Source organism: Callospermophilus lateralis, chromosome 10 (genome assembly GCF_048772815.1).
Source record: "Callospermophilus lateralis isolate mCalLat2 chromosome 10, mCalLat2.hap1, whole genome shotgun sequence".
In the NCBI taxonomy this organism is placed as follows: Eukaryota; Metazoa; Chordata; class Mammalia; order Rodentia; family Sciuridae; genus Callospermophilus; species Callospermophilus lateralis.
The window spans coordinates 70,623,011-70,767,189 of NC_135314.1; the positions used below are offsets into that span (position 1 = coordinate 70,623,011).

At 36.6% G+C, this 144,179-nt stretch overlaps 1 protein-coding gene across 1 annotated transcript; it reads right to left on the bottom strand.

The window, feature by feature from the left end:
• Window positions 1-46,613: 46,613 nt before the first annotated feature.
• Window positions 46,614-104,015, bottom strand: LOC143642181 (palmitoyltransferase ZDHHC19-like). Its single transcript, XM_077110342.1, has 8 exons — window positions 103,888-104,015; window positions 103,445-103,566; window positions 102,780-102,919; window positions 101,829-101,998; window positions 101,296-101,401; window positions 54,907-54,977; window positions 54,351-54,557; window positions 46,614-46,755 (listed from the first exon to the last, which is right to left on the bottom strand). The coding sequence occupies exons 1-8, from the start codon at window positions 104,013-104,015 to the stop codon at window positions 46,614-46,616; spliced, it is 1,086 nt and encodes a 361-aa protein (XP_076966457.1).
• Between the last annotated feature and the right edge of the window lie 40,164 nt (window positions 104,016-144,179).

Consider the following 144,179-nt stretch of genomic DNA (forward strand, 5'->3'; position numbering starts at 1 on the left):
ATGAGACTCCTATTTTATGTTCTCACCATCAATAAATAAGAGTTCCAGGTGACCTACAACCTCCCCACATTTGGCATTTTTCTACACACACACACACACACACACACACACACACACACACACTTTTAGCCAAACAAATATGTATGTATAGTTGTATCTATCTGTAATTTTAATTTACACTAATAAGTGTAAATTAGTCTGGACCCAATCAAGACATAGAAACCATGAAGTAGTTTAAACTACAGAATCTTAATTTTAAAAAATTAAAATAGTTAAAAATTAACTATTAACCCCCCCCCCCAAAAAAAAAGACAATGAAAACTTATGTAAGAATTCTGTATAGTTTCCTAGGACAGAGAGAGAGTACCTCTAGAAGGACAAAACTGAAAAGGGGCCCTCTCTCCAAGGATGGAGCTCAGCACTTGTCAGAGAAGGTATATATTATCCCATGTAATAAAAGAAAATTCCTTGGTTTGTCCAGGCTAATGATGATCTTCAAAACCAGGTCAGATTGATAGGTAATAGACATAAGTGGTGGGAACATGGGCTTAAGGGGATCATTCTATAAACTGGGCCTATTATGCTGACCCCATGTGTTTTCTTTAAAAAAACAACTTACTTGGGGCTTCACCTGGCTTAATTGAATAGAATATGCTACAATCCCCAGCAAACCATCTATCGTCTGCAGGGGGAATGCAAGCCCCAAAGGCTGCTCCCTGATGACAAGAACACAAGTTACTCAGAAGGGAGTGCAGTGACTTTGACTTTTACTCAAACTGAGATTTCATAACTGAGGGAGACAAAATTTAAAAAAACCCAAAACATAAAATCTGTAAGAACAAGTTCTAATCAGACCCATCAGCATGGGCCAAAAATGACCCAAATTTGCCTTAGATTTTTAGCATGTCATTGGAACAGTAAACTCTCCCCTCATGGGGTACAACAATCCACATTGGAGACTAGAAACTCTGATGCAATCCTGCTGGCTGTCAGTAGTCAAGATAAGGACTTTGGTAGCACTTCCTGGAAACTTCAATGGGTCCCCTATAAAACTGGAGAGCAGGAAGGGTGCACTGTTATTCTCTCTGAGAGGACCCATTCTGTTCCTCAGGAGTGTTCCCCCTTATCCCTTTATCCTGAGCTTTCTAATAAATCCATCCCTTACACGGTGTGTCTTATCCCTTCTAATAAATTCATTTGTGAGCATATGCTATAATGTACTAGCACCTGTGTGATCACAAGAACCAGTAACCAAGGACTTCTGTGGTCACTTCATCTCCATGGTGGGCCCTTACTCTGTAAAAAGCACCCAGCAGCTCACCAGAGTGGGATGGGGAGCAGACCACCAGTAATCAGCACTGGCCATGCAGAAGGGTGGGAATCCTGCAGGCCCCAAATCATAGACTTTGGACCTACAGAAGGAACAGAAGCAGGGTGGGAAGTTATGGGTCTCAAAGGAGCAACACTGATTCTATAGAGGAAATCAGGGGTTTTATACCTGCAGAATGTCTTCAGGGCACTGTTTCCCTGTGCAGCCTGGGGAAAGTTACCATCTCAGCAGACTGAGACCAGGCTTGGTGGTGCAGGCTTGCAATCCCAGAGACTTGGGAAGATGAGGCAGAAGGATCACAAGTTTGACAACTTAGTGAGACCCTCACTGTCTCGGAATAAAAAGTGCTAGCACAGTGCAGTGTCGCATGCCTGGGCTTGCCTGTAATCCCAGCTGCTCTGGAGGCTGAAACAGGAGGATCAGAGATCAAAGCCAGCCTCTGCAATAGAAGAGGGGCTAAGCAACTCAGTGAGACCCTGTCTCTAAATAAAATACAAAATAGGACTAGGGATGTGGCTCAGTTGTAGAGTGCCCCTGAGTTCAATCCCCAGTACCAATAAATAAATAAAAGTGCTGGGGATATAGCTCAATAGTAGAGCACCCGTGGGTTCAATCCCCAGTACTACTACCAAAAAAAAAAAAAAAAAAAAAAAAGTCAGAAACAAAGGAGAGAGAGAACATCTGAGATTGCAAGTCTGGGTGAAGCTATGCACTCCAGGCCTGGAATGAGCTGAGGATCCACCTTTGGCCTTTCTAACCACTTTTCAACAACCAGAAACTGCAGAAGGGGCCCTTCTACTTGTCCAACACTCCAAGAGCGCCCTCTACTGGGAAAGCTTAACATTGAGCTTACTTTAAAAGAAATGCTTAAAAGAATCCTGTGGTCACACAGCATATACTGAAGAGGGGGGGGGGATTTGGAGCTCAATGGCAAAAAAATTGATAACTGGTATAATAACCAATGATATACAATTTTCTGTGTGCAGTGACTGTTAACCCCCCCCACACACACACACACCCCTTTCTCTTTTCAAGAACCCACGCTTTGCACTTGGTCTTGCTTCAGCTCTATCTGGGTACATGACAGCAGCAGTAGAGCGCCACCCCTCGTGCAAGCTTCTGCTTCTTCTAAATGGTTTTGGTTTTACAAAGAACTGCTTCAAAAGACTTTGGTATGTAAACTCTCTCTATATATATATAAATGATTACTGTATAAAATACTTTGGGAGAATGTTATGGATTGTGAATTTTGTCAGAATCCAAGTGGTGTCACTTATGTCACAAGAAAATGATAATAAGTAAAGCCTGAAGGATATGAAGGAAGGGCTGCCATGCATGAAAGCCAGATGCAAAATGTATCACAAAAGACTCTACCAGAGGGCTCGGAGTGTAGTTCAGTTGGTAGAGTGCTTCCTGAGCAAGCAAGCAGGACCACAAAAAAAAAAAAAAAAAAAAAGACTAACACAAACACCACCTTATAAGAGTGTCACTGTACATACAAAAGGCTTTTTTGCATGGACATCATCATCTGTTTAGGCTGACACTACCCTTGTTATTGTTCCTTGCAGCCAGATTATTGTTTCAAAATAATTTATGTAATCTCCTCAATGTTCCTTGGAAACTTTTCCTTGTCTCAACCTCCTTGAATTCACACATGGTTTACTATTGCAGGAGAATTCTCATTGCAGGGTCACTCCCAAATTAATTTCCTAATCTTTGGAGTCTCCCGCTCCCAAAGAGACTAAACTGTTTAAAGGGCCGTTTATGTAAGCATTAGAAAAGCAGAATAATGGTTGTAGTTCAGTGGGAAAGTACTTTCCTAGCATTTGTGAGGCACTGGGCTGGATTCTCAGCACCACAAAAAATAAATAAATAAAGGTATAATGTCCATCTACTAAAATAAAATAAAAAGGCAGCATAATGATCTGACTTTGGAATCTGATCATATGCACTGAATTACTGCTTCTATGTTGACAGTGACCTGGGGTAAGTTGCTTAATGTCACTCTGCCTCAGTTTCTTCCCCCATAAAATACAGGTAATAATTGGACCTCATTGGGCTGTTATGAGGAATAAATCGTGAAATATTTGTAAAGTACTTAGAATTGTTTCCAACATATGATAGGTTTTGGTAAGTGTTTAAATATGTTTTTATATATTTCATCTTCACATACTTATATTAATTATTGTGCTATTAATCTTAACTAGTACATAAAATATCTTAAATCTGTCAGTAATAGAAATTTGCCCCCAAAATATACCCATGTTTACAGTCTTTATTGTCAGAAACAATCAACTTGTAGAAAACATATCCTAAAGGATTTGAATCTAATTTATTTTTCTAGGTAGACTAAATTTCAATTTGAACAAGACTGTCAGAGAAACAGATATTAGCTACCTTGTTCTTTATCATTTTTACAGAAGAGAACTTTGAAATTGTTGTATCAACTTTGTATCAAGAGACAGAAGTCAAAATTACAAAATATATTTCTGCATTAGTTCAGGGTGGAGTTCATAACATGTCTACTAGATTATGTTATGTGAGTAGTCTCAAATTTCTAATGGTGTTTTCCTCTCTAAAATACATTTCACATCCATCTAAACTAGTGTTTCTTTGCATAGAGAATGGTACTTGCTTTTTGCCTTATGTAAAGTTAAATTTCAAAAATTCACTGATCTCCTGGGAATGAATATTTGACAAATTGTATTATTACAGTATGTGCATGTACTAATATGTATACCATTATCTAAAACTATAATACACCAATAACAAAAAAATAAAAGATTTACTGATCTCAAAGATTATTTGAACCATCTCTTTATCTCTAGAGATTATCTCCAAATTAGTGCAGAATGGTGACCAATTTTTGACACTTATATTTGAATATATGGAAAATGCTGCATATTCTATCTTACAAATAGAAACTTACCTGGAGTTTGTAATGTCAAAGAAAGATTGCATCTGATGGAGTTAAATAGGCAAGGAAGACTTACAATAGGGGAAGAGATAGAACCCAAATCCATTAAAATAAAGTTGAAGAGTTTTTAAGCTCAGGGATGAGCTAGTGAAAAAGTACTGCAGAATTTTAAGGGATACGTTGGTCAACCAATTGGCACATAATTATGCTCCCACCCTCCCACAGGGACTGGGATATAGGGCCTCTATCTTTCTTATGTTTACATTTCCAAGTGATGGCTCCCAGGTCCTCGAGAAAGATTCTCTTGGGTTATAGAAACTGGCCCTTGACAAGAGGAGATTTATATCTCAAAGAGACAAAGCACAAACTTTGTAATATTTAAAGTTTTTTAAAGTAAGTTCTCTAAGAAAGGAGATGTAAAGCACCCACAATTAGGAAAAATCCCATCTAAAATTTAGTCAAGGGAAAATTGAGACCATCTAAAATTAATGTTTTAATAGTTTGAACACATACTTAAACCCATAGGAATGGGTAACTTGGTCTATTTAAAGATCTATCCTAATTTGTAAAATTTTAATGATGGTGGGGAATTTTACAAATCTGGGATTCTTCTACCTTTTCCTGTATGTATCCTGTGCTCTTCTACAGTGATTATCTATCTCCTTTTATGAACACTGCTGATATTTTTCTGGGACAATCCTCAATTAACTGTGCTCACATTTTGTCTCAGATACCCACTGAATTGTGAAGCTTCAGTTACTAAAGCTACCTAAATTGACAATTTTCTACCCAAGACACTCATGTGTACACCTTTCTGGGCTGTTGTGAGAAATGATGGAGATAATGTATGTAGAAGCACATTGCGCATTCCCTGGAAAGTAGTTAGCATTTAAATGATGCTTTTTTATTTGTTTAATCTTTTACGCATTTGTTTCACTTTATTATTATTTTTTTTTAACCAGCTCTGCCCCTCTTCTTTTTCGAACTAGTTCCCTGCTCCAGCTTCCATCTACCTGTCTCCCATCCTTACCTGTGGGAGTTTATGGCCCCTGAAACACACCATTTGAAATTGAAAGCAACTTCCTGATAGCTGCTTTTGTACACCCTAAACAACCTCATATTGAGAATGGAGGCCATGCTAGGAAGCCTGAGACTGACATTTCTGATCAGCCCAGCAAAGTCTATATATGTATATCACCTGGCTTTTGTTTCTAAAAAATTGGGATCACTTATGTAGGACCTCAGAGAATCAGTCTAGTTGCTTCTCCACAGTTTACTCAAACTGCATAGAATTCATTTTCTTTTTTCATCATTTGTTCTTTTCTTATATTGGTGGGTGGCTGAATCCAGCCAACTTATATGCAGACAGCCTTCCTTATTGGCTACCAGTAACACCACCACTGATGACAGCTTGAGTCTGTGGATCCAGCAGTAGTGATACCTTTGCTTCATAATGTGCTTCTGGTCTACCTGCTCACATGCACTCCCTGGTCCTGACTCTCTTAGCTCTCTCAACATTTAACATTGAGGAGGGGGGGGGGGCAAGGCTGACCTGTCTGATCATCCACAATCACAGGATCATCTCTGGCATCCATAGGTTGACAGAGTGGCCCTTGCATCCCTGGTACATCCTGCACCTGAACACTCACAAAATGTCCTTAAAATTTTGATTCTGTCTTAAAAAAATAGGCTCAAAAATGGTTCAAAGAAAAACATATGGGGAAATAAAATTTGTTTTAACATTGGAAGGAGAAAGGTTTTGTTTGTCTTTTAGCTCATTTTATTTTTTGTTTGTTTTGTTTTGCTTTCAAGGACTCAAGGATTAGAAAATGACGAAATGGGAGAGGAGCAGAGAAGACACTTGTGGGTGATGACTCTGTCTTGGGAAATCACTGGAGAACCAACATTCTGGTAGGAAAAGACCATGCAGCCCCTGACAATGGAAAGCCTAAATTGTTTTTATTTAGTTCCTGCCTCTACAGGCACCCTCATGCCAAAATAACTCAATTCTTGGTTTACTGATCAAAGTGAGATCATTTAGAACATTTTAATTTTTTTTTCTAAATTTCTTCTCATTTGCTCCTGTTCTCAACTCATCTCCCACTTCAAAGGAATATCCCATCCTATTACTTGGGGCGCTATGTGTTCAGCAAAGTAAAGAATATCTGTAGGTCTAACACATATTGCAACTCTATTACAAATATTTGAGAAACTATTACAATTTTCTTGTATAATGTGTACTATGAAACATGTAGTATATATAAAAAAAGATCGAAAAAAAGGAGTAAAAATCTAAGAACCAGAGAACATTATCATATTTCTTGAGCTCACTCTGCCATGACAATAACTTCATGCATGTTTTATAATGAAGGATGGACTAAATAATGATCCAAATAAAATTTTAATTTTCTTTCATTTAAGTCTATTTGATAGTTATTATGCTTATCCCTTAAAGAGGATAAAATAGCACTTTTCTTTTATTCACAAGAGAAGTACATTCATGTGAATACATACTATTGTGTAATTATTTTATAAGTCTCTTCTGTAATGCTCAAAGAATTTCAAATATAGTCAATATTAAGTGGAGCTTTGAATGTTGACAAAGTCACATAATAATAAACAGGGAAGGCTCAGAAAGAATATTCATTACTGGGAGACACGAGAAATGTGCTTATGGAAGAAATGAAAAATGGCTTTTTTTTTCCCCAGTGGAATTGGTGCATTTCTCCTATTAAACTTGTAATAACCTGGATCCAAAACATATTTAATTAATGGATCACTGCTGCAATATTGTATCAACATGTACCTAGGGAGTCTTCAATTCATGGATCACTGCAATGATAGACTGCAGTGGCCCCTTACCTTCAAGTTAATGCTTGTTATCCTAGGACACTAACAAAGAGATTATAGCCTGTTGAGAGCCACAGCCGAAGGGGCCCCAGCAAACTTTCAGACTGCCAGCTGGTGAGCTGAAGGGGCCCCAGCAAACTTTCAGACTGCCAGCTGATGATTGGCTCACAGCGGCCCCAGCAACATCTAGCTGATTGGCTCCTCTGCGGTGATGCTCATTGGGCTGTTTCCCTGCCCTTTCAGACCACGGAGCTGCTCATTGGGGGACTTTTTTGGCTCCGCCCATGCGACCCAGCCAATCGGCCTCAAGAGCAGGAGGATTGTGGGAGGAAGAGGTTGTTGGGGTGTGTGGCTTGTGGGAAGCCGGTGGTGGCAGTTGGGCTCTGAGGGTTTTTTCCTGAGGAGCTGTTTTGTTTATCTTGTGTGGTTCTAAAAATAAAGTTAGTTTCTTTTGACAAGTGGCTCCTGAATTGTGCCCAGCCAGACTGCCACATTTGGTGGCTCGCACGGGGAGCGACTGAGGGTAAGTAAACCGCTCACCCCTGAGGGCAGGGTGAGAGGATGGGGAGCCATTTTAAGATTCCTCTTTTGTTTTGCTTCATTTTTGTTTTAAGTTGCCTATCCCTGGAGATGAGTGAGACGGAAGAAAAACCGCTCACTTCTGAGGAAAAACTATTTATGTCTGAGGAACAGATAGGGAGAAAGGACGGATGCACATGTCAGGAGGATAGAAAGGCTATAATGAATTTTTGTTGTTCCGTTTTTATTTCATTCTGTCTCAGTTTTGTTTGGTGTTATCTTGTTGGGTTGTATTATAGTAGAAATACGGGATCAGAATCTAGTAAAAAACAAACTGAAAGAGTGTTAAGTAAATTGTTAGAGGAAGAAGGCATCTCAGTAAAATCAAGAACAGTCAGGGCATACATTGATACAATGCAAAAATGTAGCCCATGGCTTTTTAAGGAGGAGTTGTTAAATATATCACAATGGAACCATCATGGTGAAGATTTAAAAAGAATAGAAAAGAATAGCCCAGGAACTCTGCCAGCTGGCACATTGGCATTGTGGGCATTGGTATCTGGTTTTCTTAGTCCAAAGCCTTCAATTCAGACAAAGGTAGAGGAAGGAGAAGACATATTGATTCAAGTAAAAGAGGAGGTCTCTCAAGTTAGTCAGAAAGAGGAAAAGATTCAAGTAAAAGAGAAGGTCTTTCGAGCTAATCAGACAGAGAAAGAAAGTTTAGAGCAGAAAAAGCCATCAGGGGGAAAGTTACAAAAGGAGACTGCTACTAAAACCTTTCTATCACCAGAGGGCTTAAGTGTCCAACCAACAGCACCACCTCTACAGGAGACTGCTACTAACACCTTTCTATCACCAGAGGACGTAAGTGTCCAACTGACAAGGCCACCTCCATATGCTGAGAGGCCCCCAACCCCCGCAGTGGATAGTTCAGATCCTGAGACAGGATCTCAAGTATTAACATGCCCTGTATTTGAGGTAGGAGGGCAGCGAATTTACCATACTTTAAATTTCAAAACAGTGAAGCAGCTAAAAGAGGCTGTAACAACCTATGGTCCTCAAGCACCCTTCACTGTAAGCTTGGTCGAATCCATTACCAACTTGAACATGACGCCAGCAGATTGGGCTAATATGTGTAAAGCTGTGATAAATGGAGGACAATACCTGTTATGGAAGGTTGCCAATGAGGAATTTTGCAAGGAGACAGCTAGGCGAAATGCAGCAGCTGGTTATCCTAAGAGAAATCTAGATATGTTGTTAGGAAAGGGACCTTATGAGGATCAGCAGCAACAAATTGCATATGATCCTGGTGTATATTTACAAATTGCTGTAGATGCAGTTAAGGCATGGAAGACTTTACAAGGACATGGAGGTTTACAAGGTCAATTATCTAAGATAATACAAAGAACTAATGAATCTTATGCTGAATTTGTAGATAGGCTTATTCAAACAGCTACCAGAGTTTTTGGGAACACAGAACAAGCAATGCCATTAATAAAACAACTGGCTTATGACCAAGCGAATCGTTGGTGCAGAGATATCATTAGACCATGGAAACATGAAGATTTAAACACATATATTAAATTATGTAGAGACATTAATGAACAAGAGCAAGTTATGACAGCTGCAGTAAAACAGGCTTTAGATGCCAGAGACATTAATGAACAAGGGAAAATTGTGGCAGCTGCAGTAAAACAGGCTTTAGATTCCAGGCCAAGAACATGCTACAATTGTGAACAAATAGGACATTTTAAAAGGAATTGCCCCATAGGAGGAGGGTTTAACAAAACTAGGTATCAAAAGAGTAGAATACCGGGTATTTGCCCACGATGCCGTAGAGGGAGACATTGGGTTAATGAATGTCGTTCTCAAACCACCATAGAGGGTACTCCACTATCAAAAAACGAACAAGGACCAAGTGTTTATCCATGATATCGTGGAGAAAAGTATTGGGCTCCATTGCCAAAAAATGGACAGGGGGGCCCAATGCTCCGGGGCCCAAAACCACAAATATACGGAGCACTGGAGGAACCCAGCAACCCCATCAGGGTAGTGCCCAGGACACATTGTCCATCAGATCCCTCATCAGACAAACCAGAGGGAGCGCAGGGTTGGACATCTGTGCCTCCGCCAGATCAGTACTAACTCCAGAGATGGGAGTTAAATCATTCCCACAGGGGTGAAAGGACCTCTTCCCAAAGGAACAGTAGGCTTATTATTGGGACGCAGCTCTTCTACTCTAAAAGGACTTATGATAAGTCCTGGGGTAATTGATCCCGATTATGAAGGTGAGATAAAAATTATAGCCAGTTCTCCAAATGGTATATCAGTAATTTCACCAGGAGATAGAATAGCACAGTTACTAATAATACCAAGCCTACATGATAAATTTTCCAGTCATGCTATAGAAAGAGGTTCCAAGGGATTAGGCTCCACAGGTGTAGATTGAGCTATGCTGTCTTTAAATTTAGATTCTCGCCCCATGCTAAAACTAAATATTCAAGGACATGAATTTAATGGGCTACTGGATACAGGTGCAGACCTTAGCATCATCTCTCGTCAAGAATGGCCAAAACATTGGCCATTACAACAAGCCACTCAAACGCTTCGAGGCCTAGGAGTGGCGACTAATCCCCATAGAAGTGCAATGGTATTAGATTGGGAGGATCCTGAAGGATGTGAAGGAACTATACAGCCATATGTATTGGATCATCTTCCTATAAATTTATGGGGATGAGATGTATTAGATCAATTAGGTTTGACATTAACAAATAACATCAACCAAAATGCACCCACTATTATGACTAGACAAGGTTTTAGGAAAGGAAAAAGATTAGGAAAACAAGAACAAGGTATAGCAGCACCAATACAAATAGATCAAGGAACAGACAGACATGGGTTGGATTTTCAGAAAGGGCCACTGAGACAATAAAAATTACTTGGAAATCAGAAAGACCAGTATGGGTTCCTCAGTGGCCCCTGACTAAAGAAAAGATACTAGCAGCCCATGATCTGGTCAAACAACAATTAGCAGAAGGACATATACAACCTTCTGTATCTCCCTATAATACTCCCATTTTTGTCATCAAAAAGAAATCTGGTAAATGGAGATTATTGCAAGATTTAAGAGCCATTAATAATGAGATGGTTATTATGGGACCTGCTCAATCGGGGATTCCTCAATTGTCTGCTTTGCCAAAAACTTGATATGTTTTAGTTATAGATATTAAAGATTGTTTTTTTTCAATTCCAATTCATCCTGAGGATAGTCCACGTTTTGCATTTACTATCCCTGCACTGAATCATGAAGGTCCTGATCAGAGATATGAATGGAAAGTACTCCCTCAAGGGATGGCTAACAGCCCAACTATGTGTCAAATTTATGTTAACAAAGCAATCCAGCCACTTAGAAATCAAAATCCTGAACTACAAATATTTCACTATATGGATGATGTATTATTAGCACACAAAGCTAAAAACACATTGCTAGAATGTTATGCCACACTTACAAACTTATTAAAAAATCTAGAGATAGCAATAGATAAAGTACAATTAAATTTTCCAATTAATTATTTAGGAGTTCTATTATCCTCAACCATGGTCCGTCCACCAAAAATTCAAATACGAGTAGATCAACTCAAATCACTTAATGACTTTCAAAAGTTATTAGGAGACATAAATTGGATAAGGCCTTATCTAGGCATACCAACAGGAGAGTTGGGACCTTTATTTGATATCCTAAAAGGTCCATCAGATTCAAATTCACCCCGAATGTTAACGCCTGAAGCAAGAAAGGCATTAAAAATCATTGAAACATATATGGAAAATATGCATTTGGATAGAATTGATGTAAGTTTGCCTTTATTATTTATTGTACTACCAACAAAAAATATTCCTACAGGAGTATTTTGGCAAGAAGGCCCATTATTATGGATACATTTATCTTATTCTCCTAACACTATTCTTACTAGGTATCCTGAGGCTGTAGGACAATTAATACTCAAAGGAATAAAAGCAGCAAAGGGAGTGTTTGGAATTTCTCCCAATAAAATTATTACTCCATATACTATGAATCAAATTGATGAGTTAGCTAATGAGTTAAATACTTGGGCAATAATCATGTGCAAATCTAATGTTTCATTTGATAACCACTTACCATCTAATCCTTTATTGTCTTTTTGGTCATCGCATCCTGTAATTTTTCCAAAAATGACAAGAAAAACACCTATCGGGAATGCTCCAAATATATTCACTGATGGATCAAATAATGGTACAGCAGCAATAGTTACACCTGATCAAACTTTTACATTTTTAGTACCCAAACAATCAGCTCAAAAGGTAGAGCTTAAGGCAGTATTACAGGCTTTGTTGATGTTTAAAAATTCTGTATTTAATTTATTTTTCGATAGTCAGTATATAGTTAATGCTATAGTATCCCTTGAAGATGCTGGTAGGATTTCCCCTTCCTCTACTATTTTCTTTTTGCTTTCCACTATACAAAGTCTAATCTGGGACAGAAAAGATCCATTCTTTATAGGACATATCAGAGCACATACAGGATTTCCTGGAGCCCTTAGTTTGGGCAATGATTTAGCAGATAAAACTATACATGACATACATATTTTCTCTACACTAGAAGAAGCTATAAATTTTCATAAAAAGTTCCATGTCAATGCTAATACTTTACAAAAGCATTTTAAAATAACTAAGGAACAAGCTAGACAAATAATAAAACAATGTCAAAATTGTGTGACCTTTTTACCACAAGTTAATCTTGGAGTCAATCCTAAAGGATTGATACCTAACCATATTTGGCAGATGGACGTCACACACTTGCCAGAATTTGGAAAATTAAAATATTTGCATGTTACAGTTGATACTTCTTCTGGATTTTTGATGGGCTCCCTTCATGCCGGAGAAAAAACTAAAGATGTTATAGCTCATTGCTTACAAAATTTTGCCACTGTGGGCGTTCCAAAACAGTTAAAAACAGATAATGCCCCTGGTTATACTTCTACCTCTTTTAAACAATTTTGCTCATCATTTGGCATTACTCATATAACAGGAATCCCATACAATCCACAGGGACAAGGCATAGTTGAAAGAGCTCATCAAACTATTAAAATGTACTTATTAAAGCAAAAAGAAGGAATTGGGAAGGGGTATATATTCCCCAAAGATAAACTTAAAATAACCCTTTTTACTCTAAACTTTTAAAATTTGGATTCATCAGGGCTTAGTGCTGCGGAAAGGCATATGTGTCCAAAAAATGTATATAAGCCCAAGGTACTTTGGAAGGATATTCTAACAGGACAATGGAAAGGTCCTGACCCAGTTATTGTCTGGAGTCGGGGGTCTGTTTATGTGTTTCCACAGGGAGAACAGCAGCTGATTTGGATTCCAGACAGATTAACTAAAGCGATTTCTACAGACCAAAAAGAAGATGTGATATCCAGAACTCCAGTTTGGTTACTCTTACATCTGCGACAGAACCAGAATGCTTTTTTCAATATCTATTTTATTATTGCCCTTTCCCATATTTTTTTTTTTTGAGCTCATATAGACCTAGGTTAATGTTTTGCCGATCAGTCCTATTTTTTGACTATAGAGTTTTTAAACATTGCAATGGAGATTTCACCTGTAAAAAGTTATAAGGCCTTTACTATTATGTTATGTGTCGTATGTATTATGTGTGCACACTTGTGTTTTGTGTTTGAATGTACGTATGTCCATATGTCATATATGATGAGCGCTCATGAATAAATGGATCCAAATAATTTTTTTTATTCACGTGATTTAAATGGTTTAATTTAAATTGAGTAAACAGCTGTTGAAGATTGTTTTAAAATGTAAACAAAAAAGGAGGTTAACAGATCTGTTTGTTTACTTTCACCTTTCCTTTTCATTATATTTAATAATTCTCTTAAAGATAATGTAAATTGTTAAGAAAATTGTTTTCTTTTAATGCCTTCTGGAACGTTACATAATTTTTTCTTTAGCCATTATTGCCAAAATTCCTATCTTCATCCCAGTGCCGGTGAAGACAATGTAAATTGTTAAGAAAATTGTTTTCTTTTAGTGCCTTCTGGAATGTTACATAATTTTTTCTTTAGCCATTATTGCCAGAATTCCTATCTTCAGTGAAGACAATGTAAATTGTTAAGAAAATTGTTTTCTTTTAGTGCCTTCTGGAATGTTATATAATGTTATATAATTTTTCTTTAGCCATTATTGCCAGAATTCCTATCTTCATCCCAGTGCATGAAGACAAAGATAAAACCAATCTACAGCTTCTGCAATAGCCATCACTGAACTGCTTGCAGAACTTGCCTGGACTATGTATCACTTATATGCATTGTGAACTCACTTGTATGCATTGTGAACTATCTGTTGGTGCAGCAACTTCTGGTAGTGTTGGGGTATTTATGCTGATGGTGTCATCGGTGGTACAATTTTTCCAAAAGGAGCTGTCAGCTGGCTTGGTGTATCTTCCTCCCTTCTGTTTGTCATGATCGTTCAGCTAAAATTTTGGGGCCAACAGAGGTGAGGCAAAGAACCTCACTCCCCCGCTGGTACGAACACCTCTACACAGGTGTGGCTGTATACTGGACTGGTAGTCAATGACGGGTAAGATCCAATTACTATGGTACCAACCTAAGACAGGAGGCTGACGCCTTGAGGTCAGCTCATCCGATAACGGGTAAGGACCATATGTACTATTGGACAACCTAAGGCAGGCACGGTCCCTAAGCCACATGCTTGTTGTTTAAACAGAGAGGGGGAGATGTTGAGAGCCACAGCCGAAGGGGCCCCAGCAAACTTTCAGACTGCCAGCTGATGAGCTGAAGGGGCCCCAGCAAACTTTCAGACTGCCAGCTGATGATTGGCTCACAGCGGCCCCAGCAACATCTAGCTGATTGGCTCCTCTGCGGTGATGCTCATTGGGCTGTTTCCCTGCCCTTTCAGACCACGGAGCTGCTCATTGGGGGACTTTTTTGGCTCCGCCCATGCAACCCAGCCAATTGGCCTCAAGAGCAGGAGGATTGGGGAGGAAGAGGTTGTTGGGGTGTGTGGCTTGTGGGAAGCCGGTGGTGGCAGTTGGGCTCTGAGGGTTTTTTTCCTGAGGAGCTGTTTTGTTTATCTTGTGTGGTTCTAAAAATAAAGTTAGTTTCTTTTGACAAGTGGCTCCTGAATTGTGCCCAGCCAGACTGCGGCAATAGCCTATTTATTTTTAAGAAATTCCCAAAAGCTCATTAAGTTCATCAAAAGTATAATTAATAAAAATCAGTAACAAATTGCTAAAAATTTTAAGAAAAATATTTATAAAACACAAGCTTTCTTCCATTGCATTCTACCTCATTCTACCCCATTTGAAATTGAAAGCAACTTACTGATAGCTGCTTTTGTATACCCAATATATCCTCATGTTGAGAATGGAGGCCATGCTAGGAAGCATGACACTGACATTTCTGAGTAGCCCAGCAAAGTCTATATATGTATGTCACCTGCCTTTTGTTTCTAAAAATTGGGACCACTTATGTGGGACCTCAGAGAATCAGTCTAGTTGCTTCTCCCCAATTTGCTCAAACTGCTTTGATAATCATTTTATGTTAACGTTGAGCTTTTCCTAAACTCTGTCTTTTAATGAGGTATACTTAACTCTGTCTGCATTTTTATCCCAGGACTGGGAATTGAAGTCAGTGTGTTCTACCACTGAACTACATTCCCAACCCTTTCGTTTGTTTATATATATATATATATATATATATATATATATTTATTTATTTATTTAATGTTTGTGGGGAGGAGGGTACTAGGGATTTAACTCAGGGGCACTCTACCACTGAGCCACATCCCCAAACCTATTTTGTATTTTATTTAGAGCCAGGGTCACACTGATTGCTTAGCACTCACTTAGGCTAAGGCTGGCTTTGAACTTGTAATCCTCCTGCCTCAGCCTCCCAAAGTAGGTAGTATCACAGCTGTCCACCATCACATCCAGATCCTTTGTTACTTTTTAAAATCTATTATGTACATCATTTTCTTAGGCTTTTTCATAGAAAAAGGGCACCAATTTGAAGCCAAGTATCTAGAAAATGGACAATCTGGTAAATGAAAGAAGTCAAAGATAACTGTAGCTGATTAACTGAGATTGACACCCACCTCCCATCACTCAGTCAATGACAAAGTGAATATTACTTTACATTAAGACTTTTTTTTCTGGCATATCATAATTGTTGACAGACATGGACACTCTCTTTTTTATAAGAAAAGTTTATCAAACACTGTTGATAATGCATGTGGAGCATTTTAAATTCCCCATAGAATTCAGTTCTGCTTTCTCTCAATTGACAGTTATTCAAGAACAACATTACATTATTAAAAATTCCAAACAATAATAATCATAAAAAATATATGTTCATATATGTATAATAATCATTCTATTTGTTTTCACTTCCACCTCCCTTCTATTTTCAGGGTTTAAGGTACAATTCTCACCAGCACTGAACATTGTCTGAAATCATGTGGCAAGTGATATTCTCTGGTTTTGATTTGTATTTCCTTAATTACTAATGATGTTGTGCCACATATGATAATTTAAAAGGAGATGGGAGGATGGTTGAAATTCTTCACAAATGCAAGAATATTTACTTTTTAAAAGTCTACTCTGTTTCAAAATGGTCTTGAACAGCATCAGGTATACACATATATCTTTCTCAGAGATGTGACCTTGCTTTCTTCTTTTCTGGACCTTGGGTTCAGAGACTGAACTTCAAAGTTGATAACCTGATTTCTATAACCACGGTATTCAGTGTGTAGGAAAAGTACTTTAACTGTGCTGAAAAAGGCATCTAACTAGGGTACTTCAACTATGTAGAAAGATGAGTACATTCTTATTTATATCCCAAAAAAGAAAACATATAGATGACTAATAAAAGTCTACACTCTTCAGCTAACACTTTTGGCTCTCTAACTCAGAAGCAGAGTGATTGTAGAATAATGGCAGAGGGTAGGTTTTGTCAAGTTTTGATTATAAATTCTTGACCAATAAATAACACCAAGGAAGTATGAGGAGGTAGAAAACTGAGGTCCAACATCACATTCCTTAATGTTTCTGCATCTGATCATTTGCATGAATAGACAAAAGATCAGCAATGTCCTTCATTAAGCTGACTTCTCTCACTAACCAAATAATATCCTTGTAGCAAAAGGACCTTTTCAAAGTTGCTAGCCTCCATCAAACTATAAATTTCCATGTTTTTTATCCCAATGATTAAAAGAACCTGAAAGATATTTACCTGTCTAAGAAGTGAATTATATTGGGATTCTTTAATTCATTCATCACCAAGAGTTCATTAAGGATCAGTTCCTTCTGTGGGTGTTTCTGTAAATTAATCTGTTTAATAGAAACCTATAATGGAAATGTAATTAAAAAACAAATCAGTGGTTTTCCTAATTCTCTTAGAAAGTAACAAACACCAACCTGTTAATAATTTGTACTAACATACTATATATTATTACATAGTGAGATTATAACTGACAAATGAGTAGTATTTTGACTCTCACACTGAAATAGCACAGTATTTTTCACTACCTGGACCCTAAATATTTTCCTTGAAGTTGATTAGCCAACCTAAGCTCAGCCCAGTGCCAGGAATTACTCCTCTTTTCATTCCTACCTGGGAAAATACTTTTTACAATATTTGCTTATTCATGATATAATGCCTTATTTGTTCCCCCTAAAGTAAGAATGGTATGAAATTATATAGATTAATTCTTACAACATATGCAAATTTAAAAATTACATTCCTATTGATTATGCTTAGCTTCATCCAGTTTTTTTCCTAATAGAAAGCTACTATGCATGTAGAAGTATGAAAAAGGTGCTAACTTTTATTGACCAGACATCAATAGCAGTAAAAACTGTGCCAGAAAACCTAAGAGGAAAAAGACACAATCAGAATTCAGACTTGTAAATCACAGCCATTTATACTATCCAAAGACTTTGCCCTTCTCACAATTGCAAAAGGATCAAAGAACACTTAAGATTCAACACCTTAAACAAAAAAGGAAAGAGAAAAGAGGAGGCAATCATTGTAACCAAAACTTTTATTTGAAATATTTCAGACCTACAGAAATATGGGTGGGGGAAGGTAAAAAACATAGACTCATGAATACAATGAAGAATTTCAACCATCTTCCCATCTCTTTTTAAATTAGCATGTGTGGTGGCACATGCCCATACAAGGACTCAGGAGTAGTCTCAGTAGCTAAAATAAATTAATGAATGAATAAATAAATAAATAATATATAATAAATAATAATACATAGAGAGATGTTTACCTTGATTTCTGATATATATCCATATTCATAGGTATTTTTTCATTTATTATTAATTATTCAATATATAACATCTCCTATTTTCATGTTCAAAATATTCAGGTGATTTTCAGTATGTTTATTACTAATAAAATTAATGTTAAATTGAATTTAGTTGTTAAAAAGAAATTCCCGACAAAGTTTCCAAAAATTCTCATTCTACATTCTACTAATTCAACCTAAATTCACAGAACACTTTCTACAGATTAATAACATTGCTCTCAAGCAATAGAGAAAAGAGCTTAGTATATTTTAAAACAAATTTCTGAACAAAGTCAGAATGGCAGACTCAAAGATCAATACTTATTGGTAGGATTCAAAACCATTTATGTATTTATTTACTTTTTTAGGACTGGGGATTGAACCCAGGTGTGCCTCACCCCCAAGCTTACTCCCAGTCCTTTTTAATCTTAGGATCTAACAAAATTGCTGAGGCTGGCTGAAAACTTACAAGCAGGCTAACTTAGCCTCCTGAGTTGCTGGGATTATAGGTGGGTACCACCCCCTAGAAGCTAGATGTATGGGTTTTTGCCTTGCTTTGCTATTGTTTTTGCAATGCCAGGGATGGAACCTAGGACCTCATGTATCCTAGGCAATCTCTCTACACTTAACTACATGTTCAGCCCCAAATCAATGCTTTTATGGCCTATCATCCTGCAGTAAAATTGTGTCTTAATTATGTCATGGTAATTTTTCCATCTAATAATTCCTGGCCATCTATGAGAAATAACATTCAAGAAGAAACAAATTTTCACAAAACATTTTACAAAGATATAATGCCTAGCCTCCCTTTAACTTCAATGAGCCAATTGAAATGAATGAAGAAAACACATCCACTATCATGAGATCAGGATCCAACGGCAGGCCTCAGAGCTCTGTCTAGAAACTGCATTGTGTGCCACCACATCATAGTCCCCTGCAAGTCCCATTAGTAGTTCTGTCTTCCTGGCTCCATGTAAGATGATTACTATGGAAAATCTCTCTTAGATGGTGAAGAATTTCATGCTCAATTGTCCCTTGAATGACATTGAGGCTTTGAGTGAGATGTAAATATAAAAACATAAAATACACAATCTGGGGAAGAGAAAAGCTCCAAGTTTTAGATATAATAGTTATCCACAATATGAAACAGAAAACCCAGTGAAATAGAAGACTTCCTTGGAAAAGAGGGCAAAATATAGAAGGCAAAAAACTAGTGAGTTAAGTGTTATGACTTTTAAAGAAGCCATAAGATTATTTGTCAAAAAAGCAGTAACCAGAAAGTTCTATGGTATAGAAAACTTATGGTTTAGTCTTATTATCTCTTTGTCTATCCAGGGACACCTCAGTGTGTTCTGAAGCCCTGTGACCTGAACAGTGCACTGTCCAGTTCCTAATCCCCATCTTTAGGCTCCAATTGCTTCAGCTTCCTAGCCAGCCCAACCTGAAGGGTTTCTCCCAATAGCTGTGCAGACCACCGACACCCCTGTTTCAATGCACACCCACTACTCCTCACACCTCCTGTAAAGGTGCAGACTGACCACTACTTGGGGGGACTAGAATTGGAGACTTGGATGCAAGGAGGTTTTTAGGATGTTGTGCTGGAAAGTATACCTCTGTTGGCTCCCATTCTGTCCCCAGCTCTATTTGCAGACTGACAGCTTGTGTCATGTACCTGCAGAACAAAAGGTCAAGAGCAAGGTGTCACTACCACATTGGCCAGTTCTCCCTGACCACCCTCACACCTCAGCTTGGAAAGCATAAAGCTCAGGGCTCTCATCCAGAAGCATCATCCAGGCAGCTGTCCCCCTCTTCCCCCATTTCTTGTAGCAAGAACCTACAAGGGCAAGACAGAATGAAATTCCCAGAGGCTCCCAGAGTGCCATAGACAAAACCCCAAAGGAATGGAGCAGGGATCATCAGGGTATTAGAGCTGGAGATTAAGGGACCCAGCTTCACCCCATATCACCAGCCCCGGGGTCCACCACTTCTGCCCCTGGTTTACCAACTTACTTGGGACCCAGTGGCATACACATCTGGATGTAACAATTTGTGAAGCAGCCTTGGTCAAAGGGATTGTCAGGCTGGAGGGAGATGGGGATGGAAAAAGGAGCTCAGAATCAGCGGGAGTGGGCAAGACCATCACTCAGTGACAATCCCTAAGGGGGTAAGTTAATGCAGGGCTCAATCCAGGCCTGTGGCAAGATTACAAGGGCAGGGGAGCCCAAGAGTGACCCAGAGACTCCAGCCTTCCCAGGCTTCTGAAAGAATTACTTCCCTTGACACGGCAGCTCTCTTCAGACCAGTGCTGACACTGCACCCACATCCCCTGCCTTCTCAGGGCTCCCTCATCCCCTTTTACCTCCCTTTGCCACATCCTTCCTCTATGTCCATTGGCCACACATGTCCTCCTGCCATGTCCTTCCAGATACCATTTAAGACATTTCTAGTGCTGCTCTGCTCAACTGATGCAATAATGGTGTCTCCATCCTGCTCCCACTTTACTTTCTCACCTCTTGATTTCTTTCTAAAAATGTACCTTCATTGACTTTCACTATCTGGGAGGGCAGTGGCAGCAGAAATGCACAATCATGTTTTCATAGTCACAAATCAGATGGACCAGGAAAATCTGGGGTGAAGCCTCTAGTACTCAAAGCACTAAAGGTCATGCTCCAATGTCAAATCTTCCCATGGACACTGTCTAGCTTGTCCTCTTTCTTATTCTATTTTCTCTTCCCTCTGACTTCATCCATCAGTCTCTCCCCTTTCTGCTCCCAGACTAGGTTGAGTCTCACCCCAACCTCAAAAGCTTTAGATAGCAAATATTCTGGAACAATTGCAGGTGATCCAGAAGCACCTGTGTCCACCCCCAATTCTCATGGCCCAAACAATAAGACTTTGACCTTCAACACTATTGTGTACAAGAAGGAAATCGGATTTCACATCAGAACATCACTGGAATACACCCAAAAAGCAACAGGAACCATTGTGCTCTATGAGGTTCTGCCTCCTTTAAGGTATTCACAGCAATAAAGAAATTAGTTTCCTTCCAGGTGCAATGTTAGATGCCTGAAATCACAGTGACCTGGGAGGCTGAGGCTGGAAGATCACAAGTTCAAGGCCAGCCTCAACAACTTGGCAAGGCCCACAGTAACTTAGTGAGACCCTATCTCAAAACAAAATATTTTAAGGATTGGGGTACTTAGGGTATAGGAAAAAGCTGAAAGGAATGATAATTAATAAACTTTTAAGAACTGAGTACTGTTTGAATACCCCCACTCTCTGACACTCATGGAATACAACCAGACCTGAATAAAATCCAATAACTCTAGAGTACCCAGAGCAGCATCTCACACTGGCTCCACTCTTGTGACTCCTGCTCACATTCTGGGTCTCAATCAACAGACCAACATCAAATGGTATCTTCTTGTCCATTTTTTGCCCAACTTCTTGCTGCCTCTTTTACTTCCCTTGAACTTAGGGATTCAAGGCATCAGAATTCTCTCTGTCCCTTTATCTCTTTTCTTCTATCTCAAATGTTGATTCTTTTGTTTGTTGGTTCACTCATTTATTCAAATTTTATTTGTATACTGGGTACTGAAGAACCCAGGGCCTTGCACATGATAAGCACATGCTTTACCACTCAGATACACCCCAGCAAGACATATTTCAGGGCATCAAATCTATCTCAGTCAAAGCAGACATGGTTGTATATGCCTGTAATCCCAGTGACTCAGGACACTGAGGCAGGAGGATCAAAAGTTAGAGAGGAGCCTCAGCAACTTAGTGAGTCCCTGCTTCAAAATAAAATATGAAAGGGACTGAGGTTATAGCTTAGTGGTAAAGTGTCCCTGGGTGCAATACTCAGTAGCAAAAAAAAAAAAAAAATACTCTAGTCACTGCACTGAGTTTTGAAAACACATTACAAACAGCATGGCCAGCCTACACTCAGGGTCAAGAGTGCAGCTGCAACATGAGGCCCTAGGCACGGTGGGGAGTGGCCAGGGTAGTGCAGAGAGAGGGTATCAAGGGACCCATATAGGCAACCTAGCTCACAGCACCCAGGTACATGCAGAGGAGAAGCCCAGAGCATTAAGCTAAGACATGCAAGACGGCTATTTCCATTCCTTCTGGTTTCAGAGGCTGTGTCCTGTCCAGAAAGAGTAGTCTCAATAATGTCTGCTGACTCTGCCCCTACTTGAGAGCATCATTATAACAGCAAGGGCAGGGTCTGGACTGAGGTGGGCCAGGAAGTGAAGGGTGGAGCTAGTGAGCACTGTCAACTCTTTCAGGGAATAAGGCACAGAGGGTACAACAAGTGGAGTGGAGTCCTAGGATGTTAAGGGTGGGAGTTACTTGGATTTTAAGATGAGACAGAATCATGTAGCTGACCACAGAAGGAATGGTAGTAATACTAATAGCGGCAGGTAGGACACTTTCTGGTACCAGGCACTGTTCTGTGTGTCTTGTGTGAATTAACCCATATTTCCCTGTTCTAGAGATGCGAAAACTGATAGACAAGGGGCGTAAGTAGCACAGCCAAGGTCTTCATGCAAGTCAGTTATAGAACTGCTATTTAGACAAATGTGCTCTTCCCATAGATTCCTTGACACCAAGCACCAAGCAAATGTCTCTAGGAGGAGCTTCTGGTCAGGGAATGGAGTAGGTAGGGACTGGAAGTTGGAGCATGGAATTAGTGCCTATTTCAGGTGCTGCAGATAATGGAAAGGATCCCTGTCTGGTGAATCCCAGAGTGCAGGCCACATTTAGGTCCCTTGAGACTGGGCAATCTGGACATGGAGGGCCTCATTCTGAGCAGAGCAGAGGAGGAAGGGCAATGGCCTAAGGCCTGACCTGGAGCTAGAAGAACCACAGGATAGGGGAAGGGAAAATGCTGCCAGGTTAACTAAATGATGAACTGAAGCTGGAGAGAGAAGGAGGAGGGCAGGCCACAGGGCTGAGGAGTAAGTGCTAAGCAGAGGAGTCACATGGGGGAGGGGACCAGATATGGCTGTGGTGAAAGAGTGACTAAGGATGGGAAGTGCTGAGCCCACAGGCTCCTCTGTCTTCTCAGCTGTCCCTGAGCCTGCAACTTTCTCCTTCCCCGATTGGTACTGCCCACCAGTCTTCCTGAAGGAGCCTTTAGAGGAGTTGTTGTCATACTAAAGGAGTCCCAAGGCCGTCATGACCACTTTTCTCATTCCTGTTCAACCCCCAAGTGAAAAAGCAATAAAGACCTATAGATTGGAAAGAAAGTAATGAAATTGTTTTTTGTAGATGAAATATATTCCATGTAGAGTGAGAAACAACAAGTAATGCTGGGGGAGAAACTCAGTGGTGGAGCATCCCTGATTCAACACCCATTACTGGAAAAACAACACCACTAAAACTCCTGCTCTTTGGAAGATGCTATGAAGAAAATGAAATGAGAAACCATGAATCGCAAGAGAATATTTACAAAATGTGGATCCTAATATAATATAGAGAACCCATATGGGTGGCTGATAACACATGATAATATGCTCATCATCATTATTCACTAGGAAAACACAGACTGGAGCCCTAATGAGATACCACTACTCACGTAATAGACAGGCTACAATTTGAAAATAAAACAAAATACCAACAAATGACAGTGTTAAATGTTGGTGAGGAAGTTTAGCAACTGGAATTCTCATGCATTGCTGGTAGAAAGAAGGAATGATAAGGTGGTTTCCTTTATGTTGTTCCACCTAAGTTTACATTGTAACTCACAATACCCACCCCTAAAACTTTTCCTAACAGAAATGGAAACTTGTGTTCAGATGCTTGTACACCAAAATTCGTAGCATCTTTCTTGAGAACTGCCCCAAACTATCTGGCATAGTTGTCCAAAACTGTATACTCAAGTCTTGGGTGGTTGAGACAGGAGGACTAAAGCTAGCATCTGTAACTTAGTGAGGCCCTAAGCAACTTAGAGATCCTGTGTCAAAATGTTTTTAAAAAATTCAAAAAGAAAAAATAGGACTGGGAATGCTGCTTGGTGATTAAGCATCCTTGGTTTCAATTCCTGGTAGAAAACCAAAACAAACACACAAAGAAAAACTACTGCCCCAAACTAGATACAAGGTAAAAAATCCTTCAAATGGTAAATGTATTACACTACGCAGGGCATCCATACAGTACTACACAGAAATAAAAGGAAACAGACATGCATACAGTACTACACAGAAATAAAAGGAAACAGACTACTGATATGAGCAACAACATAGATGACTCTAAATGTTGTGCTAAATGAATGAATCCAGACCAAAAAGCACCCAACTGCATCGATACATGATTCTGGGAAGCAAAAACCCACAAGGATGTAGGGAGAGAAATTGACAAGAGATGAAAGGATTTTCTGGAGTAATGAAACTGGTCTAACCTTGAGCATGGTGGAGAGTACTCAATGGTATGCATTTGTCCAAATCCTGAACTATAGACTAAAAAGGATAAATTTTATGGTGTAAATTATTCCTCATTAATGACATTTTGAGGAAATTTTACCATGGCTCCCAGGTTTGCACTTCATCCAAACTAATTACCAGGGTTGAGTTTCTCGGCCTTTCTAATCTTGACCCCATGGGGTTAACCTCATTGCTCATTGCCACCCTGTGCTTGAATTAGATCCCTTTTCTCCATTGTTGTTTTCACACCCTACTTCCATGTTTCCATGCCTTTGTGCCTAGGTGTGTCTCTCACAGGCAATGCAATCTGGCCTTCTGCCAATCCAAAATCACACACCATCCAAGGTCACACAGAGTGGCATGTCCTATTCTACAGCCCTTGCCTTGCCAAACCCCCAGTTTCTTCCTGTCTGCTACAACACTCAGGACCAAACCCATCTCTTCCAGTGTTCCTGGGTGTCAGCTGGTGTTATTCTGATTGCAAGCTGCTTATCAGCATGAGGGAAGGATGTATTTACTCACCTCTATACCCATCCATCAAATAACACACAGCATGAGGGAAGGATGTATTTACTCACCTCTATACCCATCCATCAAATAACACACAGCCTAGCTCACAGTAGGCTTTCAATGCAATGCGCCCAGGAGGGACCATGACCACCCAGCTCAATGGGGAGGAGACATCTGGGCTGCATCTTAAGAGGTGTGTCAGGAAAGACTCAGGGGCATCATCAGGGCCAAGGGCAGTGGAGAAAGCAGAAATAGTGCCTAGTGGAAGAGGTGGCCAGCTGGGTATCGGGGCACACAGGTCCCCTTCCCTGGGACTCATAGGGGCGCCCTGCAGTGCTCACCACTCTGGCCTTGATGAGCAACAGCAGGAGGAATGGCAGCAGGAAGCCAGCGGAAGGTACAGCCACTCACTATGATGCTGTGCACAAGCTAAGAAGCCAAGCCAGGGGAGAGTTCCCCACTGGCCCCGCCTTTCCATTGACCCCTCCCCTTTCCTTTTAGTGCCCCAACTGCCCCCACCCACCAGCTCTTCCTCTCTGGACTGGACCATTAGTCTACTACACCTAAGCCCAACCTCACTCACTTCACTGTGGTCGTCCTTCCTGTCCCAGTTCAACCTTCATTCCCCCATTCTCCACTCTGGGCCAGGGCTCGGCAGCTGAAAACAGAGCCAGACTAAGTTCTAGTCTGGGGCAACCCAGAGTGCCCCATGAGGCCTGGCCTACCTGAGGTAGGACTCACACTCCTTAAGGACAGTTTTAAATATCTAGGCTAGAAACATGCCACAGATACCATCAAATATCACTAGCATTACCCACCGGTTCCTAAATGCATCAGGCAGTCTAGATCTCTATGCTTCTGACTATATATCCTTCTTCCCCTTCCTGATCCTCTTTCTTCACTTCTCTGCCTCTTCACTATCACTATTTTCCCTTCTAGCTCTTTGTAAGAAATCTAGCAGCTTGCATGGGATACTCACGGGATGGAGAAAAAGAGGCCACTCAAAGTGGCCAGTGCTGCCACATTAAAGGATGCCCAAAGGCTTGGCAAAAACCAGACATATCTGGCTGGAGTTTTGGGTGAAGGTGAGAAAACATTTGAGATCATCTTGGCTCATCGCCTGCTCTCAAACAAATGAGAGCCACCAGATGGCTCTTCTGGGTTTGCACCCAGAGTGTCATGATGACAAGTGTGACATCAGAGAGGTTCTGGAATGGGGGCTCTGGCTGCTTCCAGTGGCTTCTGTGAGTAAAGATCCTCTGCCCCCACATATACATGGTGATGTTGGGAGTAAATCTGCTCTTCTCTATCCAGATAATTTTTGTGTAAAGTTTTATTATTGAGAGAAACTAGTCTAAGGATTTTTAATATGTAGAACTCTGTTTAATCATCACTGTTAGTTTAGATTATTACACTACACTATAGATTCTGAATTTTTCTTTAAAACTAAACTTGGTTAAAATAAGAACATCAGTGTAATTATGGTGCTGTTTCTTGCTTCTTGGTATACTAGTTGTATTCATATCTTTCACTTATACAAATCTTTTAAATTTTATTAGATTTACAAGAGCATTCCACCAAGCTATTTTTTTTTTCAAATTGAAGTCTAAAGTAAAGGTTTCAGATTATAAAAATTATGTTTCGTGCATCATAACTATTATGCAAAGTCAACGTGTCTTTACTCTTGCTAATATCATTTTATATTTTTCTTGTAAACTTCATAATATTTTCTGTTAATGCTTTACAAAAGTACAACTTTCACTAAAACAACTAGAGTTCAATAGAGATGCTAGTTCCTCACTGATAACACAGACAAGATGTAAGTCTGACTCTCAGTCCTAAGATTGAGCCCAATTAAATATAAGAGGAAAGATGAGTACATAGGTAGACATTAAAGTTGAAACCCAGTACTCCTACTTACAGAATTGTAGACCTGGCTTGCTGGTTGTTGATTACCAAAAAAAAAAAAAAAAAAAGAAAAGAAAAAAAAAGCTGTCTGCTTTCTCTGATATGTGGATTCTAATTCACAACTGGTGGGAAGAAAAGAGTTGCTATGGATTACGTAGAGAGAAGAGAAGGGAAGGATGGGTAAAAGGGTAGAAAAAATCGTAGAATGAATCTAACATTATTACCCAATGTCCATGTATGACTATACAACAAATGTGATTCTACGTCATGTACAACCAGAAGAATGAGAAAATCCATTTATGCTGATGAATCAAAATGCATTTCATTGTCACTTATAACTAATTAGAACAAATTAAAAAAAGATTCGGTGATGCAAATATATATATAGAAATACAGAATATTGCACAAAAAGTGAAAAGTATCAGACCATCTTCCTAGTGAATAAGTAAATATAACTAAAAATTTGGGGTCCCAATTTAACTTTGTGCTAGACACACTATGAGAACTTTGCATGCGCTATCCTCTTCATGGGGCCTCATCATATTAAAGTCACTATATTGACACTATATTCAAGTTCAAACTTCTAGTAGTACTAGTTAGAATACAAAATTCTTGGTCTCTCTGATTATAATTCTTAAACAGTAGTTATCCTGTATCCAAAATTTTGTTTTTACTTCTAATAATTTCTTAATTTTTCATGTTATAATCTTTTAATATTGTTTTCATATGTTTTGATTTTTTGTAATTTTGTGCATATTTTATCATTTATACTTTCAAAGTTGGTTTATCCAAACAGACTTAGTATTTAAAATTAGGAGTGGATGTACTAATAGTAGATGTTAAAATAAGCTTTTGTGGAGAATCAGAAGCTGAAGTCCCTTTGTGGATTGTAAATATATTAAAGGTCTGAAGAATCTAGAATTAAATCAACTTGAAATTTTAGGTTTAGAAGTGTGCTACAGCTTGTCTTCCAATGTTGGCCACAACAATACCTCCATTTTCAAACCAGTCCTTACAATTCTCATATCAAGAGGTAGAAGATGTTTTTGTACTTACTTGTATCTGATGGCCCAGGGATTACTAGACGTGTAGAATATGCAGAACGGACACTGTGACAGTGGTAGTCATAACCCTTAACTGGCCTCTATGTGTCTGTTTCCTGGCTGTTGTAAGGTAGTCACCATATATTAAGTGCAGCTACCCACACCCAACTTTAGTGGAGGGACCTAGATGATGGGAGGCCACATGAGGGATATAAAAGCCAAGAAAAGTAAGGTGCTAGAGTGACAATGCCTTCTCAGGAGTTGATCTCCCATCATCAGCTGATCCCAGAGTGATGCCAAATGGAACAAGGTGACCACGCACATCAACACTTCCTCATCTTCTGACCTTTAAAAAATAGAGCAAAAGAAAATGTTCAATAATTTCAAGACATTTCATTTTGAAGTCATTTTGAACACAGTGATCAATAATTGGAAGGGTTTCAGCAAAGTGTGTCTACTGACCTGCTTTCTTTAAAAAAAAAAAAAAACATTTGAATGGCAGCTAGAGTTTATTTTCTCACTGAATTGCTCAGATCAACCACTTTGCTCTTCTAATTCTTACTTCATACCTTACACCAGTCACTTATTAACTATGTGAGTTCTCAACATCCCAGCTTTAATGACCTCAGCAATCAAATGGGGTAATGAGAACTTAATCCATTCTTTCATTATACTTATACATTTCAGGGGTGGGGTTAGGTTACTCAGGATAGAGCCCAGCGTTTATTTACTACTGAGCTACATCCCCCCATTTTTTTTGTTGGTTACTTTGTTTTTTATTTATTTATTTATTTTTTGTTTTTTTACATTCTGTTTTGAAATAGTGTCTCACTAAGTTGCTGAGGAGCTCACTAAGTTTCTGAGGCTGTCCTTGAACTTGTGATCCTCCTGTCCTTGCCTCCCAAGTTACTGGAATTACAGATGTGCACCATTGCACCTGGATTTATTAAATTTTTATATATACTAATTTATTTTCTTAGAATGAATGAAATTTATTGTTTCATGGCTTAAAGTAATTTTTGACATTTAGACAATTACACTAGCTTTTATCTTACAGGAGAACACTCGTTAAGAAATATTATTACATCAAATAGGCTTGGGTTGGGGCTCAGTTGGTAGAGTGCTTGCCTAGCACATGTGAGGCACTGGGTTCGAGCCCCAGCTTGACATAAAGATAAAATGAAGGCATTGTTTCTATTTACTAGAAAAACAGTTTTAAAAAAAGAATATATGAGACAGACAAATAAAGAGACATAAAACTCTTTTTGTTTGATTTACATAGTCATCTTATTGAATCACTGAGTTCTACATATGCTTCATTATTTTTATATTCATTTGAACCCTTTTTTCTAAATTTTTTGAAACAAAGTGTTTGTATATATCTACATTTCTTAATAGGCAGAAATCCTAAATTTATTAACTTTTGCAATTTTTTTCTAGCACATAAAATACTTTTTTGTGTTTTTGAACATTTTTCTCAACTACTAAGGTAATGAGGTTCATGACTGCACTTATTGTCTATCACTAGTTGTGCTTTCAGTTTGACCTTCTAGATCAAGTCTATTTGAAGCATACTTTTCTACATTCACCCTTCCTGATTCTCTCAACCTTCTCTCAAACTCTCTTTGTCTTCTCTCTCTCTCTTTCTCTATACATACACACACTTATTTAGGTTTGACTTTTCCATTCTGGGTCTTCAGGTTAGAAATGTTATTCAGAGTATCTTTCTCAAATATGAGTTCTTCTTACTTTACTCCCTTATGATCCTTTTTCTACCTAACTTATCTGTAATACAGCATGATAGGATTCAGGATTACTGCCAGTCTTTGTTTTAGTGAAGCCTAAAACTGGAACTTCATAAAAATTTCAGGTCAGGATAAACAGAGAAAGTGGATATGAAGAGAGGATAAAATTAGTAACTTGTCTGAAAATCTGTGGTTTGTCTTTTTTTCATGCTATATGTGGAATTCCCTTCTCTGCCCATAAAATCTTAATTTTTCTGGCATCTGCCATCATGTTTTGCCACAACATGCTAATTTTCCTGCTACATAAGTTTTAAGTTCAAAAAACTTAAATAAGCTGAAGAAGAGCTATAAATCATTTTTTAAAAGAAAAATGAAGCCAAATATGAGTTTTATTTATAGTATTGACTTCATGCAAATAAAAAATTTGTGAAATATTATTACATCAAATAGGCATAATGTGCATTTTCTTTAAATGATACTAAAAATTTCCTTAGGTAAAAAGTCAAGTGGTATAGCAAACAGCCTCTAGTCTAAATTTACCAAACAATCTCTGCCATCACATTTGTAATTTTATGACTTCAAAATTTCTATTTTTCTTGCAAATTTCATTTACTCTAAGTTGTACAAAACATCTAAACTCCTGTTGAAAATGTTGAAAAAGTTTCTATTCATTCATTAGCTATAATAGGGCAAAAGGTTTTTACTGTACCTATAGATAGGAAACATGCATTGCCTAGACTAACTTGTGAAAACCCAGGATAACCCCTCACCATAGATGCTGTGGACTCTTGTCCTAGCAGCCTTGGTTCAAATCCTGCTGTACCCTAGATTATTGAATAAGACCAATACAAAATGGACTGTATACAGGCAGAGCTGTCAAATAATTTTCCTCATAAGCTGTTGGGGCATACTTATTGTTTCAATCAGCTTTTTTTTGCTGCTGTGACTTAAAAGTCCCAACCAGAACAACTGTAGAAGAGGAAAAGTTTATTAGGGGCTCATGGTTTCATGGGTCTTAGTTCACCTAAGGCCGCCTCCATTTCTTGAGTTCAAGGTGAGGCAGGATATCATGGCAGAAGAGTGTGGCAGAGGGACATGGCTCACATGATGAGGAAGCAGAGATAGAGTCCACTCACCAGATTGCCATGTCTCAATTTCCCCTCCTCCAGCCACACCTACCACTTTATTTACCACTCACTAAATCCCTATCAGGGGGTTGAATCACTGATTGGTTAAGGCTCCCCTAACTCAATCATTTATTCTCTGAACATTCTTGCATCATCTTACATGTGAGACTTGGGGGACAACTCCAAACCATGACCCCTGTGTTCATTAAATATTAAGAATATAAAAGTGCAAGCTTTTCTACTCTTTTCAGAGCATTGTATGTGTAAGGTATATTGGGATATGGTAAAGGACACACATATCTGTTTTTAGTTGAAGAGAACCTATGTGAATTGAATAAGCTTTTAAAAGTATGTGTTCAGTTAAGAATCTGTGATTCTTGTAGAATGAAACACCTCAGAATAGGAGCAAAGTGAAAGAATATCCAGAAATAAAATGAAGATGCCAAGCAACTTCATTAGCCTCAAAAATCAGTAAGACCATAAAGGATGCACTTTTCAAGAGAGAAAGAACTTTGGAGTCTTCAAAGTCAACTTCTTTATTTATTGAGGTCAACTGCTTAGGAAATTATATGGTGCATGTGTTATTCCATGGATGTTGTTCAAATGAAGAATGAAACTTTGAAAACTGGAAAGTTGCCTAATTACTAATTCAAAATAAGTATCATAACCTTGTTGTACTAAGTCTCCATTCAATCCCTCACCTGTATTTCTCTTCAGCAGTCTGTCATGGACCAGCAATGATATCAAAGGGGACTCTTTTCGATGCAGATCAAGATAATGACAAATTTTTGATTATCAGCTAACGAATTTAAATTGCTGAGTTAATTTTCCAGGAATACTGACTGAGACACTGAGCTTGTCTTAAAAGTCTTAAAATTTTTCCTATTTGTTTTATCCTCTGCCCCCACCCTGTACCCATATTTCTGTGGGCCAAACTTATGTGGAACTTATAAAAATGAATGCTAGTATCTGGAAAATCAGCAGGGAGATGCAGTGCTGAAAAATACATCGGGATCATTCACAGATAAGCCAGAAATGACACAGTGTAAGGAGAGCATGAAGAGGAGCGTCCTTTGCCCCAAATATTCAGAAGGACTCAACTATTTGGTTCAGGGTTATGAGAATCAGAAGGGAAAAATTGAGATCTCCTGAGTCCTCCATCTGTTGTATAATGAAGACAATTTGATTTCTGAGGAAAGTAACATTTATAATAGAACCAAAAACTTTTCTGCAGGTCAGATATGCAATATTTATTTCCTTTTCTTGGACTATAAGCCAGAACATTCTGTCGCTATTGTAATACAAGCTAATAAAAGCCAAATAAATCTTTGATCCTTTGAGTTCACCCTGTTGTTCATCACAAGTTGATTGTAAAGTCATAGAAATTACTTGAAGAGGATGTGGAAAAATTGGCTTTTTCAGAAAAAAAAAAAAACTTACCAATGACTAAAGGGCGGAAAAGGACTTCTGTAAAAATGCTAAGGAAGCTAAAATTATTTAGTCAAAAGAAGATACTGCATGATAACTTAATAAATGTCTTTAATTTCAAGAGGACTAGTACTTCTGTTTTATACATTTGTGTAGTTAGAAATTACCAAGAAATTATTCTGCCATTTTCCTGTGACTTGCATATTTGACTCTTTTTATACTCATTTTTATGCTTTTTATTTAAAAACTTTGAACTTGTATTTGACTTTATTCCATTTGAATAGCAAGTGGTGGGAATAGATAATCAAATGAAAAAAACATACTATACTCTTTTGTTTCTTCTTATAATTCAGTGATAATGTTTTTCTTTGTTTTTAAATATAAACAGTCTTTGACAGGTTCTTGCCATTTTTTAAACTCAACTACCTACAGATAAAACTCTTGATACTTGGCTCCAGTTATGCTGAATTTTTATTGCCAAGCCCTAACAATAATGACAAAAGGAGGAAATAAACATATTCCAAGTTAGATTGCAATTCCTGTTATTTTATACACTAAAATAATAAGTCCTGAAATTTGTGGATTTCTGGGTGAAGATGAATTTGTAGGACCTCTAAATTGTTTTAAGTTGATTGGGAAACATTTAGGAAGTATCCAGTATTGTTTAGGTATTTGAGTAAAACAGTAAAAAGGAGAAGAAAGATATGACCACAGAGCTCGAGATGCTTATAAACTGTTGGTAAAACATTTAATGGATATACATTGGTGAGCAACACCACATGTGTAGTATCAAGGGAAGCACACATTCTGGTAGAGCCTGAGCACACAGAGCTTGGAGTCTAAATAGAAGGTTCTCTTGCTGTTAATACCGGTGACCCATATCAGCATAGCCCATCCCCTGTTAGTGTTTACTCCCCTCAACAAGAGTATATAGTATGAGCTCCATCAGCCTGCTGTTTCTCTCTGTCTTTGTTTTGTTTGTTTTTCATTACATCTGAGCTTCTTCTTCCTCATAGTTCCTCCTTAGCATTGTGTGTGTCAAAGCTGGGATTCAATCTCCTGATTCTGCTATTTGCTTTCTTTCATTTTTTGCTTCTTAGAGTCATCTTCTTACCTATCTTAATTCAAATTCCCATGAAGGAAGTTCTGCTTATCCCTACTTATTTGCATACCAGGTCATGTCACAGGTCCTTTGTGAGCCTTTGGGTTGGAAGCCATTGCACACCACACTTAGACTTGCTCACTAGGCCTCTCCCTTCAACAAGAGCCATGGGCCATGAAGTTTCCCCTGAAATGAAATGATGTGCTGACATCATCTTTTGCAAAGTTGAAAAGAAAATGATCAATATTGAAGGGATGTTTAGAGAAGACTGTGACATTCAAATGAAAAGAATTGATTTTAGGGCTTAGATAGAGTACATTCTTGACTTGGGGAGAAAGCATGTGCAGAGCAATGGTGTAGAAGTGTATCTGGCTAAGTAGGGATGAGCCAGAAGAAGCTGCTCTCAAAATAGGATGAGGTTTTAGAATTTAATAAACAATAGTTAAGGAGATATAGTTGCCCATATGCAAATTAAAGTGCTGCCTCATGGTTTGAAAATCAATTTTTAAAACAACCTTTTTTCCTATTACCTTTTGTAGTAAGGGGATATTTTAGAATGTAATTCAACAAACACAAGAGAAATGAATATGTGTGTGTGTGTGTGTGTGTGTGTGTATAAAAACACTTTTCAAATGTGATTTTTCTTAGGGTTGGAGATACACACACCCACACACACACACACAAAAAAAAAACACATATCTCCTCCTGTAATAAACCATACATTTCTTCTTTAGGAGTAGGACATATATATTCCTATAATTAACCATATGGATTTTTAGTTAATCATATGTTGTTTGGGTAGTTAAATACACACACACAATCTCCACATATTGATATATGAGAATATATGTAATACATATTATATATGAGGTTATATTAAACGAAAATATATATGTATATATTATATTTCAACCTAATCTTAAGTATATAACTGAAGCAGTAACTCCAATAGTAATCCTAAGAAAAGTCACATTTGAAAAGTGTTTTTATTCTGGAGGACATGAAAAACTGAACTTGTCTAAAGTCTTGAGTTTTAGGGAGACAATGTCACTTAAAATTAAATAAAAAGTCACACACACACACACACACACAGATACACAGACACACACACACTGTGAATGTCATGCAATGTTTCTTTGAGATGGTTGTGAGCTTATATTTCCCCTCTACTAAAAAAGATGTAGGTCATTGATCATTATTTTATTACATGGTGACCCTGGTTTGAAATTTTGGATTATATCCATGTTAAAAGGAGGAAAAAAAGACAAATGACAACATAATCAAGAAAATTTATTATAAACTTGATGATTCTTTCAATTATAGAATTTAGCGTGTTTGGAAGTCAATTTGTCACTTACTAGACATTTGCTTTGTAACATCAACAAATCAATTCATACTATTGAAAATCTTCTCTTCCCAGCATAATATCATTTATTGGATGATATTTGAAAGTACTAGATATATGAATCTGGCCCACAATAAGCTATCATTTATTTGAGAACAAAAAACTCTTGCTTAAAACAATTCACAAATAAGACACATGTGTGTACCATGTGTAGGCAGGGCCTTTAACTATGTTTACAGAGATCCCATTTTAAAATATATTAGTTTTAGGTAAATTCTCAAGAGGGAATCATTGCATTCTCACACTATTCTGCTTTTTGAGACATGTGTATGTTACACACTAGTCAAAGATATGTGTTAAAGAAAACATTTAAATTCAAACTAACCTAGCATGTGTAATCTGTTATATGTTATCTCATTGGATCTCCACACAATTTCAGCATGTTCCTTATTTTCAGATAAGAGTTCCCACAGAGAATTTAGGTAATATCACCAAAGAGATACAATTATTTAGTGTCAATGCTGAGATTTAAAAGTCAACTTTGCTCTCAATGTTTGTATTCACTCAAGATTCATCCATTAAAAGAGTATTACTCAGCCACAATGTACAATGACTTTGACATTTGCAAGTAAATAGACAGATCAGGAGACTATCATAATAAGTGATACAAGACAGTCCCCAAAAGCCAAAGGTTGAATGTTTTCAATGATATGGGGAAGGTAATCCAAAATTAGTGGGAGAGGGGAAGAACAGACATTCCGTAGACTAAACAAGGGGGAATGGAGGGCAGGGAAGGAACATAGGAAAAGGAAAGACAGTAGAATGAATCTACTATGTACTATGTACAAAATATGAATAAACCATAGTGATCCACCATGGTGTACACTGGGGTCCTAATTAGAATAAGATATATTCCATGCTTGTATAATTATATCAAAATGATTCTACTGTCATGTAAAACTAAAAAGAACCAGAAAAATAAAAAAAAAAAAGATAAGCCCTGATGCAATGATATTAAGTGGTGTAGGCTTTCCCAGATTATTAGATGTTTTCTCTGAAAAAGAGAAGAGGGCCTGCCTGCACATTTTATATATGTTGATATACAAACATGTCTCATTATAAATTATCTGATATATATGAATTTTGTAACATGAAATAAAATAAAGGATGAACTTATTGTGTGCAAGACTCATATCTAATGCTTTCACATATCATCTGATAAATAACAACTTGCTGGAAGAGAAGATTGTCAACAGTATGAATTGATTTGTTAATGGAAGTGACAGATTTATATCCAAAAATGCTAAACTATGTATCACTTTGATCTTGGACTTTCTAGCTTCTAGAACTTTAATATAAATAAATACCTGTTGCTTATGCAACACCCAGTGATAAGGCATTTTGTTAAGCAGCCTAAATGGACTCAGACATTTTCCACTAGTCTTCCTTCCAGGTGATTGAGAATTAATTATCGCTCTTTGCTAAGCATTGTCATTGCTTAGAATGTTGACATGCAGGACAGGAAGAAATGGAAACCACTTGCTCAGATGAACAGAGTTGAGGACTGTTAAATTTAAGATGCTAATTGATGGATGTCATATCACATAAGGAAAAGATTAGAGTCAATGTAAACTAGCAGCAGAAGGAAGACTTCAGGTCTATTAATGTCTAATTTTTAAAAGTTTAATAACTATAACCATACAGAAAAATAATCTTCATTTTTACTTCTTTATTTCTTCTCCATTTTCCTTCTTTTTATTCCTTCAATTGGCTGCATAGCTACTATTTGTCATAGAGGAGTTTACATTCATAGAATTTTCAAGTGTAAAATATGTGATCTCTCATATAAGGCAAGAACTAGGGAAAAGAAATCTATAAACCCCCTAGTTCTTGCCTTATGTAATAATAGAGGACCCCATCCCCATGTATGTCCCATCACAGGATGCTAGAACAACAACAACAAAATACTACATGTGTTGATCAACCAGCCTGCAGCTAGCTGGTTTTCAGGCTCCTGTCTGGTGTCTCCTGGATAACACTTCACCTGCTATTTCAAGTTCACTGGAGTACTGTGCCTCTAGAGAACTGTGCATCAGGGAGCCTGATAAAAGCAGACATTTCTGGAACATCTGGGAGAGTGCTATTTTCTGCCTCTCTGAACTATGTTTTTTAAGAGCTCTAAACATCTCACAATTTTTTAGGAGTCAGATTTTAGTCATAGTCTGATATCAATACCCAATGTCTGATCATCAGGGAGTTCAGGCTGGAACACAGCTATTACTTAATTTTCCCTCCTTTATTCTGTCTATTGAGATTGTGCTACCATAAAATTGCACTAAACTTGCTTTCACTAGGGATGTTTTCTTTAGTCCCTTTTTGCAAACAGTTACCTGGTAGGCTCACCCCTTCAATTGGTCAAACAGGCTTTATATATTTATTCATTTATTTATTTGAGTACTAAGGTTGGTAAGAACAATCTTGTAAATAAAGGGTGGGTCCAAAAGTAAAACTTTTTAAATTCCAAAAGTAAATATATTTAATTAAAAAATTAAGTCAGGGCTGGGGTTATAGCTCCATTGGTAGAGTGCTTGCCTTGCATGCACAAGGCCCTGTGTTCAATCCCAGCACCACAAAAAGGAAAAAAAAATCAATCATTTATTGACTTATTTTGTTCAGCATGAGAATCTCCATGAAATCTACTTATCAGTCAATGTCATAAAGTCTATATTTTCCATTGTAGAATAGTATTTAGAAGGGAAGGCAGTGGGAACAAAAGATGAAATAATTTTGACAAAGGCACAGAGATACAAATGATTTTATTTTGTGATGAGAAAAACAAGAGTTCCCATATGCTATGGGAGTTGCTGCTGCTGGGTAAGGAAGTGTGTAGACCTTTGGATGCCAGAGACACTCCCAGATCTCCTTTCAATCTCCTTTCAATACTCCACCAAATGTTGTCATGCTTTAGTTCATGTTTCGCTTCCTATGATACGCAGTTTAGGGTTTCCTCTTCTTTCCTACAATTTGAAAGATCTCATTCGTATAACAACAAACATAATTTCTGTATCATCCAGTTTCTTAGTATGATGAATTTCATTGATTAAACTATTTGTATTTAATTATTTATTTTGATAATTGTTATTAGACCTTGATAGTTATGCATAATAATTTGGTTCATCCTGATAAACTCATACATGCATGAAAATCAATTTGAGTTCCTGACCCCCTTTTTCCCTCCTATGCTCCCGCTTTTCCTTCTACTTTGACTCATTTGTAATTTGTATCTGATTTGTTATTTATGTAGTCTTATGCTTCCCTCCCTTTTCCTTCATTTTACTCTAGCTTCCACATCTGAGAGAACACATTTGACCTTCATGTTGCTGAGTTTGGCTAATTTTATTTACCTCCATATTTTCCATTTCCATTGATTCCATAACAAATGCCAGAATTTCATTGTTTTTATGGCTGAGAAAAACTCACATCTGGGTTTATTCCATAATTTAGCTATTGTGAAATGTGCTCCTATAAACAGTATATAAACAGTATCATGCCAAACTTGGGTCTCATGTGAAAATTCTGTTTCTCTACCTGATGGATAAAGAAATGTTATATTTATAAATTAGAGTATCATTGATAATTGACATATTAACTGACAACATTGAAAATTGACAGATTTCCAAGTTAATTGATGATTTATAAATCGAATTTTGTTACTGTTTGCTCCTATCAAACCAGTGATGAGGATTATTTCACTCCAAATGAAGAATAGCACGGTGCAGAATTCAACCTGCCTTTCTCTTTCTTGAGTTACCTGAGATATAAAGTTGTTTTTCTGGATGCAAGTTACAAATTTTAGATCTTCTAAAACATATTTATTTTAATACTGATTCAGCATTTTTTTAAAAAGATTTGTGAATTAACCTATAATATTACTTTAAAAAAAAACAAAATGGCAGTAACCATTTTGATTACTTTTTTTGACTTTTGAGAAATTTTGATTTTTGACAATTTTGTGCTGGATGAAAGATGTTTTTACAGATAAAAATAGAAGGTTATTTGTGGTCTGTGATTTGACACCAAGCTCCTCTTCCCAAGAACAGCTTCTCATTCCATCCGAATTTCAGAAATCTTCTGAAATTCTTTCTGTAGTGATTCATTTCTTTGAGAGTTAAGGGGGGGCATTACTCTCTCAAACAGGTGAAAGAGTATAATCTTCATGGTTGCTTAATATCTTCATATTATTGAGTATCACAGGTCTTATTATGCAACTTGCTATGCAGCATCATATAAGGCAATTTAATTTTCATGACAAAGCTGTTAACTTCTTTAACCAGGGAAAGATGCTATTGTTGCTAAAAAGAGATGAAAGATACAATAATACAATAATAAATTACAGAAAGGATGGTGATAAGATTTGAAATTATGTACTAATACATTTAATGAACTAGGTAGAAATGGTAGAGTAAATAAGAGACAGCCACAGCCAGTGCCCCCACTAATCTTGGCAATGAGGTTTCCTGGGGTACGTCTCCATGTTTTGAAAGGACCTGTTGGTACTCTCCTCTTATTGTGCTCATTTTCTAAGTGTAAGTATATTCTGGATCTAAAAGGATGTTTCTACCCAGAGCCAGTGGCCCTTCTTTCTGAGCTGTGCTCCACTGATCAGTGAGTTCTTGAGCTCCTGTCCAGTGTCTACATGGATCTCTTCCCCATGTCCATCTTTATTTAGGTGTACTCTCCTGTGTCTAAGCATAATGTCCAAAGGGCAAATGCAGAAATTAATAAGGGCAGTCTAGCTGTGTTTGTTCACAATGGGTATTAGTCTGGAAATGGGCACTTGTGTAAGTCTGGAGGTTATCAGACAGCAAAAGGGAAGGAAATCTAATCATCTCTCTGCCCTGTGTTGCTATGATTTAGGTAGCTTAATTCTTCCATCCATCAACAACTTCAAATAGAAAAGATTAATGATATGTGTATAGAAATCTGAAAAGTTGAGTTTTACAACTTTGACATCAGTGGTCCTGTTATAGGGGTAAATAGAAGAAAGACCAAAGAAAGGTCATCCTTACAGATAAAAGCCTCACCAATGGAGATATCAGTAGTTCAAATAGATGGTTGAGTTGACACATGATTTAATTGGGAAGGAGGTGTTAAAATATGCTTATAGAAATAGAAAAATTAACCAGTGAATAGGAAAAGACAAATATACTTTTTAAATATACTGACATTATAGAAACACATCCTTTGAGTTTTAGTTTTTTATTTTTATTTTTATTTTTTTTTTACATTTGAATCAAATGGGGTATAATTTCTCATTTTTCTGATTGTACAGGTTACAGAATCACATTGGTCATTCAGTAACCTATATACATACAGCAATAATAATGTCTATTTTATTCTGCTGCCATTCCTATCCCCCTCCCCTTCCCCTCCCCTCCCATAACTTCTCTCTACCCAATCTAATGTGACACACTTTTCTTTTTTTTTTCTCCTCACAACATCATACATGTATTCTGTATAATGATGAGGGTCTCCTTCTATCTTCCATGCAATTCCCCTTCTCCCTCCTTTTCCCTCCCACCTCTCTTCCCTATTTAGTGGTAATCTTCTTCTTATGCTCTTCCTCCCTATCCCAAGGGGGGTGACTCAAAATGGGATAGTGAGTTTTAGTTTATTGGGTAAAAAAAATATTATGTTTTATATTGTGTTTTATTTTTTGGTAGCGTATATCTGTGTTACTATTTGTGTGCTATACTTTTTATAAATAAACTATAAGCTACTGACCTCTTAACATGAGAATGGTAATATTAATTCACTCAGGGTTGGCTCAGGGCAATTGGTAGTCTTGATATTTACTTTGAAGTCCCATGAGGACTATACAACTAAATACTGAAATATGTCTCTCTAAATTCTCTAATGCTGAAGGGTTAAGTCCCTAATGTGCGGTCTTTGAGAAGTAATCAGGTTTAAATTTGGTTTAGATGGGACCATGAATGTGAGGCCCACTTGATGGCATTAATACCATCATTTAAGAAAACTTGAAATTCATGGTTCTTTCTGTCATTCACAATTGCAGCAAGAAGGGAGGTATCTGTAAGTTACAAAGGAAGCCCTCACACCATTGATGTCAGTCCAGTCTTGGACTTCCAACCTCCAGACTGTGAGATGTAAGCTCTGCTTAAGCAACCCAGTCTGTGGTATTTTATAATGGCAGATTAGATATAATACCAACATAATTTAGGTGATGTAGGATACAGGGATAGGTAGATAGTGAGGTGTGTAGGGACTCTCTTGAAAATTTATTCTTTAATAAAATCCTGGAAGTCACCTATTTTTTCTTGACTCCTAAAAGAAAAATATATAAGTGCATGATAAGACCCAATAACATAGATGTCTTCTGTAAAATTAGAGAATCTACAAATACAGCATTTTTTTCCCTTGTGAGGCTTGGCCCTAATGAATCCATTTTCTCTCCAATTGTGATAAGTCTTCCCCTTCTAAACAACATTCAAAACTTTGACTCATTTCTATGCACTAGTGACCAGCAGGTATACACTTGCATATTCACTTGAATACATTTACTTATCTGGCATGCATAAAATATTTAGTCCTTGCTATTTCAAGAACATGTACAATTTAGAAGTAGCTTATTTGAAGTCCTACACATTGGTTTGAATCAAAATATCTGTTAAAAGTTTATCAGATTTGAAATGAGATGCATTGACTTATCCTCTGTTGGAGCAAAACTTCTTCATGCATAAGAGCATAAGCTATGATACATTGCCAAATAGTGGATCAGTATGGGATACTATTTACTAGGTTGGCTGGCATTCTCAGGAATATATAGTGAGTCAATGATGTCATATTAAGGAGAGGAGAAAATTATTTTAAAATGATTGTTATGGTTTGGATCTCAAATGTCCCACAAAGGATCATGAGCTAAAGGCTTGGTCCTCAATGCAGAAATGATAGGATCATGGTGATCCTAACCTCTGGTGGTTTAATCCAATGATATTTTAGTAATCTGGATTGAATTATTCAGAGGAAGTGGGGCCTAGTTGAAAGGAATGGTTTCTTTGGATCATGCCCCTTAGGTACCTTATATCTTCCCTGAACACTCCCCCCCTCTCTCCTTCCCTCCCTCTGTTTAACTTCTGCCAAGAGGAGAACAGCTCTGCTCCACCATGTCCTTTGAAGCCAGCCAACAGTAGACTGAAACCTCAGAAACTATGAACTAAAATAATTCTTTTGAGTTGCTTTTCTCAAGTATTTTTTACTGTTATGACAAGCTGAGTAACATATTAATTTTCAATCTGTGTTTTTCATTGGAAGTAGATTTCCATCTTACAGAGAATATTTAGTAAGAACTTTGTGTTCTAGAATGAAGTGGAAGTATGGGGGAGATTACGTGATCAGAATTCTTGATGTTCTATTTCTCTGGGGAAGCTGGACTATGAGGTAGAATTTTATTGAGCAAAGATAATATGAATTGAGAAGGATCATGCAAGCTGGACAGTTCTAATTAATTCTTAAGAAAGCGCATGCTATCATACATAGCCGTGCCCATCTTTTTCTGGTGTCACACTGTAGATAAACTTGTAAGATAAATTGGGTGATACCTCCCAGTCAGGACAAAATAGTTCAGACTCATTTTCCCAACTTCTATCTAATTCTATCTTCTATTCTAATTATGTAACCAGTGGTATCAGATCTAAAAGCTTTAGGCTGTTTTGTATTTACATAAGAATAAATAATAGCTACGAAGTGCTTGGATTGTTTTACATAAGTAGGAGATTTTATAAACTGTTTATTTAAGAAATCCTTTTATATTAATGCATTTAATATATTACAGTGTATAAACTCACCAAATTAACATTCCTTTACACTCTGACATTTAAGATAATTTTTCTTCACCATGTTGCAGAGAATATTTAGTATTTATATAGGAGTGAATACTGAAAAGAACACCTGTTATGTAAAATAATATTCATAATCGAAATGAGTGTTCATAAAAGCCAGGTACCATTCCAAGTACCTTGTAAAAATATCTAATCCTCATGATAAACCTACGAGATAGGTAGTTTTTTTTTTTTTTTTCAAGCTTGGATTCTGGGTAATTTACATTGGTGCTTCACCACTGAGCTATATTCCCAGGCTTTTTCAATATTTTAGTTAGAGACAGTCTTACTAAGTTGATTAGGGCCTGGCTAAGTTGCTGAGGCTGGCTTTGAACTTCAGTCTGCCTTCCTAAGCTTCCCAAACCACTGGGATTACAGGTATGTCCCACTAAGACCAGTCCCAGGCATGCTTACTATTAAAATTATTCTCATTTACAAACTGGGGAACCAAGGCATATATTTCTAGTTAAGATCACCTAAAATCATTAATCTAGTAAGTGGCAGAGTCACCACAAAACATTAAACAAAAAACTAAATTCATTTTCATATGTGTCCACCCAAAACGTATGTGATTATGTATTCCCAACTCGCCCACTAAGATCATTTAAAGATAGAATCCTAGAGTTTAATATCTCTGCTTGAGTCCTCCAGAGGTCATGGCAGGGATTCAGAGATTATGGACACAGAGTAAAGAAGTTCAGGATGTTTTTCGTGACCTATAAAGTTCTTCATACCTAAAAACTTTACAGAAGTGGGATACTTTTCTTGTCATCCCTGAGATCAGGTCATCTAGCCCTCTCCTGATTAGGCTATACTGTAAGAAACTCAGAGAATGCTGAAGAGTACAATGAGCAAAACCAGCATAACAGATGGCAGAACCGAATTCAACTTGATCTCTTTAAGACAGCACCAACACCAGGACTGTCCCAGGCACTGCTTCTTAGTCCTTTACTTTTTTTAACCTCTGAGAAAATCCTGAGATTGGTACTATTATTTTACCCATGGTATGAATCAAAAAAGAGACAAAAATAATTAACTTGACCAAATGTTCAGTAAATAATAGCAGGTCCATTACTTAAACCCAAACCAGTCCTCAGTTCATAGTCTTTACCACTAGATTCTTTCCCCTCCCATATATTAATTTTCAATATATAAAGAGATGGGTTTTTTATATAAAAGAAAAGTATAGTAAAAAAATAATTAACATTTTTCCTTCAATTGTTACTAAGTTTCACTGTTCCTTCCATTCCCAAAAGCACATTATCACTTTTTATGTCCCAGTGAATGAGACGAATGGCATGTAAAAACTCCAATACCTGTAAACACTGAGCAAAAGAAAACAGATATTAATGAAACAGTCCTGGATTGTCCCATTCATAGTTCACACAAAGTTATTATAGTAGTAGATGTGGCCTGAGCACAGCCTGTAGTATTTAGCCAAAGACCCTGCAATACTTAACATTTATAAAGAAAAACTTCCTCTCATATGAAAACATAATACCTTAAATACTAAGAAGATTGCCTCCCACACTCAGATCTCATCTAGACACATCATTAAAGAGTGTCTTATTAAATCCTTCTTTCCCATTGTTTTTTTTTTTTTTTTTTTTTTTTTTTACACAAGGACTTTCTATGTTTTGCAGGCTGACCTCACAGGATGTGCCTCTGTTAGCTTCCTGAGCTGCTAAGACTGCAGATATCTGTCACATGCCCAGCTCATCCATCACTGATTTATTCCTGTCTCCCTCCCTTCATTCTTTGCTTTCTTTCTCATTTATTTATTGTTTTTATTCTTTCAGGGCTGGGCATCAATCCCAGGGCACTGTGTACAGTAGCCAAACCATCCACCACTGAGTTACATCCCCAGTCTCTTCCATTGATTTTTAAAACTTTGTCTTCAGTGGTCTGTCTTATAAAATGGTGGATAAGTTCATATAACTTCTAGGCCATTCCAGGTTTAAATACCTATTAGTACCCAGCATGTGGTGAATAAGCATAAGTTCTTTAGAAATTAGTTCAATAGTAGAGAATAAACTTGTGGTTATTTGCACTTGAACCTCAGGTACCCAGGTGAGCCACTGAGAAAAGCAGGTAAGATAGAGGGTGGTCTTTTTGCATTCAGGGGTTCATCAATGTAATGTACTATGTCTTCTTCATTCTTCTCTGTTAGATTTTATGCCAAGCACTATTCACAACCTGACATCAACAATAAAAGAATATGTCTATGATAGAGTTCAGTGGTAGAGCACTTGCCTAGCATGTGTGGGGCTCTAGGTCTGATACCCAAAACTGAAACAAAGAAATCAAAGAAACAAAACCACCACATTTAAAAATAAACAAGTGAATAAAGTTATATTAAGTTCATCTACAACTAAAAATATTTAAACAAAAAAAGTAATAATAAATTCTTCCCTTCCTTAAATACAAGAATAAGATGAGATTGTAAAAATTTCTTTGCCCCTTTGTTTTTGAATATAAAGTGAAAGGGTAAATTATACACGTGGGAACATTTAGTTTTATTTTATTCTTATTCCCATTAGAATAGAACAACAAAGTCTGCACACTATTTGTAACTACACAAATTCTCATGCAAAGTATTATACTGTTATACAAACAAAAAATGAGGTAAATGATATAATCACATGTATTACTTATGCAGAATTTAATCAAATTCTAGAAAAGAATGAAGCCCAGAATACTACTCTATAAATAAGTAGAAAGTAACTTGTCACCATTTAAAATTTTTGGCATAGAAAAGAAGACCCAAGTGAATGCATTAGAATAACTCCTGAAGTTGATTTTATATCAATATAAAAGTGAGAAAAGCAAATTAAGTAGAAATAGTTAAATTCTTATTAAATTTGATTAATTTTTAAGTGACAAATCCTACTTTGTTAAGGGATATAGTATTGAGAACTATGAAAGAGTTCTTATTTCCTTCCTTCTTAGGTGGAACACAACTTAGAATTAAATTTTCAAGAATGTTACCTGAATAAAAATAATTGACTATGGAGAATACAAAGTTTATAATTCACTGTGTATTATACAATAGTCTATCATAAACATTTATAATTTTGTCAATTATGACAATGATCCCTGTGACATCAAGACAGAGTAGGATCCATTTCAATGACTAAACAAATCATTAAACTAATCTCCTCTATAGAAAAAGTTACAGAGGGACAGATGGAACACTTGTTTTTGGCTGAGAATTAGGCAATTAGGAACATTCTACAAGCTTAAAAAAAAAGGACATCTGGAAATTCATTAAAAAATATGAAGAAACAACCAATTTCTTCACCATCAATGAAACCAGAGGCAGACTTAATGATCTTAAAGTTAGACATGTGTCTTGCTTTTTCTGTGATAATTCTAGCCCCAGTTTTCAGTGGGAAGGGGTGGGTGTGCAAGTGGAGGGATAATGGGGATTTAGCATGAAGACACTTTACCTCTGAGTTACATCTCCAGCCCTTTCTTCTGTTTAATTTTGAGATAGGGTCACACTAAGTTGCTTAGGGTCTTGCTAAGTTGCTGAGGCCACCCTTGAACTTGCAATTGTCCTCTATCAGCCTTTGAGTAATGGAGACTACAGGCATGCACCACCACATCTAGCTGAGTGGCATATTTTTAATTATACCCCCATTAATTCTCAGAAGTGCCCTAACTAGAAGATAAACTATTGTGATGACTACAATGAGATTTGTCAGTGATTTTTGTTGTTCAAAGGCCTTAACTGCGCATGTGTGTAACTCCAGCTACACCAGAGGCAGAAGTAGGAAGATGACAAGTTCCAGGCCTAGGCATTTTTTATACTGTCTCAAAATAATAATAATAATAATAATAATAATAATAATAATAATAATAATAGACTGAGCATATAGCTCAGGGGTAAAGCAACTTATATTCAATCCCCAATATTGCAAAATATAAAAATAAAATAAAGTCTGTAACTCATTCCCAAGGCATCTTACATATGAAGGGCTGAAACTCACATCTGAGATAAAACAAGATGGAATAATTTACAGAGAATGTGTACAACAAAATTTCCCCTTCTAGGAAAATCTTCCTTTTAATCATCGCTTGCTAACCCCATATCACCGTACTTTACCCCAAAGAACACAAAATCTCCTCTCTGAACACAGCAGCAATCTGTGCCTCATCCATGCAGGTTGCTGTAACAACATCAGTCACTGGCCCACCAGCAAGGTACTCCATTACTGCAAGAAAATCCTCTTCTACCAGGTAACTAAAAATTGAACATACAAATCCTCCACTCTATTTTTTTAAAAACATTTGACACTCTATGTTCAAGTTCAAATATTAAGCACCATAATGATAAAACAACAGAGCTGATAGTTTGAGAGCAAAGAAGAAAATTGGAAAGTGAATGTGTCACAGCACAAAAACTGGCCGAGGGTCATTATGATATTCATTATGATTTTAAAGTCATAGTTTGCCCATAATAGCTGTCTAGGTGTATATTTTGAAGTTTTCCAACAAAAATAATCCTACATCTTAGGGATTATTGATCTTGTTTTGCAGATACAGAGACAGGCTTGGAGAGGTTAAGGAACTCATCTAAGATTACATAGTAAGTGACAGAATCAGCATCTGAAGTCAAGTTCTCATAATTCCAAAGCCTGTGGCTTATCTTACACAGCATTCCATGCTGACTTGAAATATTATTTTAAAAAGCAGTCAAATGTACCTGAAAATTTATTTCCATAAATGCATACCCCAAAATTAGGGATAAAGCCTCAAAATATATCACCAATTCCCCACCCTAAAAAATTTATATAAGAAATATAATTACCTGTAACCATATAATAAAATCACTTGTATCATTTTTTACTAGTAGTCTTACATTTATATGTGTAATCACTCTTTTCAAAAATTGAATTATATACTTATTTTTCCATTCTATCTTTTTTAAAAAAAACAAAAAAACAAGCAGACAAACAAAATTTCAATTTCTAAACTACATGAGGTATCTTTTTTGGAGGGGGTTGCCAGGGATTGAACTCAGGGGCACTCAATACTGAGCCATATCCCCAGCCCTATTTTGTATTTTATTTAAGACAAAGTCTCACTGAGTTGCTTAGGCCCTTGCTAAATTGTGGCAGCTGACTTTGAACTTGTGATCCTCCTTGCCTCAGACTCTCTAGCTGCTGGGATTACAAGTTTACACTACTGCATGTGGTCTACAGGAACTTTTAATGAACACGTACAATTTACTTACAAAGAATAGCATTTAAAATCAAAACTGATGTAAACATTTCACAAATGTGTGTAGTCACCTCTGTGGGTAAAGACATGAACCTCAGCTGATCATTCCTTAGTGTTTCTGCATCTGATCATTTGCATGAATAGACACAAGATCCAGTAATGTCCTTCATTTAACTGCCTTCACTTACTAGCCAAGTAATATCCTTGTATCAGAAGGACCTTCTCAGTATTGACACTTTAAATTTGCTAACCTCTATCAAACTACAAATTTCCATTTTTTATCCCAGTGATTAAAAGAACCAAAAACATATTTACCTAAGAAGTGAATTATGTCAGGATTCCTTAATTCTTTCATCACCAAGAGCTCATTAAAGATCAGTTCCTTCTGTGGGTGTTTCCCATAAATCTGTTTAATAGCACTCTTAATGGTAATGGATTTGAAAAACAAATCAGTGGTTTTCCTAATTCTCTTAGAAAGTAACAAACACCAACCAGCTACTAATTTGTAGTAACACAAGATAGTATTACATTGTGAGATTATAACTGACAAATGAATAGTATTTTTACTTGCACACTGACTATGCACAGTATTTTCCACTACCTGGACCCTAAATATTTTCCTAATTTTTCTTGAAGTTGATTAGCCAACCTAAGCTCAGCCCAGTGCCAGAAGTTAATCCTCTTTTCACTCCTTCCTGGGAAAATATTTTTTTAAATATTTGCTTATTCATGATATAATGCCTTATTTGTTCCCCCTAAAGTGAGAATAGTATAAAATTATATAGATTTTTTACAACATATCCAGTTTTAAAAAATATATTCCTATTGATTATGCTTAGCTTCATCTGGTTTTTCTCCTAAAAGAAAGCTACTATACATGTAGAAGTATGAAAAAGTTGCTAACTTTTGACCCAGAGTCACATCAATAGCAGTAAAAACTGTGCCAGAAAACTTAAGGGGAAAAGGATAAAATCAGAATTAAGACTTCTAAATCACAGTCATTTATAATATCCAAAGACTTTGCCCTTCTCACAATTGCCAAAGAAACAAAGAACACTTAAGATTTAGCATCTTAAACAAAAAAGGAAAGAGAAAAGAGGAGGCAATCATTGTAGCCAAATCTTTTATTTGAAATATTTCAGACCTACAGAAATATAGGGAAAAAGATAAATAATCAAGAACATAGACTCATGAATACAGTTTCCTGCTAAAGAAAAAAAAACTGCAAATAAACTTGAAGATTCCTGGTATGTCCTTCCTTCATCCAATGATTATGCATAGTATTTTCCACTACCTGGACCCTAAATATTTTCCTAAATTTTCTTGAAGTTGATTAGCCAACCTAAGCTCAGCCCAGTGCCAGGAGTTAATCCTCTTTTCACTCCTTCTTGGGAAAATATTTTTTAAATATTTGCTTATTCATTTGGTGTTTATCCTGCATTTGATGTGCATCATTTCCATTCACTTTTCTGTACTTTTAACCATGAAGTTTCTGTTTATGTATTTCTCTGCAGTTTCCTTACAAAATTTATCTGGCTGGAACATGTATGGTGGCACATGCCCATACAAGGGCTCAGAAGGCAGCTCAGTACCTAAAGTAAATAAATAAACAAATAAATAAATATATTCACCTGGATTTCTGATATCTATCCTTATACGTAGGTATTATTTCATTCATTATTAATTATTCAATATATAAACATCTATTATTATCATGTTCAAAGTAGTCAGATGATTTTCAATATTTTTATTATTATTAAAATTAGTGTTAAACTAAATTTAGTTATTAAAAAGAAATTCATATGAAAGTTTCCCAAAATTCTCATTCTATATTCTACTAATTCAACCTAAATTCACAGAACTCTTTCTACAGATTAATAACATTGCTCTCAGGCATTAGAGGAAAGAGCTTAGTATACTTTAAAAACAAATTACTGAACAAAATCAGAGTGGCAGTCTCAAAGATCAATACTCATTGATAGGATTAAAAACCATTTATGTATTTATTTATTTTTTTAGGACTGGGGATTGAACCCAGGTGCTCCTCACCCTTAAGTTTACTCCCCAGGCCTTTTTAATCTTAGGATTTAACTAAATTGCTGAGGCTGGCTGAAAACGTGCAAGGAGGCTAAATCAGCCTCCTGAGTTGCTAGGAGTAAAGGTGTGTACCACCCCTTAGAAACTAAATTTATGGATTTTGCTTTGCTTTGCTATTGTTTTTGCCATGCCAGGGATGGAACCCTGGACCTCATATATCCTAGGTAAGCTCTCTACACTTATCAAAATACCCAGCCCCAAATCAATGCTTTTATGGCCTATCATCCTGCAGTAAAATTGTGTCTTAATTATGTCATGTGTACTTTTTCCATCTAATAATCCCTGGCCATCTATGAGAAATAACAGTCAAGAAGAAAGAAGATGTAAAGTCATTGCTTACAAAGAGGGTTTTTAACAATTTTATTATGTGTTCACACAAATCCCCTAGGGTACCACTCCTAGAATACTGGGAGTACTCAATTTCAGGTGGAAAAATGGAGATCACTCTGAATACCCAGTAAGTAGTGAACATTATGACAATACAATCATAAACACTCACCCTTGTCCAATGTTTTCATGTCTTGTATATTTTGTATTAGGGTCATTGATGCTCACCAATAGTTCCTATTTTAAAGAAAAACAACATTCAAAGCTTAGTCAAGCATTTAAAATACAAATTAATTTTGGAATCATTAATCCTTTTTAATAATCTCTATTGATTTTAAAACAGTGATTTTCAAACACATCAAGTTTCAACAATAATTGGTTTGAAACAAAACACTGAAGAAATGGTAATTCCAGCAGAGTGTGGTGGCACATGCCTGTAATCCCAGTCATTCTGGAGCTGAGGCAAAAGAATCACAAGCTCAAGACCAATCTTAGAATTTCAGTGAGACCCTGTCTCAAAACAAAAAGAAAAGGATGGGGGGAGGTGCTGGGGTGTAGCTCAGTGGTAAATCACCCTTGGGTTCATTCCCAGGACCAAAATAAACAAAAACTTGGCAATTCATAGGAAATTCATCACTCTATTTTTCTTCTCCAATGCCTATATTACATATTAGTGATAAGTTATGAAACTACTATTAGTAATGATAAATAAATGATAGCCAAATTAATAACCCTAACTCTCTTTTCTGACTATTCCAGTATATCTCCTTTCAACATACTTAGGAAACCACATCCTACTGTACGGACTACTCTAATACAAACTAATTGTGTATCTATTTTAGGAATACTCAACATCATGGCCAAGAAATGGTAAAATGAGGAGGTTGGATATAAAATCACAATCTAAATTCTTATAAATAGTAAGTCAAAACATAAGAGAATCACATTAAATTTTCACTTAATCTAGACCAAAATAGTTGCACATATATCAAGGAAACTCCCATTGCTAATTGTATGTAGATACTCAATCTCAAGTTAGCTAATAAGCTTCAAGCCAAGAAGTTAAGGGCATAAAGACAGGGGATGTGATAACTAAAGGTCACAAATGAATAGTCACAACTACTATTCTGGTTTATTATTTTAAAGCAGCAGCTCTCCTAGAGAAGGACTATCTAATGGACAGCATAGTCAAGGCATTTTCATATTGGAAAGCACTGAGAAATCAAGAACAAATAAATGTTGAACATGTAAGTGCTTATAACAAACCATGTATAAAGTACTTTTCCTTGAGCCTTCTAGATCACACTGTTTTTTATAACTATAGTTACTGGAGCCTTGCAAGCAGATGTTATTGTTACTCCCTTCCTGGAACTGTTTACATTATTTATAATGCAAGATTCAGGCCACTGACAGTAAATTTATTAAAAGAGACAGGAAAATGTGTTTCCCTTGGAATATATCTTATGACTACACATATCTATTTTGAAAAGCTATAGGTTAGGACAAATCTTTTTGATAAGGTTTCCAACTACACTTATGTTAATATCCTTTAGATTTGGTTCACAGGAAAGAAGTATTGCTCCCAAAGGGACTGACTTCATGATCAATACCTAATATGTTTCAAATCCATGACAAAAAAATAAATATTACTGTGCCTTCACTGTTTTGGGGTGATACTGGGGGTTGAATTCAGGGGCACTTTACCTCTGAGCTATATCCCTTACACTTTTTATAGTTTATATTGTGAAAGGTTCTCAGTTACCCAGGCTGACCTTGAACTTGAAATCATCTGCCTTAATTTCCTAAATTACTGGGATTATAGTCATGTGCCACTATGCCCTGCTCACTACATTTTTAATGAAAGCAAGTACTCCTATAAGAAAACAATTTTTCTTTCTACTTTAAGGTAAAATAAAAGGCATATATTATAATCTAACTGTATCTTTTCTTTTTCTTTTCTTTCTTTCTTTCTTTCTTTTTTTTTTTTTTTGCAATGCAAAAGATAGAACCAAGAGCCTTGTACAAACCAGGTTAAGTGCTCTATACTACTGAGCTATAACCTCAGACTTGAGTCAAATGATTTAAGAAATATTAATTCATGAGTAATGTGAAATGTATGTAACATAATTAACTTCTCTATAGTCTCTTCAGTCAAATTTGCTTTCTTTTGCTGTTTTTCTGAAGACTTGGAACCATTGTCAATCTTTGACACTAAGAGGCACAGGAGTAGCATCAATTACACTCTGTGTGAAAATCTGCAGATTCATGAGTAATCTGAAATGTAGGTTGTAAAGGTCGGGCGAGGGTTGGAGGAAGAGACCACCAAGAGACTGTCTCATGCAACAGCAAAGGGTTTATTGGGGGTCCAGCATGCTGGGGCTCAGAGCTCACTTGAATAGAGTAGAGAGAGAGAGCCCCGGGAACAGCTTAAGCAGAGCTTATATACTTTCCTTGGAGAGGACAGGGACTTCACATACAGCATAGCCAATCATTGCATGGTTTCTGGGAGGGGTTGTTTTCGTAGAGCAACCAAATGATCAGTGGGCATTTCCGGGAGTTGTTTTCAACTTCTACATGAGTTTCAGGTTCCAGGAAAACAGAACTTAATTCTTACATTCTTAACCTTTTCAAGGTAACATACTTAATTTCTCCATAGTCACTTCATCAGTCAAATTTGCCTTCTTTTTCTGTTATTCTGAAGACTTGGAACCATTGTCAACCTTTGACACCAAGAGGCACAGGAGTAGCATCAGTTACACCCTGTGTGAAAATCTGCAGAGATATACTTCATTACTGATGTTTTGAGAAAAAATATTTTCAGATATTCTTACTGGCACACTATTCAGTTTCTTAATTTTTAACCCAAACTAAGTTTTCTCTCTTATTGTTTTAAAGAACCCACAATTTTCAGACTAAACACACACACACACACATATACACACACACAAACACACACACACATACACAAACATGTTGAAAAAAATGTGAAATATTTTTCTTTGCCATTTCATGAATTTATTTAAAAATGTAACTAGCAGCAAGGTGCAATGTTTCATGCCTATATTCCCAGTGGCTTGAAGAGGGTAATACAGAAGGATTCCAAGTTCAAAGCCAGCCTCAGCAACTTAGTGAGACCCCAAGCAAATTAGTGAGAACCTGTCTCTTAATAAAAAATAACAACAAGGGGCTGGTTAAGTCCACAATGAAAAAAAAACACTCCTACAAAAAATTATAACTAGCAAAATAGCATAACAGGGTCTGGGGTGTAGCTCACTGGTAGAGTGCTTGCCTAGCATGTGTGAGGTACGGGGTTTCATCCTCAGCACCACTAAAAAAACTAAATAAAATAAAGGCATTGTGTCCATATACATCTAAAAATGGTTTTTAAATGTAAAAAATGAAAAATATAGTAAAAAAGTAGCACACTTTAAAAAACAAGGTTTTTAACAAAAAAAGAAAAGTGCAAAAGAATTGAAACCTTGATGTTAGGATGACTAATACTAATTTTCACAAAACATTTTACAAAGATATAATGCCTAGCCTCCCTTTCACTTCAATGAGCCAATTGAAATGAATGAAGAAAACACATACATCTATCATGAGATCAGGATCCAATGGCAGACCTCAGAGCTCTGCCTGGGAACTTCATTATGTGTCACCACATCATCATAGTCCCCTGCAAGTCCCATTAGTAGTTCTCTCTTCCTGGCTCCATGTTAGGTGATTACTATGGAAAATCTCCCTTATCTGTTGAGGAATTTCATGTTCAACTGTCCTTTGAATGACATGGAGGCTTTGAGAGAGATGTAAATATAAAAAAATAAAATACATAATCTGGGGAAGATAAAAGATCCAAGTTTTAGATATAATAGTTATCCACAATATGAAACAGAAAACCCAGATAAATAGATGACTTCCCTAGAAAAGAGGGCAAAATATAGAAAGCAAAAAACCCGTGAATTAAGTGTTACAACTTTTACAGAAGCCATAAGATTTTTATTTTTCAAAAAAGCAGTAACCAGAAAGTTTGTGGTTTACTCTTCTTATCTCTTTGTCTATCCAGGGACACCTCAGTGTGCTCTGAAGCCCTGTGACCTGAACACTGCACCATCTAGTTCCATAATCCCCATCCTTATACTCCAATTGCTTCAGCTTCCTAGCCAGCCCAACCTGAAGGGTTTCTCCCAATACCTGTGCAGATCACAGACAACCCCTGTATCAATGCACTCCTTTTCACACCTCTTGTAAAGGTGCAGACTGGTCACTCCTTGAGGGGGGACCAGAGTTGGAGACTTAGATGCAGGGAGGTGTGTAGGATGTTGTGCTGGAAAGTATAACTCTGTTGGCTCCCATTCTGTTCCCAGCTCTATTTGCAGACTGACAGCTTGTGTCACGTACCTGCAGAACAAAAGTTCAAGGGCAAGGGGTCACTACCCACATTGGCCAGTTCTCCCTGACCACCCTCACACCTCAGCTTGGAAAGCACAAAGCTCAGGGCTGTCATCCAGGAGCATGAACCAGGCTGCGCTTCCCCGCTACCTCATTTCTTGTAGCAAGAACCTACAAAGGCAAGAAACAATGAAATTCCCAGAGGCTCCCAGAGTGCCATAGACAAAACCCCAAAGAATGGGAGCAGGGAGCATCAGGGTCTTAGAGCTGGAGTAAGGGACCAGAGAAAGGGACCCAGCTTCACCCCAACCCACCAGCCCCAGGGCCCACCACTTCAGCCCCTGGTTTACCAACTTACTTGGGTCCCAGTGGCGTATACATCATGCTGTAACAGTTGGAGGCACAGTCTTTGTTAAAAGGGCTGTCATGCTGGAGGGATATGGGGATGGAAAGAGGAGCTCCCAGTGACATTCCCAAGGTGGTCAGTTAATGCAGGACTCATTTCAGGCATGTGGCAAGATTCCAAGGGCAGGAAAGCCCAAGAGTGACCCAGAGACTGCAGCCTGCCCAGGCTTCTACAAAGAATGGTCTCCCTCGACCCACTTGTGAGCAGCTCTCTTCAGACCAGTGCTGACATTGCACCCACATCTCCTGCCTTCTCAGGACTCCCTCATCAACTTTTACTTCCCTTTGCCACATCCTTCCTCTATGTCCATTGGCCACACATGTCCTCCTGCCATGTCCTCTGAGATACCATTTAAGACATTTCTAGTGCTGCTCTGCTCAACTGATGCAATAATGGTGTCTCCATCCTCTCCCACTTTACTTTCTCACCTCTTGACTTCTTTCTAAAAATGTACCTTCCTTGACTTTCACTCTCTGGGAGGGCAGTGGCAGCAGAAATACTCAATCATATTTTCATCGTCACAAATCAGATGGACCAGGAAAATCTGGGCTGAGGCCTCAGTACTCAGAGCACTAAAGGTCACACTCAAATTTCAAGTCCTCCCGTGGACACTGACTAGCTTGTCCTCTTTCTTATTCTATTTTCTCTTCCCTCTGACTTCATCCATCAGCCTCTCCCCTTCCTGCTCCCAGACTAGGATAAGTCTCACCCCAATATCAAGAGCTTTAGCTAGCAAATGTCCTGGAACAATGGCAAGTGACCCATCAGACCCTGTGTCCACCCCCAACTCTCCATTGCCCACACATGAAGACTTTGATCTTCAACACTATTCTGTACAAGAAGGCAAGAGGATTTCACATCAGAACATCTCTGGAATACGTCCAACAAAGCAACAGGAACCACTGTGCTCTATGAGGTTCTGCCTCCTTTAAGGTATTCACAGCAATAAAGAAATGAGTTTCCTTCCAGGTGCAATGTTGCATGCCTGAAATCACAGTGACCTAGGAGGCTGAGGCTGGAAGATCACAAGTTCAAGGCCAGTCTCAACAGCTGGGCAAGGCCCACGGAAATTTATTGAGACCCTATCTCAAAACAAAATATATCAAAGATTGGGGGACATATGGTATAGAAAAATGCTCAAAGAAATGATAATTAATAAACTTTTAAGAAGTGAGCACTAAGTTTGAATATCCTACCCCCCACAAACACATGGAATACAATCAGACATGAATAGAATCCTACAACTCTGAAGCACCAAGAGAAGCATCTCACACAGGCTCCACTCTTGTGGCTCCTGCTCACCATCAAATGGTATCTTCTTGTCCATTTTTTGCCCAACTTTTTGCTGCCTCTTTTTTTCCCCCTGAACATGGGGACTCAAGGCATCAGAATTCTCTGTCCCTTTATCTCTTTTCTTCTATCTGAAATGTTGATTCTTTTGTTTGTTGGTTCACTCATTTATTGAAATCTTTTCTTTGTATACTGGGTACTGAAGAACCCAGGGCCTTGCACATGCTAATCACATGCTCGACCACTCAGATATACCCCAGCCAGAAATATTTCAGGGCATCAAAAATACCTCAGTCAAACCAGGCGTGGTGGTATATGCCTGTAATCCCAGTGACTCAGGACACTGAGGCAGGAGGATCAAAAGTTAGGAGCCTCAGCAACTTAGTGAGACTGTTTCAAAATAAAAAATTGAAGGGAATGAGGATGTAGCTTAGTGGTAAAGTGTCCCTGGGTGGAATACTCAGTAGCAAAAAAAATAAAATAAACTTTAGTCACTGCACTGGGTTTTTGAAACACACTACAAATAGCATGTCCAGCCTAATCTCAGGGTTGTGAGGGCGGCTGCAACATGAGGCCCTGGGCACTGTGGGGAGTGGCCAGGGTAGTGCAGGGAGAGGTTATCAAGGGACCCCTATAGGCAACCTATCTCACAGCACCCAGGTACATGCAGAGGAGAATCCCAGATCATTAAGTATTAAGACATGCAAGAAGGCTATTTCAGCTCCTTCTGGTTGTAGACGCTGTGTCCAGTCCAGAAAGCGTAATCTCAAGGATATCTGCTGGCGCTGCCCTAGTTGAGAGCATCATCATGACAGAAAGGGCAGGGTCTGGGTTGATGTGGGCCAGGAGTTAAAGGGTGGATCTAGTGAGCACTGTCAACTCTTTCAGGGAATAAGGCACAAAGGGTACAACAAGTAGAGTGGAGACCTAGGATGTTAAGGGTGGGGCTTACTTGGGTTTTAAGATGAGACACAAATGTGTAGCTGACCACAAGGAGGAATGGTAGTAATACTAACAGCAGCAGGTAGGGCACTTTCTGGTACTAGGCACTGTTCTGTGTCTTGTGTGAATTAACCAATATTTCCCTGTTTTTGAGATAGGAAAACTGACAAAGGGGGTAAGTAGCACAGCCAAGGGCTCCCTGCTGGTCATTATAGAGCTGTGATTTGGACAGATGTGCTCTTCCCCTAGAGTCCTTGCCACCAAGCACCAAGCAAGTGTCTCTAGGAAGAGCTCTGGTCAGGGAATCGTGTAGGGAGGGACTGGAAGTTGGAGCATAGAATTAGTGCTTGTTTCAGGTGCTGCAGATAATGGAAAGGAGTCCTATCTGGTGAATCCCAGAGTGCAGGCCACATTTAGGTCCCTTGAGACTGGGCAATCTGGACATAAAGGGCCTCATTCTGACAGAACAGATGAGGAAGATTGTTTCCTATAAAGTTCCACTTATGCTTACTTTTTAACTCCTAAAATTTTACCTAACAGAAATGGAAACTTGTGTTCACATGCCTGTACACCAAAGTTTGTAACAGCTTTCTTTAGAACTTCCCCAAACTATCTGGCACAGTTGTCCAAAACTGAATACCCAGGGTCTTGGGAGGTTGAGACAGGAGGACTAAAGCTAGCATCTGTAACTTAGTGAGGCCCTAAGCAACTTAGAGATCCTGCCTAAAATTTTTTTTAAAAACTCAAAAAGAAAAAATAGAGGGGGCTGGGAATGCTGCTTGGCAATTAAGCATCCTTGGTTTCAATTCTTGGTAGAAAAACAAAAGACATAAAGAAAAAAACAAAAAACAAAAACCTACTGCCCCAAACTAGATACAATGTAAAAAATTCTTCAAATGGTGAATGTATAACACTACACAGGGCATCCATACAGTACAACACAGAAATAAAAGGAAACAGACTACTAATATGAGCAACAACATAAATGACTCTCAAATGTGTTGTGCTAAATGAATGAATCCAGACTAAATAGCACACAACTGCAATGATACATGATTCTGGGAAGCAAAAACCCACAAGGATGTAGGGAGAGAAATTGACAAGAGATGAAAGGATTTTCTGGAGTAATGAAACTGGTATAACCTTGACCATGGTGGAGAGTACTCAATGGTATGCATTTGTCCAAATCCCTAACTATAGACTTTAAAGGATAAATTTTATGGTTTGTAAATTATTCCTCATTAATTACATTTTTAGAAAATTTTACCATGGCTTCCAGGTTTGCACTTCATCAAAACTATATTTCAGGGTTGAGTTTCTGGGTCTTTTTAATCTTGATCCCAAGGGGTTAATCTCATTGCTCATGCCACCTTGCACTTGAATTAGATCCCTTTCTCCATTGTTGTTTTCACACCGTACTTCTGTGTTTCCATGCCTTTGTGCACATATGTGTCTCTCACAGGCAATGCAATCCAGCCTTCTGCCAACCCAAAATCACACCTACGTCACACAGAGTGGCATGTCCTATTCTACAGCCCATGTCTTGCCACTCAGGACCAACCCCATCTCTTCGAGTGTTCCTGGTGGTCTGCTGTGTTACTCTGATTGCAAGCTGCTTATCAGTGAGAGGGCATTAAGTACTTACTCACCTCTGTATGCATCCCTGAAATAATACACATCCTAGCTCACAGTAGGCTTTCATGCAATGCTCCTAAGAGGGAGAATGCCCACCCAGCTCCATGGGGAGGAAAGATCTGAGCTTCATTTTAAGAGGTGGGTCGGAAAGGACTCAGGGGCACCATCAGGACCAAGGGAAGTGGAGAAAGCACACATAGTGCCTAATGGCAGAGGTGGAAGGTGTCGCCTCCCATCTGGGTGTCAGGGCACACACAATTGATCCCCCTTACCTGGGTCTCATAGGGGCGCCTTGTGGTGCTCACTGCTCTGGCCTTGATGAGCAGCTGCAGGAGGAGTGGCAGCAGGAGGCCCGTGGAAGGTACAGTCACTATGATGCTGTGCACAGGCTAAGAAGCCAAGCCAGGGGACAGTTCCTCCCTGGCTCGCCTTTCCATGGATTCATCTCCTTCCTGTTTATGCCCTACCTACCCCCACCCACCCACTCTTCCTCCCTGGCTGGACCATCAGTCCATTACACCCAAGCCCAACCTCACCCCACTTCACTGTGGTCCCTCCTGTCCCTATTCAACCTTCATTCTCCCACTCCATGCCCTCCCCCCCTGGATTCTCAATTCCAGAGGCCATGTCCTGCCCCGCTCCCACTGGTCTTCAAGGGTGTCCACCAACGGTCCTCCCAACTGACTTCTCCCTATAGTCTCGCCCAGTCAGGCCCGCCTTCAGTTACCCAGTCTCTTGACTGACCACCCCTCCATCTCCTCGACCAGACTGGTCCCAGTGTGGGCCCTTGGGACTACGTGGCTATGTCAGGGCTCGGTCCATGAAGGTCATGTGCCTCCTGTGTACCAGGAATACCACACAGCTAGCCAGCACAGCACCCAGGTAGAGGCACAATGAGAGGGGGAGCAGCATGTAGAGCCTGATGTTGCGGTGCCCCATGTATGATTATACAACAAATGTGATTTTACATCATGTAAAACCAGAAGAATGAGAAATTCCATTTATGTTGATGTGTCAAAATGCATTTTATTGTCGTATAACTAATTATAACAAATTAAAAAAGAATAGGTGATACCAGTATATATATATAAACACAAAGTATTGCATAAAACCTAAAAAGTATCAGAACATCTTCCTAGTGAATAAGTAAATATAACCTAAATTAACTTTGTGCTGAACACTCTGTGAGAACTTTGTTTGCACTATCTCCTTCATGGGGCCTCATTATAGTAAAGTCTGATACTATATTCAAGTTCAAACTTCTAGTAGTACTAGTTAGAATACAAAATTCTTGGTCTTTCTGATTAGAATTCTTAATCAGTAGTTATGCCTGTATCAAAAACTTTATGGTTTTTACTTCTAATAATTTCTTAATTTTTCATGTTATAATCTTTTAATGTGTTTTTCATGTTTTGATTTTTTTTAATGTTGTACATATTTTATCATTTATATTTTCAAAGTCGATTTATCCAAACATACTTAGTATTTAAAATTAGGAGTGGATGTACTAGTAGTAGATATTCAAATAAGCTTTTGTGGAGAATCAGAAGCTGAAGTCCCTTTGTGTACTGTAAATATATTAAAGGTCTGAAGAACCTAGAATTAAATCAACTTGAAATTTTAGGTTTTGAAGTCTGTGACAACTTCTTTCAATGTTGGCCACAACAATATCTCCATCTGCAAACCAGTCCTTACTATTCTTCCATCAATAGGTAGAATATGTTTATGTACTTACTTGTATCTGATGGCCCAGTGATTATTAGGCCTGTAGAATATGCAGAACAGACACTGTGACAGTGGTGGTCATAACCCTTAACTGGCCTGGATGTGTGTGTTTCCTGGCTGTTGTAAAGTAGTCACCATATATTAAGTGCAGTTACCCACACCCAAGCTTACATGGAGGGATCTAGATGATGGGAGGCCACATTAGGGATATAAAAGCCAGGAAAAGTAAGGTGCTAGAGTGAAAATGCCTTCTCAGAAGTTGGTCTCCCATCATCAGGTGACCCCAGTTGATGCCAAATGGAACAGAGGTGACCACCCGCATCAACACTTCCTCATCTTCTGACCTTTAAAAAAAGAGCAAAAGAATATGTTCAATGATTTCAAGATATTTCATTTAAAGTCATTTTAAACATAGTGATTAATAATTGGAAGGGATTCAGCAAAGTATGTTTACTGACATGCCTTCATTTTTTAAATACATTTGAATGGCAGCTAGAGCTTATTTTCTCACTGAATTGATCAGATTGACCACTTTGCTCTTCTAAATCTGGAATGACTAGAGATTACTTCATATCTGACACCAGTCACTTATTAACTATGTGAGTTCTCAAAATCCCAGCTTTAATTACTTCAGCAATCAACGGCGTAATGAAGAGGACTTAATTCATAATTTCATTATACTTATACATTTGGGAGGAGTGGCTTTCTGGTATTGAACCCAGGAGCTCTTTACCACTGAGCTATATCCCCCTATTTTTTGTTGGTTACTTTTTTATTTGTTCTTTTTATGTTCTATATTGAGGTAGGGTCTCACTATGTTGCTGAGGCTGGACTTGTGTCTGTAATGCTCCTGCCTCAACCTCCCAAGTTGCTGGGATTATAGATGTGCACAACTGCACCTGGCTTTACTATATTTTTAAATATAATAATTAATTTTCTTGTTCAGAATGAATGAAATACTATAAGAAAATTAAAGTGTTTATACTGTTAAGACAAAGGAAGAGGCAGGACAAGAGATATTGCTGCAAGTTAAGAGGAAAATTATATGATACTAAAAAAGAATATTCATCATATACATACTCTTAAATGTATGCATATACCATAATAAAGCTTAAAATTTAAAGAATCAAAAAATGATATTTGACCTGACAGAAATAAGGACACAAAAAAATTAAGAATGTGAATAATCCTATTTCCACCAAAGAAAATACATTTTTATAAAAACCTCAATATGATTTCAATAATCAATTCTGTCAGTATTTCATATAGAAAATAGGTCAAACTTATAGAACATCCTTCAGAAAACAGTTTCTCAGCTTATTTCCTGAGACAAACATAATCTTCATGCCAAAGGCTGGCAAAAATATTGCCTTCAAAGACAATTACAAACTAAAATAAATATACTTTAAATATATTGAAATATAAATATAGAAACAGAATACTTTGTTAAAATATAGGAACAGAGAGGCTGGGTGTAGCTCAGTGATACAGTCCTTGACTAGCAAGCTCTGGGTTCAATACAGCCCTGACTAGCAGGCCCTGGGTTCAATACTTAGTGCCACATTAAAAAGAAAGAAGGTGGGGGGGAGGGAGGGAGGGAAGGAAAGAAAGGAAGGAAGAAAGGGAGGGATGGAGAGAGGGAGGGAGTGGAAAATAGAATTTAGCAACCTATTAAATAATATTTAAATTTATCCTAGGAATACAAAAGCTATTTAATATTTGAAAATCAGTGTAATTCATTGCGTTAACAAAATACAAAGTAGAAAGTCACAATCATTTCAATTTTAGATAAAAGAGTTGACAAAATTCAACACAAATGCATTATCTTTTTTACTTTTTTTTTAATGCAGTCCTGGGGATCAAACCCAAGATCTTCTTTATACTAGGCAGGTTCTTTATCACAGAATTACATCTCCAGAACATTTTTCTTAAAAAAAGAACAAAAAAAAAAAAAAAAAACCAATTAACAGCTACATGAAAACAAATATTGGGCATATTTGTGGGATAATGTGAATGTTTTTATATATGTATATATTGTTTAGTGTTTAAATCAAGTAAAATATATTTATCTCTTGGACATTTATCATTTTTTTGGTGAAACCTTTCATAATTCTTTGTTCTAGCTTTTTAAAATATATATCATATTATTATTATATATAGTCATTCTGCTATGCAAGAGCCACCACAAATTTTTGCTCTATGTAACTGTGACTTAGTATCCATTGATCAAACGTTTCCCATCCTTCCCCCCTCTTTGCTCCCCCTGGCCTCTGGTGACCACCATTCTGCTGTCAACTTCTATGAAATCAACGGTTTTAGATTCTATATGAGTGAGATAATGCAGGCCTTGTCTTTTGGTACCTGAGTTATTTCACTTAGCATCACACTTTCCAGTTCTATCCATTTTGATGTACAACTATCCATCTTTCCACAACTAAAATATTCTCGTAAGCTAAGGTCAAACATTATGCAGAATCATATGTAGATGTGGCTTTTTCACAGAATTTCAGTTCAAAGATTATTCCTGTTCAATAACAGGAAAACATCATAGTAATAAAAATCAGAAGAATATTTTCCTATTTGCTAGTGATTGGAAGGAATGTGAGGGAGTATTCTGCAATAATTTATATATTCTATATCTTTCCAGTGTGATGATTATAAAGACACATTTATAAAATTTATAGCATTGTAGACTTAAGATCTCTGCATTCACTGCTTGTAAATTTTAATTCAAATGGGTCTATAAAATTGGATAACATATTAATACCAATTTCCAGGAAGATGATACACTACAAAAATTTGAGAACAAGCTTTAAAATCAAAGAGAACTGTAATCCAGCTCTTCCACTTACTGGCCATGTGGCATTGGATGATTCATGTGGCATGTCTGTGCCTATATTTTCCAGCAGAAGAACAAAGGTGACAATATCAACCACACAGAGTTGCCATGAGTCTTGTAAGATAATATGTGCAAAAGCCTTAAAACAGTGACTAGAACAAAGATTGTGTTCAAAAAGTAGTAAAAATTGTTATAGTTAAGTAATAATAGTTTTTTCTAAAGGAACGCAGTGGTTTCATGCTTAGATTGTCTTCTTATCAATGTAATGCAATGCATGATATCTCTCTGTGCAGAGACCCAGAGAGACACAGAGATGGAGGAAGGAGAAAAAAAATATCAGATCAGATTAGCTGCAGCACTCAAGACAGAATGCTCACATTAACATAATTGATGGAGACTGAGGAATGAAAGGTTGTGTCAATAGGATATTGTGAGGATTAAATGAAGTGCAACATGAAAAATTGCTTGGCCTGGTGTTTCATATTCAGGAAACCCTCAGCAAGAAGTTAAAATTAATTTATTCATATTCACCCCCAAATTTTTCCAAAGCATAAATACTAATAAACATAAAAAAGCTTTCTAAAAGCATTTTTTAATTCAGAAAATGCACTCAATAGGCAACCCCCTTATAATAGTTCACTCTTTTTTATGGTATTCATTTAGCTATTACTCATTTTTCATGGGATATGTTTTTTGCAGGTCAAAATTTTTCTTCTATGGAAACATTAAAAGTTTTACCCAAGTATACAAATCCATATATCTGAGTAGAAGATGTTTTTCTTTAATATTTACTTAGTCCTATTTGTTCCATTTAAATTTCCTACTCCGTCAAACTCTCAAGTATGTTAATCATTCCTATTGCTCTTCTAATATATTATCCTTGGTTTATCTAGTTCCAAAGGCACATGACAGTGTGGAGGTTTCAGTTTTAATTTGTTTTTGAATGTGGAAACACTAAAAACTTTTTCAAATAGTTATACTAAATAGATACTAAAGCCCATACTTTAATTATAATTCTATTAATTTGGAAACCATCCTTTCATTAATGCTGCTTATTGCAAGAATCATTTTGAGTGAGGAAATTTCAATATAACTCTTTTTCATCCCTTCAACAAAATGATTAAATATATTTTTTCCTGTATCTTTGGTCAATTCATGAAATTTATTTTTATCATAAAATAAATTCAATACATGATATATAGAATTCTTATTTATTAGTGTTTTTTGATTTCTTTCTACAACTTCTTCAGCAAGTTTTTTTATCCTATTTTAATCATCAACAAAGCCTTTCCAAGCAGCATCAGGGAAGAAACAAGTGAAGGTGAAATATTATAAATCAGTTATCATTTTTACGATTCATCCAAAGCCTCTTAAACACTAGCAATGGAAAAGAAAATAAGACTGAGAAACCTTCTCTACCATGGCGTAATCTGAGGAAGGATATTGGAGAATGAATAGACTTTGGATGCTAGCCACTCAAAATAATTTTTGCAATAAACAACATTATTAAGAAGGAAATTTCTGAATTGATAGAATTATATTAAGGTCTTCTAATTAGTACAACTATTTGACAAAGTCTTCAGTGTTTTAAAAGCTAGATGTATCTTCTCAATGCCAATTTCCATTAAACTTAAACCATATCACAGTCCTGACTTTGGAAACCTTTTTAATACATGAACAGTTAATGATAATGAAAAATATAGCTAATATGGGTATTAAATACAAACATGTCAATAAACAAGATCTTCTTGGAATACCAATTACTATTCTATTCCTAATAATGTGTATATATATCTTAAGGTTATTTTTACACTAATAACAAAAGAATATTTTTAAAAAATGTTTTAAATATATTAGCTTTTATTTACAATAATAAAATTTAGCCTAGACCTTAACAGAATTCCCTGCATTACACTTTAATATAATCCAAATTAATTGCAGAGTTTTTAAGGTTTATTTCAATGTTTCTGGTCTATTTTTTCCACTAATATATTGATCAATTCTCAATTTTGCCTGTAACAAAGAATCAGCCAGACAAAACCTTCTTTTCTAATGAATATTACCCATTCAGTGGTACATTAGTTCTAACATTTTAAAAAATTATTATGGGGCTAGGGCTGAAGCTCAGTGGTAGAGCACTTGCCTGGCACATGTGAAGCACTAGGTTCAATCCTTAGCACTACATAAAAAATAAAATAAAATAAAATAAAGGCATGCTGTCCATCTATAATTACAAAAACAATTTTAAGAGACTGAATAATGATTAGTTTAAAGGAAAAATATGATCAACTTATCTTTCTTTGTTATAAATGTTTATTTTCTGTTTTGTTTTAGCCTACTCTGAGTGCACAAAGCATAAAATGCATGCACAATTCAAGAATTTAAATATATGTTTTCCTAGGCCCTTCATAAAAGAGAGAGCTTTTCATGACAACTCCAATGTAAAAGGCGATATTAAAAAGATAACAAATAATGATTTTAATACAAAAATTAAATCAACACATGTCAAAGATCATATTTAGATCAGTGAGTGAAGGAACTAGTGAGATACTAAAACTCCCTCAAAATAATTTTAAAGTGCTCTTACATACTATAAGATAAATAAGAATTCTGAAAAAAAAAATGACCTAGCAGTATGAATTCCAACTCTTTATTCTGGGTGGACAACCTGCCAACTTAAAATGAGGAGTTTTGTTACTAGGGAAGAAAAGGATAATGAATATTTGCGAACAATTAGTGTTCTCTGCTTTAAAACAGTGTGACAGGAAGGAAGAATAGCAGTAGCTGACCAAGCACCAAGGGATGTTAGTTCCATTCTAGACAAACCACGACTAGCTGTAATCCTTCAACCAGTCACTTAATATCAATATTCATTCCTTCTTTTGTAGTACCAGACTGAAAATACTCAGTTGCACCTAAGAGAAGCATTGTCTCTAAAACTTTTAATGTCATTTTTACTAAATGTACAATAAATGGAAAATACTGAAGCCTGCACAATGATACAAAAATTCAACCGCAGAAATATCTGACTTCCAGCACAAAGCACACCAGATGTGTTTCTTAAAAGTCACTACCTTTGGAAGTTTATAAAAAATACAAAAGTCAGGTGAAAATAATCTGTTCTACCTCTGTCCAGATGGAACTCTACAATTACCTCACTGATGGGGCACAATGACTCAACTAAATGCACACAGGACAACTGGCTGATACTCTGAGGTCACAGCTTATAGACCAGCCAGATAACCTTCCAAGGTGGAGATAGAAATGAGCTGTTCGCTTTAGTACAGCCAGTGAATCTGGTTACCACAGTATTCACTCACAGAAAGCCACTGGTTGTAAATGTGCCAGAGAACTCAAAGAAATGCTATATTTGGTTTTTACAAGTCACAGTAAATGCCAAGATGACTCTGTCATGTGTTGGATCTTGCCAGGGATTTTGTTTCCTTCATTGACTACATTTTGTCACAGCCCTTTTGGGATTCTGACATTTTGCCATCAGCTTCAGGTGCTAGGAGAAGGTTCATTCACAAGGCCAAACCAGTCATTCCAAAAGTCAAGTCCTTTGCTGCTCTCTGCATGAGTGCAGGGAAGTCTCTCCTGGAAAGAGAAAAGGAGAATTGTCAGTCTTCAAGCTGTGATTGGTGTCAGATTCCTAGCAAAGCAAGTGAGTCTGAAAAAAAACAGTAACCAGGGATAAAACAAATAAATAATCTAGAGTCTACCAGTATTTTGAAAAGAAGAAAAAAAATGCAGGAGGAGGTTATTAAATAAGAGAAAAGCAAGAAATATATACTTCCCTCTCCATTTTGGTCCTAACAGCTGTAATCTCTCTGAAGCAAGTTTAATGATTTAACACTTTTGATTAACTTTTGTTTAACCTTGTTGAATAAGCAACATGATTAAAATAAATGATTAAAACACGTACTGTTGTACATTATCCAAATGTTCTATGGGAATCAGTGATGTCTATTTAGTGGGTTAAATTGGTGTTCAGTTTAAAAGGCAAAATCCAGTTCTGATGACACAGCCCAAATAGATAAAGGCTCAGATCTGCAATACAGCAACAAACCCCACAGATAAAGTGACAGAATCGCTTTCTGTGGATATGTTTAATAATTGAGGCACTGAATACTCAAGGTTCAGTTTATTCACTCTCTTATACTTAGCACAATTGGACTGACTCACTGGAATAAAACTTTGAATTTTCCATCTCATTTTGGCTTTTTTTTTTTAGTCAAGAATTTGGTAATGTGGATTGAAAAAAGAAAACAAAATGCCATTGCACAGTGGAAACTTTCAAAGCCTAAAATTACTCACCTGTTCTTCAGCTGCCTCTTATGGATAGTTTTGTAAACTGCGGATGGTTACATTTTCTGTAAAAATAAATCTTTAGAAATTACTTTTGGAATATAAACTAAAAAAGCAGTTGTATTGAGTTAAAACCTCATTTACTTTAGAGTTGTCAAGTAATGATTTCATCTGTGGTGCATCATTTTCTCAGTGATTCAATTAATATACTCAGATCTATCTACATATCTATATTTATATTATAAGCTGTCCTGTAGGCAATAAAAAATATTAATTCATTTTCTAACTTGAGCATGATGTTTACAATAAAAGACTGTAGTACACAGAGTAATAATGTTCTCAACCCAGTGTTGAGAGCCACAGCCGAAGGGGCCCCAGCAAAATAAATTATTAAACCAACCCCAAACAACTACCAGAAAAGCAAACCACTAAAAATGAAAACCAAAAAAGCCTCCTAAGCCCAAACTTTTTAACAAATATTGTTCTTAATGAATTTATTGATAATGTACAGCATATTTGTTGTATATTATACCTTAAAATAGCACCACTATGCCATTTAACAGACTTTGGCAGAGAAAATCCTCTAGGGGAATTAATTGCATGGAACCGTAAAAAGAATCCTTGCTAAATGCCAGCAAATGAGGTGGTAATAACTTCAGACTACTTTGCTTAGCAGGGTTTCAGAGGGGGATAAAAATCTACTTTCAAATCTCGGAGTTTTCAGTATAAAACAGTGATATGAGGTTCAGGTGCGCCTCATGAACCAGTTAGGTTGAGGATGTATTAACACCTGAAATAAAGATGTAACAATTTTACTGAAATAAGACATTTTCAAAACCGAGCATTTAGACTCCACAGCGTAACCGCCAATGTTCCTACAGTCGAGAGCTAAGAGAGTCCTTGCCCTCCTTCCCACACACCTGTGTTGACTTTGAGGCCCTGGCAGCACCTGACCCACAGCCATCTTGGGGAGGTTTGCTGGCAGCTGGAAGTTTGCTGGGGCCCCTTCAGCTGTGGCTCTCAACAACCCAGTACAGTATAGTAGGTTAAGAACATTGACCTTGGTTTCAAACTGCTCAGGTACTTAATGCTTTTGAATTCATACCTCTCTGTGCCTCAGTTTCCTCATGTATAAAATTGGTATAATAATTGCATGTAGGGCTTAGGGTTATTATGAGGATAAGCTGAATTATTTAATTGGAGAGAGGGGCAGGGAGATTAACCAATGAGTAAAGAGGCCAGGAATCTGCACGGAGCAACTGCCTTCAGTGCACACACTTGAGCCATGCAATGGACATGTCAGTTGAGCCTCCTGGTCAGTTATGGGCCAATGTGAGGCAGGGCAGAGCTTACTCCCAGAGGAAATGATCATGCATGTTGATTACCAGTGTGGGTTAGTCAGGGGATCAGGCAGAATCTCTCAAGGGCAAGTGCTACCTGAGTGGGCAGCTTGGGTCTGAATGCATCCACGCTAGGGCTTTGAAGACCACCCACCCACATTTGCTGGGTCCAGAAGCAACAATGTCAAGCTGGGGTTATGACAACCAGATTGTAAAATCAGGGTTACAAAGGCAGTCACATAAGAGAGCCTCCTGCTCCTCTTCCTGGTCTTACAACAACAGAACAGAAATGATTAATGATGCCCTATCTTATCCTTGAAGAGTTCCCAACTAGCTGGCAAGATAAACATGCGATTAACTCAAGCATCTCATAATGAGAAATGCTTTGAGTTGAATCCCTGAAGGATGAGTATGAATTCTCCAAGCAGGTAAGAGAGAGAAGGGAATTAAAAGGTAATATCTAATGCCAATACCACAGGAACTTCTCAGAAGCATAAAAGCATATGAGTTCCAAAAAGAGCATTTAATTAGAATTCTGGGCCCCCAGGGGACAAAGGATCAGGAAGAGGTGGGGAGGAGATGAGAAAGTGGTACTGCATAATGGAAGGCCAGAGCTTCCTACTAGTGTAACAGAGAGGACTGTGAGAGCTGGAGGGCTCTTGTTTCACACACTTCAAGAATGAAGTTTGCAGACTAAGGAGGGTGAGAATTCAGCAACTGGTTTAATAGGAGCAAACAAAAAAAACTACCTCTGCCTGCAGGGGTCCCTAAGCAGGTACAGTGGGTGGCTTGCACAGCACGTGGTGCTCGCTCGCTCTCTCTCTCTCTCTCTCTCTCTCTCTCTCTCTCTCTCTGTTTTTATACTGTTTTGCTGAAAAACTAAACTTTCATTGGAGAGTCCCCCTTAATTGCTCTCTTCTCTAACTCAATTTTATTTTCTTATTCCCTTAATGGGATGGTTTAATGTGTTTATTAACCTTGTTCCTTTAAACAAAAGAATTGCTTGGGTTCAAAAAAAACTCATTGGTGTTGACTAATGTTAGAGTTGTCAAAGCTTGATGCAACCCAGAATGTATGAGCAACAAAACATTGAGTGGGTCTTCCAGTCAGGCAGTCAGAAACAGAAAAACAAGCTGCAGCCTAGGATTTTAACTTGGGTTGATCATCCTGGTTTCCTCTGTCACACATCACCATGATGTTCTGCCTCATTAGGTATTGAAGGGCCCTGTTTTATAAGAACATAAAGAGGAGGAAATTTATTCTGTAGGAAATTAGGAATCAGCAGGAGTTTGAAAACAGAAAAATGTGACATGTTCAGAATCATGTATTGATCTCTATTTCCCCAGTAGTAATGAGAGAACTGCATGAGAGGAGAGAGCCTGGTGTGCAAGGAAGTTCAGGGAAATAGACCACTGGAACGATGTCCACATTTATTTAAAAATAAATGAATGGCAAAAAAAAAAGCAATAGGAACTTCTAGTCCCAGACATCATCGATTCTCCTTATTTTTTAAAAAAATTTTTTTAGTTGTAGCTGGACACAATATCTTTATTTTACTTATTTATTTGTTCATTTATGTGGTGCTGAGGATCAAACCCAGTGCCTCACACTTGCTAGGCAAGTGCTCTACCACTGAGCCTCAAACCCAGCCCCATCTTCTTATTTTTATATCAACTGGAATGGAAAGACTTTTTTATAAAAAAAAATTTGATATAAGAAATTTTAGAAAAGAAATAAACATAGGATCTCAGAAGAGCACATATAGATATATTTCACTTGACCAAAAATATCTCCACACATCAGCAAACCATTATAGACTTTCAACTTCTTGTTTATCTGCTATTTTTTTTTAAATGACTTATTTACTATGTATATATATGCACACATACACGTATAATGAAGTGGGACTTGATACACAAATAACCCCCAAATTTTGGATGTTCAAAGGTATATAGTGTCATTTGTGAGAGGTTCAACTCCATATTGATCCCACTGTAGGTCTCAATTTGACCCTTTCTTGTTTTCTGATTGAAATTAGAGAAAAATAAGGCAAATCAGCCATAAATTTTGGCAAAGCACATCTAAGATAAGGTCTAAATCTTCATATGCTTTTTGGAATCTGTGCTTTAAATCCTGTGCTAAAAATCCCTCCTTGACTGGCAATATGCTTCTGCTTTGGACCTATAATCATCTTGAGAGATATTTATCCCAACAGCTACAGCTCAAAGAAAAAAAAAAAAAGATAGTAGGTGGGGTATTTCCACCATATGGGAGAGGATCCCTAAAAAGGGAAGGATTAAATGGGCATATTCAATAAATCTGAAAGAAATCTGTTATGGTTTAGAAGTGGTGTCCCTCAGAAGCTCATGCGAGAGAGAATGCAAGAAGGTATGGAGGAGAAATGATTGGGTTATATTCATAACCTCATCAGTGAATTGGTTCCTGATGGGATTAACTAGATGGTAACTGGAGTGTGCCTGGAGGAAGTGGTAATTCTGGGCAAAGCTATAGGGGAAATATTTTTTATCTCAAGAATGGAACCTCTCTCTCTGCTTTGATGATCATGTAATCTGGTTTCCTCCCCTACACTTTTTCACCATGGTGCTCTGCCTCACCTTGAGTCCCAAGGAATGGAGCCATCCTTCTATGGACTAAGATCTCTCAAACTGTGTGCCCTGAGATAAACTTTTCCTCATCTATAACTGTGCTTGTCAATCTTTTTAGTGACAGCAGTAAAAAAGCTGACTAAAATAAAATGTGTGTGCCCAATCAGAAGAAATGTATATAGGAATGGGAAAGTAACCATTCTCGCAGTGTGGGTAGACAGCATGTATCCTGAGAGTTTGGAAAAGAATCCCTTTATGTTGCAGAGAAGTGCTCCCAGGGCCCACCCAGGAGTCTTGGACTGGAGGGTTCTATTTCTTAAGTAGAAAGGCACTACACAGAATATAATGCAAAGGGTGGTTATGACAGTAAACTAAATTGATTTACTTGAAATGGAGAGAGAGAGACAGTGGCTAGGATATCAGCCAGGGATAAAAGAGACCAGAAAACGTCATGGGTACCAGGCTTTAGCCCACACACTCAAGTCTTGTGGATAGATGACAGTTGAGCCTTCAGGCTAGTACATGGACAATTGTGAGGCTTATTTCCCCAGGAAATAAAATATACACAGACCACAGTAGTGGTCATCCAGGAAAGGAGGCAGAATATCTCAAAGGCAAGTGCTACCTGAGGGATCTGCTCTGGTGCTGGTTACTGAAGATGCCCATGACTTGGTCCATGGAGTGGGTTAGTGGAAATTTGTCTAAGACAGCAGCATCTTTCACGTCAGCCTGGCAACTATGATAGAATCAGGGCCAAAGGCATTCATGGAAGTTCTCCAACAGAGGCAATGGCCATTTCCTGGCAAATGTCAAGCAGCAGATGGAGGAAAAGACGAAAGGCTCAAAAGGTAAAGAAATTCTGAGGTGATAACTGCAGTTAATAGCATCAAAGATCACAGCTGTGCTTTTAGAAAATAAAAACTTGGGAGAGTCAGAGGGCAAATAAATAGCTCTTTTGAATATCATCATTTAACTTCAAAACAAAAGGAGAATAAAGAATGGAGATAAAATCATCATGATGCCAATGAAGCTTATTGCAAAATATAGAAATTTATTGTTAAAATAGGCTTATTTACACTTTACCCTAAATTAGATGTTGGGATAGCTAGACAAAAACAAGTCTCATCCACAGATGTAGGCTTGGAAGCAAGAACACCAGGTTGAATACCCTGTGGGCAAACCTGATCTGAGAAGTGAGAAGGAGCTGAGCTGCACACTTTAAGAATTGACAGTTCCTCATAAAATTATCCCCTCATCTACCTATGAATAGGAGTGAGAAGAAAGAGAAGCTCCTTCCCTGATAGTCCAGTTTTTCTCTAGGAGAGTAGAGTAGCAGTTCTTTTCCCTTTGCAGAAAAAAAAAAAATGAGGAGCAGGGGACACTACTCCATTAACCATACAATAATAGCAATTACAATTTATTAAAATTTTGGTGTCTGCTAGCATCGTGCCTTGTGTGTATTACCTAATTTAACACTCACTACAACATTGTAGGTATGTATCATTTTAAAATTCTACACTTTTCAGATCAGTATACAGAATCTGAGGATTAGGTATTTTACTCCAGATTACACCATTAAGAGGAGTCAAAGTCTGGAATCTGTGCTTTAAATCTACTTTTCTGCTTCCTACAGGTGAAGACTGTAAATTACCTAGTGCTGCACCAGAAACTTAAAGAGACTGGGTAAGAATGAAAGTGAATTCAAGTTCCACCCAATATTTGGGGTAGGGAGAGGGAACTGACAAAAGGCCCTTGGTTTAGTTACAACTTACTTCCTACAGGTGGCTTGTTCCACTTTTAGACCCACTCTTCAATGCAAATCTATAGATATTTGCACAATGTTATTTAATCATATCATATATATGGAATACATAGTTCCATATTCCAAGCACATACAGAGAAAATGATTGTAGACATTAACTTTGGTTGTGACCCTCTTAACTAGATCTACAATCACCACTCTTTTACTTCTAGCTACATCCATTATATACTGTTGTAAAAGACAGCAATCTGTTTATAAAAGTGGATTATTTTGCAAGTGTAGAGCTAAATCATGCCAAATTAAAATACTTATGAACCGAGACACTTAAATTACCATTAACCTATGGAAAGAAAACGGAAATGGGTTGAGCACTTCTAAATTTGTAAATAAAAATCCTAAATGTTCCAAAATCTGAAACATTTTTGTAATAATATGATGCCTCTAGTAGAAAATTCCCACCTGGCCCCATATAATAGGTCTGGGTCAAAATACACCAAAAATAAATGAATTACCTATAAAGCATATATGAAGCATAAATAAATTTTGTATTTAGACTTGGGTCTCATCCCCCAAATATCTCAATAAGTATATGCAAATACCACAAAATCAGAAGAAAAAAATCGGAAACATTTATAGTCATAAGCATTTCAGATAAAGAAGAGTCAACCTGTATAAAAATAAGTAGATGATTTGCATTAAAGCTGTTATAATTCTTACTATTTTGTGGTATTAGAGCAAGAAAAGGATAAAATACATATTCATATGTGATCTGAATAGTTAAGTCAGAAACAAAATGTTGTGATATTTGCATCTTCATAAATATGTTTTTATACTACATAGCCTTCATATGCTTTTTGGAAGCCCCAACTTTCCCCCATTCTAACCACAATAGAATATACATAAAGATAATAGAACACATACCCACATGCACACAAATATTCCACTTGCACTACCTTGAGGCAGGGGCAGGTTAGAACAATAAAATTAAAAAAAAATGCATCTCAAGGGAAGATCAAATCTTTAACAAAGTGGTCAGTGAACTCCTTTTTTCTTTCATGTTCACAGTTACCATCCTGGTGACTCTGTTCTGCCTTTCCTGCTGTTATTAATCCTTCCCAGGTATGCAACTCTCACCTAACAATATTCCTTCTGCCATGAAAAGAAATGATCTGTTTAATGAATTTATATCCCTACATAAAAGTATTTTTTAAAAGATTAGTCTACAGCATGAACAGAGCTAAAAAAAAAAAAAAAAGCAATAAATCTGTGGAACTTCAAGCACAAATACAGGAGATTTAGGGGAAGAAGGACTTGCTGGTTATTTTGAAGTTACACCATCTGGAAGTTATACACCTCTGGAAGTTAAGGCTGATTCCAAGGACATCAGTGATGGAAAAAGCTTTTAAGTAAGGAAGCTCAGATATAAACAGTGTAGATTCCAGTGGTTCAGGAGGAGGCCTTCCTGTGTCCCAATAGCTTCTATATGCATTCGACTCTTCACTTGTTCACTAAAATTCCAAAATTAGACAGTTTCATTTTGTTGGTGTCTTTTTAAAATTTACACACTCCTAGACTATATAACATTCTAAGATTAATTAAGTATCCAGTCAATGTTTTCAAAGATACATCTATGTGCCTGACCATGTGCTAAGTACTAAGGATATGAAACATATGTGGAAAGGGGTCAGTAATCAGATGGGAACCTAGACATGTAAACAGACAACTAAAAGGCAAGGTCATAAGAACCTGCACAGAGCTGTGAAAACAGAGTAAAACTGAGTCACCAGGAAAAACTCTGAGGAGAATTCCTATAAGAGGTGACTGTTTAACTAGATCCCAGATAAGTACAAGTTTTGATCAATGAAGAAGGCAAAGAATTGAAAGGACACTGAGAGGAGGGGAAGAAACAGACTGTGGATAAAATAATCTGTTTATTCACATCTTAATTTGGTCCTAGAAAAAAGTAACAATTTTTAAACACAAAAAAATATTCATGCATGTCCTTCTGATAAAGATATAGACATACCAGTGCATTAATAAACCAATTTATGCAAAGTACAAAATACTGAGAAAATATATAACAGAAATAAGTGTAGGCATGGAAATTACTAGATAAAAGTCTACAGCTATCTAGATGGAAAATGAAATTTTTTAAAAGTATTTTGATATTATTTTTGACTATCTGAATTCATCCATTTATTTAATTTCATTGAATCTCTACCAGTTGCTATGTGCTTTTCAAGGCAATGGGATATTTAAAGAATGAGTCAAGGTAATCTGATTTTGTCGAGCTAACATTCCTAAAGAAGGGGATATAAAATAAACAAATAACAAATAGGTAATATAATTCCACATGTGGGTGTGTTGAAGCTTCTTGCATGTAGATAAAACTGAGTTACTGTCAGAAACCTTCCCTCAAGAAAAAGTAAAAAGCCAGATAAAACAGAAGGAAACTAAAGCACTTCTGACAAGGCATTAGAGACAGACTGAGCTACTAGAACTCAAGAGCCCAGCAACCCTGAGACCATGGAGAATGGACCAGATGTTCTGTGGGCCATTGCTTCCCTCTCAGCAGGCCCTGGAACCAGGCTAACTGCTAAGAATCACATTAGCACATTAGACAACCCCCTCTGTGTGTGCAGGAGTGATTTAATGGTGATGAAAACCAAACTCCTTGGGAAATTTTGTTGCTATCTCTGTCTCCTGATTTCCCAGAAGGTCAGAAAACAACTTAGTTTCTTTTTGGTGATGTGGAACTTGAGTGACTCCATTTTGATTTTTAGCCTGGTCTGTTGGGGCTAAGAGTAGGAGCTTAGTCCAAAACAATGGTATCCTTTAATTTTTTATTTAACCTCCATTTATCACAAAGTCCTTCAGCTTCTGTTTTAATCACCATCTGAGAACTGTTTCTCCTCAGGTCAAAGCCATTCTAGGAGGGCAGTGAATTTAACAGTTCACAATAGGACATGACTCTGACTGGATCATAAAAACATCCACCTTGTTCCACACAGTGATTTACCTGAGTAAAGACAGACTCCTTTCCTGCTGAAGAGGACATGGTTCTCTCCCTCTGTGAGATCATAACTTTTAAGGACCTGACAAGTCTGGAGCTTTCAGCCTCCCATTAACACCACATGGAGGCAGTCTGCCTGAAAATAAAGCCAAGATGCAGCCAGGCAGCATGAATGGAGTTGTGGTCTCTATGAGAGTAGTCACTGAATGGTGTTTTACATTTGAATGACTTCAAATTAAATTAAAATTTCCATTTGCTTGGTTGCTATTAGCTACATTTCAAGTGCTTAATATTCACATGCATGTTACTAGTGTACTGGGAAGTTCTAACATAGAACATTTCTGTCATCAAGGAATATTTTATTGGACAACATGATATAGGGAAAGAATAGCATCCTAATTTTATCCTTTAGGTCTCTGGATCTAGCATTGCCTAAAACTGGGTGTGCCTTACATTCCATTTCAGTTTAAGCTAGAAAAAAAAAGTAAAGAAAAAAAACTTGTTTAATTTTTTAAATTATATTTTTAACCTTTAATACTTAGGAGCATAAACCAGTCCTTGGCCTTTCCCCTGAACCAAAGTCAGAAAACAAACATTTTTTTCACCTTTTCCAAATTTCTTCCAATGACCTTCCTTATAGGACTCAACCTCATCCTCTATTTAAGAACACACACACACACACACACACACACACACACACTTACCATCAAGAGATCTGGGGACCAGGTTTTGATGGGTGTGACCACAGGCCAGTTTCTACTATCAAAGATAACCAAATTTAAGACATTATCTCAAAGCATTGAAAACATTGATATTTTTTTACACAGTAACTACTAACACTAGGAAAAAGAGCTGAACTCCATTCTGATTTGCACAGAGATAATTGGGCATTTTAAAGCAGGGACTCAAGTGATAGTCTGCAGAGTTTGTCGGTGTAAATATGATCAGGTCAGCTGTGCCTGATCTCTCAGAGACTGGGAGACAGAGGTTTTATCCTTCCTAATGTGTATACTTCAAAGAAATGGCCTCCAGGTTCTTGAAAAAGGCACCCCTGAATTGTAGGAGATACACATACATCTCAAAGGGACAGAATAAAGACTCACAATTGTATGCCTTTTGAGTAAATGCACTAAGAAGGAGAGGTCTGTCATCATTTGCTGGTTACAATAAACAGCATATTCTGTTGAGAGCTTTCCAGACAGAAACTCAAAAGAGGGTTGGGTTGTCCCAGGGACACAGCCTCAGGCTGCTAGAAGACATGTTCAAGTTTAATCAAGTCTGTGCAGGGCTTTGAATGGGATGTTTGTGCCAAGACTTCTTTGCAGTTCTTACTACCTAGATTTTTCTACAATGTATAACCAAACAAATTTTGTAATTTAATCCACAAGGCAACTCGGTGATGTAAATATCATTAAAGATGACAGGATCAAAGCTCAAAGGGCTTAAACTACTTGTCCAGGTCACATACTAATAAATTAAGAAGCATATTGGAACCTAGATTCCTGATTAAACATTTTTTCACTTTACCCATAATTTTATCACTCTATAGATTTCCTGAATTTTTCATGCATGGGCCTATATCCAGTTTTCACACACATGACTTTATTTTATTTTATTTTTTTAAGAGAGAGGTGAGAGAGAGAGAGACAGACAGAGAGAATTTTTAATATTTATTTTTTAGTTATCGGCGGACACAACATCTGTGTTTGTATGTGGTGCTGAGGATCGAACCCGGGCCGCACGCATGCCAGGCTAGTGCACTACCGCTTGAGCCACATCCCCAGCCCCCACAGACATGACTTTAGATAACAGAGACCATATGAAATGAATAGGAAGAAAACAAAAAAAATCTACAAAAATATCAAAAACTTGTGATTAACAGACAGCAAGCAGGTGTACAAACGGAACATGTGCTGCTCATATCCACTGTCATCTCAGCAAATGGCTTGGTCCCAAAGTTGCTGAGGTGGAAATTGGATTATCTCTGCTTCTCCAGAAGACTGATAAATTGAATTCAGCCTGCTATTGTTCCAGATACAATGTGAATCTTCCATAGAATTTTAATTAGCAGCAACATTAGGTAGCATGTGGAAGATGTTTGGCAGAAAGGAAACTCCAGCTGTCACTGGTACATCCGCCCAACATGAAAGGGAAATAATAATATGGAATAATGGGACTTTCTTATCTGGAGAGCAGCTTCCCTCTGGGAAACTCTGTGGGTTACTGTACTACATCTTTACAACACCCTGTTAGATGGGTCAGGTAACTACTTGGGTATAATCTTGATGTATACTGGCTCATTCCACTAAGATTTTTAATGTCTTACCTCTTTCACTAGCCCCACTTATAAATCCTACTTCCTCTCAGTTTTCAATCAGTTATTAATTTTCACTCATTCCTCCCTATCCTTCACTTCTCTTTGTTAGTAACTTTGTTCCTTTTGTTACTCTATTTAATTAAAAAAAAACTATGTGTAAAATCAGTTTATACAGCAATCAGGTGGGTACCTTAATTATTATCATCCTATTTTTCAAAAGTGATAACCACCTGTAGACATTACTTCAGATATTCATTTTCTTAGTTGTTAAAACATCATTAAATGTATTTGTTTAAATTCTCAAAGGTTAGTTGCATCACAAATAGTCCTTTCCTTCAAGCATAAAAGACAAACAACTAATGACAATACAATATGGTAACTATATTGTCTTACTGAGCCCATTAAAACACAGGAAAAACAAAGAAGTTTAGCACACTCTTGCCTCTATGGCTGGTCAGGCCTGATTGTAGAGCCAGGCTCAGAAGCCAGTGGTAGCCATCAACATTTCCCATGAATAAACTATAACAAGTCATTATTTTCAAATGTTCTGAAACCAGATTCAAGTATTATAAAAATAAAAAGACCATTAGGTTCAAAAACCATAACTAGGAAAATACTGAAAATGATATTCCAAAAGTCCAAAACCCACATAGTAACCTCCCAGCAAGTTTACTAATCTTGAGTCACACTGACACTATGATTTTGATGTTGGTTATAATGTTGCTAACCATTTCAACAAATATCCCCTAAAGCCCCATCATCTTCACACAATGGAATTCTCCTTTTTGCTTATGTCTGAGTCCCATGGCAGGAGCAGGATGTGAGAGCAAGAAACTTTGCAGCATAAAGTTATTCAGGGACTTCTTATGTCCCAAGTCACCCCAAAGTTCTCCAATGGATCCCCTACATTTAACCAGCTGCTGAAAGCAAAGAGACAGTATGTGGCAAATAGTATGGGTTCAGAAATGGAAATGAGCATGTGATTTCCAACCACATTCCACTAGCCATGAAAATGAGCATGTCACTTCTGCCCACATTCTACTAGCCAGAATTCAGTCTTTGACTTTCATGTTAGGTAAATAATTTCATTTTGATAAAAAATAAAAGGCATTGTCAGTTTTTAAGCAGAGAAATTACTATGATGAGAATGGAGAATCACATTGGCTATGATGATTAGAAGTACCAAGAGACAGAAAGTTGTGGGCCGGAGTTGTGACTCAGAGGTAAAGCGCTTGCCTAGCATGTATGAGGCACTAGGTTTGATTCCTGACACCACATTAAAAATAGAATAAAGGTCTTGTGCCCATCTACAAATAAAAAATATATTTATAAAAGAAGATATTGCAGTAATATGAGCAAAGAATTAAAAGGCCCAGACTAAGATGGTAAAAAAAGAATGACAGAAAAAGTAGAGTATGCATATATTTTGAGTAATTTATTGAATGAGCGGAAAAGAAACAAGTAAACCTCCTGAATTTTATTTTAAACATATTTATATATTTAGATATAAGCACATATTTAAATTGGGGCAGTCTTTTAGTTAACTGATGCATTTTTTTTTTGGTTTGTTAACTTTTCCTCAAAGCTATTAAAATAATAAAGAAAGATTTGGATATAAGAAGAGTGCAGAAAGCATAGTGTAGGGAAGTAATGAGGAATCAGGGAAGCCAAGCAAAGGAAAGGTTTGGGGATGCTGCTTATCACACTGAGAGTTTCAAAGTCAGTGTGTGAAAACACATTAAGTGTCAAAAGAGGAAAAATTGCATCCCAGACATTTCTTTGTGTTTGTTTTGTTGATATTTATCATAACTGCCAAATATTTGGATGCAAATAAAATTCTTAAATAAATTTATTTTGGCTGTGGCAACTAGCTTACAGTATGTATCTTGGATGCATGTAAGGACTCATGGTCTCAGAGGTCTCAGTCCATAGACAGCCAGCTCCATTTCTTGGGGCTAAAGGTGAGGGTGAACATCATGTGGAAGAGTGTGGTCAAGGAAAGTGGCTCACATCACATGATGATCAGTATATATATATATATATATATATATATATATATATAGAGAGAGAGAGAGAGAGAGAGAGAGAGAGAGAGATTCACTGCCAGATACAAAATACATATTCCAATTGTATGCCTCCAATGACCCACCTCTTCCAGCCACACCCTACCCCAGTTAATCACATCATGGTGTTAATCCACTGACTAAAAAGCTCTCATAACCCAATAATTTCTCCTCTAAACTTTCTTGCATTGTCTCATGCATAAGCTTTTGGGGGGCACCTAATATCCACATTATAACAGCATACCAGGAAGAAGAGCTGGAACATGGGTCAGAAGTAATAAGGAGGGGTCAGGGCATCATTCAAACAGGCTAAGGGCTTTTTATTATAGTACCTTCATCTCTTGAATGAGTATTAAATTTATTTCTAAATGAAGATTTTGGTGTTATATCACATTTTTTACATTATAGAGTATTAAATTTGGATTTGGAAAGTCTCTAAAATCGCATGTGTTGAAGGCTTTCTCTGGTGCATCAATATTTAGAGGTGAGATTGAAAAATTAACTGGATATTAAGGGTTTTGATACTATCAGTGGATTAACCCATGATTATTTTCCTACTTCAGCCTCTCAAATTGTCACGATTATAGGCATGTGTCACCACACCCAGCTTAAAATGGTTTCTTCAGGTAATTTGTCAAAGTGACTAGAAACCAAGTAACAGACAGAGGTAAAGCAGCTCTATAACATAAGCATATGATATTTATATCACATATATGTTTATATAGAAAATATAACCAATGTCTATTTTATCTTATCTAAATATTATGCAAGTATTCAAAGATTTTTATTTTAATAGCAAGAATTAATATATGTCCAAGATCTTCAAATTAATTAAATAAAGATCCTGATGAGTCATATTTCAGTTTTCATATTCAGATCATTACCAATGATATAAAAATCCTAAGAATTATTTTTGTGATTGAGTAGAACACATTTTTTTAAAAAAATATTAAACATGTGGGAATACACTAGAAAAAGGAATTTGAATGAAATTAACGGTTACAAAATCAGGGAAAAGACAAATTTTTTTAAGTGAAAATTGTCAAATCAGTCAAAATTATTAAGGATTCACTTTAATTATGGAAACTGAGATTCTTATGCAAGTGTGTGTGTGTGTGTGTGTGTGTGTGTGTGTGTGTAACCTCTTTTAAACTGTCATTTTTCCCCGAAAATTATTTTTAAGGGTGCCATATTTAAGACATTGGGAAGGAAGATTATTTTCTCTGATTTTTTTATGTTTCTTCAAATTACACTTTTATAAACTCTATGAGCTTCTATATACCAGCCAAAGCAAAGCTCCTTATATTAACCACATTTGTGTTTAATTTATTTATTTCTCCAGAAGAAGGAGTATATTTCATATATAAAAGAATATAGACACTTAGCTTACAGCTTAGCTCTGTACATCAGTCATGGATTAAAATAAACACAGAAAACAAAACCTCACAAGTCTAGATCTCAAAAAGCTTTTCCTAGAAGAAAGTTAAGGAACAAATAGAATTTTCTGTTCTCCCTCACTCAAAAGTATAGATCTCTACACACAAAGAAAGGATCATCAAAAAGCCCATAGAATCAAAATGACAAACCCTGCTGTCACATTAAATGGTAACTTATTGGTGATATGAAAATCAGAACTAGAAACAAGGAAAAGAAAATGAGCCAGTGAAAGTAATATTTTGGGGATTGGCTTTTGATGCTGGAGCCAAGAAAGGCTGTTACCTTCTTAGTCTACACAGTCTCTAAATGATACATTAACACGGACATCTTGGTGGAACACACAATATGAATTAGAGTATGAATTATGAATTAGAATGAATGTATAAAAATGAATTGGAATAAATGTATGAAAAGGTTCATTTATCTCATTGATGGAGGAACCAGGAAGAATGTAAAACTAGTTTTCATTAGATTCATAACAAACTAAAAGTGAATGCCTTAACCCAGTCTCCTGCCAAAGGGGAGCATTCCAGCTTTGTACCACTCAGCAGTTTGCTATTCCCTGTGCCCACCTTAATGGTAGTTTTGCTGGCTCAAAGATACATTTCCATCTTTGGGGATGTCCCAACCCATTTTGCTTTATCTCCTGATGTGGCCTCTAGCTACTCTGGGCTGCCTTTCTAGTTTATTCAAGTTACCTCCTATTATGGTTTGGATCTAGAATGCCCCCAAATTCTGTGTGTTCAGACGTGGGGATTTGGGGAATTGATTTGATTGTGAGGACTCTGACCTCATCAGTGAATCTATCCACTGATGGCTAAATGGAATACTTGGAGGTTGGAGGTCCTTGAAGGAAGCAGGTCACTGGGTCCGCAGCCTGACTTATGACATTGCTTATGTTCTCTCCTGCATGTTTTTTCTCCCCTCCCTCTCCTTTTCCCTCCCCTTTTCTCCCCTTCTCTTCTACTCATCCTCTCTGCCATAATCTGAGCAGCCTTCCTTGGCCATGCCCTTGGAGGATGATATTCTACCTCACCACAGGCTCAGAGCCATAGAGTCAGCTGACCATGCACTTAAGCCATAAATCAAAACAATTTTTTCCTCCTCTAAGTTGTTATTTCATTTCTCCTGAAATGCCTAACATTACTTCTGTTAATGTTTTGGTTATTTTTTAAAATTTGATTGAATTGTATTTTTCTCCAAATGTGCCTTTTTCCATTTCTCAGATATTCTAAGAAATCTTCAAAGTATCAAAAGTGCATATAAAGTGTTAAAATGGAGAAACAGTTTCTCTCCCTTCCATTATGTTTATGTATCATTAATTGAAGTAAAATAGTTAAATTGAACATTTAATGGGTTAAGACAAAGATTATTCAAAGGTTTATCTATGAGTGAGGGGTAAGAATTTGGTCCCAAGATGTAGGCTTTCTATGCACCTCACAGATTGTTTTTTTTTCTGAGAAGAAACTTTTTGAGTCCTTCCCATTTATTGATTCTTGGTTCTAATTCTTGTGCCACAGGAGTCTTATTAAGGAAGTTGATGCCTAATCCCACATGATGGAGATTAGGGCCTAGTTTTTCTTCTATTAGACACAGGGTCTCTGGTTTTATTTCTAGGTCCTTGATCTATTTTAAGCTGAGTTTTGAGCATGGTGACAGATAGGGGTTTAATTTCATTTTGTTGCATATGGATTTCCAGTTTTCATTGTGTAGATCTTTTACTTCTTTCATTAAGTTCATTCCAAGTTTTTTTTAAGGACATTGTAAATGTGGTAGTTTTCCTTATTTCTCTTTCTGAGAATTTGTCATTGATATACAGAAATGCATTTGATTTATGTGTGTTGATATCCTGTATATTGCTGAATTCATTTATTAATTCTAAAAATTTTTCTGGTGGAAGTTTTTTGGTCTTCCAGGTGTAGAATTATATCATCAGCAAATAGTGCTAATTTGAGTTCTTCTTTTCCTGTATGTATCCATTTCATTTCTTTCATCTAATTGCCTTGACCAGTACTAAATAAATAATGTTAAATAGAAGTGGTGAAAGAGGGCATCCCTGTCTTGTACCAGATTTTAGAGGGAACATCTTCAATTTTTATCCATTTAGAATGATGTTGGCCTGGGACTTAGCATAGATAACCTTTATGATATTGAGAAAGGTTCCTGTTACCCCTAATTTTTCTAGTGTTTTGAACATGTAGGGGTGCTCTATTTTGTCAAATGCTTTTCTTCATCAATTGAGATGACCATATGATTCTTATCTTTAAGTCTATGATGTGATGAATTACATTTGATTTCCATATGTTGAACCAAACTTGCATGCCTGGTATGAATCCCACTTGATAGTGGTGCATGATCTTTTTGATTATGTTTTTCTATTTGATTTGCCAGAATTTTATAGGGAATTTTTGCATCTATGTTCATTAGAGATGTTGGTCTGAAATTTTTTTTTGATGTGTGTTTTCCTGGTTTTGGAATCAGGAATGAGTTTGGAGGTGCTGCCTCTTTTTCTATTTCCTGAAATCAATTGGAGATTATTGGTATTAGTTCTTCTTTAAAGGACTAGAAGAACTCGGCTGTGTTTCCACCCTGTCCTGAGCTTTTCTTGGTTTTGGAGTTCTGAGGGCATCTTCTATTGTTTTGCTTGAAATTGATCTGTTTAACTTGTGTATATCATCCTGATTCAATTTGGGAAAATCATATGATTGTAGAAATTATTGATGCCTTTGATATTTTCTTTCTTTTTCTTTTTTTTATTGGAGTATAATTTTTCAAAATAAGTTCTAATTATCTTCTGTATTTCTGTAGTGTATGTCATAATATTTTCTTTTTCACCACAGATGTTATTAATTTGACTTTTCTCTCTCCTTCTCTTTGTTAGCATGGCTAAGAGTTTGTTAATATTATTTATTTTATTCTGTCAATTTTTTCAATTGTTTCTTTTGTTTCAATTTCATTAAATTCAGCTCATATTTTAATTATTTCCTTTCTTGTACTGCATTTGGTGTAGATTTGCCTTCATTTTCAAGGGCTTTGAGAGGTAATGTTAAGTCATTTTTTTGACATTTTTTTGTTTCAAGGAATGAACTACATACAATGAACTTTCCTCTTATAACTGCCTTCATGGTGTCCCAGAGATTTGATAAGTTGTATCTGTGCTCTCATTCACCTCTAAAATTATGTAACTACTGGCATCAGGTCTATAAGCTTTAGACTGTTTTGTATTTACATGAGAATAAATAATATCTATGAAATGTTTGGATTGTTTTACATAAGTAAACAATTTAAGCAATCCTTTTATATTAATGCATTTAATATATTATAGTCTTTAAACACACCAAATTACACTCTGCCGTTTAAGATAAATCACTTCACCATGTTGCAGAGAATATTTAGTAATTCTATAGGAGTGAATACTGAAAAGAACACCTGTTAAGTAAAATAATATTTATAATGGAAATGAGTGTTTATTAAAGCCAGGTACCATTCCAAGTACCTTGTAAAAATATTAAATAAAATATTGAAAAAGCCTGGGAATATGTGGTTCAGTGGTGAAGTACCAAGGTAATTTACCTTGGTACTTCACCACTGAACCACATATTCCCAGGCTTTTTCAATATTTTATTTAGAGACAGTGTCTTGCTAAGTTGATTAGGGCCTGGCTAAGTTGCTGAGGCTGGCTTTGAACTTCAGTCTGCCTTCCTCAGCTTCCCAAACCACTGGGATTATAGGCATGTCCCACTAAGCCCAGTCCCAGGCATGCTTACTATTAATATTATTCTCATTTACAAACTGGGTAACCAAGGCATATATTTCTAGTTAAGATCACCTAAGATCATTCATCTAGTAAGTGGCAGAGTCACCACAAAACATTAACCAAAAAATTCTATTTCCATTTCCCTATGTATCCACCCAAAACGTATGTGATTATGTATTTCCAACTCGCCCACTAAGATCATTTAAAGATAAAATCCCAGAGTTTACTAGCTCTGCTTGAGTCCTCCAGAGGGCATGGCAGGGATTCAGAGATTATGGACACAGAGGAAAGAAGTTCAGGATGTTTTTCATGACCTATAAAGTTCTTCATACCGAAGAACTTTACAGAAGTGGGATACTTCTCTTGTCATCCCTGAGGTCAGGTCATCTAGCCCTCTCCTGATTAGGCTATACTGTAGGAAACTCAGAGAATGCTGAAGAGTACAATAAGCAAAACCAGCATAACAGATGGCAGAACCAAATTCAACTTGATCTCTTTAAGACAGCACCAACACCAGGACTGTCCCAGGCACTGCTTCTTAGTCCTTTACTTTTTTAACCTCCGAAGAAATCCTGAGATTGGTACTATTATTTTCCCCATGGTATAAATGAGAAAAGGGAAACAAAGAGATTAACTTGACCAAAGTATTCAGCAAGTAATTTAAACCAAATCCAGTCCTCAGTTCATAGTTCTTACCACTACATACTTTCCCCTTTATATTTTCAAAAATATAAAGAGATGGGGTTTTTTGATATGAAAGAAAGAAAAGTATAGTAAAAAAAAAATTAATGTTTTTTCTTCACTTGTTACTAAGTTTAACTGCTCCTTCCATTCCCAAAAGCACATTGTCACTTTTTATGTCCCAGTGAATGAGACGAATGGCATGTAAAAACTCCAATACCTGTAAACACTGAGCAAAAGTAAACAGATATTAATGAAACAGTTCTGAAATATCCCATTCACTAGTTCACACAAAGTCATTATACTAGTAGTTGAGGCCTGAGCACAGCCTATAGTATTTAGCCATAGATCCTGTAATACTTAACATTTATACAGAAACACATCCTCTCATATGAAAACATAATACCTTAAATAGTAAGAAGATCCCCTACCACACTCAGAACTCATCTAGAGACATCATTAAATAGTGTCTTATTAAGTTCCTTCTTTCCCATTTTTTTTACACAAGGACTTTCTATGTTTTGCAGGCTGACCTCACAGGATGTGCCTGCTTCAGCTTCCTGAGCTGCTAAGACTGCAGATATCTGTCACACGCCCAGCTCATCCATCTCTGATTTCTTCCTGTCTCCCTCCCTTCTTTTCTTTCTTCCTTTCCTTCCTTCCTTCCTTCCTTCCTTCCTTCCTTCCTTCCTTCCTTCCTTCCTTCCTTCCTTCCTTCCTTCCTTCTTTCTTTCTTTCTTTCTTTCTTTCTTTCTTTCTTTCTTTCTTTCTTTCTTTCTTTCTTTCTTTCTTTCTTTCTTCTTGTTCTTGCAGGGCTGGGCATCAAACCCAGGGCACTGTGTACACTAGCCAAACCGTCTACCACTGAGTTATATCACCAGTCTCTGCCATTGTTTTTAAAACTTTGTCTTCAATGGTCTGTCTTATAAAATGATGGATAAGTCCATATAACTTCTAGGCCATTTCAGGTTTAAATGCCTGATTGTACTCAGCACTTGATAAATAAGCATAAGTTCTTTAGAAATTAGTTCAATAGTAGAAAATAAACTTGTGGTTATTTGCACTTGAACCTCAGGTACCCAAAAGTCTAAATCAAGGTGAGCCACTGAGAAAAGCAGGTAAGATAGAGGGTTGTCTTGTTGTATCCAGGGGTTCATCAATGTAATGTACTATGTCTTCTTCATTTCTTCTCTGGTAGAATTATGCCAAGTCCTATCCACAACCTGACATCAACAATAAAATAATGTGTATATGGTAGAGTTCAGTGGAAGAGCACTTGCATAGCATGTGTGGGGCTCTAGGTCTGAGCCCCAAATCTAAAACAAAGAAAACAAACAAACAAAACCACCACAATTAAAAAGAAACAATTGAATAAATTTGTTTTGTCCAACTACAACTAAAAATATTTAAACAAAAAAAGTAAGAATAAATCCCTCCCTTCCTTAAATATAAGAATAAGATGTGATTGTAAAAATTTCTTTGCTCCATGGTTTTGAATATAAAGTGAAAGGATAAATTATAAACTTGGGAACAGTTAGTTGTATTTTTATTCTTATTCCCATCAGAGTAGAACAACAACGTCTGCACACTATTTGTAACCACCAAAATTCTTATTCAAAGTATTATACTGTTATACAAACAAAAACATTTGTAAATGATATAATCATATATTTCTTAAAAGCATTGAATCAGGTTCTAGTAAAGAATGAAGCCACAGAAAAATACTGTACAAATAAGTACAAAGTAACTTGCCACAATTTAAAAATTTTGGCACAGAAAAGGAGACCCAAGTGAATGCAGTCAGAAAAACTCCTGAAATTGATTTTATATCAACTATAAAAAGTAAGAAAAACCAATTAAGTAGGGATAGATAAATTCTTGTTAAGTTTTGATTAGTTTTTAAGTCACAAAACCTACTTTGTTAAGGAATATAGTATTGAGAACTATGCAAGAGTTCTAATTTCTTTCCTTCTTAGGTGGAACACAAACTTAGATTTCAATTTTCAAGAATGTTACCTGAATAAAAATAATTGACTATGTAGTATACCAAGTTTTAATTCACTATGTATTATAGAATTGTCTATCATAAACATTTACAATTTGTCAATTATGACAATAATCCCTATGACATCAGAACAGAATAGGATCCATTTCAATGACAATAAGCAAATTATTAACCTAGTCTCCTCTATAAAAAAAGTTACAGAGGGACAGATGGAACACTTGTATTTGGCTGAGAATTAGGCAATTTGGAAGATTCTACAAACTTAAAAAAAGGACATCTGGAAATTCATTAAAAAATATGAATAAACAACCAATTTCTTCACCATCAATGAAGCCAGAAGCAGACTTAATTATCTTAAAGTTAGACATGTGTCTTGCTTTGTCTGCGATGATTCTAGCCCCAGTTTTCAGTGGGAAGGGGTGGATGTGCAAGAGGAGGGATAAGGGGGATTTAGCATAAAGAAACTTTACCTCTGAGCTACATCTCCAGCCCTTTCTTTTTTTAATTTTGAGATAGGGTCACACTAAGTTGCTTAGGGCCTTGCTAAGTTGCTGAGGCCACCCTTGAACTTGCAATTGTCCTCTCTCAGCCTTTGAGTGATAGAGATTACAGGCATGTACCACCAAACCTAGCTGAGTGGCATATTTTTAATTATAGCCACATTAATTCTCAGAAGTGCCCTAACTGGATTATAAAATATTGTGATGAGTATAATGATATTTGTTAGTGATAATTGTTCTTCAAAGGCTTAACTGGGCACATATAACTCCAGTTACACCAGAGGCAGAATAGGAAGATCACAAGTTCCAGGCTTGTCTAGGCATCTTTTAAGAATTTCTAAAATAATAATAATAATAATAATAATAATAATAATAATAATTAGACTGGGCACATAGCTCAGTGGTAGAGCAACCTTAGATTCAATCCCTAATACAAAAAATAAAAATAAAATAGGGTCTCTAACTCATTCCCAAGGCATCCTACTATGAAGGGCTAAAACTCACATCTGAGATAAAACAAGATGGGATAACTTACAGAGATTGTGTACAACAAAAATTCCCCTTTTTGGAAAATCTTCCTTTTAATCATCTCTTGCTAACCCCACATCACCCTAGTTCATCCCAAAGAATGCAAAATCACCTCTCTGTTCATAGCAGTAATCTGTGCCTCAACCATGCAGGTTGCTGTAACAACATCAGTCACTGGCCCACCAGCAAGGTACTCCATTACTACAAGCAAATCTTCTCCTACCAGGTAAATAAAATTAGAACATGCAAAACTTCCACTCTATTTTTTTAAACATTTGACACTCTATATTCAAGTTCAAATATTAAGCACAATAATGATAAAACAACAGAACTGATAGTTTGAGAGCAAAGAAGAAAAATGTAAAGTTAATATATCACAGCACAAAAATGTCCAAGGGTCATTATGATATTCATTATGATTTTGAAGTCATAGTTTGACCATAATAGTTGCCTAGGTATATATTTTGAACTTTTCCAACAAAAATAACCCTACAATTACGGATTACTGATCTTGTTTTGCAGATACAGAGACAGGCTTGGAGAGGTTAAGGAACTCATCTAAGATCACATAGTAAGTGACAGAATCAGCATCTGAAGTCAAGTTCTCATAATTCCAAAGCCTGTGGCTTATCTTACACAGCATTCCATGCTGACTTCAAATATTATTTTAAAAAGCACCAAATGTACCTGAAAATTTATTTCCATTAATGCATACTCCAAAATTAGGGATAAAGCCTAAAAATATATCACCAATTCCCCACCCTTAACAAATTTATATAAGAAATTGAAAGGCCTGAAACCCTATAATATAACCACTTGTATCATCTTTTACTAGTGGTCTTTCATTCATATGTGTGATTGAATTATATTCTTAATTTTCCATTCTGTCTTAAAAAAAAACCAGACAAACAAAACTTCAATTTCTAAACATGAGGTATCTTTTTTGGAGGGTGTTACCAGGGATTGAACTCAGGGGCACTCAACCACTGAGCCATATCCCCAGCCCTATTTTGTATTTTATTTAATACTCACTGAGTTGCTTAGGCTCTTTCTAAATTGTGGAGGTTGACTTTGAACTCATGATCCTCCTTGCCTCAGCCTCCCTAGCTCCTGGACTACAAGCTTACACTACTGCATGTGGTCTACAGGAGCTTTTGATGAACATGTACAATTTACCTACAAAGAATAGCATTTAAAATCTAAAAACTGATCTAAACATTTCAAAAATGTGTGCAGTCAACTCTGTGGCTTAAGACATGAATCTCAGCTAATCATTCCTTAATATTTCTGTGTCTGATCATTTGCATGAATAGACACAATATCAGCAATGTCCTTCATTTAGCTGATTTCTCACACTAACCAAGTAATATCCTTGTAGCAAAAGGACCTTCTAGTATTGACACTTCAAAGTGGCTAGCCTCCATCAAACTACAAGTTTCCATGATTTTATCCCAATGATTAAAAGAACCTCAAACATATTTACCTGTCTAAGAAGTGAGTTATGTTACGATTCTTTTATGCTTTCATCACCAAGAGCTCATTAAGGATCAGTTCCTTCTGTGGGTGTTTCTGTAAATTAATCTGTTTAATAGCAACCTATAATGGAAACTTAATTAAAAAACAAATCTGTGGTTTTCCTAATTCTCTTAGAAAGTAACAAACACCAACCTGTTAATAATTTGTAGTAACACATGATATTATTACATAGTGAGATTATAACTGACATATGAGTAGTATTTGGACTCTCACACTGAATATGCACAGTATTTTCCACTACCTGGACCCTAAATATTTTCCTAATTTTTCTTGAGGTTGATTAGCCCACCTAAGCTCAGCCCAGTGTCAAGAATTACTCCTCTTGTCACTCCTACCTGGGAAAATACTTTTTACAATATTTGCTTATTCATGATATAATGCCTTATTTGTTCTCCCTAAAGTGAGAATGGTATGAAATTATATAGATTAATTCTTACAACATATTTAACTTTAAAAATTACATTCCTATTGATTATGCTTAGCTTCATCTAGTTTTTCCCCTAAAAGAAAGCTAATATACATGTAGTGATAGACCAAACCTGATCTTTTCTTAAAATTGGGAGCCATCGCCACAAAGCCATGAAAAGATAATTTTGGCTTTACTATAAATTACTGAAAATTCTGAACCTGCTTGGAATGCCTGGCCATTCCTTGAACTCACCCATGCCTGGCTCTCTGACCAGAGAGCAGCCCTCTCTGAAACATTAGTGACACTTCACAAATCTTGGCCTTCCCTGGCCAGATACCGACCCTCTCTGAGGCTCTAATGACCTTCATAAATTCTGATGTCGGGGCCAGCAAAAATGTAAACTACCATTTGTGTTATGCTTGTCAGAGTTTTGTTATCTGTAACCCCTCCTTTGTGTAACTTTCTGGGCTATAAAGCTAGACTGCAGAAAAGATGCTGCTGCTGTCTTGTTCCTGCGGTTTTGGGTGGGAGAGGCAGCCCGGCCGGTGAAAATAATAAGCTTTTTTAAATTTGATTTTAATTGGAGTTAGTGGTCTTTTCTTGCATCTTGGTCTAACATTTTGGAGGCCCCAGTGAGATGACCCTGCCTGACCAGACCACAAGACCAGACTGCTGGAAATTCTAAAGCCGGCCTTTTCTCAGGGCTCCGGGCTGGAAAGCCACTCTAGGGGGTTCGCACCTTGAGACGTTCGAAGGCCTTGGACTGAGCCTCAGTCCCTTGAGCACTGCAGTAAACTGCCGCACTAAAACTATTAGCAAGCACCTGGTGGAGGAGGCCTCCGTAGGTAAGTGGCGCCTTTTAAACAGCTGGTATCTGGTTAAGACAGAGAGGTGGCTTGGTGAGGCTCACACATACTCCTGTAAGGGACAGTAATGAAAAAACATTCTGTCCTCTTTTCTGTTCTGTAGGGAATTCCTCTGGAAGGGTAGAGAGTTGCTGACGGGCACGTAAGCGCTCCTACCCTGGGAGATTTAGGAAGATGTTGCATTGCTCCTCTGTTTTTCTGTTTTGGTGCTGGGTTTCTGTTTTCTTGTGTTTTGTTCTGTGTTTTTTATGTTTTTTGTTTGTTTTTATGCCTTTTGTTGTGTGACTTTGTGTGATAAAAACTTAAGGATATTGGATGTGAAAATGGCTAATAAAGCAAGTAAGCCTGACACCCCTTTGGACTGTGTTTTAAGGAACTGTGATGAACTTTACGCCCCCTTGTTAAGCAGGATGAGAGAAGCCCCTAGATGGCTGCCTGGAGCACACCCACTGCAAAGGGCAATGCCTGCTGGGATCTAAGAACTGAGTATCTCCTAGATTAACAAGTGAAACTCCTTTGAAACTTCTTGTCCCTCCAGATTAAGAGAGTCACAAACTTTGGGGCAGAGTCCCCTGTGTTTCTCCTTTGTTAGCAAAGCAATAAACCTCCCTTTTTCTTTTTCTCAAAACCCTGTCCTCATTATTAAATTGTCATTTATTGACTTCAAGGTCAGGAATGCAACTTTCAGTTACAAATTTTGACACCTCAGAAGAAACTCTAAAGGAGCCCCAGGGAACTTTTTGAGAGCTGACTACCAAAATGTTAGGAGATGGAGTGTGCCTGGGGTGGAATCAAACCAGAGGAGCTAATCCTGTAAGTAAAAGGAGGGACTGAGGGACTCCCAACAGCTGCTGAAGCCCCCACCTTTTTTTTGCTTCGGGGAACTCCCACCTTCCTTCCCTGCACTGTAAGGATTATGCCAACTCTGTCTTCTTAAAAAAAGAGAAAAAGAAAAAGGGGACACTAAATGCAGTAAAGTCACCACCGAGATCCTTGATTTTACATTTCAGGTTGCCCCTCTGGAAAAACATCTGGTCCACTTGTGGGGACATCTATGGTGCCACTGGTGTAGGAGATTTTTCTCTTATCTTCTCTGTTTTAAAGGTTTCTGTCTGTCAGCCATAGTCTGGAGGCTCCTTTCTGTCTGTCTGTCCTGTGTCTTTGTTCTGGCCCTTTAAGACATGTGCAATAATGTGTTGATATTATAAATTCTTTCTTGGGAATGATCTTGGCTGAATGTGTGTCTAAAAGATGATGTTTTATTGTAACAAACTGGTATCTGAATGGGTTTTTGAAGCATTGCACAATCTTGCAGTTAAAAGTTGGGTTTAGATAATTGTTTAGTTTATGATTTCAGATAATTCATGCCAGAGAGCTTAAATACTTAGGATGGAAAACTAAAGAACTCTACTTCCAAGTTGGCAAGTAACTTCCCAGTCATTCAGTTTTTTTCACCAATTTTGAATTGGGTAGCCTGGGAAAATGTCACTGTGTGTACCAGTGCATTAATTTGGACGAGCATAGAAATGCCTGATAACTATAAAAAGAGACTATCAAGAGTAGCTGCCAGAGACAGAAGTTTTTAGTTTAAGGCCTACAGCTATTCCTAACCTGTAGGCTTGGTGTTTGCTAGTATGATTATCCAGCCCTGAGAATCAGAATTAAAGGTTTCTCTATTAGACACAGAGGTCATACTAGTAAAAGGATTTTGCAAGATCAGATGACATTAAATTATTAAACTGTATATTATGGGGAGGGACAACTGTAACACTAAAAGTTAAATGTAATGCTCATAGTCCTGATAACTGGGGATGTTAAAGCCTGGTGAGGGAACTTCTATACAGTGACATGTTCCAGCTGCAGCAACATTTATTTAGTACTCATGGTTTTTGTTTCTCATAGAAACACCCATCCCCAGATAACTTTACAACCTGTTTTTCCCCAACCAGACTTCAAACAGAAATGACTTCTAAAAGGAAACTCATGTCCCTCATGCCATTCCCTCTCACGTCACCCACTCTCAACTCACAAGAAGCCAAAATGAGAGACGCCCTCTTCTTAAAACAATGGAGCCAAAAATAAATAGACTGTCAATATAAATAATTAAGTCAGGTCAAATCAGGGAGACCAGTTTTGGGTGAGTTCAAAAAAAGTTGGAGACTGTTACCTGAGGGATTAAAATTCCCTCAGTGCTCTTCCCCTGCCCCATCAAAATTTGAAAGGGATACATAAGAAAAGCGGGGAATGATAGACCCAACCTGATCTTTTCTTAAAATTGGGAGCCATCTCGCCACAAAGCCATGAAAAGATAATTTCGGCTTTACTATAAATTACTGCAAATTCTGAACCTGCTTGGAATGCCTGCCTGTGCCTTGAACTCACCCATGCCTGGCCCTCTGACCAGAGAGCAGCCCTCTCTGAAACTTTAGTGACACCTCACAAATCTTGGCCTTCCCTGTCCAGATGACAACCTCTCTGAGGCTGTAATGACCTTCATAAATTCTGATGTCGGGGTCAGCAAAAATGTAAAGTACCATTTGTGTTATGCTTGTCAGAGTTTTGTTATCTGTACCCCCCCCCCTTTGTGTAACATTCTGGGATATAAAGCTGGTCCTTCAGGAAAGCTGCTGCCTCTGCCTTGTTCCTGCAGTTTTGGGTGGGAGAGGCAGCCCAGCCAGTCGAAATAAAAAGCTTGCTTTAATTTGATTTTAATTGGAGTCAGTGGTCTTGTCTTGTGTCCTGGCCTAACAGTAGAAGTATGAAAAAGGTGCTAACTTTTACTGACCCAGAGCCACATCAATAGCAGTAAAAACTGTGCCAGAAAACCTAAGGGGAAAAAGACACAATCAGAATTGAGACTTGTAAATCACAGCCATTTATACTATCCAAAGACTTTGCCCTTCTCACAATTGCAAAAGAATCAAAGAACACTTAAGATTTAACATCTTAAAAAAGAAAAGAGAAAATAGGAGGCAATCATTGTAACGAAAACTTATATTTGAAATATTTCAGACCTACAGATATATAGGGGGAAAAGGTAAATAACAGACTCATGAATACAGTGAAGAATTTCAACCATCTTCCCATCTTTTTTCAAATTATCATGTGTGGTGGCACATGCCCATACAAGGACTCTGGAGTCAATTCAGTACCTAAAATAAATTAAGAATAAATTGATAAATAAATATTAATTAATATATAGTAAATAATAATAAATAGATAAGTTTACCTTGATTTCTGATATATATATCCATATACATAGGTGTTATTTCATTTATTATTAATTATTCAATATATAACATCTATTATTTTCATGTTCAAAATATTCAGGTGATTTTCAGTATTTTTATTATTCATAAAATAAATGTTAAACTGAATTTATTTGTCAAAAAGAAATTCATAAGTTTCCAAAAGTTCTCATTCTACATTATACTAATTCAATCTAAATTCACAGAACAATTTCTACAGATTAATATTGCTCTTAAGCAATAGAGGAAAGAGCTTAGTATATTTTAAAAACAAATTTCTGAACAAAATCAGAGTAGCAGAATCAAAGATCAATACTCATTTGTAGGATTCAAAACCATTTATGTATTTATTTACTTTTTTAGGACTGGGATTGAACCCAGGTGCGCCTTGCCCCTAAGCTTACTCCCTGGTCCTTTTTAATCTTAGGATCTAACTAAATTGCTGAAGCTGGCTGAAAACTTAACAAGGAGGCTAACTCAAGTTCAAAGCCATTCAGCCAGCCTTCAGCAATTTAGTTAGATCCTAAGATTAAAAGGACCAGCGGAGTAAGTTAGGGGCAAGGGCCCTGGGTTCAATCCAAAAAGAAAAAAAAAACCCAACAAGAAAAAAAAATATTACTGGCAAAATAGCGTAACAGGGACTGGGGTGTAGCTCACTGGTAGAGTGCTTGCCTAGCATGTGTGAGGTACTGGATTTCATCCTCAGCACCACTGAAAAAACTAAATAAAATAAAGGCATTGTGTCCATCTACAGCAAAAATAGTTTTTAAAGGTAAAAAAAAATAGTAAGAAGTAGCACATTTTAATAAAAAAGATAAAGTGCAAAAGAATTAAAACCTTAATGTTGAGATGACTAATACTAATTTTCACAAAACAATTTACAAAGATATAATGCCTAGCCTCCCTCTTTCACTTCAATGAGCCAACTGAAATGAATGAAGGAAACACAGCCATCTATCATGAGATCAGGATCCAATGGCAGTCCTCAGAGCTCTGCCTGGGAACTGCATTATGTGCCACCACATCATAGTCCCCTGCAAGTCCCATTAGTAGTTCTCTCTTCCTGGCTCCATGTAAGGTGATTACTATTGAAAATCTCCCTTAGCTGGTGAGGAATTTCATGCTCAACTGTCCTTTGACATTGAGGCTTTGAGAGAGATGTAAATATAAAAAAATAAAATACATAATCTGGGGAAGAGCAAAGATCCAAGTTTTAGATATAATAGTTATCCACAATATGAAATAGAAAATCCAGTGAAATAAAAGACTTCCTTAGAAAAGAGGGCAAAATATAGAAAGCAAAACCCAGTAAGTTAAGTGTTATAGCTTTTAAAGAAGCCATAAGATTATTTTTCAAAAAAGCAGTAACCAGAAAGTTTGTGATTTAGTCGAATTATCTCTTTGTCTATTCAGGGACACCTCAGTGTGCTCTGAAGCCCTGTGACCTGAACAGTGCACCGTCCAGTTCCATAATCCTCATCCTTAGGCTCCAATTGCTTCAGCTTCCTAGCCAGCCCAACCTGAAGGGTTTCTCCCAATAGCTGTGCAGACCACCGACACCCCTGTTTCAATGCACACCCACTACTCCTCACACCTCCTGCAAAGGTGCAGACAGGCCACTACTTGGGGGGACTAGAATTGGAGACTTGGATGCAAGGAGGTTTTTAGGATGTTGTGCTGGAAAGTATACCTCTGTTGGCTCCCATTCTGTCCCCAGCTCTATTTGCAGACTGACAGCTTGTGTCATGTACCTGCAGAACAAAAGGTCAAGAGCAAGGTGTCACTACCACATTGGCCAGTTCTCCCTGACCACCCTCACACCTCAGCTTGGAAAGCATAAAGCTCAGGGCTCTCATCCAGAAGCATCATCCAGGCAGCTGTCCCCCTCTTCCCCCATTTCTTGTAGCAAGAACCTACAAGGACAAGACAGAATGAAATTCCCAGAGGCTCCCAGAGTACCATAGACAAAACCCCAAAGGAATGGAGCAGGAACCTCAGGGTCTTAGAAATGGAGTAAGGGACCAGGGAAAGGGACCCAGCTTCACCCCATACCACCAGCCCTAGGGTCCACCACTTCAGCCCCTGGTTTACCAACTTACTTGGGACCCAGTGGCATACACATCTGGATGTAACAATTTGTGAAGCAGCCTTGGTCAAAGGGATTGTCACGCTGGAGGGAGATGGGGATGGAAAGAGGAGCTCAGAATCAGCAGGAGTGGGCAAGACCATCTCCCAGTGACAATCCCTAAGGGGTTAAGTTATTGCAGGGCTCAACCCAGGCCTGTGGCAAGATTCCAAGGGCAGGCGAGCCCAAGAGTGACCCAGAGCCTCCAGCCTTCCCAGGCTTCTAGAAAGAATGACTTCCCTTGACCCACTTGTGAGCAGCTCTCTTCAGACCAGTGCTGACACTGCACCCACATCTCCTGCCTTCTCAGGACTCCCTCATCACCTTTTACTTCCCTTTGCCACATCCTTCTTCTATGTCCATTGGCCACACATGTCCTCCTGCCATGTCCTTCCAGATACCATTTAAGACATTTCTAGTGCTGCTCTGCTCAACTGATGCAATAATGGTGTCTTCATCCTGCTCCCACTTTACTTTCTCACCTCTTGATTTCTTTCTAAAAATGTACCTTCATTGACTTTCACTATCTGGGAAGGCAGTGGAAGCAGAAATGCAGAATCATGTTTTCATAATCACAAATCAGATGGACCAGGAAAATCTGGAGTGAGGCCTCTAGTACTCAAAGCACTCAAGGTCATGCTCCAATGTCAAATCCTCCCATGGACACTGTCTAGCTTGTCCTCTTTCTTATTCTATTTTCTCTTCCCTCTGACTTCATCCATCAGCCTCTCCCCTTTCTGCTCCCAGACGAGGTTGAGTCTCACCCCAAACTCAAGAACTTTAGCTAGCAAATATTCTGGAACATGACAAGTGACCCACCAGCACCTGTGGCCCAACTCTCCATTGCCCACACAGTAAGACTTTGATCTTCAACACTATTGTGCACAAGAAGGCAAGAGGATTTCACATCAGAACATCTCTGGAATACGTCCAAAAAACAACAGGAACCACTGTGCTCTATGAGGTTCTGCCTCCTTTAAGGTGTTCATAGCAATAAAGAAATTAGTTTCCTTCCAGGTGCAATGTTGCATGCCTGAAATCATAGTGACCTGGGAGGCTGAGGCTGGAAGATCACAAGTTCAAGGCCAGCCTCAACAACTTGGCAAGGCCCACAGAAACTTATTGAGACCCTATCTCAAAACAAAATATATTAAGGATCGGGGGACATATGGTATAGAAAAATGCTCAAAGAAACGGTAATTAATAAACTTTTAAGAACTGAGCACTAAATTTGAATACCACCCCCCAACAGACACACAAAAACACATGTAATACAATCAGACATGAATTGAATCCAATAACTCTGAAGCACCCAGAGCAGCATCTCCCACTGGCTCAACTCTTGTAGCTTGTGCTCACATTCTGTGTCTCAACGGACCAACATCAAATGTTATCTTCCTTGCTGTCTTGGGGACTCAAGGCATCAGAATTCTCTCTGTCCCTTTATCTATTTTCTTCTATCTGAAATGTTGATTCTTTTGTTTGTTGGTTCCCTCATTTATTCAAATCTTTTCTTTGTATACTGGATACTGAAGAACCCAGGGCCTTGCACATGCTAAGCACATGCTCTACCACTCAGATACACCCCAGCAAGAAATATTTCAGGGGATCAAAAATACCTCAGTCAAAGCAGGCGTGGTGGTATATGCCTGTAATCCCAGTGACTCAGGATACTGTTTCAAAATAAAAAATGGAAGGGACTGAGGATGTAACTTCATGATAAAGTGTCCCTGAGTACAATACTCGGCAGAAAAACAAACAAACAAACAAACAAAACCTCTAGTCACTGCACTGGGTTTTGAAAACACACTACAAACAGCATGGCCAGCCTACTCTCAGAGTCCTGAGGGCAGCTGCAATATGAGGCCCTGGGCACTGTGGGGAGTTGCCAGGGTAGTGCAGGGATAGGGTTATCAAAGGACCCATAAAGGCAACCTAGCTCACAGCACCCAGGTACATGCAGAGGAGACCCCCAGAGCGTTAAGCATTAAGACATGCAAGAAGGCTATTTCAGCTCCTTCTGGTTTCAGAGGCTGTGTCCAGTTCAGAAAGTGTAGTCTCAAGAATATCTGCTGGCTCTGCCCCTAGTTGAGAGCATCATTATGACAGCAAGGGCAGGGTCTGGGCTGATGTGGGCCAGGAAGTAAAGGGTGGAGCTAGTGAGCACTGTCAACTCTTTCAGGGAATAAGGCACAAAGGGTACAACAAGTAGAGTGGAGACCTAGGATGTTAAGGGTGGGAGTTAATTGGGTTTTAAGATGAGACACAAACATGTAGCTGACCACAGAAGGAATGGTAGTGATACTAATAGCAGCAGGTAGGACACTTTCTGGTACTAGGCACTGTTCTGTGTGTCTTGTGTAAATTAACCCATATTTCCCTGTTCTAGAGATGCGAAAACTGATTGAAAAGGGGGGTAAGTAGCACAGCCAAGGTCTCCCTGCAAGTCAGTTATAGAACTGCGATTTGGACAGATGTGCTCTTCCCCTAGATTCCTTGCCACCAAGCACTAAGCTAGTGTCTCTAGAGGAGCTTCCGGTCAGAAAATGGAGTAGGGAAGAGACTGGAAGTTGGAGCATGGAATTAGTGCCTATTTCAGGTGCTGCAGATAATGGAAAGGAGCCCTGTCTGGTGAATCCCAGGCCACATTTAGGTCCCTTGAGACTGGGCAATCTGGACATGGAGGGCCTCATTCTGAGCAGAGCAGAGGAGGAAGGGCAATGGCCTAAGGACTGACCTGGAGCTAGAAGAACCACAGGATAGGGGAAGGGAAAATGCTGCCAGGGAAACTAAATGATAACCTGAAGCTGGAGAGAGAAGGAGGAGGGCAGGCCACAGGGCTAAAGAGTAAGGGCTAAGCAGAGGAGTCACAGGGGGAAGGGGACTAGATATGGCTGTGGTGAAAGGGTGACTAAGGATGGGAAGTGCTGAGCCCACAGGCTCCTCTGTCTTCCTAGCTGTCTCTGGGTCTGTAGCTTTCCTCTTCCCCCACTGATACTGCCCACAAGTCTTTAGAAGACTTTTTGTCATACTAAAGTATCCCGAGGCAGTCAGGCCCACCCTTCTCTTTCCTGTTCAATCCCCAAATGAAAAAGCAATACAGAACCACAGATTGGAAAGAAAATAAGGAAACTGATCCTTGTAGATGACATGATTTTCCATGTACAGTGAGAAACAACAAAATGCTGGGGGAGAAACTCAGTGGTCGAGCACCCCTCATTCAACACCCACTACTGAAAAAACAAGAGAGATCTGAGCTTCGTCTTAAGAGGTGGATCGGGAAGGACTCGGGCAGGGGCACCATCAGGACCAAGGGCAGTGGAGAAAGCACAGATAGTGCCTAGTGGCAGAGGTGTCAGATGTCGCCTCCCAGTTGGGTATCAGGGCACACACACTTGGTCCCTCTTACCTGGGTCTCATAGGGGCGCCTTGCAGTGCTCACTGCCCTGGCCTTGATGAGCAGCTGCAGGATGAGTGGCACCAGGAGGCACGCAGCAGGTACAGCCACTATGATGCTGTGCACAAGCTAAGAAGCAAAGCCACGGGACAGTTCCTCCCTGACCCCGCCTTTTCAACTGCTCCTCCCCTTCCTGTTCCACCTATCCCCACCCACCAGCTCTTCCTCCCTGGACTAGACCATTAGTCCAGTACACCCAAGCCAAACCTCACTCCGTTACACTGTGGTCCCTCCTGTCCCTGTTCAAACTTCCTTTCCCCACTCCTTGGACCCCTGGATTCTCAATTCCACAGGCCATATCCTGCCCCGCCCCCACTGGCCTTCAAGGGTGTCCACCAACGGTCCTCCCAACTGACTTCTCCCTATAGCCCCGCCCAGTCATCCCCGCCTTCAGTTACCCAGCCCCTTGGCTGACCAACCCTCCCTCCCCTCCACCAGAGGTGGTGAGGTGGTCCCAGTGTGGGCCCTTGGGACTGTATGGATACGTCATCACTCGGTCCATGAAGGTCATGTGCCTCCTGTGTACCAGGAATACCACACAGCTAGCCAGCACAGCACCCAGGTAGAGGCACAATGAGAGGAGGAGCAGCATGTAGAGCCTGATGTTGCGGTGCCCCACACAGTTGTTCACCCACCTGCAGTGGTGGTCGAATTCCTAGGGGAGAGGAGGCAACACTGAGGGTCTATCTGACCTGGCCTCCAGCACCCCCAAATCCTGAGGCCTCCCACAAACCAGCCCTCTAGGCCACCTGCTCTTGGCCCTACACTTGAGCTCCCATCTCCAGGGAGAAAGCGACATTTCCATTGCTAGAGAACAGTTAGGACTCCATGACGCATCAGTTCACCTGTCATAACTGAGGTCTTTAGAGACAAGACCTTCCCAGTGTCACTTGGAACAAGATGTAGAATAAATCTGGGCCTCTATTTTCTCAGACAGTGTTTAAAGATGAAAGAAACAGCCTTGCCCATCCAGCCTTATGCACTTTTAACCAGGGCAGGGTGTGCACACGAGAGAAAAACACTGAGATCCCAGGAAACCCTCGAACTGGGACACCCAGAGGTGGACAGGCAAAGATCCCCACAACAGGGCAGCAGCCGCCTAAGGGTCTGGGTATATATTATCAGCAAGGCAGGGAATGGGACAGTCACTGCCTTTCCTCCCCCTGACTCCACCTGGTCAGCACGGATGGGGTGGGATGCCTTTTGCATGTCAGCACCTGTGCAAGCAAGGCCAGCCTCTCAGGACAGGTGCAGACACTATTGTAACACCTTACTGATGACATATGTAAGTGACCAACAGTGTGTAAGAGCTACTTTTAGTAGTGCAGGAAAATGGTATCATACTGACCTCTGGCCCCCTTATGATGGGTGGTTCCTGCTCCTGGCTAGGTGTCTGGGGATGGGTTGGTGAATGGACCCGGAGGACGAGTACTCACCTCCACACAGATGTTGCAGGTTTCACAGTGGTAGGTTCTTGGCAGGCGGTGGAGATGGCATTTGGCACACCATGGCATTTGGAAACATTTGTTGTTCATATGAGCCACATAGGGTGCCTCTGGGTTCTGCTCAACAGAGCCTGGCATGGGAAGAGGTTTGGGCAGTGACAGGAGGCCCTTTGAGCACTCTGCTGCTTGGGGTAGCCCCATAGCATCACTAGCAGCAAGAGGGTAGGGAGGAGGTTGCCAGGCGAATCCCGGCTCCTGTTGAGCAAGCTGACCACTCACATGAGCTGGCAGTCAGAGAGAAGGGAGTTTCTAGCCAGAAGAGCTCTCTATGGAGCTCCACCCTTTGGAATAGTGATCAGTGCTTGAAGACATATGTGAAATGGGAAGGAGTTAAGATCAATTGCGTGGTTTGGAAGAGTCTGCTGGCCTCTCTTGCCAGCCTGCTTAGTCTTTGCTTCTAAAGCAACTGGAAAACCTCCAGGATTCTGTTTTATCACACCTCAGTGGCTTGGGAAATAAATTGCCAGCACCTAATTAAGGATGACATTGAGAGAAGGGATTCTGAGGCCCCTAGGTGGGGTGAGCACTTTAGAAATCACCCCTATAGGCCTCAGCCCTTGGGCTGCCCCCTTCTTCTCCAGGTTCTGAGGCCTTACCTCTGTGCAAGGTGCCTGGGTCTGTTATGTTCATGCAAATGAGGCTGTAGAAACTGAGGAGACAGAGGAGCCCAGTGGCCACTGGAAGGGCCCATTCTCCACTCTGGGCCAGGGCTCGGCAGCTGAAAGCAGAGCCAGACTAAGTTCTAGTCTGGGGCAACCTAGAATGCCCCATGAGGCCTGGCCTACCTGAGGTAGGACTCACACTCCTTAAAGACAGTTTTAAATATCTAGGCTAGAAACATGCCACAGATACCATCAAATATCACTAGCATTACCCACCGGTTCCTAAATGCATCAGGCAGTCTAGATCTCTATGCTTCTGACTATATATCCTTCTTCCCCTTCCTGATCCTCTTTCTTCACTTCCCTGCCTCTTCACTATCACTATTTTCCCTTCTAGCTCTTTGTAAGAAATCTAGCAGCTTGCATGAGATACTCACGGGATGGAGAAAAAGAGGCCACTCAAAGTGGCCAGTGCTGCCACATTAAAGGATGCCCAAAGGCTTGGCAAAAACCAGACATATCTGGCTGGAGTTTTGGGTGAAGGTGAGAAAACATTTGAGATCATCTTGGCTCATCGCCTGCTCTCAAACAAATGAGAGCCACCAGATGGCTCTTCTGGGTTTGTACCCAGAGTGTCATGACGACAAGTGTGACATCAGAGAGGTTCTGGAATGGGGGCTCTGGCTGCTTCCAGTGGCTTCTGTGAGTAAAGATCCTCTGCCCCCACATATACATGGTGATGTTGGGAGTAAATCTGCTCTTCTCTATCCAGATAATTTTTGTGTAAAGTTTTATTATTGAGAGAATCTAGTCTAAGGATTTTTAACATGTAGAACTCTGTTTAAATCATCACTGTTAGTTTAGAGGATTACACTAGAGATTCTGAATTTTTCTTTAAAACTAAACTTGGTTAAAATAAGAACAACAGTGTAATTATGGTGCTGTTACTTGCTTCTTGGTATACTAGTTGTATTCATACCTTTTAAACTAATATTATTATCTCCACTTTACAAGTAAGACCTACACACTGTTAAGGAGGTAGTTTAACAGTGCTCAGCTAGTGAGAGGCAGTCAGGATTTGAATTTTATCCAGGTGGTCTGGTTTCAGACTCTATGCCCTTATCTCCATGCCCTTTTTCTTCAATGTAAGTCCCCGGAGTGAGTAAAAAAAGCATCCTAGTGATTAAAAGTTTACTTAGAAACATGTAATAATCTATTATTTCAATCCAGATAATTAAATTATCATCATTTCCACTTGTTTTTCTTCATAAATTTAGTATTTATACTAAATTAATCATTCTTCTAGATATATTAAATTAGAGCATATTTGATTTGTTCTATTTCCTCCCCCCCACACACATTTAATGAATACTTAGTCTAATCAGTCCTCTGTATCTGGCTTCTAAGGATGAATTCGTAAGTTTCTATTCTTGTTATCTCTTGCCTGTACTATTCTGTTAGCTGCTAAATTGTCTCTTTGTCTTTGGTATCTCCAATTCCAATTTATCACACACACTATGTTCTAAAGTACAACTCAGAAGTTACTAATTTATTATATGAGATATAGATTAAGAAGGCCTTAGTGACAAGGATTCTGCTTTCTATTTCTTACCTCCAATTTCAATCACAGTTATTGGAACCTAGTAACTGATTATTTAGAGTTTATTGAAGAGATAGAGCCATAGATTTCTCCCACAAGAAAATGATGTATTTCATTTTTCTAGTGAGCTTCATCAATATCCAAATATGAATTGTTGTCTGGAGATATTTTATCATGTTACACATAACAATTTTAATTACAAAAAAATCCTATTTCTTATCATTAAATTACATAAATTACCTAGTATAATGTGCTATCTATACCAGGGTTCAATACATAATGGGTGAGTGACTGGGTTATAAAGTCAATCTATTAAACTATATAGTGATAGAATGCTAATTTGAAGATATAAATTCTAATCAACAAGTAAATAATGCATATCTAAAATTTTATCTATGAATGTTTTAGAAAAAGTTTATAGAGTATGTTTGCCTATAATTATAAGCCTAAAGAAAATTAGTTAGTGATTCCTAGTTTATGGCCAAATTCACTTTTAAAATGACATTTTAAAATGTCTCAAAACATGGCTTTTGTGGACAAGTCTTACCTTTTTGAATTAAAAATGGAAGACTAAGGCAAAATCAACTCCATTTACTTCATGATTCTAATTCATTGCTTGGGTCAGTATTAATATTCAGTAAATGGTTCCTTAATACATGTTTTAGAGTAACGTTTTTTCTTTCACAAAGTGTATTGAACTGACTCATTTGGTTGACCAGGGAACTGTTGTAGTGTTGTAGACATAATTTACCTGAATTGGATACGTACTTAAAAGTTAATTAGCTTAAATGTGGAAAAGTCTGTTGGGAAATAATATAATCAAGTACATTGGTAACTGAGTGCTGTTTCTTGAATTAATGTCAGTAAGAGGCCACAGCCCTGTTCTCCTTGGTTGTGTTTGATTTCATACTTTAGTTAGTGACTTATGCAAGTGGGAGAAGTAGTTCAAATATGACACAAAGCTCCTAGGACCATACAGAGAATTGAAAGAAAGAGATGTTCAAATAATCCATTGAAAGACACCATCAGCATCTCAAGTGATCTTAAAGAATTTGAATGAGAAGCTAAATCCAATGATGAAATTTAATAAAAATTTTATGTAAAAATATCTACTCTTGAGATGACATGTTTCACAAGAAATAGATGTTTAATAAATATTAAGGAGCTTAGCAGATTATAGGTTCAATGAGTCTGCCATTGTTTTAATGTTGCTTCTAAAAATCCTTTTTCTATCTGGAACTGCTTTAGAGAGACAGATGGAGCTCAAGTCTGGTTGAGGATTAGCCTATTGTACTTTGTATTAATGAAGCATAAATATAAACAAAAATCACAGAAGTGTAAAAAGCATCTAGAGCATCCTGTCTAGTTGTAAGTTCTAAAACTGCTATCAACTAAAGCATCCAGGAAATGTTAATGGGATGGTAACAGTGGTTAGAAAATGTGATGAAAGATTGAAGATGGTAATAATGTGTGTTCTGGAGATGAAAATAACCTCAAAAAAGACACTAGATGATTTAAAATGTTTAAAGTAGAAATTAGCCTTTCTCTAAGTGACTTCAAATGGAAGAATGGATTTGAGCCATTAAAATGGGAGTTGTATCTAAATAAGTAAAACATGTTTTTTAAACAACCACGTTTTATGTATGTACCAAACTATTATTTATTGGGCAAAAATTGATGTGAGGTCCTGGTATAAAAAATTAACTAAAACATGCTTGATTCTTTCAAGGAGTTCATAGTCAAGAGAAAACGTTAGTTTTATATTTACCCAGATGTTATTAACTACTTCTGGAGGTCTTAAAGTGAAACACTCAAATATATGTATGAAGGCAGAATTCTGACAGTTCCAGAGATCTCCAGTTATTTATTTTTTTTTAAAAAATATATATATCTTTAGTTGTAGATGGACACTATGCCTTTATTTTTATGTAGTGCTGAGGATCACACCCAGGGCCTCACACGTGCTAAGGCAAGCACTGTACCACTGAGCCACAACCCCAGCCCTCTCCAGTAATTAATTCTAAAATAACCTTATACACCATTTGTGTGGTCAAATGCTAATTACTGCAAAGGTATTTTGCAGCTATAATTAAGGAACCAAATCAGTTGAAAATAAATTTACCTTGAGTGAACCTGACCTAATTAGGTGATCCCTTAAAGGGGATAACATTGCTGACTTGAAGTTGGAGAGGGCTGTATGGAAAGGTATGCAGGTTCCCTCCCTTCACTCCTCTGAACTCGCTGATATTTAGACTGAAGTCTTGAAATTCCATGAGTTGAGAACCTACTTGCTCCATGTCAAATTTCTGATCTTCAGAGCAGCCAACTCTGACACTTAGGTATTAAGTCACCAAAAGTGTGGTAATTTATTATGCAGTAATGGAGAACAAATATGATATAGTGGTTGGCTTTTGTCAGATTATGTACAGGCATTAGATGAGAAAGTAGCTAAGATGTGATGTGAGGGTGAAGACATGCTCTCCTTTGTATCTGAATTGTAGAATGAAGATGTAATGGAAGAGTCAAATAACAAAAGAAATCTATTTAATTATATGTTAGTTAGCTTTGTGTTGCTGTGACCAAAATTCTTGACAAGAAAAATTAGAGGAAAAAACATTTGTTTGGCGCTCATGGTTTCAGAGTTTCAGTCCATGGTCAGCCATAGCTCTGGGCCTGAGATAAGGCAAACCATCACAGCAAAGGGTGGGCACAAGGCAACTTCTCAGCTCATGGTAGACAGGAAGCAAAGAGGGAGCAGAAGGAGTCAGGGACAAAATATATGGTATCCAAGGCCCAGCCCCAGTGATCCACTTTCTCTAGACATGTTCTAATTGCCTATAGTAGCCCATTCAAATTATTAATCCAACCAATAGATTAATCCGCCAATTAGATTTCAGGTATTATAATCTAATCATTTCACATCCTGAATTAACATGGGAGTTTTTGAGGGGACACCTTATATCTAAACCATAACAAATTTGTTTTAAAGCAACACTGAAATCTATCAGACCCCAGAGATACTGAACAAATCTCTAACAACATACAATTTCAATATCATATTCACCATCTCAGGTGACAACTAGAAAGAAATAACACACACAATAATGAAAAAAATAGTTGATAACTTTTCGGAACCTATTATGTCCCAGCATCCTATATAAATGATACCTAAAAATGATCTTAAATTGAGCAACAAATACATCATTTATGGTAACTTTGTTGGGCACAAAACAATTTAAAAACTTGAAACAATTTATGTTTTTATACTGGTACATAATGGGTTTAAACCTTTTTATTTTACTAGCATCATAAATAAATTTTGAAACAGTTACTATTTTATGGTACTTTCATAGGAATAGAAGAAAATATATATTTCTAAAACCATAAATTCATTAAATTTTATCCCTTAACTGTGATTTTTTAAAAATCTTTCATGTGTTTAGAAAATTTGTCATGATTGCCCAGAAATGAGTGAGTTATAATGTCTTCTAGTTTCAAAGTTATAATTGGCTTTTAGATAAGATTTTGTTCATTCATCTTTAAAATATTGTTCAAATTTAAAACTGCTAATAACAATAACATTGTTGCTGGTTTTTTCAAAAAGAAGATGTCAAAAAGATGCCAGAAGAATTTTTGAAACCTAGTATCTCTCAGACTCCTGCTTGGTGAATATTTAAATTGCAAAGCCTTTAGCTGTGGCTCTGCCATCCCAGTGACTTCGGCATGCATTTAGGAGGAAAGGACAGCAACCTAAGTCAGATATACTTTCAGAGACCTCAGACCAAATGTTTGTAATTATTTTCTATTTTCTAAAAATTTTTTTCTTAGCAAGGAGTAATAACTGAATGCCTAATAAATAAAGACTGAAGCAACAAAATCCCCAATTTCCCTGTTCAAATAATCCAAGAATTAGAAGAAAGTATAACTTTCAATGTTAAATGATTAAAGCAATACTACTATTATGAGAAGATGAGCCTCAGCCATAATAGGGGCTTTCATTGATCACAATGAAGATGATTTTATTCTTTGTTCCTTGGAAAATCATATATGTGAACATATACATGTCTACTTATATATATGTATACATGTGTGTGCAAGCTCATAAGATTTTTGTGGAATGGAGGGGTGCAGAAAAGTGCTTCCAAAAACTCTCTAAATTGCTATGTTGCTTCAATCTTTTAGAATAGATTACAATATGATATTGTGCTATCTAACATCAGGACTGAGTTTTACAATAATATTCTGCAACTTGCATTCTTTTTCTACATATTGACCATAAATCATGAATCACTGTCTCTGTTTACAAGGTGGCATTACACAAGTGTCTCATTTATAAGCACACTCTACTCATATGCAAGCATTCAGTATTTCTCTTCTAAGTTCTAAAAATATACTTGTATGAAGATGAATTTCTATTCAGCTTGAAATGCTTTAACGTTTCTCACTTTGCTGGTTATTGTGCAGTGATTGGCAAGTTCCCCTCCAGACAGGGCACAACCTTCTAAGTGTGGGTTTAGAAGTAAGCACCCAATAAAGCATAGCCAAAAGAAAATATATAAATCTGTTTTGAAATTCAATAAATTCATGAGCCACGCTACTCACCAAGGCTTGTGAGAGCATACACATCACAAAACACCACTATACAATGACAAATATTTCAAGCAGTTAGCAATGGCTGAGAGCACACTGCTGAAAGCCTGGCTAAAGATGGGCAATGCAGGATGCCCTAGTCAGAGCTGGTGCAAGGTCTTTAGAGTATTTTGTTTTCATAAACAAATAAAAAGTATGGTCCCAGCTGATACCTTATTGTAGGGCTCAGAGGCACTAGACATCATCCCTGGCTCAATTCTGTCACCACCTTCTTTCATTACTTCTGCTCTTGGATGCCTGTTTCCCACCAACACAAGAGAAAGAAATGACCTGTATGGGAAATGTAAACCGGGGTTGGTGCACAGTATGATCTGCCTGAGCTCTTCCTTGGCTTATGGGGGGTCAACTCAGTGCTCAATCCAGAGGAACCACATTCAACTCCTCACGTAATGAATGGAGGCAGTGGTGTTCTTCTTATTTGTTCCTATTTACCCTCCCTGCTGTTAAGGATATATTCTACTTTTTTCCCAACCTCTTAAGTTGATGACTTAAGTCATTTATTTTCAGTATTTTTTCTTTCCTAATATGGGCATCTTAGACTTTAGCTGCTTTGTATAAGGTATGATCTGTAGCATTTTACTTATTGTTTGATACTTATAAATTTCTCTTTTATTATAATTGATTCCTTGACACCTCAGCTATTTAGAACTATGTCAAATACTATATTTATTTTAATTATCTTTTTGCTATCAATTTCTGATTACATTTTTGCCAGTGATAGCAAAAAGATAATTTTTTATCTGCATGAAACTGATTTTTAAAAATTTGATACAATTTGCCTAATTTTATTTCATAATTATGGATTACTTCATGGTCAGTGATGATTTTGCAAATCTTTTCCATTTTCCTATTACTAATTGGGAAATAATACACTTTATTTTAATGCATTATTCTAGTATTGACCTAATGCCATCTTGTTTGTTTTCTTTTAGTGGTTATTCTGAAAATTTTGATATGTATATATTTAATAAAATTTAAAATTAATTACTATCTTTACATTCTGGCTGAATAAAAAGATATCTTAACATATTTAGTATCACTTAATTCCTTTCAGTTTACACGCTATTTTTTTGTCAAGAATTTCTTGGCTAATTTTTTTGCTACACAAATAATACATTGCTTTGCATTGTTAATTTTTATTTAGATTTAGCCAAATAAATATTATGTTTTTTTCTTATTCTTATTACTCATTTTTTAATCTTCTACCTCTAGGGAAGATTTTCTAGTGGTAAAAAGCTCTTTCAAATTTGTATAAAACTTATTGTTTCACTCTTGTTAAAAAACATCATATCCTCTTTTTTCTCTTTTCTCAGCACTTTGAAGACATCTTTTCTTGTTTTTGTTGCTATTATTCATATTAAAATATGTAATATGTGTGAAAATGCAGTTTGCTGTGATTCTTCTCAATTTTTCCTTTGCTTTTTGTCATCTGTGTTCACTAGAGCTCCTGGTGGCATTTTTTTTTCTTTATTTGTCCTGCATAGAACAGCAGGATCTTTAATCTCCTTCACATTTTTCATGATTTTGGAATATTCTTAGCCATTACTTTTTCTTTAGACGTCCTCCCTTTGCTCTGTGCTGAATGGTCCAATCATTTCCTCTGTGTTTCTTAACCTCACTTTAATATATTTAATTTTTCTTTTGTCAATGTTATTTTCTTTTTCTTTTTTCTTTTCTTTTTATACCAGGGATTGAACTCAGGGGCACTCGACCACTGAGCCACATGCCCAGCCCTATTTTGTAGTTTATTTAGAGACAGGGTCTCACTGAGTTGCTTAGTGCCTCACAGTTGCTGAGGCTGGCTTTGAACTCACAATTCTCCTGTCTCAGCCTCCCAAGGTTCTGGAATTACAGGCATGCACCACTGTGTCTGGCTTGTCTATGTTATTTTCTTTATGCCTTTGAATTTTTTTTCAATATTTAGTATCTTGTTCACCTATGTTTTAATGTATTTGTGTATTCATGTATATTTTCTTGTTGGTAAATAGCAAAGGATAGAATTGTAGGGTCAGAGTGGAGGCAAACACTTGCGTGTAGGGGAGCTGTCCTCTGTGTTCCCTAGTGTCTGTGTTGTTTTTTGTTCTCCCAGGGATTCTTGGAGTACTTCAACTGCTATCCCAGTTTCTTGCAGGTAGCACAGACTCTTTTGTTTTCAGTCATTCAATAATGTATTGTATTTCATTGTGATTTTAATTTATGATTCTCTGCTAGATTATAATATTAAGCCATTCATCTTATGCACATTGAACATTTTTATCTTCTTCAGGTAAATATCTGTTGAAATAATTTGTCATTTTTGTTATTCTATTTTCCCTTTTATTACTATATTAATGTTGTTCTTTATATATTTTAATAAATTTATATATTGTATATATTTACTCAGACATATAAACCCAGTACTCATTTCATGTACTTAACATCTTTTGAAAAACATCAATTTTTTAACTTCTCCAAGACTAATTTATTGCTTTTTAAAAAAATCGATAATGCATTTTGCATCCTAAGAAATCTTTGCCTATACTAATGTTACAAAGACTTTCTCCTGTGTTCTCCTATGTTTTATGTTTAGATTTATAATATATCTTGAATTATTATTATTATTTTGGCATTGAGAGATAGGGCTCAAGTGCTAAAGTTTCAGTTTTCTTTCAATATGAATTATATGAGTTTTGGAAGATACTTTTCTTTCCTAATTGAATGATGTTGATACTTTATTGGAAACTATAGATCATATAGGTGGATTTTAACTTTTGGACCCTTTATTCTATCTCAATAATCAGCATGTTTATTATGAAAATATTTTGAGTAATGCAGTCCTACAGTAAACTTTAAAGTCAGGTTACATAATTGTGATGTATATATACAATGGAGTATTATTCAGTCATAAAAAGAAAATCAGCTAATTTGCAGAAAAATGGATGGAACTAGAAATCATCATGTTAAGAGAAATAAGCCAGACTCTCACAAGTATCACATTTTCTCTCATATGTGGAACCTAGAAAAAAGATGACATGAATGTGGAAGGGAGATTATCAGTGAAGAGGACGAAACCAGGAAGAGAGGGAAGTAGAGGATAAAAGGGGATAATAAGTAAATGATAAAAATATTATAAGCATGCATAAATATGCCACAATGAAACCCATCATTCTTTATAATTAATATGCACTAATAAGGAATAAGGTCATATAAATCCTTCACTTAAATTCTTCTTTTATTAAAGAATTTGCATTTTTTGTATTTCTATACATATAAGCAAATTTGTCATTTTAAAAAATATAAAACACTGCTAGAATTTTGATTTTGATGGGAATTGACTCTTGAAATCATTTTGTGGATAATTAGCCTTTTAATAATATTAAATCTTCACTTCCATGAACTTTGTATATCTCTTAACTTATTTAAGCACTATCGATGGAAATCAGGTAAATAGTTAACAACCTGCTCTCCAAAACATATAGCTGTCATTTGCAACATTTTCCTATTTCAACAGAATAAATGCAACCACCATGACTCAATTTTAGTAACCAATGTGATATGATTGAGTTAAAGTTGAAAAAATCAGAAAAGTGGGCTCCAACACATTACTAAGGATTCATTAATCTAGTGAATTGGTCTCACAGATAGGCAAATTTATATTTTTCCAAAAATTTTGAGGTTTGAGTTTGTATTAAGTGGTATGCATAAGTTTATTGCTATTTACTTCTCTAATGTTTAGTATATCCATTAAGTGAACAATCTTAGACACCCTAGAAGATGTTTTGCATGTACCTGAGGGTAGTTATGGTTATGCTCCACTCCTTTCTCCTTGCAATCATCAATCTACTTTCTGTATATTGATTTTCCTATTCTGGACATTTCATATAAATGGAATCATAGTATGTGGCCTTTGGTGTCTGGCTTCTTCAATTTAATGTTGTCAAATTTCATTTGTATTGTTGTACATAACAGCAAATCATTCTTTTTGTAATCATTCTATCATATGGATACCATCTATTTTATTTATATGTTCATCAGCTGAAGGGACATTAGGTTATTCTCACATTTTTGCTATTGTGAACAATGTTACTATGAACATTCATTTGCAAGTCTTTGTGTGAATATACCAATATTTTTAGTTCTCTATTTTTTGTCTTTTGTTCTTTGTGTTTCTGGTATCATATCTCCAAAACTATAATCCAAGATCACACAAAATTTCGCCTATGTTTCCTTCCAAGAGTTTCCCTTGATATGGATTCATTTTGATCAAGTTTACATTCACTGTGAAACAGAGGTCTATATTAATTATTTGGTGTGTAGATTGCCATTTGTCCCAACCCCATTGGTTGAAAATTTTTATTTTATTTTCCCATTCAATACTGTTGGCACCTTCACTGAAAATCAACTGAATATATATATATATATATATATATATATATATATATATATATATATATATATTTTTTTTTTTTTTTAAATTTATTTCTAGACTCTCAATTCCATTCCATTTGTTTATATATCAATCCTTATAAAAGTACCACTCTGTTTTGATTATTGTCTCATTGTAATAAATTTTGAAATTGGGAGTATAAATCCTTCAAGTTTGTTCTTTTCCAAGATATTTTGGATACCATGTCTGATAAGGCATATGCTTTTAAAAATTATTCCTGCTGCTTTTGGAGCTGAGTAAAGACTGTAAAATATTGCCAGTAACTTACTAAAGGCTGTGTTTTCATCACAGTTAACCCAAATGAGAGTGCCCTTGTATACACCTACTGCCCATTGGTGTATGTTTTTTCTCAGTTAGACCTAAATACTCTTCTGCTTTTTCTCTGGCATACTGCACTTTAAAACTCAGCCACTACATTCACAAAAATCTATAACTCATATCACATATATTGATGAAAAATGATATAGTTCTATACAGTATTAGCCTCTAAAGACTTCTGAATTGTATAAACTTGGTGCCTGAAAACAATGAGACTGTATTCTCTAGTTATGAAGGTCAGAAGCTGGTAATCAACTGTATATTTAAAGATGAACCAAAGGAGATTGTAGCTGAAAATACATAAAAATTATTTTGATAAAAACACATTTAGTGATGGAGGACAAAGTGAGATAAGTGAAATATGTTACTTTCCTAAGAAAGACTGCAAAAAGATTATTCACTTTAGTCACCTGCTTTCTGTAAAGTTTGATAACAAATATATTAAAATAAATTATCTTCATAAATACAGGCATAATACCTTTAAATTAAAAAAATATATAAATTACAAAATCCTCTGAAATCCAAAACTTTTTGAGCAACATGATACAATTAGAAAATTTCACTTCATGGAACTTCATTTCATATACAAAATTATTTAAAATACTATCTAAAATTACCTTCAGGCTATGTGTATACAAGGAGTATATGAAAAATAAATTCATATATATTTGCATCCCATCCCTAAGGGAGATCATTGCATATATGAAAATATACAATAATCTGAAAAAATATAGAATGTGAAATATTCCTGGTGTCATGCACTTTGGAGAAGATGTACTCAACCAAACTATGAGTACCTGGCATCTGACATTGAAAAGAAGGGTTCTAAGAAAAAAAAAAGAAAGAAAAAAAATAATAGAAGAAAGAAAGTCTAAGTAATTTTTTTTAAATGCTAAGAGAAACTGGCAACATAATTAAGGAAGCATGTTTCCCTCTCTACTGAGAATTTTCATATTATTAAACTTGCCTTGAAGGGTCCAGATAAATGGCACATTTTAGTGTTATCCCAATCCAGCAATGTGAATGTGACCCCTAAACTTAGTGTGAGACTAGAACAGATCATTTGCTTACTTGTGCTATAACTTCCTACAATTTCTTCCAAATCCACCTGCCTCATAAAATATTCTTAAGATGACAAGTTGTTTGTTATGTCACTTTTAAGAGCTTTCAAGTATCAAGCTACAGGTACCTCAGCTATTTGGCTGTCACTTTTAAGAGCTTTCAAGTATCAAGCTACAGGTACCTCAGCTATTTGGCTGTCCTGGCCTGCCAGTCATAGAATTTAATTGCTACCTGTGCTTGAACTATCGACTCCTCTTTGAATCAGTTAAGAAAATTTGTTCCTTTTGCTATTTTATATTCTAGTGATGAATGACTGGTGTCTTTGACTAAACTGGTTTCAAGTTTCATTTTAGTGTCTCAAAGTGTGATTCTTTGGAACATTTATATTGCATAAAATATTGCAGCAATATTTCTCCAAATATGACAGTTGGAGTCTAGAAATTAGACATAATTTTGGCAAAAGAAACAAAATATACAATAAAGACTCCATTTTCTCTTAGGTACCTAATAACACCAAAATGTTTCCAATGTTCATCTTTACCCTTTTCTATTAACTATTTGTGAGTGGAAGATAGTAATAAAATTCAGAAAGCAAGTCCTCAAATTGTATTATAAATTTTCAGTTTCAATAAGTTTTTCTTATCTTCACTCCTACTTAATTTGATCATTAGAATTTTAGAGCATCTCTATAACATTTTGTGTATTTGTAAAATATTCCACCCTTTGCATGAAACTAGATACACAAATGTGTGAAGCACGTACATTATTTTTGTTTAATTTTTCAGCAGGAAATATAAACTGATTTAAATTTCTCATCAGGTTGATGTATTAAGGAAATCTACATCTAAAAAGTTTTGAATTGTTAACCATTTAGTGCATGGCAAGTTGAAATTAGAGTAACCTCCTATGGCAAAAATCAAAGAGAAGTGAGACCTCATCAGTCCCTTCTACCAACAAACACAGATTTGAATCTAAGAAATATAGCTATTCACTAGCACTACTGCAAGAAGGGAGAATAATGTATATAAAATGGGAGAAGCTGACAAAATCACCAGACCCCTCAATTTCAGGAAATGAACAATTCCTGCCCTGAAACAATTCATCTGTAAGCTCACTTGGGTCAACAACTCATCTTCGGTTGCATGTCAGTGATTGTAATGGATCTTACTTCTAGTGTTCACTACTGTGTGCTTCATGAAACAATATTCATAAGCACACAAGTAGAAATAATAGAAGCACAAGTAGACACTCTTTTTATTTATTACTTGTTTAGACACTTCCTCTTCCTAAAATGGTATCAGGAAAGATTAATTTTTGTTTTACAGAGAGGACTGGTAAGATTAATACATCCCCCATCCCTTTGGCATATTTGCAGTAAGCAGTTTCTGATTCAACTTCTCTGCAAAATCTTCACTGGCAGAAATTCTTCCCTATGTAAATGACAGGCAGAGGTGGGGATTTTAAATTGTTGGCACAGGCAATTTTAATTTAAAGAATCCCATTACTTTAGAAATTACATATAGCATGATTGGGACTGAAGGCAGTGGTACCAACAAGCTCACTGATGATGATGGTGATGATAATGATACAAAATATACAGGAAAAGATGTATGAAGCTACACAAAAATTATTCCTTCAAAACAACTGGAAGATAGAGAAGGTAGAAATTGCAGCATAACTGTGAATGAAGAAACACAAAACCTCTAAACCCTAGTGCATGATCTTTCAGCCTCCTATTCTGACCCCTGCTGCACCTCTAGGCTCTTAGGTAAGCAAAGGCAGACTAGGAAAGACAGGGGAAGACAAAAAGGGAACCTGGAGAATGGATCAGATGTTGATCTAAAAATTTTACATGAAAATAAACTCACAGTAAACTGAAAATACCAAAAGAGCTCCTGGGCAGGTAAGAACATGAACTACAAGGATTGAACCCCCAAATAATAAAATGGTGTTTTCAAAAGATAATATCTACTAGAAGAGATGGAAGCATGGGGGTGGGGGAGAAAAGCATTTTTAAAAGAATATTTAATTTGTGAAAGGCAAAAGAGACAAAAGAGGGAAAATATAGTGTCCTATAAGGAAAACTTACCAGTTCTTTCTCTAATACCATCCAGACAGACTTAAAAACTTGCTAAAACATCCAAACTTTGCTAAAATAGGATAATTTAAAAACAATCCAACATCATAAAAGTTAGGAAAAAGTGAAATTAACCCACCCATTAACCAAACCATTAGAGGGCCCTTGGTTCTTCTGGGAGAGATGTTTGGTTTGTTCCTTTAAATTCTGAGGCCTGACAGGGAAGTGAAACTCTCTGCACAGGGCCAAGCAGAAATTGAATAAGGAGGCTGGTGGGAGGCCTTGTCTGTGGAAATAGAGCAAAGAGGGAAAGCATTGGATAAGCCACTTGAGTCCCTCCAGATTCTACCAGATGTCAGAGTAGTATATAACAGCAGGCTTAACTTTAGGTCTTGGACCGTACATGGCCACAGTGAAGAGAGTTGGGAAGAAATGAATTAACCTACAAAGTACTAGGAAGCAGTATTTTTGACTCTATTCTGTAAGACTTAAAAAACAAAATAACTAATCTAGTAGTATATTTAGTTACTACATTTTTCCTTTGAAAAGGTATGGGTTATCAATTCTGAAGATACATTGTGTATGTAAGGATTTAATTAAAGAAAATTGTTGCAGATAATTAGAACTAAGTGTCTCACTGGTAGAGAAGAAATATATACATAAGAAAAAGGGGAAGCCTTAATAGAACTCTGCTGAATTGGAATAGGAAGTAGGAGTGTCAACTCATGGGATTGATGAGTGGATGGATGGATTATATATACATGTAATAATAATAATTATATATATATATGTATATATATATATATATATATACACACATACATGTATGTTACACACATGAGAAATATATACATTTATACATCTGTACACACATAGAGAATTAAATGTAGCTTTGCATGTATGCGTGAATCATTCTATATAAATCTACTTTCTAACTTCCTATGGAGAGAGCCTAGAAGCTATGGAAATGCAACAATATGAAGGGCACCTAGGGGCTGAGCTCAGTTGGTAAAATGCTTGTGTAGCATACCCAAGGACCTGGGTTCAATTCCCAGTACCAACAACAACAACAAAATCAACCTAAGAAGGGAACCTGTATTTTTTAAAGTATTTTTAGTTGCCAATGGACCTCTATTTTAATTATTTATACGCAATGTTGAGAATTGAACCCAGTTGCCTCACACATGCTAGGCAAGCACTCTACCACTGGACTACAACCCCAGCCTGAGCACCTAGTATTGATATTATGGTTTCTAAAGTCCAATAACACATATCAGACATCCTTGGACAAACGGTAGATTTCAGGAATGGGGGAATATAAACACACACACACACACACACACACACACACACACACACGTATGCACAGCCTGAATATCTTTCAGTGTCAGGAAATAAGGAAATGTTGAAAAAGGACCTAATGTGGGACATATTAAAATAATTATGGTATGCAATAAATCTTTTGCAATAGAGATGTGTGGCAGACAAGAGCTTAATCAAATGACAAAGTTTAACATTACTAGAAATAAGACATTTCAACATTGTGCCTCCTGATATGCTGCAAGGAGAAGGGGACATCACTTTTGTGGTATTTTTGCTAACATTTACAACTTTAATCTAATCATAGAAAAAACAAATCAACCTAATTTAAATAATATAACTAATACTCTTAAAAATGACAAGGTCATGAAATACAGGCAAGAATGCTAGATTGGTGAAGCCTATGAGATACAACAGCCAAACAATATGTAGAATTCTAGATTGAACTGCAGCAGAAAAAAAAAAAGAACCTCAGTAAAAACTCGGTGATATTTGAATAAGACCTGTAGTTCCATTAATATTATAGCACTACAGTTACTTTCCTAGTTTTGATAATTGCACTGTGGTTATGTTAGATGTTAGCTTTAAAGGAAGCTGAATTAAAGTGATACAAAAACTATAAGTATGACATTTGAAACTTTTATATAAGCTAAAAGTACTTCAAAGTAAAAACTAAAAATAAAGTTTGATTTTCAACTCTGTAATGGTGTTTCCATAATATCTCATGATACATAAATATTTCCATGTGTAGAAGACTGGGCATCATAATAGCTAAATAATTCTTGCCATTAAGCTTGTCACAATATAGAGAAAATTTTGCATAGACAGATATATGTGTTATTTACATAAGTTACAACTAGAAAAGAAATATGTCATCAAAATTATGTGATAATATTTCTTCAAACTAAGTTAAAAGCATATATAAAATGGAAAAGAAAGAATTAGTATTGAGTTTTAACATGGGCCCTTGAGCTGTGATAAATCCAAATACACCTTAGGAGTATAGAAAGATCCCCAACTAACTCTTGCAGAAACCAATATAATAATTCTATGTCTATGACATTGTCTCTTGGGTCATATGTTTTTTAACAACCTATGATGGAGATTTGTCCTCTATCTTCATGATACTAAAAGACAGCAACTTATCAGCCTCCTATAGATAGTAAATGCGGGTTAAATTTAAGAAATATGCAATACTGTTATTTTCTATGTAGGATCAGAGGTCAGCATGCATTGAAAATTATTCATACTATATTCTAGAACTAATATACTATATATTATACAGAATTGCATGTACAATACATGCAATTAACTGCTCATTAGTATATATTTCTGTAAACCTCAATTAGTTTTTCCAATTTTTCTTCCAGGCTTTCAAGAAAATAATTTTCACCTTTCCTGTTCTTCCTAACAAGGAATACAGTATCTGTTGATCAATGGACAAGAAATTCCTGAAACAATTGCCTGAATTTTTCAATAGGTTTCACCGTTAAGTGATGAACATTTCAGACTAGTTTCCATTTCTTGGTACACTCTTGTACGAAAGCTAAATATAAAAGCAAGTGCAGTTTCATGATAATTTAATGGGTCTTTTCTTCCATCTTGTTTTCCCTTTTATTATATTTTACTTTTTCATTTCTATGTCATGACTCTCAAATTATGCAACACTAAAACCACTGAGGGATTCTATAGGAGACCACTCTTGTCTTTATTTAAATGCAGGGGATCTTACCATAACTTTCTGGAGCACAGTGAATCATGTATTACAGCTTTTTATCATTAGGCAGACCAAAGATGTACATGCCAACTTCCTATGAGCCTTAAGTAATATTGTAAACCTTAAGTATAAATTTCATCAATTCCACCAAGCCTGTTCTCCCTTTAAAATGAACTGAGTCATAATTATTTTCAGTGCCCTTATTTGAGGAATGAATGTAAAACCTCATGTCTGTGCTAGGCACATAGTAAATGCTAACTCAATATTAGCAATAATACATGCCATTATAGTTAATACAGTATCATAATCTTTGTGTGTATGTTTGCAAAATCTTACAAATGATATCAAATTCTTTTATGTTTGTGTTGTATGGCAAATATATCAATGTAGAATTTTCCAACTACTTTCTCAAAAGAGATGTGTTTGATACTTTGGTTGTTTTTTCTGTGATGGTTAATGATATAAAGCATTAACTTTTCTCTTGATTGATGTCCCAACCCATCATTGAGGTATTATTCTGTTTTTTTCCTATCATCTTAAGTGCCTTCCATTATAATGACACTTTTAGGGTCGCTCTGCTATAATGATCAATACCTAAGAATTTCATGGAGTTCTCTCTATGAAAAATTACTCCTTCATTGAATAATATAATAATAAATATTATCCTTCTGTCAAGGTCATCAAATTTGACAAGACAAAGTATCCAATTTTTCATAATTTAACTTCTGATAAGTTAAAAATGAGGCACATAGAAAATACAGTAAATCTTGGAGTAAAATTGAAAAATTTATGATTTTAATGCAGGGCATTGAATCTTTTTAATGTTTCCATATTACATTGATAGGATCTAGACTTCTTTGTGCACAGACTTTATCATAGAGGCACATGCAACTCTTCATTACTCTTGTCCTCATTAAACTTTTTTGCTCTCTCTGAAATAATCCCTCCTGCTTAAACTCATACATTGGAAAAAAATGAAGTGATGTGCCATCAAGTTGATATATTTATCCTCATATTTATAGTTGGAAAATAGTGAAACTTAGGTGAATGAAGATTATCCTCCATATAATTATAGGAAAATGTCAAGAAAGAATTACAAGAAGATAAACAGAAAGCTGTATGGTTCCAAGTTTTAAAATACCTGTTCTTAAAATAAATTTTTGTGACTAATTTAGACAAAAGATAAATAGTATGAATATTCAAAAAAATTAGTACAATTTGAGAAGGTAAAGAATAAATTATTTAATATAACTACAACAGGTAGGTCAGAAAGAAATAATTGAAAATGGCTAATCAAAGATTTTAGATAGGTAACAATGCAGTTGAAATTTTATTCTTAAGTCATTATAAAACTTAAAACTTACATTTCACTTTCAAAAACTATTAAAAAAAGAAGCACATCCATTGCGTAGGGTTGTGGGGAAATGATTCCTCTGTGCACTACTGGTGAGATCATAAGTCAGCATCTATTTATTTGGGAGGTGGGGGGAGAAATCTGATTTCTTTAATAAATTAAATAAATTCAAGGTTTAAATTAAAATTTAAACTGCATATTTGCCCTCCCAGAAATGCCACCTTTGAGACTCTAGCCTATATAAATAAGTGAAAGATATGTAATGCCAAAAGAAAGATGTATGAAGATTTAAAAAAAATAATATTTGATGTTTAAAAAGGCTAAAAATATCTGGATATCCATCAGTAGAGAAGGTGTGCTAATTAGTTTGCTCTGTTTTTTTTCACTCAACCTATCTGCAGTACCATATCTGCCTCTATTTCTATATTAACCCAAAAGAGAAACCATGATAGTTTTAAGCAAAACAAACAAACAAAACCCCAAAATTAAAATCAAGTGCAGTAAATATATGATGGCATTATCTAGTGATGGTAAAACCAAATCAGCACATACAGAGAGTGATGCTGCTGTGTACATACCACAGGGTCCATACTTCCTTCTGAGGTGGAAACTAAAGAAAAATGTAGGGGAGGATACTAAGTTTTTCATCTCACATTCTTCTATTTCTTAGATTGTGAAATCAAGCTTTGTTAATTTTGTGATTAATTTTTTAATTTTAAAAATAAAACAAAACAAAAAATGGGTAAGAAAATCAAGCCTATCTTCATTCACATCCTCCTTTGGGTAATTTTTACCTTACTTTTCTGCTGCACAGAGGCCAGTTGATGAATTATTTGAGAAGGCAGACTCAGACAGCATCCTAGAGTAGATTCTTCTCTAATTCTACCGGTCAGGTTCTGTATGAACCTTGAAAGATCTTTTCTTTTGGAACTTTTCCAGTCCATTTGTTTCTGTAGGTAAATTCAGTCTCAGCATGGTATGAAAAGAATGTATCAGAATTATCTAGGGGATTTCATCCCCGACATATCCCTTTCTGCATTTAATATCTAACCAGTGTAACCCACAGGCCTTAATATCCACTCCTGGTAATGGGAATGTGCTTCATTACTTGGTATGTTGGTTTGGGAAATGTTTGTGTGTCACTGGTCTGTAAAATGCTTTTGCAAATCATCCAAAGTCAGAAACCCTCAATTCTCCTTACCACACACATCTGTTCACTCCAAACATAAAAAACATCAATGTGAAAAATAAAAATAATTTAATTCTTACTGCTGTTTATTATTACTGATTATTATCATAGATGTTTAGACTGAAAGAGAACTCTTCCTTTTAAGAATTACAAATGGAAGTCAAAAAGGGTGATGTGACTTGATCATTATCTCACAGGCTGATGGCTTACTGGGATGCCATTTAATTGGAATGGTTTCTTAGACTTCCTGAAAGATACTTGAGAAAAATCTCTTTTGTTGGATGATGAGCTTAAATATAGAAGCATATATAAAGAAGGACCAACTTTCATGCTCACAGACTGGTCTTCTGTAATTGTATCTTTAATTCCCTCTTCTTGTGCTATTAAGAACTTATCATATTTTCCTAAATAAAACTTTGAGCTTTCTCCACAACCTTCCTCCTAGATGCTGTTGGGATTTAAGAATGTGACAGAGACAGTCACTGTGACCCAGGTATTTGAGAACTGCTTCTCAATAATAAGTAATCTCTCCACTCTCACCTGTTTCTTTTGATCACTTGCCTTTAAGTCTAGGATTTAAGTTCCAGGAGAAATGTATTCCCAACACTGCTCCCTGTGCTATGGAGAGTCACAGGAGTTGGAATGATTCAGACAGAGGCAAAAGAGGAAGATATGCTTTTGAACCTGCCAGTATTGAAAAGTTATTCCAGGCACACGTTCAGCTCAATACTTTCTTTACTTGGAGACCAAAGCTTCTGAACTGGATTCCTGGCAGCCAGCATTTCCTCATTTAGCCCCATGAACATATAAACAACTATTTAATTTATTAGCTATGACCCTTCTCTGGCTGCTAAATTTGGATTAGGTTAATGGTTGCTATTAGGCAGCCAGAGTACTGTCCCAGAGCTAGAGCCAACAGTGTGCTTGAAGCCAAAGGTCTGCCTCTGAACACAGTCTCTTATGAGAGCCCTTGGCCTGAGCCTGGTTGTAAGCCTTTTGATATTATGTATTGAGTGAGACAGGGGCATGTAAAAAAACAAAATTAGGGAACTCAAGGCATGTGTGGGCTCTCTCTCATTGAGTGAGGAGGTCCACGGAACAGGGTAGAGGAGAGTGTGGCTGTAAAGTCACTAATAAAGACCTCTGGAGACCAAGCAGGAAGCAGGTCTGATTTTATTGCACAGTACCACGTATATATATTCAGGCAGTAGCTAGTCCCATCACAGGTAGCCATCATTGCAATTTCTAACTATCCTTGCAGCGACCTATCGAGGAGTGGGCTGTGGAGCAAGCGCAGGGCCTCACACCAGGGCTGTGCCTACAGGGGGTAAGCTTAAGCATCCTGAGGCTCACATGCCTAGCACAAGGGAAATGGCCTGCCACTCAGACGCCCTGAACATATGCCATGTATGCAATACTCCATGCACTTGTCCCTACAAAGGCACAAAGCCAAGGAAGAGCAAACATAAGAGAAGAAGGATTTTTAAATTGGAAGGATGGGAAGAAAACTTAGAATAAGGCAGAAGCCAATTTATGACCATGGCAACTGGGTGTGTTCTAGCTACTGAAGAAGTAGTGATGTTAGGAACAATAATATGATCCTTCCATTCTTGTCGTCTCATTTTTGCTTCTCACTGTAACCCTTCAAGACAATGAAGGAACTGAAGCTCAGAGAGGTTGGGTGACTTGCCTAAGGGTACCCAGATTAACGGCAAACGAAATGTAAAACCCAGATCTGATTTTACACCAACTCCTCAGGTTTAAGTTTCTATTTTGATAGTTCCCTTTCTTCCCCCAAAATTTGCCATCAATTTTTATCAAAAGAAACCAATGTGATTCTGCAACCTGTACTCTCATAAAAATGAGAAATTATACCCCATTTGATTCAAATGTATGATATGTCAAGATCATTGTACTGTCATGTGTAACCAATAAAAAAAAAAAACCTTTTAAACACAATATTTGTTTTCTTTCTGGGGGAATTTTTATGTAGGAAGAATAAGAAACACACCTTGTGTATGCTTCAGGTCTGTTGTCTTCCTGAGGATGGCTGGCTGTGCAGTAAGTTTGTGTGCTTGTGAATATCTACAGGCCTTTTGGAGAAGACATCATGCTGCTTATAGTTTCCCTAGAATAACACATTTTTAAGAATATATGAAACAAATTTACTCCCGCTAAAGATCACATCTAAATGTCTCTTGTTATAAACTATCTTGACCAGTATTTTCTCACGTATATATAAATATCTCTGGTTTTTCAATTTTAGGATTAAATATGAACCCGATTTTAGCCAAAATATCCAGCTTTAGGTTCAAATTTTAGGGACTCTAATCTCAAACCTCAAATTTCCCACAGTTCTACCAGTACTACTCTATAAGTTATTGCAGAAATCAAAACCTGTGTGAATTTACACATCCATTACTACATGTATTTCCCTTTCCTGGTAATAATAGCTGTGAATTGCTGCTCAAATTGATTGATCATTTTGCTCCTTGCCACACACTGTGCAACAATATTTTCATATTTTCCCTCCTTTAATCCTTACAATTATGCTAGAGTATTATTGTCAGTGTACACATAGAGTCTCTGGGAGGTGAGGTAACTTGCAGCTAGGACAGCAATGGGCCAGACAGGATGTGAATCAGGTCTGCTTAACTGTAAATTCCATGCTATATCATGCATGGTGAAAAGAAAGAAAAGAAAAAGAACATTTAATAATTCAAAACCTACATAAAAATCAAGAGAGGTACTTTTAAAAATTGAGGAAGATATATCAAAATGCAAGTCTCATTTTGTTTTAAAGAACAGAATAAAACATAAGAACATATGCTGTGCTGCCTTGGAATGTTCCCTGTAGTGAGCTTTAATGACTTCTGTGCATAATGTCATCCCTAGTCTGGCTTCCTAGTCCCTGGAGAGGCAGCTTTATATTAAGTTTTTTTCTTTTCTTTCTTTTTTTTTTGTCATTGTTGTTTAATGTAATTTTATCCTCTAGGTGAGCCAAATTCATTTATAAAATAGCATGACTGTGTAATGTTCTGAAAAGCAAGACAACTCTCTACACATGTAGGTAACTGGTGGCTGTGAGGGAAAATAAATTAGTATCTACATTAGCTGTTGATGTGTGGAACTGTAAGGTCAACCATTGGGCCTGGTAATCCCAAGTAATACTTTCATTTTCCTTTGACTGTTGAGGATGTTTTCTGGATCAGGTATTATAATGGGTAATTTCCACAAAAATTCTAACTTATTGCACTCAGGAAACATTTTGGGAAATGCTATACTATCCCTGTTTTACCAAAGACAAATGAAAGATTCTATAGCTAGACTATGATAGCACTGGAGAACAAATATATGACATTTTGACTTCAAAATTTTATATAGTCAGCCATGTGGAAAATCTGCAATTGCATAATCTAACTTTCTCTCAAGTTATTTCATTTTAAAATTTCTAGTGGATGTTGCCATTCTGAGAATTTGAGCAACCCCAGATGAAAGAAAGTAATGAAACTTTTCTCCACAGTTTTTGGCTAAAATATTACACACACAAATCTACATTTATGGTTAATATTGTTTTGTACAATTGATAAAGCACAAAGCAAAGTTCAATGGTGTTTCTCTCTATAGGGTAAGCAAGATATCAATGCTGGTTTAATTGAATTGAACACAAAAGCTCTACCTCCAAGAACCAGTAGTCTGGTATAGAAAAGATTTACAAATTCTTTTGTGTGTGTGTGTGTGTGTGTGTGTGTGTGTGTGTTTTAACAGATTTATACCTCTCTAAAGTTATCTTAGTTCATATTCCTCAGGCTATAAAGTTGTCTTTTGTCTGACTTATCACAACCAAACACATTTTCTTAGTGTTTAAATTTTTTTAATATCTACCTTACCATAATAAACTAACTTTAGGATAGAAGTATGAAAGGAATGTTAGAGAATAAATGGGGAAAAAAAGCAGTAGAGTACTATTGTGAATGTTTTGTGTCTTCAATATTTTTACTGTGAGTCATGTGTAACTATTTTTAGCTGAGTCATGTGTCTGCATCATGTCTGTCTATAAGAAAAATATACTGCGTTTCTTACGTTTTCTTGGTTTTTCTATCTCCCTTTATGCACTCTCTATGGATCCAATCTGATCTCCTTTTCCCTAATGGAAAGATCCCTGTTTACCCCACATTATTTTTCTTCAGATCCTCTTCCTGACCCTTCTCTGGTGTTCTTCAATCAACATACTTGGTCTGTACCCTGAAAACAGGATATGAGTGGATTTTCATACAGTTAAGTGCGACATAATTAACAAAAATGAGATGGAAATATGGCATTGTATTTAAGAAAATATGAAATCCAAATGTGCTCCAGAAGTATAGTTAACAATTCTAGTAAGAACATCAGTACTGAAGTACAATTACTGGTGGCAAGAGAACATTTCCAGATCAAAATTAGAGAAATGATGGGTGATGCTAGAGGCTGTTCCTTCTTTCTGGTATTTTTTTTTTTGTCAGAAATTAGTACAATTTAGCCAACTAGTCCACACTAAAGGTCCAAGTTACTTTCCAAACAATTGTAGTCTGGTATTCATGTAGTAGGGCTTTGGATGGAAGTAATGACATTACTGCATTGATCTACAGATCCAGTGGTTGGCAGCTGGAGTAAACTAGCAAAATAGCCGTTAAGAACAAATCACAATTTCATTTTGATATTCTTCTATCATTTCTGGCTGTTTGTACTGTGGCTAAAACACTAATGTCATAGCCACAGTAGGTGGGGCCCAGTCACTATTTTTCTGATATCTCTTGGTGGCCTTAGTGTTACCTGGACATCATCTGCTAGGCTTCCCATGTGTGGTGAGCATTAGATTTTACCTTATGTCCCCTATACCATATGCCTTCAAAATGGCAGCTCAAATTCTCTTCTGATTTCATCACAATTTCCTTATTGAAAACTGGTTTCACTGATCACTTATAGACCAGAATTCTTGCTTGTACAGTATAAATTTTCTTCTGTTTGTGACAAAATTCCTACTATGATTAAAGAAATATTTTTCAGTTTAGCATTTTAGGGTTTAGTAGGTGGAATATTTTAGGATTCCTAAACCACCCACCCTGCTGGATGTGGAAGTCAGGTTCCCACTGTGATTCAGTTCCTGATCATAATTGTGGACCAACTCTATCTTAGGACATTTTAACAAAGTGGTCCAAAGTTGTTTCTGGTAAAATTTATGAGTTCTTAATCAACATTGAGATGTTGGCTAGAACATATAAATTTTAACCACAAGCTCAAAAAATCCTGATTTTTTGAATATATATGATTATTTTAGCTTTAAGCCTCAGTTTCCTTACTCGCTACAGAGAAAATATAGTATTATTATCATGTACCTCACAAGATTATTTTAAAGACTAGATATGTATTATGAGACATGTGAGGAGGGAAAGGTACTGTGGTAGCAGGTATTGTGTTTTATATATCTCAAATGGCAGCACGGTCAACTTTCCCTCCTTAAACTAGCAACACACACTTCCTAAGGGTCTTATTTTCCTCCTTCACTTCCATATACTGGAGATAGTTCTAGTTTTACTTAAAAGGAAAGAGAAATAAAATATAAAACCCAACATCTGACATTTACTGAATGTTGGCTAAGTGTCAATAGACTAAGTATTCAACATTAAGAATTATGTCATCTATCAGGTACAGTGAGTGGTACACGCCTGTAATCCCAGAAGCTGAGGCAGGAGGATCAAGAGTTCAAAGCCAGTTTCAGCAAAAGTGAGGCATTAAGCAATTTGATGAGACCCTGTCTCTAAATAAAATACAAAATAGGGCTGGGAATGTGGCTCAGTGGTTCAATGCCTGAGTTTGTTCCCTGGTAACCACCCCCCCTCAAAAAAGCATTCATCCCACCAATCCCAGAAACATATGCTCTCTTCTCCATTATAGGGATATGGAAACTGAGGCTCAAACAGGTTAAGTAGTTTGTCCAAAGTCACACATTTAGAAATACATGTAGACAAGTTAATTTGGCGGCTACCTCTTTATCATCCTATAACAGCAATGCTTTTGTATGAAGTCAAAGTTCATACAGAGAATTTTGTGCAAATACATATTTGACTGTTTCTACTCCATTATAGTCATCCCTTCTCCACCAATATTATGACTGTTTGAATCTCACTACTATTTCAAATTTTTGCTCTATCTTTTACCATTCTGCCTTTCCCAAAGACCAGCAGAATCAAATACCTCCTGTTTTCTGCTCTCTTAAAAGCCCCCATTGCAGTCTCTAGTTATTTCTTACCAGCCCTCTTTCAAGTGACTTTCCTGAATGAAGAAAATATTGTCTTATTTCCCAAAACGCCTTTAAGATTATAATTATGATTATTGTTATTGTTCTCTCTATTGTTATTGTTATTATTTTAATCATCAAAGATGAATACACTACTCTTGAAAGGGCTCAATGTTTTTTTTTAAATGAAGAATCTATTTTTAGATTATTTCTCTCTCTCTCTCTCTCTCTCTCTCTCTCTCTCTCTCTCTCTCTCTCTCTCTCCCTTCTCTCCTTATGTAATGCTAGGAATTGAACTGAGGGCTTTGCACATGCCCAGCAAATGCTCTACCACTGAACTACATCTCTAGCCTTGATTAATAGATTAATAGATTAACAGATTAATACTTCATTGAGAATCAAAAATCTCTACATTCTGATTGATCACAACTGCCTGTGGGCTTTTGAAGTTTGTTTGCTTCTTTGTCCACCCCATCCTGTCATATGTTGGCAGCCTTTCCAGGCTTGAGAGTGATGCCCTGCCTATTTGTGTTAACAGGTCCCCAGATCACCATAGGTTTTTAATAAATCTTCTTCCAATCAGAATTTTGAAAATGGAGCTTCGTGCTTTACTGCAGTCAGTTATGTAGGTGGCTGTCACCAGGGCCTTCTCTTTACCTACAACTACCTTCCTAGAATTGCTTTTCTTTCCTCAACTCCATTTACAAGTCTACAGCCCTTCAGAATCATGTTGCAGCAGAATTGCATCTTCCCCTAGTAATAGTGGGATTTAATTTTGTTAACACCATGTTTTATACTGGTCCCTTGGTTATACCAAAACATTAGGACTCTCACACATGGTAGCAACTGAAGCTCTGGTAGCTGAAGATTTACTATAGGCCAACATACAATTACAAGCTGGTTTTCAGATCTCATCTCAATTTCCTGGTGTTATAATAGAAGTATATTTGAGCCTGAATCTTGAGCATGCTCCAGAGCTGGACATTCATGTGTGTGTATGTATGTTGATCTGGATGAACATATAATCCAGGAAAATCATGCTTTCAAATTTAGGTGTGTCTTTAATATTATCATTGGTGTCACATGTCTGGGATCATTTTCCCATTGGTAAACATTACCTTTTTACAAAATCATCATGCAGTTTGCATGCTTTAGAGATAAGGCCAAGTCTCTGTCAGAGCACTTAAACACAGGTGTAAAAATGTGATTAAAAAGAGACTGCACATTTAAATAGGAATAATTAGAAGTGAATTCTTAATTGCAAAGTTACACAAGCATTTATGCTTTGTTTCGCTATCCCAAGCCTTTGAAAGGTGCTATATAAATATAAATTGCTTCTCAGATCATTCATGCCTTGTATTCATGACATTGAAAATGTGCATTTATACTGAACTAAGCTTAATAATAAAATACTAAATATAAAATATCTATTAAATAGAGATACATTTCTATCAGCCAGAAAAGTGCATTTCTATGTTTTCTTTTAAATGTGTACCTATGCTGATGGGATGCAAGTTCTGTCTTTATGCCTGATTAAGAGAATGAAGTATAAAAATAAAAACTCTTCAGACTGATTAAAGTGCAAAAGTGTAAACATTTTTATACAATTTTTATTGTAGTTTAATAGTATTGAAATTTCTGAAAGTGAATTTCATGCTAGTTGTAGTATATTCATTACCTGTTGGTAATTTAAAGAACATCTTCCAAGACTCACAGAGATGGTAAGTTGTGAATTATCAGAATATGCTATTGCTGGAAGCATTTTATCCTTCACTTTTAACTCTCCAAGCAATCTCCATATCAGAAGTTTGGGTACTAGAGTATGGTGCATACCATCAATTAAGACCAAGACTTAAAACCCATGGGAAAACAAATAGGACCCTGTCCTTACAAATATAAGACAGGAACTGGTAAACTTCACATCCCCTAAGCTTTTATGTTTTACATATTTGTTAATTAAAATGAATTATTTTAGCAGTGCTGTCAATCATTTATCATTATGTCTTCTGGGAATCTTGTTATATGCAGTTTCTGCTTAGGGGATTTGAAGTCGAACCCATGAGTTCACATTTATTGCAATATTGTAATTGAAGATGCTATTGTGTACAGACCATACCTAGAGTATTAAGGCTTTAGGACAAAGGTCTGCAAGTTTTTCTATTAAAATGTGTGTGCAATTTATGTTTATTCATCTGTTGTTTTCTTCTTTTCCCTATATCTCCATTACCTTTCTTCATTTCCCATGTTATAGAGCTGCTAGATAATATCAGTATTAGATAGTGTTTAGCATACTCATACAACCTTCAAGAGACTCCTCAAAGGGCAGAGTTGTAAAGTAATAAGGGTTCCTTATTCTTTGGATAATATCTTTCTTGTTCATTTTTCAACCTCACAAAATTCAAATACTCAAATAATGCCCTAGCATTAATTAGCCAAGCATTTTAGTCATCTTTTTGCCACTGTGAGCAAAAGACCTGACAAGAACAATTAGGGGAGGAAAAGTTTATTTGGGGGCACACGGCTTTAGAAGTCTCATTTCATAGATGGTCAACTCTATTTCTCAGGGCCTGAGGTAAGGCAAGACATAATGGAAGAAAGTTGTGGTGGAAGAAAGTGGCTCAGGACATACCCCAAGGAAAGAGAGAGAGATATTAAGCTCAACTCACAAAATACATATCCCCAAACAATACTCCTGGGGACCCACTTCCACCAGCCACACACTACCTGCCTCCAGTTACCACTCAGTTAATCCATATCAGAGTATTAATGCACTGCTTAGGTTCAATCTCATAACCCAATCATTTTCCCTCTAAACTCTTGCATTGTCCCACACATAAGCTTTTGAGGTACACATAATATCTAAACTACAACATAGGTCATTATTGGGTACCAAAGTTGAAATGTATTATCAAATTCCTCACATCTAATCCATTTTGCCTATTGGGCCTAAGGTTAGACTCTCCCTCTGGATAGATCTTTTTACCTTCTAATTGTAGCCTCCTTGTGGAATCTATTAGACAACTCCAGAATTGCCATTTCTGTAAATTGATATAGTAGGTTCACATTCTCTATTCCATAGTAAGCAAACATAGTATTAATCACTATAGTAACTTGTACTTTACTTCTGCATTTCAGATGAAAGAAAACTAGAGAACATGCCAAATTGTGTTGGTATGTGGTCCTAGTCCATTTTCTGTTGCTAAAACAGTACTTCAGACTGGGTAATTTATAAATAATCGTGCTCATAATCTGGGTATGGTGGTATACACCTGAAATCCTAGTGACTTGGGAGGTTAAGACAGACTACCTTAGTGTAGATAATTTCTTTGTCCCTGACTCAGTTAACTGTGATGGTAGATTGCTTGTTGCTTAGTATAAGTAAATTCTGCTTGCAGTAGACATAGTCTTTATGTAATCGTACTGGTGAAATAAAATCTATTGAGAAAGATGTGGAATTAATTGTAGAATAAAGATGTTCTTTTGTTTGTTACCAGGAGAGTAATTTGAATTTTCTGAGTATTTAATTTTTCTCCTTTTTTTTTTTTTTTGAGATCATCATTGTTGACCTTTAGACAGGTCTTCTTATAGAGATCTTTGTTCAAGTAATGTTGGAGGGTCTCTCGAGTAAATAATTGGGCATTCACTTGGAAACTTTATTTTGAGAATGGATAATAGCTTAATTCTGTATTTGGAAATGCATCCTAAAATGTAGAAATTTTTTAAAAAGTGAGTTATCAAGCCAATTTCCATTGCTTGAGCATTTTGCTTTCTTCTAGTGTCAGGCACTTTTGGTAAACAGATCATGTTATTTATTGCATTCACTTCTGCATGCTCAGCAGAAATGTTTCTTCTCCTCTAAAGAGTAACTGAAATGTGATATTATAAATTCTCATGAAGACAGTAGTATTCAAGTGCTTAGGATTATATTCAGATGATAAAAATGTAATAAATGTCTAGCAGAACTTGCTTATTATGGTTGGCTTCAAGTACAGCATCATTTAAATTCAAACAGCACTGTCCTCTGCTATGAAAACTTGCCCAGAGGGCAAAGGATTATCTCTAGGACTATTCATGGATGTGCATTAAACCTCGGTAGAAAACCAGATTTCCATTGACAATATAAAAAGTAAAACCAGAATGTTTTGTGAAAAACTACTCATTTCAATAAACAACTTCCAAATAATCTCATTAGATAATTGAGACTTTTCAAATATGAATTTACAGAAAATTAGAACAGAAAAACTGATAGTAATATTCAGTAATGCTTTACTATGAGAATGGCCTTGACTGCCACTCTAAAAAATGAACAAATAATTATTAAAGCACTATCATCATATTTTATTATTTTATTAGAAGTCATGGTAACCTGATAGAAATGTGATTTTTGACTTAGTGGTACTGTGAATAAAACAAATTTCATATTGTATTTGATTTTATTAACCTAAGGAAGACAGGAAACACACACACACACACACACACACACACACACACACTCACTCACTCCACTGTTGCTCTTAAAGGGAAAAAATAAAAAAGAAATCAAAGTACCCAGGAAACTAGGAAACATCAGGAGAGGACAGTAATTTCCATGACTCTATTTCTTGATGAGTTATTTACATCCACATACCTGACATCTTTTGTAGGCAGCATATGTGTCTTAGAAAATGTTAGGGAATAGCACTTGAAGGCATACATGGAATAGTTAAAGCAGCAACCATTTCTTTAATTGTTCTTCTTTTGAAGAGTGAAAGTAATCTGTTGGGTCTGACATGCTACACAATCATAAACACTTTCTGTTACAGTAAGTATCATCTATCATAGTTTTGCCTTAAATATTTTAAAAATAAAATGTGGTCAGAGGCACCTCCTGAGATATCAATATCATCAAATGAAAGATTTCTTCAGCCACATGAGCATTATTTTAACTTATCTGCAAGCTAGCCCCAAGATATTTCAAATAATCCAAATATTTAATTTTCTGAGGAACACCCAGAACTGCTTTTTCATTAATGGAAAGAAGAAAGCAATATTAACTAAGTTCTGGCTCAATTAAGTTAAGTAGCTATCATCTCTAAAAGAAAATAATACAAGAAAAGAGGTATTGCCATGGGGCTGGAATTGTGGCTCAGTGGTAGAGTGCTTGTCTAGCACATATGAGGCCCTGGGTTCGATCCTCTGCACTACATAGAAATAAATAAATAAAATAAAGGTATTGTTTAAAGTGGTATTCCCATTTATCTTTGATTACAGAAAAATGGCTAAATTTTCCCAAGGGAGAGTACTCTTCTTTAGCTCCTGACCTTTTGTTATTGTGTCCCCATGTGCCTCTGAATTCCAGTAACATCCACATAAACTAAATTTATTCTATCTTTTAATATTTTTCCCTAATGCATTTTGAACTATCTACTATTAACCATTTTACTTAGATGATCCCTTATTTATTGCCACACAGGTTTCTGATTTTCCTTTGTGGAATGTTCCTTTTTCCCCTGACTAGATCATTGAGGCAGAATTCTCTCTCTCTCTCTCTCTCTCTCTCTCTCTCTCTCTCTCTCTCTCTCTTTCTCTCCCCCTCCCTCCTGAAGAGCCAGCTCATTCCTATACAATCACACCATCTTTTCCATCAGTTAGTTCCAACATAAATTACATTGCATACAAACAGTCATCTTAGATAAACTCAGTAACTTCTTACACTTGACAGACCTCTTGTTTAGAATAGAATGTGCTGCAAATAATCTTTACAGAGAAATGAAAGGTAAAATGAGGTACCACAAATATAATGTTTTGATCAACACATAAGATCTGGCTATCTGTTGCAACCTTTTCATTTTTAAGAACACTTTCATATGGAATACCTACAAATGTGACTGGCCATTCTGGTTCAACATTTCCATTATATTCCTTAAAAGTAAATCCAACATTTAGTTTTTCTATGTCACATCAATATTTCAATTTTCTTTTACCTACCTGACTGCCTTCTTTCATTCCTTTCCTTTCTTCCCTCATTCTTGTCCCTCTCTCTAAAAGAAGAATGCCTGAACAGCAGAATTAACAACTGTGAGGATCATGTGCATCTGGAGACTGAGAGCAGATAAAGTGTGTAGGCGGGAGGGAGGGGGTAAAAAAATTATTAAAAAAAAATTATTAAAATATTTAATAATATTTTAAAATTATTAAAAAAAATTAAAAATTTAATAAACTACTCATCACCAAAACCAATATGAGTTCACATTATTAAAACACAGAAAAAACATTTATATAAAGGGGGAAAATATTTTCTACCTAGCCTTAGTTTTTAGTTTTAATTTTAAATGATATTTTAGTACCTCATTTAATAAAGAAACCATAGAATATTAGTACCATTAACACTTATTGAAAAAAGTAAACCAACTTTAATTCATGAGATGATTTCATTGACCTGAGAAGATCAAATAGTCTTTAAAACTCTGATACCTAGTCCCCTGTCTTTTGCTTATGTCATATGATAATTCTCTAAATGAAGCAACTCAAGTATGAGTAAAAAGAACAGATATGTTAAATTTCTAACTCACTTTTCTTCATGATATAGGGATGTTACTAAATTATTTGATCTTTTGTTGAACAATTTTAGTGGTGAAAAAACTGATCTTCTGAACATTAATAGGTATTCATGACATGGTAGTGGTAGTGGGGACCTTCAATATATCATAGGTATTAGGAAACTCTATGGAAAGAACTTAGCAATAAAATAACCTGAATTTTTGTTGCATCATGATAACTTGTTTGGCACAAAGAAATATGAAGTAAAAGCCTTGAATCAAGGCTTAAGTGTGTGCACTTAAGAAAATAGCAGAGACTTTAGAAAACTAACAGTTAAAGAAATATGTTTTTGATTAAATGTTCTTTAACTTTCTGTTGTTCCAGAAGTTTACAATCCCAAAAGCACAAGATCCAATTTAAGGTTTCTCCCTCCATCTTTGGTGCACACTTCTTTCCTTAGACTTAACACAGTATTGTACACTATCCATATACTCAAAAATAATGCAATTTATTGTTTTGTTGCTATTGATTAAGTCCACCCACACATTTAATATCCACTCACTGTATAGGACTGTTTCTTTTGGCCATAACATTAAAACAAAGAGAAGAAGATGATGGCTTTCTTTCAACTTGGTGCTTGAAGTTTAACCTGAAGTCTGGGTAACATCTTAAGCCACAGAATAAAGAGGAGGATAATTGAAGCAAAACAATTTGGGAGGGGAAAAAACTCAACACATTAATCTTTTTCCTAGCTAGCATTCTCTTGTTAAATTAAAAAAAATAATTTAAAAAACCCAGAATGAATTTTAAAAATAATAGAATATTGGAGAAAGTGAGCCCTGAAGACAGTCAAAATTCCTCACTGGGTAGAAGTGGACATAAAATCACCAGAGATTTTCCTGAGATGAAACTGAAGTTCAAAACCGTAGCACTTAATATGGAATGAGAAAAAAGGTGCCTTTTGAAGTGCATTCTTATATAACAAATATTTATTGAGAATTTATTAGGGTCAAGACATTGAGGGGCTTTGTGCAAAGATGAGACAGTTTCAAAGAACATGTATGTTCAGAGAATTAAATTTGTTCTGTCTGACTCAGAAACACATTCTTTGACATCTACTTTTAAGAAGGATAATAGGATGGTAAATGATTTAAAACATTATTACTTCATTTTCTTTGACATTTTATAAAGCAACACTCATCAGACTTCAACAACAAAAACAATAAAACACAGTATTGAATTAGAAATTGCAGGAGTCACTTAGCAAAAATAACTTAGCAGAGTTATTTTGTTTCCTTGGTGAAAGATTGGTCAACTATAGGTTATTGACTCTTTATACTTCAATTCCAAAATGGTAATAGTTATTTATACAAATTTGGTCACTGTTATGGTTGGGATCTGAGGTGTCACCCAAAAGGCTCTGATGTGAGACAGTGCAAGAAGGTTCAGAAAAGAAATAAATGATTTGGTTGTAAGAGTATTAACCCAATCGGTGATTTAATCCCCTAGGGATTAGTTGAGTGGTAACTGAAGTGGGCTGCTGTGGCTGAAGGAGGAGGGAATTGGGTCATGGCCTCCTAATCAACATGTGATCTGTTTCCCTTTAACACACTCTTTCACTGTGATGTTTGCCTTACCTGGAAGCCCCAGGAATGGAGCTGACCTTCTATTGACTAAAACCTCTGAAACTATGCGCCTTCAAATAAACTTTTCCTCCTTGTTCTGGTCAGATCCTTTATTCACAACAGTGAAACAGATGACTAAAAGAGTTGGATAATGTGAATTTTTTTTATTCATTCTTTCAATCAACTGATATTAATTCAGTATCTACTATTTAGACATTGACCTAGATGTTGGTATTCAACATGAACAAAACAAACATTTGTTGGGGGATTAAAATTTTAGTAGTTTTAAAAATTGTAATACATAGTTTTGTAATGTGTTATAATATGATAATTGGCAAAGAATCAATGAATCAAGAGGGAGAAGTATCAGGAAAGGTTGGTAAGGGATCACTCTTCAACTTGATGGTCAGAGTTAAACTTGACGTCTTCCAGAGAAGGTTTGAAGAAGAGAAAATTGATGTGGATATTTTGAAAGAGGTACTGGACAGTAGTAATGTCTGAACATAGGATGGTACCCAGTTTGAGTAGTAGCATAGAGGCCTATGAAGTTGGAGAAGGGTGATTGGGAACGAGTGAGCAGCAAGGGCTAAGATCATAGAGGTAAAGGTGCCATGTCACAAAAGATCCATGTAAGGACTGTGACTTTACAATAAAATGCAGAGCCATCCTGTGTCTTAGACAAAGTGGCAAGCTATTGACTAACATTTCTACTTAAGTGCTGTTGGTCAAAATTGCATTTATCTGATTTTGAAAAAAAGCTTATAAAAATTCATCCTAAATGATACATGGAGATGAATTGAAACATCCAACATTACATTTCTCATTCAATAATAGATATTCATCAAAATACTCTATATGCTTTAGTAGGGACTTCAATTTAGAAAAGTTGACGCTGCTACTTTGAATGTTTTTCAAACACATACCCTAAGGTTAGATATCCATATTTCTAATTGGTCTCATTTGTGTGAAGCTTGTTGATATGTGTACCTCTAGTGAAAACAAGTGAGATCTGAAAAAATCAGACAACAAATTCCTTGTTATTGTCACTTTCCCCCAGGATTCTGGGAAGAAACTGCAGAGATTTTTTATGTTGCTGGAGAAAAATAATCAGATGGAAAGATGCCTTGGGAAACAGAAGTAAGGTCAATGCTAAGTTTTTCTTAAGGGAGCTATTTGCAAAGCTGTTTGTATTATTTCTGCTGAACACTTGTTGGGAGAAGTTATTCACAAAAAACCAAACCAGGAAAGTAATCTGACAAAATGAGTCTGTACCAAGATGTCTACAAACTGTTTTCATTTTGAATTTTTTCAAAACTATCTAAGATAACTGGCTATTGATAACATAACCATATAATTCAGGAAAAGAAGGAAGCAAGTTCTGGGGAAGAAAATGCATGCAATGCTAGTACATCTTCACTCCAAGATGCATTCCTTAAATGTGTGGCATTATCACAGCATGGCTTGTATTAACCGACTTCCTCCTCATTGTCTTAAATACTCTTTCATTCCTTTTCATTTCCACTATATTCACACAGTAGAGCAATTTATAAGAAAAGACCAGATTTTTAAAAAGATTTTCTTTAAATAATTTTTTGTTGTCAACGGACCTTTCTTTACTTATATGCAGTGCTGAGAATCAAACCCAGTGTCTCACACATGCTAGGCAAGACTCTACCACTGAGCTACAATCCTAACCTTAGAAAAGACCAGTTAAATAACTCATTAGCCTCCTTCTTTGCCCCTAGAACTCTGGATCAAAGACTTAATGTCTGAATTTAAATTCTGACTCAGACATGAGCTACCTTGGGAATCTTGGGGAAAATTTTGTTTCTTTTTTACCTTTATCTTCTCTGTACAAGGGGACAATTACATTATCAGCATTTAAGAATATTTAAAGATGAAACAGTCCATGTCCTAGCTCAGAGCCTATTATACAGTAAGTGCTGGGTAAATGTTAGATATTAGTGTTATCATCTATAAATTCACCTCTTATAAAATAAAATACTTTTTCCTTAGACTTGTGATTAGAGTCTTTATGGGCTACAATGTCCCTACAGCCTAGAATGACATAGACTCCCAACTATTTTTCCATAAGTATTTCCCCCAATGTTTTTCTTACATTCTGCTTTAGCTAAATGGATTTGTTTGCTCTTCCTAAATTGATTCCCTAAAATGTACCTTATGCACTTTGCATAGTCTATCTCCCTTTATTTTACTCACACAATTACTCATACCTCATTTTTTTCTGTTTTTTTTCCCCCTCTTATTCATCTTTAAAAGTTGGTTCTAGATAAATTTCTTCCGTGAAGCAGTGATTCTCCTTCTTCCTTAATATATATATATATATATATATATATATATATATATATATATATATATATATATAATTGCTTCTGTTTCCTTTCCATTCATTTGTCTTGTATCATAGTTGTTGTTATCTGACTTTTCTGTCTTGGTAATTAATCCCCAGGGAGTTTGACTATTCCAAGAAATGAAGGATCATATTTCTGTTTACACTATAGAACCTGGCAGAGAATCAGACCCAACTTTCGATCAATGTATGGTTCCTAATATACAATGATCCATTTTAGTGTGTATATTAAATTTAATTTTGGTGAAGTGATGAGTTAATTCTTGAAAGCAGTGCAGATATGTGTCAGAATAAAAAGCAAGGACACTAAATCATTCAGGCATTGTTAATGGAAGTTCTGGAAAAGATTTTTTGGGGGTTATTAAAGAGATAGTAATTTTTTTATGAATGATGGTTTATGTATTTTTGCTGCAACCTAATTTGGAACCAGGCAGATTCTGTTAGTTGTAACTGATCATGATCTTTAGGATAAATGTAGTTGTTATGTTACAAGCTTGCTCTGTGTGTGTGTTTGAGAGAGACAAAGGGAGGGAGGGTGGGAGGGAGGTGAGGGGAAGAGAGAGAAGGGGGGAGGAGAGAGAGAGAGAGACCCAAAAGTTTTTTTTCTTCATTAAGTGCCTGTGATAATAAATACATATAAAACAACAAATACTCCCTTTAATACTTGCTTATTAGAAGAGTATTTTGAAATGAAACCTACATTGTCAAAGACATTTGATAAAATGCTCTAGGAATATATTTTAGAACACTATTTAAAATGATACAATCTTCAAAATAACTTCCAGTAGATTATGCATTAAGTGTTTTTCATTCATTTTTTTTTCAGAAGATTTCAACAAGCTGCACTTCTTGTTTATACCTGAGGTCCAAAATTTCCCAATTTTAGAGACTCCCATTTGTTAAATTGCTTAATATAAATTAAAGAGCTAATAAATATGAACCCTGGTTATAAAAGGTTCTGACAAAATGACTAGATTAGTGTTGTTTATTCAAGATCTGGTGCCATTTGAAAGAATTATTCTTTAATTTTTAAAAATAAACAGAAAAATAACTAATTTTGATGGGGACAGATTTTCAAATGTCTTCAGCCTGTCCCAATTCTCTGCAATAGTCTATAAAAGAATGAAGGAAAACATAGCATGTTTTGTGAAATCAAATGTCTGCTCCATACCAACAAAAATAGAAATTAGAAAGTACAGAGATCCATTTTTTTACAAAGCTAACATTTTCAGGGAATTGTGCAAATTTAGTGGCTTTCAACATAAATCCTTCAAATGTATGGTTAATTGCTGTCTGCACTGATGGCATATAGCTTATCTCATTTGCTATAAAGTAGTTTTGAATTGCCTTTATAATGCTGCAAATTTAAGAAATAATTACATCCATTAATGTTTTCCTAGTTCAAATTCCAATTTTATTTTTGTTTAAAATTTTACAAACAAGTGATTGCTATTGTCATTAGGTCATACTCTTGAAAATTCAACTAAACTATAGCCCATCAAACTATTTTTTCCCAAAGTATTTTCTCTTTTTAGGCTTTGTCTTGGTTTTTTTTTTTTTAAATTATCATTTATCTTGTGGTCCATTGTTGATTAATTTTAAACTCTTAAACATAATATATAGAGACTTTATTAAAAATACATGTTTAGCTAACTTAAAGTTAAATTATAAGAAAGTAAATCCTTAGACACAGAAATTTCTCAGCAAGAATTTATCCACACATACATTTACAGAGGCATGAAAAGTATGATCAAAGATGCTAACCAAATATGAAATATTATTTATAACTTCACAATGGTAAGTATTCCAAGAGATACTTGGAAATAAATTGTGATAATTACATACAGTAGAATTATGCAAATATTTAGAAGAATAAGGTAGAATTGTCTATACTAATAAAATAATATATAAATTTTAAATTAAGAAAGCATCACAGAACTGGACTTATTTTTTATTTAATATATTTAAAAGTAATACACATATAGGCTAAGTAATATATACATTAATATATAGGTTTATGTATAAAAACATTCAAGAATGTCTATATATTAGTTCATAGACTATGTCAGAAAGAATCAGCCAAAATGATTAATTAAAAATTTCTATTTTAATCAATCTGTACAACTGACTTTTGAGGATAGGAGTTAGGGAGCCTGAGCTTGGGGGTAGATGGCAATTTCTTCCGTTTATTTTAATATTTCATTATGAGAATTGTTTTTGTAATTGTTTCTGGATACCAACAATTTAATTTACTACTTTTTTCCCTTTTTCTGAGTGTAAGAGTAGCTGGATAAAATGAAATAAACATCTTTTTCTCAAAAAATGAAAAGGCAAGAATTAGACTTGAAAACTTTTATCCATTGTTGTCAGAATGAATGATGAATGCATTAAGAATGTGAATTTATTTTATTCACCATTCAGAGGAAAGATTATGGTTGGCACTTTTTGACATTTTCATAAGAGGACTGTAAAACTATACAATTTCATAAGTTTAGACTGACATTTGAAAGTATATCCTCCTGTGTAATTGTGTGGCTTTGTTGTCCCACTGTCAGTTTTCATTGGCATTTAGTTAGTAGTTGTGGAGACATAAAGGATGATGATTTTTTTTTAAAAGTAGATATGAAAACTGTCATTTTTCTTCTCAGAATGACTGAGAAAAAAATCAACATCACAAACTATGTGTTTTCAGTTTTGCTGAGTAAAAGAAGAGGTCTCTCCACATTACAAAGGAAATTTATTAAAAGTAAGAATGTCACATTTCCATGAGTACAAATTAAAAGATACTTTGACCAAAACATTTGCTTGTTCTTCTGAGGGTTACCATGTAGCAGCAAAATGTCTCCATTTTAATCATGCTTCTGTATGACCCTCTCCAGTATTCATGCCTATACTTTCAATGCTGAATATATCACCTTAATCCAATATCTGTATTATACAGAAAAGAGAGGGCTGTCATGAATCGAAAAGAAAGAACTCAGGAGACAGTCTCCAGTGTGAATATAGAAAAGAACCAATTGCTTCTTAAGACTTGTACTTAGGCATATTAACTTAATGATTCCTAAAATTCTTTAACATAAGCTGAGATATATTTGATACATTTTGATGCAGATCTGTAATGTGATCATTTGAAGAATTATATTGATAGCATTTATTTTTCCATCCCCGAATATAACATTATTTATCATATTGCATGACAAAAATGTATGTTTTGAGGTCATCTCTAAAAGTTCTCCTGCCTTATTATTGTTTTCAGGTCCTTGTTAACTCCATTTTTTTTCACTTCTCCTTTTGATAAAGGAACTTCAGCAAATCATCTTTTTGATCATTGTCAATATCTTGCCATTTTTATTTTTTATTTTTGGTGGTGCTGGGGATGGAACCCAGAGACTTGTACATGTGAGGCAAGCATTCTAACAACGGAGCTCTTCAAACCTCTTAAGACAGCATTCCTTCCATTGCATTATTCCTGTGTCACAATTCCACTATGCTGTTTCTCTACAAAAATAAAACATTTTCCAGCACAGCACAACATCTTAAAGAAATTTTCAAAAAAAGATCAATTTAAGGCTTACTAATCTAAGTTTCATGTCTGGTATATGATGCAAGGAAGACTCTCAACAGCCCAATATCTTGCCTTTTTTTGAATTTCAAAAGTCATAAAAAACCTTGATTATAAATTTTGTGTCATTTTGACAACCTCAAAGTTATACATTTCAAGTATTTTTGTTATTCACTTTCCTGTCTTTGCTATTGTATTAAGGAGTTTTGACTCCATATTACTGTTTTTATCTATGATAAATATTTTTCTGACTATATCTTATTGGTGTGTCTAAATAATCACCAAGATTATTTAGAAATCATATATTTAAAATCAAATTTTGATTTTTTTTAATCTTGAGGTATTTTGAAAACTTTTCTTGGTAAAATATAAAAATGATTGTGATGATTTTTTTTCTGTTAAGTTCAAATCAGACATTAGATATATGTGTTTTTGCTAATCATTATTAGGAAACTGAAAAATATGATATTTCATATGAAATAATTTAATACATATTTTTGATCTAAAAAATTTAAAAATTGAAACTGGAAAGAATAAAGACGAAAGAATTAATAAGATTCTGTGTTTTTCTGGATACTGATTTAAAAGTCAGAATGGTATCTAAAGTTAGAAATAACATGAAATTCAATTAGTACCACAGGAAAGTATTGTCAATTTTTAAA

Coding starts and splice junctions, on each gene's coding strand:
- LOC143642181 (XM_077110342.1), bottom strand. CDS start 104,015: ATGATCTCAAATGTTTTCTCACCTTCACCCAAAACTCCAGCCAGATAT. Junction 54,558..54,906: donor TATACGCCACTGGGACCCAA/GTAAGTTGGTAA, acceptor TTTGTTCTGCAG/GTACGTGACACAAGCTGTCA. Junction 46,756..54,350: donor GTTGTCTGTGATCTGCACAG/GTATTGGGAGAA, acceptor TTCAATTTTTAG/TTACCTGGTAGAAGAGGATT.